General features: G+C 42.9%; 6 protein-coding genes across 9 annotated transcripts; 4 read left to right on the forward strand and 2 right to left on the reverse strand.

Moving 5' to 3' along the window:
- Window positions 1–2,573: 2,573 nt before the first annotated feature.
- lcat (lecithin-cholesterol acyltransferase) lies at window positions 2,574–8,466 on the reverse strand. Its single transcript, XM_080001829.1, has 7 exons — window positions 8,196–8,466; window positions 7,081–7,237; window positions 6,017–6,132; window positions 5,375–5,470; window positions 3,873–4,097; window positions 3,491–3,686; window positions 2,574–3,398 (listed from the first exon to the last, which is right to left on the reverse strand). The coding sequence occupies exons 1-7, from the start codon at window positions 8,353–8,355 to the stop codon at window positions 3,035–3,037; spliced, it is 1,314 nt and encodes a 437-aa protein (XP_079857955.1). The 5' UTR covers window positions 8,356–8,466; the 3' UTR covers window positions 2,574–3,034.
- A 1,595-nt stretch (window positions 8,467–10,061) lies between these two features.
- ccdc135 (coiled-coil domain containing 135) lies at window positions 10,062–39,754 on the forward strand (the record flags this gene model as incomplete). Its single annotated transcript, XM_080002367.1, has 19 exons — window positions 10,062–10,198; window positions 14,106–14,280; window positions 14,604–14,729; window positions 15,655–15,849; window positions 17,971–18,129; window positions 18,656–18,874; window positions 20,212–20,277; window positions 21,052–21,106; window positions 23,327–23,455; window positions 23,809–23,937; window positions 26,738–26,949; window positions 27,600–27,753; window positions 29,100–29,179; window positions 30,602–30,817; window positions 32,383–32,493; window positions 34,452–34,562; window positions 35,411–35,602; window positions 37,799–37,938; window positions 39,339–39,754. 19 exons carry the CDS (start codon window positions 10,062–10,064, stop codon window positions 39,424–39,426), a joined length of 2,694 nt encoding a protein of 897 aa, XP_079858493.1. The 3' UTR covers window positions 39,427–39,754.
- A 9,036-nt stretch (window positions 39,755–48,790) lies between these two features.
- Window positions 48,791–49,708, forward strand: LOC307231724 (Y-box-binding protein 1-like; the record flags this gene model as incomplete). The annotated part of the gene is made up of 1 exon (XM_080002514.1): window positions 48,791–49,708. Exon 1 carries the CDS (start codon window positions 48,800–48,802, stop codon window positions 49,706–49,708), a length of 909 nt encoding a protein of 302 aa, XP_079858640.1. The 5' UTR covers window positions 48,791–48,799.
- A 7,659-nt stretch (window positions 49,709–57,367) lies between these two features.
- LOC307231605 (Y-box-binding protein 1-like) lies at window positions 57,368–58,300 on the forward strand (the record flags this gene model as incomplete). The annotated part of the gene is made up of 1 exon (XM_080002370.1): window positions 57,368–58,300. The coding sequence occupies one exon, from the start codon at window positions 57,368–57,370 to the stop codon at window positions 58,298–58,300; it is 933 nt and encodes a 310-aa protein (XP_079858496.1).
- Window positions 58,301–70,045: 11,745 nt separating this feature from the next.
- Window positions 70,046–88,063, reverse strand: LOC307231723 (uncharacterized protein). Of its 4 annotated transcripts, none has more exons than XM_080002511.1 (14): window positions 87,792–88,063; window positions 87,566–87,652; window positions 86,288–86,374; window positions 85,198–85,284; window positions 79,405–79,491; window positions 78,419–78,517; window positions 76,983–77,072; window positions 76,509–76,610; window positions 74,138–74,224; window positions 73,805–73,891; window positions 73,355–73,453; window positions 73,038–73,124; window positions 72,787–72,871; window positions 70,046–71,720 (listed from the first exon to the last, which is right to left on the reverse strand). In XM_080002511.1, exons 1-14 carry the CDS (start codon window positions 87,925–87,927, stop codon window positions 71,705–71,707), a joined length of 1,236 nt encoding a protein of 411 aa, XP_079858637.1. In that variant the 5' UTR covers window positions 87,928–88,063; the 3' UTR covers window positions 70,046–71,704. The 4 variants fall into 4 exon arrangements, with proteins under 4 accessions (XP_079858637.1, XP_079858639.1, XP_079858638.1 ...); XM_080002513.1 differs by having other exon boundaries at window positions 79,405–79,485; window positions 86,288–86,377; XM_080002512.1 differs by having other exon boundaries at window positions 73,805–73,888; window positions 86,288–86,377.
- Window positions 88,064–119,000: 30,937 nt separating this feature from the next.
- hsf4 (heat shock transcription factor 4) lies at window positions 119,001–135,955 on the forward strand (the record flags this gene model as incomplete). Its single annotated transcript, XM_080003120.1, has 12 exons — window positions 119,001–119,126; window positions 120,394–120,502; window positions 120,840–120,967; window positions 122,358–122,486; window positions 126,037–126,108; window positions 126,988–127,055; window positions 130,168–130,267; window positions 131,517–131,638; window positions 132,078–132,332; window positions 132,999–133,116; window positions 134,261–134,326; window positions 135,896–135,955. The coding sequence occupies 12 exons, from the start codon at window positions 119,001–119,003 to the stop codon at window positions 135,953–135,955; spliced, it is 1,353 nt and encodes a 450-aa protein (XP_079859246.1).
- Between the last annotated feature and the right edge of the window lie 8,224 nt (window positions 135,956–144,179).

Genomic DNA, 144,179 nt, shown 5'->3' on the forward strand with positions numbered 1-144,179 from the left:
GAAAGAATTGCTTCGAGTGGCAACAACGGAATACAAGCCAGATTTGAAGAGGATTGTTCAAGACAAGGAATGCCAGAAGTCCCACTAAGCAACATGCATAGTAAGAGAAAAACGCTATTGTTAATTATTATATTTTTGTTTGTGGACTTGGTTGAACTGAGAGGTATACCGCGGAAACGCAGTACTTTCATTTAGGAGTCCTGGCTTAATGGTAGCGGCTTTGAACTCGAGATCCGATAGCAGGTTCGATCCTCGTAACCACACATTTTCAAAAATGTGGCCAGGACTCCGGAACACCTAGTCCCAGGTATATGTGGATGGCCAAAGCATCGGATCGCGTATGGTAGGCAAGAGCCAAAGCTGATTCCTAAAGGTTAGGGTTTAAGGGACACTATTGAATAAATTGACCCAACATGAAAAAAATACATCCTTATCATTAAACTCAAAGTCCAATTCCCCCCTCTATGAATAAATAAACAACAGTACTTTTTGAACTGAGAGTTTGTGTGTGTGAGACAGTGCACACAATGTTAATTGTTGAAAGTAACTGGCCTGTGGTCTTAGTACTCCATCCATCCATCCATCTTCAACCGATTATCCTTAGTCGGGTCGCGGGGGCTAGGAGTCAATTTCTGTCATTATCATGTTGGTGTGTGACATTTACAATAAATCTGGCTGAGCAGAGGTCTGTGTGTGTGTGTGTGTGTGAGGAAGGGATGGGGTGATGTTCATGTGTGCCCATGTGTATGATGTGGCTCTTTGCAGTAACACAGTAAAAAAAGTGTCTCTTAGTCTCTGACTGGTTGGCCACCCCTGGTCTAGAGCATATTGTGCATAGTCACCGGGTGCGTTGCAATGACATTTCACTGCATATATGTATGGAAGTATGTATAACTATGTGACAAATAAACATCTTGAATCTTGAAATTGATGAGAAAAAAGTGGAATCTTTGAGAATTAAGTCAAAATAGGGTGCATTCATGTCCGTCAGGCTGGATTTACAACATTCTCTTAATTAATTCATTTTATATACTTTTTCTGAAACTGTTTATTTTCTAATTATTCATTATTATTTTAGAATATAAGAGAATATATTAGATTCTATTATATCATTATTATTATTATTATTGCTATGAATATCAATTATATAAATGGTATAACCCTATTATAGTACATTATTATTTTTGATAATTGTATCTTTAATCAAAAATAATTTACTTTGCGCTCAACATTTTTTCATTCTCAAAATATACTATGATACAATATTTTGTCTCTCTTGCTGGCCCTAAACCTCTTCTGTACAGATGTGATCTGACAGGAAGCTTTTTTCCAAATATAAAACAGATTAATTTGACAATGGTGTAGTGCAGATTAAAATTTAAACAAACAATACTTTAATTCACTGGAAACTTAAAACATATCCGACATAATATAACTCCAGTGGTCCTGTTTCCTGTCAAAAAAGAAAAAACATACAAATATAGCCGCAGGCAGCAATACACAAGGTCCAGTTTAGTTGTGTTAGGAAGGTATTTGGTTTCTGAGTTTCAATAATGCCGGGATCAGTCTTCAGCCCGATTTTAAACCAGATTCTGACGTGGCCAAAATTTCCATCGTCGGGCCCAAATATGAACGACGGGAACGACGAACGGGCTTTTTACGGTCGGTGACCATCCCGACAAAAGGTCTAGCATGTCTGATTCTTTTGTATTATCCTGCCTAGTCTGACAACTTCTACGACGCGTTCTTTGACGTTGACCAACAGGATGACAGAGTGCTCTCTGGAGGGATTCATCCAGATTGCCAAAATGATAGGATCTACACTTGAACAGTTCCCTTCAACTGTCAACAAACAGTTCTATAGCCGTGTTTGCTGACACTTTGTTGACCCCCCCCCCGACCACCTATGAACTCGCCCCTCCCCCACGACGACCTATGAACTCGCGCAACAATGATTGGTCGAGGTCATATTTGTGACCAAGACACGGCGAGAATTTATTGCACTTTGATCGGCTAATCTGACATGGTGACCATCGTGAAAGACAAAAATATTGTGTAGTCTGATCCCGGCATAAAACACACCATCATTTCGTATCGGCAGTTTTCAGGGTTCTGTGGTGTTCTGTGAAACGCAGCACGAGTTACAATTTTCAGAGTTTACACTGAACACGGCATCAGCTCCCCCGGTCCGTCATCGCAAAGAAAAGTAAATACAACCTGAAGCAATCAGGCCTAAACAGTGCAACTCTCTGAAAACGTGCACCTAGAGAACCGCACTTATATAACTTATGATGATGTCACAAAGCGCCCCGCTCCTCAAACTTATCAAGGTGCACCAATATTTTTCAACTTCCGCTAAATTTGCAACGGTTTTTCACTAATTCATGCTCAAAATGTACATCGATATTGATTAAACTTGAACCACAATATGTCTGAAATGTCCCGGTACAACGAGACCTCGACCACGTCTGTACGTACTGCAGTTGCCGTGTTTCAGATACTTCCACCTGCGGACTGGACCCCTAGTGAACGAGGATGTAAAACCCACTTTAAACAATGACAAAAGAATGTGCTGACGTTGGTACTGAGACCTTTATGTTTTTAAATTTGTGACAATACATTGATTGTGTAATGTACCGTTACACACATCTACCTTCCTGAATTTCCCCCCGGGGATAAATAAAGTCTTATCGTGTCTTATATGAGAGAACTTCATCATTATCATCATCGTCAAGTAGACTGCATGCCTTAGTGGACTTCGAGGTTAACAAAAGCTACCAGACAATCACCTCAAGATGCAAAAAGACAGGCCATGGTAAAAATCCATCCCAAATATCTCACCAGTTGGAGATTAGGAGTCACATTTATGCCATGGGGTCAGGTTATGCACTGAATGGGTTGTACTTGAGGTGCCAGGATGTGAAGCTTTACTAATTATATCTGGTTTAAAACTTAATTGGCTCCGGTTCTGTAATTATGACCCAAGTTTTAAATGTTTGCTTGCCATCCTAAAGAAGAATGACATTCGTAGCTTTCATTTCTTCCCAGGTCTGCAATCTATCTCTTTTGGCGTGTCTGATTTCCCCTCCAGGATGTGCTGGATTTGGTTGAGCACCTTGTTGTTGAACACAATATCCAGGTGGGCCATCCCCCGGAACTCTGTGACGTGAACCGGCTTATCCTGCCGCCCGACCCAGCGCTTGCACTGGCTCATGCTCAGGCTGTCCACGGTGTCATCCCCGTCACCATAGACAAAGTCCAGCGGGTCCGCGTTGGGGAACTCGTCGTCGTAAATGTATGTCACCGGAGTGGGCAGCCCCACGCCGTACATGCACCACACCTCCACGCCGGGCGGCGTCAGCTCGGAGGTCAAGTTCCTGGTGTCCTCCCACATGTACCTAAAGAGAAGAGCAGAAGAACAACAAACATTAATATGGATGAGATGTGTGGTTTGCCCAGGACAACCATTACCACTAGCTTGATGCATTACCAGCCGTCCTCAAAACTGATGTCGGTGAAGAAGCGCCGGTAGTCCTGGTTGGTGTAGTTAAAGTTCGGGGTGGAAATGAAGGCGTGGTCGTCGGGCCACACGCCCGGGAACGGCAGCATCCATGGATTGGTGGTGGTCATCCTTTGTTCCTCCCGGATTTTGATGTTGGATATCATCGGGATGCCGTCGTTCTCACCTTGTTTCAATCAAATATAGGAGGATCGTGAGGTGATATCATCAGGTCCAATTGGAACTATGAATTTTCAGCCCCTTACTGGTGAACTAATTGAGTGCATTGCTAAATGATATCATAAAAGAGTGGCTTTGACTGTACAACTCCATGGACAGTGTTTCCCTAATGTGTTCTTCACTTTGCTGGTACCTGATGCCATGACCCTGAGTGGTTTGACTGCCCCACCCCAAGGGGCCCCCAGAGTGATAAAGCCCTGGATGTACTTGTCCTTCCAGGCCTGAGGCTGGTGGTTGAGGAAATACAGGGCGTAGTGGCAGCCCATGCTGTGGCCCAGCAGATAGACAGGCTGCTGGTACAGCTCGTACATCTCCTCCACCATGTTCTGCAGCTTGGAGAAGTACTCTGCGTTCTCATCTGTTGTCAGAGGACAGAACGAAGACGTGCAGTGAGCACAAGAGAACACATTTTGATTTGTGAGAAGCCAGATGCTGTACCGTACATCTTTATCGTTTCATTCATGTAAGTGCTACTAGTCAGTCATGGTAAATGACCTTATACAACCTGGAATGATCAAGTACTGATTGAGTTGAAAACAATCTCTAACTTTTCTGAATATTTCCGAGATTTATGGCTCTGAATTCATCATTCGACCAAACCGATGTTTTGGTTTTAGATACACACTGATGGCTATTTCTGCATATAAGTGAAGAAGAAAAATGAACCCATAGTCTACTTTAGTCAAGCATGACGATCTCTGCTGAAATTTAAGGGGAAAAGACCAAAGAACCAAAGAACTATGATCCACACATCCCAGCTAGTGTATCGTATGAAATCATTCATTTCATAGTAAAAGCACTAAATGACAGTATCAGACCAATGTGTTGATCTAGCGTTTGTGTTTTCTTGTTGTAAGACAAGTTAAATAGATATTTTTCATTCCCTGAACTTGAATCTTAAGATGCCGTTGTTTTGACTGCTATTAGCAGTATTGGGCTCATTATTCAAAAGATGTAATTTATGACTCATTACTCGTTACTCTTTTCAAAAGTAATATTATTACTTTAGTTATTACTCCCTGCCAATAGAAATTTGTTCCCATACTTGTTATATTACTTTTCTGTTACACCTTACAAAATTGATAATTGTGTCCTTTCTCCTCAGAGTTCAGACTCTGCATGCATGCCTCTGTGTGAATGTCAGGGAAATCACTGTGATCTCTGTGATTGGGGATTTTCTCAGCCTTTGCTGTCATTGGGTATATCTGCTGTATGTCAATGACAAATACATTGCATGATCGTATCACGCTGACGTGATAGGACAGCTGCACATATGGCCCAATAGTGGGACAACAGGACCTTCGGAGGGTCCCGTTGTCCCACTATTTGTTTTGGTGTGAGTTTACAGCCGTGGGCCAGCTGTAATCAATGACTTGTCTAAAGTAGACAGAAGGAGGTCTCGTGGGCTAGGAAGGTAGGGGTGTGGAGACAGATTCGTATAAACACATCTGAGCACAACGAAGGAGAAGGAGATGAAGGATCTGCAGCCAAGAACTTCAGCTACACTCACTGTGCTATTTGGTCCATCGCACTTTGCATCAACAAGAAAATGTTACTGATGTGCTGCATGTTCATTAAATGAGTCAAAGCAGACAGTGCATATAGTATCTGTGTGTGTTTGTAGTGTTTACTTACTAGGAGCTACTCTCCAGTCGTAGGGCGCCCCTCGGACCGTCTCATTGCGGACATAGCCCATGTTGACCATGTGCTGCACCATTGTGTGAAAGTACCCTGTGATCATGAAACAGGATCATGAAACAGGCAGTAAGTAGTGATGAAAGGTTTGACTCCTTTTTGAGATTCGGTTTGTGACGAGTGACTCAGTAAAAAGGAGTCGTGTGATTTTATGAATCTGTTCACTTGATTCAGTTGGCTTAATGCACCGAGCCAGAAGATTCGGTCAGCAGTCACTTGTGACAGAATTCTGACAAGAATAATTCAATTCTCAAAATTATTTATTTTTAACATAAGAATGCAAACTGTTGATCCAAAAAAATCTTTACGGGATCCACTTAACATTATGCCAAATTCCTTTTTTCCCGTATTAATTTAGTTCAGTAATTATATTCAGTAGACTCATGCCTCATCTTGTCCTTGAATGGAGTGATTGCCAGCTTCTGGGTCATTTAACAGTTTTGTTCGCCATTAATTAATTGCTTACGAGTCTTGCATCACTAGTAGTAAGCTTTAAATCAAAATTAATGGGGTTTTTTTCCTATTACGTACAAATTAATCAAAATATAATAAACACAAATCTTCACAGGTGGGTTTTCTCACCAGTAAGCCTGTTGAGATCCAGGAACTCTATGGGGTAGGTCTGCCCAAATCCTGGCACCCGCACTTCCACCCCCGGAGAGTTAGACGACCGCCGTGACGTTCTGTTGTAAGAAATTCTGATGCACAACACAGTAAAAAACACTCATCATTATCGAATAGAAACCAATAAATGTTTCATGTGTAATGGGTTTTAATTTTGCTACGTATGGCCCAGCTCGGGGCAAATTAACACATGCGTCCCCAGCATTCATCAGACTTTCAATTGCTGAGATTTTTTTCAAATTTAATTTCTCATTGAAACACATACTTACCAATTAAGACCTGCTCATGACCATATATAAGTCATGTATAACAGTGAAAATTCACAACTAACAAATTCCCCTTTGTTATGACAAGGGGAATGAATTCTTATTGCAGAATTCTTATTGCAGAATTCTTTCACATGGTTTGGAATACATAATAATAGTGCATAACAAGGGGAATGAATTCTTATTGCAGAATTCTTATTGCAGAATTCTTTCACATGGTTTGGAATACATAATAATAGTGTTGTTTTCTTTATATCTAAGTGTAATAGTGTATTTCTATGTTTGTTTGTTTTTCAAATCCAGGATGAGTTTTTAACACAATGGAATTTTCCCCAAATGTATCGTAGAAACATACTACCCTGATTGGCTGCTGTGTCAGAGAGAAAGACAGACATTTGCACAAATTGCACATTGACCAGGTTGGTCGTCCTGGGGTGCAAATGTCAATATGACACGGTTCAACATTGAAATATGGAATAGGATCAAATAAGACTCAGTGTTATACAAAAACTGCCCATTCCCACTGGAGACACTGAGGGGCTGTAACACTCCATGGCAAGTAATAGGTGTAATGTTTTGTTAAAGAACCAGGAATTGTTTCCCTATTCCCTTCCCTTTCCTTCCCATCTCCTATTATTTGCTAACCAAGAATAAAATACACAGTGAGTCACTTGCACACTGGGCAATAATCCACCCACCCATCCATCCATATTTTTTTTATAGGGATACAAAATGTCTAGTTTAGTTCAGAGTTACCTGATATTATCAATCCAGCAGTCTATGCCTATGGGCATGAACATGTTGAGGTCTATCCACAGTGGGAACCAGTCCTCAGTCTTCTTGTAGCACAACCAGTGGACCAGAGTGGGCTTGTCTATCTTGGCTTCCAGGCGGTTTCCGAGGTTTCCAGGCACTGGACGCCCAACACACATACACAGGCTGTTACGGGCAATGACTTTACATCCTGTTGAATTCGCCAAAACGGCACTGCACACCCATGCAACAGGCCAACTGAAGTCATGAATTCCATACTATTTTACTGATATACCATTTTTCAAAATGTTGTAGGGTCCTTGGTGGTTTTTTCTTTGCCCGCCTTAAGAATTTGAATCTACGAAAACAAGGATTTGGGCCCCGGTGCTTGACCATACTATGGTCTCTTTAGAGACACTTTTTTTTAGAGAAAGAAATGACTGGGCCAAATGTACAGTGTGGAGTGTGTACACATCTCTCTATAGATCGCTTGCACCATAGGCCCACAGACACACACACACACACACACACACAACCTTTAATCCTACTAGAGAAGAGTGACTGATGGGGGCGGGGAGTGAATGCAGTTTTGGGCAATTTTGGGCTTTTGTATCCATTGAGTTTAGCCATTAACTCATTGCTTATTGCCAATCAGCCAGTCAGTCAAACAAACAATGTGTGTGGGTCATTCACCACTGCACCAGGCACACAATATTCCAAAGCTTTTATATTTGGGATCGATCATTCATTCCAGAAGTACCTGTAGGCCTTAAAGTATCTATATGACTATCCAGAAGAAGTGTCCTTTAAAGGGTAAAAAGCGAAACACGAAGTATATTGTCTACAAATGCATTACATTATTTATATTTTTCTGTACCATGTACTATTATAGTTCGTTGAGTCAGGCTTGTTGAACAGATTGATTATATACTGACATATTAGACAACAGCAGAGTGTTTCTATATGGTTTTCTGCGGCTCCAAAAGGAAATCGACCGGGACTCTGCCTTTATTTTAGCCTTTAAACCGTGATGCATTTAAGCAACGCTCGGATACGAAAGTATCGTTATACAACACAAGGTCCGCGTCTCATAAACGGACATGGTTTGGTGGACTTACCGATGATCAACGGCGGGGTGCTGTTGCTCGGGGCTTGCTGCGTAGCGTTGGGAGGGAAGACAACGTTTAGGAGCCAGAACGCCGAGGAATGGTGGAGCAGCGCCAGAAACACCGCGATCACCGCCGCCGCCGCCGCATAGTGTCTTTTCGCCGAAGCCATTATTATTATTATGATTTTTTTTTTTTACCAACTTTGCAGAAGTTGCAATTGAACTTGTTTGGGTTTAAAGGAGCTTCAACGCGGAGGGAGAGGAGTGCTATGGAGGGTCAGTGGCATTCTACTGCCCCCATAACGGACTGTCTTCCTGGAAATAGCGCCTCGACGCAGCCCGCACAACTGCGCACTGTCCTATCGACTGCTGTGGCTGTGAACACATGTTGACGTCGTCATTTGTTTTACGGGCAGATTGGTTCTATTTACTTATTTTTCCTACTATAGATAGACAGCAAAACCCTACAAATAGTCACTTTTTTATTTTAGATCTGGGTACAAATAGGATCTTATGCAGGTATCGTTTGGAGAAGTTTGTATTGGGTTATTTTGGTTGATACCTTAAAGGTGGTGAGTACCAATACCCAGCCCTATTGTTCGCTCTTCAAACTGAGCTAGATAGATAGATAGAAAGATAGACAAACAGACAGACAGACAGATAGATAGATAGATAGATAGATAGATAGATAGATAGACAGACAGACAGACAGACAGACAGACAGACAGACAGACAGACAGACAGACAGACAGACAGGCAGATAGATAGACAGACAGACAGACAGACAGACAGAGAGATAGAGAGATAGATAGAGAGATAGATAGAGATACACACATGCATAAATACATCCATAAATATTTGCATACATACATACATACACACTTTATCCAGACTAGTAACTAATAATAATTTGTTATAATATAATAATATACATAATAATATACACTATATAATAATAATTACAACTACTACTACATTTAGAAACAATCAGTTTAATTGTCGATTGCGGTCCTTTTTAGAATAATATTACAATTTTAATTTCCGTCCTCAGCAGCGAACGAGTCGCCGACGGAACTTTCCGCGTGACGTCATCGCGTCTCTTGTTACCATGGATACAGCGCGCACGGGGTCGCTCGACGTGTGCTCGACCTGTGAAACTTCAATGAATTTTAGCATCTGGTCAGGAGAAAATATTTCTTTCGAAGGTACTGTAGCATATTTACTTCTAATTACTATAGGGTGAGTAATACGTTTTTTTTAGTTTTTTTTTTCGTTCGTTCGAAGTAAATGGGAAATAGCGAAGAAATTCCGGTCTGATTTTAACTTGATCTCGTTTTCAATTATGCCCAAGTTACAGTCTTCATCTCAAAGGCAATATTTATGATAATTAGAGAATGTTTTTGAATATGATGCGATTTATTTACCTTATATGTTAAAATACCTCAAGAAACATTATACAATTCCCATCTCACCATTCCCAATTGAATAATTTAATTTAAGTCACTCCTCAAATCCCTTCAAACAATAATTGATAAGAAAAGCACTGTATTTTTTAAACGCTATTCCTAAATCCTCTAACATATTTTTATTTTATTTTTTGTAATGGTAGGATATCACTTTTAAACTTTCTGTTTGCTGCTGATTTTCTCATGACATTTTCTGTTTAATTTTGTCCAATAAAAGTAAATAAATAAATAAAAATACCGTTCCCAGCTACCACCTTGTATTTTACCACCCATATGCACTTAAATACATATGTGTACTTCCTTTGGATCACAGATCAGCCGGGCGGTCACACTCTGCAACCAGCACAATAATACACAATACAATACAGATGATATTATTTTACAAACCTTTTGCTTCCTTGTCCCAGTAGATGGAGACCCTGCCCGAGTCAGAGACAGAGGAACAAGAATGGACGGATGTGGGACAGGAGGACGACAATAATAGAGAACTGGTCGAGCTGGAGGAGGCTCTCAGCAACATCTGTGTTACCAGTCCTGAAGTCCCACTGTGAGGCACACACACACACGCACACGCACACGCACGCACGCACGCACGCACGCACACACACACACACACACACACACACACACACACTTTGGCTACACAAGGGAATTTCTTTTGATATTTGTTTTTTTTATTTTGACACAGCACTGGAGATATCTGATTCATGAGGTTACCTTGTATCACTGACTTAAGAGTGCTCTGTTGCTGACGTTGGTTGCTGCCGTAAGCTGTGGACACACTACACGACAAGTCGTCAAGTCGCTGTACTGTTCACACTGCACATCTTGTGATTGGGAGTCTTGCAGTGTTGTGGTTTGCAGACTAAATGACTGATCGGCGACGGGGGAGTCCCACATTACAAGATCCTTCACCAGGAGGAATCCCCGACAAGTCTGTCGGGTCTACAAACTACGTTTTGTCACGAAAACACACCTGAGAGGTGACACTGGAAATTACGCGATACCATGAGCAGGACAGGATTATTTATTTTTTTATTAGATTCTTGATCACTGTAAAAAAACACAAAAACAACAAAATCTGAATTTAAATAATAAGTATTAAGTATAATATAAAAAACCTAGAGAAGATATGTAAAGTAGGTATGTTATGTGTTTCTGGCTGCTGGCTGAAACCTGCTTGATATCTCATTGGCGTCTGCGAGCCATCAGGGAGTGGTCGGTGAGCAGTCCATACCACATGCTTCTCACTCATGGGAGCGCGCTAGGATTTTCCTCCAATCTGGGGCTTTGCTCGCCAATCTCCAAAAACCTGTGAGTGGAAAATCAGGCCAGAATCACGTAGTCTGGACTCAGCATTACTGTATAGGTCAGTGGGGTTTCATGTTGTAGCTACACAAACAGGGTTGAAAACCCATCTTTCATAAATGTCTCTTAATTTATGATAATCGTGAATGCAGGCGGTTGGTGTAAGAGAGGAAGATGCGCAGAACAGAAGGTATTGGAGGCAGATGATCCGCTTTGGTGACCCCTAACGGGAGCAGCCGAAAGAAGAAGAAGAAGAAGAAGAAGAATTTATGATAATCGTGATTTAGTTAAATGTTGTTTTTAAGGCTGCATTACAGCAAATTTTATTATATATATTTATTCATTTTTATGAACTTTATAGACTGTTCTACAATCAACCAATCAATCAATCAATCAATCAATCACAATCAATGATTGTTTCTTAAATAATTCTTGTGTCTAAAAATTTTAATGAAAGCACCAATAGCCATTCCCAAAATGTCAAATATCGATATAAAGCTATCAGTAAAAAAATATTATGAAATTTGATTTTGTCAATATTGCTCAACCCGAGTTGTTATTTGACATACATTATTTATTCATATCAATACTACTACTACTACTACTACTACTACTACTACTATTAGGACTACTACTACTACTACTACTACTACTACTAATAATACTACTACTACTACTACTACTACTACTACTACTACTACTAATAATAGTAATAATAATAATAATAATAATAATAATAATAATAATAATAATAATAATAATAAATAAATAAATAAAAATGAAATACATGAGTAAATTAGTAAATTAATAATTGTATAAATAAAAAATTTATACATAAACAATGAACAAATAAACAAACAGTCTAGCCAACAAATAATGTAATAAACAAGCAAATAAATAAATAAATGAATACATAAATAAACAAACAAATACATACATAAATGAATGAATAATTAAATAACTAAATAAGCAAACTAACTTACTAATAAATAAACAAATTCAAAAATGTATACATAAATAAACAAACAAATAAATACATTAACAAACAAGCAAGTAAATGCCTTGAATTATAAAGTGTTATCTTTATTTTTCACAAAAAAAGAAAAAATTATAAATATAGCTGCAGTCAGCAATGCAGGTTCCAGGTTCCAGGAGTTGCGTCACACAGCTTTCTGAGTTCCCGTGAAACGAACCATCACTTTCTACCAACACAAATTAGTGTGGTGTGGGAATCGGATGGTTTGAGCAGCCACACCTGACCTGGATCTAGGTGATTGGGTCAGGGTGGCTGCATACCTGTTGCTCGTTGGTTGGGCTAGCGAGCGACAGGTTAAAACGCCCATCCTCACACGCACTCAGGATAAGAGCCCTGTCATGACATGTTTGATCTGCTCCTGGCTAATTCCACCTAGCCTCCATTCTACAATAAACTGGTGTCTATAACCCATAGTCTTCTGCGTCTGTGCTGGAGGGCCCTGAAAACACCACTTGGGTGGGGTGTGGCAGGCAGAACTGCCACAGGGGCGCCTGCACAGGGACTCTCCGGCACAGGAAATTAACACAGAGGGGCCATGGAGCCACCAGCGGGTCAACGGGCGGCCCCAGCTCCAACCCTCTCCCGACTGGCAGCAGCAGCACCGAGGGGTCCAGTAGAGGAGCGGGAGAGAAGCAGCTGCAGCTACCATGATGGGTAACCGCAACGCCCCCGCAACAGCCAGCGCAGCAGCCCGAGGCTGTCAGTTTGGTGTCGGGGGTATGTGGTGTTGGGGTGGGATGGTTTGAGCAGCCATACCTGACCCAGATCTAGGTGATTGGATCATAGAGGCCGTATACCTGTTGCTCATTGGTTGGTCTAACAAGCAACAGGTTAAAACCCCTATCCCCACACACACTCAGGATGGGATCCCTGTCATGACCTGTTCAATCTGCTCCTGGCGAATTCCACCTAGCCTTCTCTCTACAATGAACTGCTAGAGGGCCCTGAAAAATGCCAAGACAAACTTGGAGCCCTTTATTACCTTTTGATTGTGTGGGCAAGAGCACACACCTTTTCTAAGCACACAACCTTTGTGCAGTGCTGCAGACCTTGGCGCAGCTTTGCACAGAGCAACCAATACACGCCAATGGAGATAAAGCACAGCACAGCACTGCGTCCAATGTTAAAGCCCAGTCACACCCTGCACTTGTATACCATATTGGATGATGACACAAAGTGCTCTGCTCGGCGCCCCCCACTCCCCTACTTCCTGTGCCTTGGCTCCTATTTCTGGTTCCTTCCTCGAGAAAAACGTTTTTTTTCCCATTGCGCAGGTTTTTATCGGCTGTAGATCTGATCAGCTCTGATGGAAACATGACACTCGGGTTGACATGCTAATTTTCGCTCCTTTACTGGCTCGATGCGACCCGCGTTGAGGTTCTGGACATTGGCGCGTAAAAAGACAGGAATATCTGTGTCATCATTCCATCATTTCATATCAGATTTAGAATCCAAAATCCAGAAGTTATTGACTTTTTTTCCAGCATGCAGGACAATGAAATGTTTTGTGTGGGGGGATCGCTCCACGAAGTCCCATGCTCCCCGTCGGGCTCCGAGCTACTCCAGCACTGCCCCAAGCCGGTCTGCGAACCGGAGGAGCATCTCTGCCATAGGACCGGTATGGGGCACTGCTGGTGCGCGGGTGCGGGCATGGGTACTCTTTGCTGCTTCTACTGTTTTTTCCCCCAATCACACTCGAACTGACACGGCCCTTTTCCGGCGTGTTTGTGACGTTGAATGTGACACACCAGGGGGGAAAAAAAAAAGGCATAGTCCTCCACTCTGGCAATGGGAGAGGCGTCAATCACCTATTTTTAGCGGGTTTACCTGTTTGAAAAACCTGGGTATATCCGCAAATTTTGGTGTAAAAACGGTACAACTCCTTCTCCAGATATGATCCAATGTGGATTGAACTTGGACAACAGCATGTGTGAACTGCCAACACCATTCTTATTCCTTAGTGTCCATGAGTTCCACGGGTTTCTGAGCTGACACTTTCATCCGGAGAATGGCTAGACCAATAATGAAAGTCTGAGCAAAAACAAGAGGGTTTCCTGGCCGTCGGGCTGGACCCCTCATTATAATTTTCACCTTTTTTTTCCTGAAACAGTCCCGGCTGGACGAAGGAGGTAAACCTGTCTCACTGTCCCGCCTCCTACAAGGCCAACTCCCCCCAGGAGGAGCGGCTGACGGCCATGGCGGACAACTTCCGGCGTCAGTACTCGCACATCTTCCCCGAGCGCAAGCCCCCTCTGCTCTGCCCTCGCAATGAGTGTGGGGTGAAGGTATATCTCACACGCGGAAAACCTCCCTCCTCTCCTTATACATATTTATATCAATTAACTAATATTTATCTCTAATTATCTTAATTAATTAGACATTTAAACCAAATCACAAGATTTGTTTGAGATTATTTGCGCTTCTTCATAACATGTTTTTAGCCCCAAAAAAGTAAAACACACAAAAACATTAATAAGATACAGATAGATACGTCATTTAAAGTAAATTACGGATGGACAGATAATTTTTCTTTTTTTTGATGTGGTGTCAATCGCAGTACGATGATCTTTCTGTCGATAACAGATGTGTGTCCCTCTCTGATATCTAGAAGTTTGTGTCCACAACCCTGCGGCCCACCCTGCTGCCCTACTCAGAGCTGTATGGCTGGGAGGGCTGCGCTGCCTTCATCGCCAAACATCTCACCCTGGAGCCCCTGGAGCCGCCCATCCACCTGGTCAGCGCCCACAGAGCAGGAACACTATTCTCTTGTCTGCTCTAACAAGGTTTTACAATTAGAGCTGCCAAACGGTTACAACGATTAATCGCTTGAAAACTGGTGCAATATTTTGCTATTAATAAACATTTTTAATGTTAAATTTGAGCCTAAAGAAAGATATTTCTATTTCAAAAGCAGCACATTCAGTTCACATTCACATTCACATATAGCTATACTATGATTTGTTTATTGAGAACAGATACACAAAATCATTTTTATGATAATGCATTTAATGCCGTTTGCACCATAAACAAGCCCCTATAATTTATTTTGCACTGACTCAGTTGCTAAGACAAATAAGCCTGTTGAAATGCTATATTTAAACAATGTAATACAATAAAATAAAAAACAAATTAATAATACCAATTTTACTGTGTGCCACCTGCCGTTCCCAGGGAGACCCCTAGGGGTCCTCAGATAGTTTGTAATTTGATTGTTAGTTAAAAGTTAAAGTAGTGAAATAGCTGTTGCACTTTTAAAACTGTGTCTAACTGTGTGTAACAGCAGCCCTCAGCGCTGTCGCGGTGCCTAAAGCAGTAGTGTGTTCTGGGTAAGCGAGCAGATTATTGGCGCGTGAGTTACGGATGTAAAGGAGAATATCTGTTGAAAGAAGAAATCGAGAGTTTTCTCTATCACTAAATGGCCGCATGTCAGTAGATGTTTTAATAAACGGTAGAGTCACAGCTGCTTTCTCTATCATTCAATAATAGAAAGTGAAAGTAAAACTCATGCGTTTGGGTCAAACTCAGAAAATGTGGGGGATAACGGTGTAAAACAAAAAGAATACCTTTAAAAATGTAACACATTACCTTTGACAGCCCTAATTACAGTATCTACTGGTAAATATTGTAAGCAGCAGTGTCTGTGTGTGTCTGATTTACAGCCTCGGTATCTATTCTCTCCAACCTTTGTGCTGAAGCGCCAAAGGGGCACTTGCTTTGACTTCTCCACCCTGCTGTGCAGCCTGCTGCTGGGGGCGCATTACGACGCCTACTGCGTCAGCGGTTACGCAGTCAGAGAGATGTGCCTGCGGGACCAGAGCCGACAAGAATGCGCCCTGGTGGCCAATGAGGTCCAGGTCAGTACTGTAGCCCAGCCGTTTAGCCAGATGACTTAAGCCGACAAAGGAAAACCACTCGCCGGAAGTCTCCTCAATTTCTGTGGAGAGTCAGAAATTGCGTGTGTAATGTGTTTTTGCAGTGTTCACAATCGCGCTTTGCAAACACTCCAAAAAGGGAAGGTTACAACTCTCATTCATGAAAATGGTAAATGTCCATGTAAGCTAACCACTCTCAGGAAACAAATGAACTAGCCCAAAATATTCCTCTGAAATATTTTGTGAAATATGGACATATGTACTATGACAGCCGCCGGACGAGAAGGGTTAAACTGTCGGATCCGTTTTCAGATTCAGTGTAAAGCGGGCTTATGTGTATGTGTGGGTGTTGTGTTACATGTGGGAGGAATCTGTCACAATCCAGCTGTGAGCTGGAATCTATGGAAGCCTATTTCTGCAAGGGACAATAAGAAAATCTCGAAAACAAGAATAAAATAAAATATCTAACAAGTATCTTATAATTATGACTAATTAAGTCATAATTATGAGATACATAAGTCATAATTATGAGATACATAAGTCATAATTATGGGATAGAAAGTCACAATTATGAACTAATTTTGTCATCATTCATCATTTGTAAAGCCACGTTGGTAATTTTCTCAATTATTTGGATGACCAGCTCCTAATGGCAGCAATCAACTAGTGGCCTACAGACAGACAGACAGACAGACAGACAGATAGATAGATAGATAGATGCATACTGTAGCTATATACTGCTAAATGACAAGGTAATGTGATACAAATATGAAAGATGGACAGACTTCTAGTCAATCATAACAGTCTACATAAATTTGCCTATTTTTTAAATAGTAAGTCACAATGACAAATTAGGACTTAGTATCTCAAAATTACGACTTAGGTATCTTATAATTATGACTTAAGTATCTCATAATTATTACTAAGTAAGTCAGATTTTTTGTGCAAATGTATATGAAATAATAAAAAAAAAGAATGGAGGGTCTGTGTTAAATTTGTGTCATACAAAGTGTCTGAACAATGGCGGCATTGAATGTGAACATGTATCAGATGTAACGCCACTGCATGTGTTGAGAAAACGATCATTGAACACTGACATAATTTAGCCTTCCCTCCAGTGAGATTTTGCCGCATTCACTATTGTTATTGCACCCAGTAGTTCTCCTTTGACACACCGCATGTTTGTGAATAACTGGGTGTTAAACCATACGACCTGATTTCTGGTCAGGGTGTCGTAAGTAGCAGAGCAGCTTTATGTCTGCGGTCTATTGAAAGTCAGCCCTCGATCCAAGGTTTTGTTCTTGGATGGAGTTCTTGGATTTTTGGTCCCATGCCGAAAATCCAGGATTGGGAACAGTTCAACCGCTCCATGCCAAACATGCACAGTGTAAATGCCTCAGTAACCTCTAACAAAAGGGCTGAGAATGGCTAACAATCACTGTGAGATCGTTGTATTTTTCTATTAAAATCTGTGATATCTGTTATTTTTGAAAAACTAGTACCATAAAATTGAGGAAAATTTACCATGAATTTGGTTGACCCCTGTAGTTAGTTAGTTCCTCCCGTTTCTTCTGGAACATTGGGCGACGCGCCCCCACCATTTGCTCCTCACCAGCATGGCTTCTTCTCATCGTTTCCGTAACATGCTTTTTTTTACGGGGTGAGGTTGTTAACCCCACGCCCAACCCCCAACCTGGAGAACTGGTTGCTGACTTACCCGTGTCACAAAGGCATTCTTGGCAGTGCTGACTTACCCGTGTCACAAAGGCATTATTATTATTATTATTACTGTCATCGTTATTATATATTTACAATAATAATTATAATAATAATAAGTTCAAGCCGTTCCGGCAGTAATCCGTCTGTAGAGAAGGGGGCCGCGGCGGACTGCAGCTGACCCCTATATATACAGTATATCTGTGAATTGTGACATTGAATTCCAACTATAGCTGAATGTCCTGTATGTTCATTATCTGTGTGTGTGTGTGTGTGTGTGTGTGTGTGTGTGTGTGTGTGTGTGTGTGTGTGTGTGTGTGTGTGTGTGTGTGTGTGTGTGTGTGTGTGTGTGTGTGTGTGTGTGTGTGTGCGCGCGTGCTCGCAAAGGACACAAGGACAGAAGCGAATCCACAGGTGAAGAAATACGTTGTGAAACCTCCCCGGGAGCTGCAGAGCAACTTTGAGAGGAGGCAGAAGGAGAAGGAGGAAGAGGAGGCCAGGGCAGCACAGCTCAAAGAACAACAGGAGGCTCGAAGACTCCAAGAGGTAACACTGGACCAGTGGTGGGCACAGGGGGATACCCTTTTGATCGAAAAAAAACAAAGTGCCCCCTAGAGTGCCCCTACAAGAGAGGTAATTGTGTAAAGTGTCCTCTAGAGTGCCCTTATGATAGAGAAAATGGTGTAAAGTTCCCTCTAGAGTTCCCCTACAATAGAGAAAATGTTGTGAAGTGCCATCAAAGGTTCCTTTTCAATGGAGATCACATTACATAGTTTCCTCTGAGGTGTCCCTCTGTGAGAGAAAGTGTAATGAAGTGCCCTATAGGATCCCCCTTTGCTAGAGCAGATGCTGTAATATTGCAGAAAAATGCAACCATATCCCGTCCCCACCTATTTTAATCCTGGGGGCACCTGTGAAAGGTGCCCTTTTTTTGATTTTTGCCCCTGCAACTAAAATGCTCTGTGCATGCTACTGCACTGGACTTGTCTTTAGAGGCTTTCCAGTGGTACTTATTCTTAAAAAAAGTAAACAAAAACAAATGAGATGTCTATGTTACTTCTTGCTTCTCCAGGAGAGCGAGCTCCCCGCTCCAGACCCCCTGCTGGGTCTGCGGGTCCACTGCTGGGTGCTGGTGCTGTCGGGGAGGCGGGACGTCCAAGAGAACTTCTTCATCGACCCACTGACAGCCAGGAGCTACGCCACCTCCCACCAGAGCTTCCTGGGCATCGAGTGCCTGTGGAACCAGCACAACTACTGGGTCAACATACAGGACTGTTGTCAAGGGTGTGCTGTACGTAACAAAAAGACAAATTACTTAAGTTATTTGATTTTATATATACACGGTATATATATATATATATACACACACACACACACACGCACACACACACACACACACACACACCAGCCAGCCACAACATTAAAACGAGGTGAATAACATTGCTCATCTCGTTCCAATGGCACCCGTCAAGGGGTGGGATAGATAAGGCAGCAAGTGAACAGTCAGTTCTTCAAGTTGATGTGATGGAAGCAGAAAAAATAGGCAAGCGTAAGGATCTGAGCGACTTTGACAAGGGCCAAATTGTGATGGCTAGACGACTGGGTCAGAGCATCTCCAAAACGACAGGTCTTGTGGGGTGTTCCCTGTCTGCAGTGGTTAGTACCTACCAAAAGTGGTCCAAGGAAGGACAACCGGTGAACAGGCGACAGGGTCATGAGCGCTCATGGGCTCATTGATGCGCGTGGGGAGTGAAGTCTAGGCCGTCTGGTCAGATCCCACAGAAGAGCTGCTGTAGCACACATTTCTGAAAAAGTTAATGATGGCTATGATAAAAGGTGTGAGAACACACAGTGCATCAAAGCTTGCTGTGAATGAGGCTGCGTAGCTGCAGACCAGTCAGAGTGTCCATGCTGACCCCTGCTGAATACGCCTACAATGGACACGTGTAGCTTGTCTTCCCACTGGGTGCGGGAAAAGTTTGATTTATCAGGACCAGCTGAGTTTGTCTTCGCTATTAGCCAAAGAGGAATCTTGGATCCCAGCAGTCTTTTTCTAAACGTTTTTTTTTATTCCCGAGCAATCAATGGTCAGCCACGTCATGTTTCAGTTAGCATATTATTGTTAAGGTTTCGGTGGTCAGGTTGTTACCATTAGGGACTCATTCCATGCAACACATGCTAACTGATCCCTGCGCCCAGCAACATTAGTGGTCTAAACATATAGTAAGCGAAAGAAAGTAAAATGCATTTTTGAAAAAAGCCTGATTCGTGAGACTAGGAAAAGGGTAACGCCTTTAATGTCTAATATAAATTTAAAAAAAATTTCCAGCCAATTTGTAAATGTGAGAAAATCATCACATTTTGACTCAAAGAATTACGGAATTGAATCAAATCAGGTTCACACAGATTTAGGATTGTTGAAAATACCTACATATCTGAATTGATCTGTGTGTGTGTGTGTGTGTGTGTGTGTGTGTGTGTGTGTGTGTGTGTGTGTGTGTGTGTGTGTGTGTGTGTGTGTGTGTGTGTGTGTGTGTGTGTGTGTGTGTGTGTGTGTTGCAGGACCTGTTGTACGACCTGGGAGACTCTAGGATGTGGGAGGCGTTTCTGCACGTCCCTCTCAGCCAGGGGTCGTCCTCTTCTGCTGTGAAGAACGAGGTTGAGGGCACCATCATTGAGGATGAGGAGGAAGAGGTGTGTCTGTGTGCGTGTGTGTGTGTGTGTGTGTGTGTGTGTGTGTGTGTCTGTGTGTCTCTGTGTGTGTGTGTGTGTGTGTGTGTGTGTGTATGTGTGTGTGTGTGGTCTAGTAATCTGAAGGTTCGATCCCCGGCTCCTCCTACTATCAAGTGTCTTTAGTGGCTGCTAAATTATGATGTAATACACAAAGGTGGGATGTATTTCTAATACATCCCACCTTTCCCCCTCTAGGTTTCACTATTTAGAGCAACACTATCAAACCTTTTTACCTTAAAATAACAGCTTCAGACTCATTTTGATGGTACACTTACTTGTAATATGGAGATGGCACCTCTTTCATTCCCTCCCACCCCTCCAAACACCTGTTCTTCCACTATGTAAATTCTATGTGAGGGTTCAAAACCGCAGGAAAAGTGTGTCACGCTTCATGTGTTACGCAGTGACTTCCTTGATGATCGGTGCGGATAAGATGGGTCAGTGGCACCCACACTTCAGCCGGCGTGCCGGCACACAATAACACATCCGGTGCCTACGCCGATAACGGGCCCCGTCCCTCCCCGCGGCTCCATGCAAGGGGAGCTGTAACTTACCAGGCACCGGAACAAGTTTTACCACAGCAGTGTAAAAGTGCACTAAGAAACTGTAGGGGCACCAAATCCCAAAAGTTACATAGTGCTGCTTTAACCAATCATCTCTCTTTCTCTTTCTCTCTCTCTCTCTCTCTCTCTCTCTCTCGCTCTCTCTTTCTCCCTCTCTCTCTCGCGCTCACAGGAGGAGCCAGAGATGCCCCGATCCTGGGTCAGCAAGATCACTGTCTCCAAAAAAGGTAGCCATGTTGGCGTCATCTTCTGCCTTATCTGATTACCCACATGCCCCCTGTGTTTGTCTTCCCCCAATCACTGCCTCTTCTTCCACATCCTTTACATTCATTTCTGGTAACAGCTTGGTATCCCGTTATCTCATCCATACTTGTTCTAAAAACAAAATGTTTGAAAGAGTGTTTATTGTACGTAATAACAACATAATAAGGCACAGTCTGGGCAAATGTTAAAAGTGTAATCATCGGGTTAGAAAGGATTGACACATGACTGGAGACACTAGTTAGCTGGCCTCAACTCAGCCTTCTGACCCTGAGGAATGAATGGTTTTTGACAGAAGGCCAGATTTTCTGATGGCATGAACCAGCCATCAACAGAATCTTGATTCTCTGAACCTTTTTTTACACCTGGCTTTAAAATACGATCCGTATCTGGATATCCTATCTTGATAAGGAAATATGTGACCCACCACAGCAAAAGCCGCCATCTCGCGCATTTCTAAATTCGCCAGGAGCGGCCAAATAAGTTGAAAAAACCTTTCTTGAAGGAACATTTTAATTTTCCAGATTCGTGTTACTTTGTGTTTTTTTTATTTATTTTTTCATCTCTCAACGTATTTTCAAAACCGAGGTTGATTTATAAAAAGTAGAAAAATGTTAAACTGTTGAGTTAAATATTCCATTAGATTACATGGGAAACGCAGACGCTGAACGATGCAGATCGATCGTTTCCTTTAAAGCGACAGTCCAGGTTAAGATCGTTCATCCATATTCCATGTGATGTGAAGTCACAATGTGAAACCTTTTTGATAGAGTTCCGCTATTAAATATTACGTGTTTTATACACACGGAGACAACGTTGTGGAAGGGACGTGTCACTGACGTCACCGTCACTTCCGTAAACAAGACGAGGCTCCGGTTTCACTTGTCTGTGAAAACTCCGGTTGATTAGGAGAAGCGGGTGGAGGAAGATCTATATCATTTTGCGGACTTTAATCTGACCAGTGCGATAGATCGAAGTCAGTTTAAGCAGCGCGCACTGGACTTCATTTTCCACGATGATAGTCAGTTCTCTGACAGCGACGCTGAATCTGCTATTACTCCGGACTTGGAGAACATTTCAAACAGCAGATTTCAACCCAAATGGGACTATGAAAGGGAATATTTTCAAGAACCACCAGAAAATAAATTCCACTTTTATAAAACATGTATATTCTTACTGTTAAATAAAAGCTTTTTTCAAAACAAAAATACGTTCAATGTTCCCTCAAAACACAAGAACAAAGCAGTGATTGGCCCATTCCGCAGTGTGTTAAGCAGCCATGTGGCTTTGGCTACCCCATTTGCATTCTGAGAGCTAGGTGAATGAAGCCAAGTCTCGGTGAAACTTTCAAGGTGATTATCTCAGAAACACAGTTTTCCACACCCTTGACACTAATAAGTCATAGCTTTAAAAATATTTGCTTGATTTGCACAAGTGACACCTTGTTTGGAAGCTCTGATTCTCCTCTTTCAAAAAAAGGTCGAAAGCCGCCAAATGACCCTATGCGGTGGGTCACATATGCATGTTAATGCAAGGTGTACTGTAATTGTACCCATTGCAATGGGAATGCTATGAGATCTGTCAGAACACCTCTGAAGATGGTCTGGCTTTGCAGTGGGATCAGATCTTAGCCAGGTGGAAATGCAATTCGTACAGCTTGGCCACATTCGTGAGGTAAAAAAATGGCCCTCAGTTTGAAGACGTCATCTTACTCCATCTCCTCCTGCTCTCTACAAGGAAGCAAGCCTGCAGAAAAATATTCCAGAAAATTGCCTAAGACTACACCTTCCTCCGCAAAGGAAGAATAAGTAAAGGCCTTAGAGTAACATCATTTCATCATTTCCTGTGACCAAGGACACGCAATGTTTGTTGATGAGTCCCGCCTACCTAATTTGCATACTGAGATCCGAACACAATGCTGGCAGAATCAAGATAAGGAGAACGCTTATTAATACCAGGTGTAAATGCAAAGGCCCTTGAGTGAATGTCATTCTCCAAAATACGTAGATGCAGATCACATTTTAATGCGAGGTGTAAAACTGACCATAGGTTCATGTCATGTTTCATTCTTAAACACTACCGTATAATAGTGGTATTACAAACGTCAAACAGTGCTGATATAGTTGGAACCTGGCATGGTCACCACGCCTGCCTTTTGTGCCAATCCTGTTTTGTCCATCCTTCAGATATTGATTGTGGTTGGCCGGGGGGGGTGAGAATCACCCAGTATCGTAAAGCCAAACTGGAGCAGTTTGCACCCCGTGTGCTGCCGGACGGCCTGGTGATGCGACTCACCACGTACAAAGACCCGGAATGTAAGTTTGCCCAGAAGAAGAAGACAAAAGTCAATGCTTGAAGACATAATGAAAGTTTACAAATTCAGTTATTCAACTAAGAGCTTATAAAAACCAGTGCAGAGAAAACTCACGATACAACACATGATACAACAGCCATATTGCCTCATAACCTCCCATAACATTTGCAACGCGTTCTTCAGCCACAATGTGTAGCCACAAAAACAGGCCCTCATTCACAAAACGTGTAGGCCTAATAGGCTACTGGTTATAACCATATTTATAAAGCTTGGTGAAAGGGGTTTGTGATAGAATTATAATACTTGACTGTAAACAGACATATGACAGTCTGTGTCTGTGTTTGAGTGTGTTAGGTCAGGAAGCCAGCATAGTGAAGGAGTCTTTCCAGGACCGACGGGACCACCTGGAGGAGAGGGAGCTGAGAATAGCCGGCAACATCACCACGGAGCGCTTCAGGCCTGGACGCAGCTTCTCTCTCCAATGTAATCCATGAAAACCTCTGCTTTTGGGAGTTTCGCACATTATACATTTCTTTAGTGAGCACATGGTTTCTAATGAAACTTTTTAATATGAATGAATGTTGGAGACCACCAAATATATTGATAATAATAGTAAATATAGCTACAGGCAGCAATCATCAGGGACCAGTTAATTAGTTTTAGGTACATGTTCCATTTTTGGTTTTTGTGTAATGCAGAGAAATATATTGGACATATAAACATAACGTAGTTACTGTACGTCCATGTAATTCCCTGAATCAAACTTTCATGGTATTACTTATGAAGCATTTCCATTTGAATCAGACAGTGACCATTGATTTGGCAATATATTTATTACACAAGAATTATAAGGCAGAAACACTTTCTGCCTTTTCATTAAAGTTTGTTAAGTTTAGGTGTAGGAAAATATTTATACATGATGATTATAAAAAAATGTATATATATTTTTTGCTTTAAAATACATCTTGTCATTGTTATAACTTCCCTTGTTGCACTGAACAACATCTGGAGTATCAGTGACGGTAGGTGATGTTGTATATGTCTCGTATATGTTCTACATGTACGTCCTACATTTGTGAATGCAGGAAGGTCTGGTTGTAGTCTTTCTTTGGGAAGATTTGCTATGTTCTGCTCTCCTGTCTCACCTCTTGTGCGTCAACACACAACGCACTTGGAAATCACTTTCCTTGCAGTGGAGTTACTTTTCATAATCCAATACTTCTTTTGAAGTTATGATAGAACATGATTTCTCCCACTGTGGCCCGTATTCTCATTTTTGTGGCGGATTATCAGAGAGGAGACGTGAGCGTCTTTAGATAAGATGGCTGGATGCTTGGTTTCTTAAGACATAGTCTGCCTGCTCAAATGTCGTCCCTCTCATAGGATCCCATCTTCTAATACTAGGTCTAACCGATACATGCTGCTTGTCTGTTTCTGTGTGGTTCTGAACAGTTGCAGGGCTTTCCTTCGGGATCATGTGTGTGTGTAGACACTAGGCTGTGTTTCCTTTCTTCTTTTTACAAGTTTCAGCAATACACTCTTCAGCTTTAGATACCAGGCCACTGTTTTCTTCAATTTCATCTAGGTGGAGAAATAGGACAGAAGTCGATTGGTGCAGTTCTGTGTCTGCTTGATAGAATGCGGTTGACTTTTTTTACTTCCAGGTTTTAGTCCTCAGTCCTCTGGATGCATCATCCCACTGCAGTCAAACACTACCCTGAGAACATTTTTCCTATGGTGGTACACTCCATGGTGTGGAATATACCATAGTCCTTCGTCACTCTGTTCCAGCTCTTCTTATGGCGGCTCAACGTATCCATTTTCTATAACCTCATACAGGAAATCAGTATTCTCTGTGGAAATGTCCATCCTTTTTGAATTTTCTTTTCAGATGTAAGAGGCGTTTTTCAGCAATTAGTCGATTATTTGGTCTGTCTATGTCATCCTTCCTGAAAGGTAATTTTAGGCTGTAATGTCCATCCTTCTTAAACCTGTCTGCAATGCTTTTGGGTCCTCCGGCTTAATGGTAGGTCAAGTGATGGCCTTGTCCATATTGGCACATTATTTTTTATATTAATTGACAAAATCTTCTTCCAATAAACTTTTGGCTTTCTGGTTACCTCTGTCAGGATCCATATGGTGGCAGCTCTTGACCAAGTCTCATACTTGCCCTCTAGTGTACTGCTCTAAAAAGCACAGCCTATCCCTATTATTGTCTGTGAATTGTTCTTTCATTTATCACAGAATTCTTGAAATCTAGTCCTGAGCTTTCATGCTTCAAAGCCATAAAAGCCGCATGGTCCTCAAAGTAAGCTAAGCTAATATTTGCAACTTGGCAGATTTGAACACTGAAATTCTTACTGTTAGTTTGTAGTTTTAGTTAAATTGTTGCTGCTAGTTCAGAGTGCAGTTCAAGAGTCTACCTTCTATTCCTCAGTTGATCCTCCTCTGCCTCCAGGGCATGCCTTTGCTTTTGTGTGGCAAGTCTTGTCCCCAAATAATAATGTGGAGGATGTGGATGAGTGAGAGCTTGAGCTTCCCTTGTTGCCATTGCTTTGGTTTTCATTTGTAGCATAAGTCAGCCATTTTGACACAGATACAACAAATGCAGATATACAGGCCAGTTTCGGCCTTTAGTATTTTATCTAATAATTTTTACCTTAAATTCCTTAAATTCCTTCATTCATCATCAAAAGTACATTGTATTTGGCCATTGTGGTGTGGGGATGGTGTGGTTTGAGCAGCCACACCTGTACCGTGTCTTGGTAATTGGGGCCCAGGACTGGTGTGGCTGCATACCTGTTGCTTATTGATTGGTCTCACTAGCAACAGGTAAACCCCCATCCCCCCCCACACACAAGAGAGGAGCCCTTGTCATGACAAGGGTAGGTAGGAAAGGTATACAACTCCACTGGTCCTGGGCCCCAATTACCTAGAACCAGGACAGGTGTAGCTGCTCAAACCACACCACAGCCATGTTTTTTTTAACTTCATTGATATTGGACTCATCTTTCAACAGTCCATTAATAATATTCATGCGGTGAGTTTATGGAACAATTTGACCTTATCTTGTTTTGAGACATTTGGAAACATTTTCTTCCAAGACATATGGAGAAACTGAGTCATGTGGCTGCTCCATGACAGTGTTAGAGGCCATTTCTGCATTATCTTCCTTGTCCGACATTTCTTTAATGATAAAAGTAGATAAGGCATCGATTTTTATCAAAGTGATGATTTTGTGTTCTCTAGAAATGTTTTCTATATTTTCTGCTGGCTGGCTCAGCGCACAGCTACGTGACCCCGACGGCCGAGACGGAGCGTGAGATGGATTTCTACAGCCGTGCCCGTGCTGACGGCCTGGTGCGGAGGGTGGAGTCGTGCTGGGAGTTAACGGAGACCTTCCGGGACCGGGCCGACTTCCTCTGCTATCGGCACGTGGCATTCGCTCAGCGGGTGAAAGCAGAGACGGCTGAAGCTGGCAATCGATCACTACAGGTAGAAAAACTACATGTGTGATTCAAGATTCAAAATTCAAGAGGTTTATTCGTCACATACATATACATACTTCCATGCATATATGCAATGAATTGTCAAGTGTGTGTGTGTGTGTATATATATATATATATATATATATATATATATACTGTATATACATATATAAACACAAACGGCTAAAATAATAGAATTTACTCATTTACTATGAAAAGCGATTTATGGCCTGGAATTTAATAGTATACAGTATATATAGTATATACTGTATAGTATTTAATCTCATGACAACACACCTGGATACCCACCGGCACTTTTCGTCAGGACACATTTAGTGTCCTCATGATTAATCTCATAAAGTGGTCCTCATAATTTATCCATCCATTCCATCCACTTTCCATCCCGGGCTGGGAGCAGCAGCAGGCTGCGCAAGGAGCTCCAGGCCCCCTTCTCCCCAGCAACCTTTTCCAGTTCCTCCTGGGGTCCTCGAGGCGTTCCCAGGCCAGCTGGGATATGTAATCCCTCCAGCGCATTCTGGGTCTACCCCGTGGTCTCCTACCAGTTGGAGCTGCCTGGAAAACCTCCAAGGGAAGGCGCCCAGGAGGCATCCTGATCAGATGCCCGAACCACCTCAACTGTCTCCTTTCGATGCAAAGGAGCAGCGGCTCTACTCCGAGCTCCCTCCGGATGTCCAAGCTCCTCAGCCTATCTCTAAGGCTGAGCTCAGCCACCCTACGGAGGAAACTAATTTCGGCCGCCTGTATTCGCTATCTAGTTCTTTCGGTCACTACCCAAAGATCATGACCATAGGTAAGGGTTGGAACGTAGATGGACTGGTAAATTGAGAGCTTTGCCTTCCGGCTCAGCTCCCTCATCGCTACAATGGTCCGGTACAATGCCCGCATCACTGCTGATGCTGCCCCGATCCGCCTGTTCATCTCACCCTTTTCCCCTCACTCATGAACAAGATCCCGAGATACTCTAACTCCTTCACTTGGGGCAGAAACTCACTCCCGACCCGGATGGAGCAATCCACCATTTTCCGGCAGAGAACCATGTCCTCAGACATGAACCATGTCCTCAGACATGGAGGTGCTGACTCTCATCCCAACCGCTTCACACTCGGCTGAAAGCCACCCCAGTGCATGCTGGGGGTCACGGTCTGATGAAGCCAACAAAACCACATCATCTGCAAAAAGCAGAGATGCAATTCTGAGGTTCCCAAACTGTCCATGAATATCACAAACAGAATCGGGGACAAGGGGCAACCTTGGCGGAGTCCAACACCCACTGAGAATGTGTTTGACTTTGTGCCGAGAATACGAACACAGCTTTCACTTTGGTTGTACAAGGCCCGGATGGCTCGTACCAATGGCCCCAGTATCCCATACTCCCTCAGTACCCCCCACAGGATCCCCCAAGGGACACGGTCGAAAGCCTTCTCCAGGTCCACAAAACACATGTAGACTGGATGGGCAAACTCCCACGACCCCCCCAGCAACCCTGCAAGGGTAAAGAGCTGGTCCACTGTTCCACGTCCAGGACGGAATCCGCATTGCTCCTCCTGAATCTGAGGTTCGACAATCGGCCGGAGCCTCCTTTCCAGCACCCTGGAGTAAACTTTCCCGGGGAGGCTGAGCAGTGTGATACCTCTATAATTGGAGCCCACCCTCCGGTCCCCCTTTTTAAAAACGGGAACCACCACCCCGGTCTGCCACTTCACAGGTACTGTACCCGACATCCATACGACACCCAAAAGGCGTGTTAGCCAAGACAGCCCGACAATGTCCAGAGCCTTCAGCATCTCAGGGCAAATCTCATCCACCCCTGGCGCCTTGCCACCGAGGAGCTTTTTGACTGCCTCGACGACCTCTGCCAGGCATATGGACGAGACTTCCCCCGAGTCTTCGATTCTGCCTCTTCCCCTGAGGATGTATTGATCGGGTTCAGGAGTTCCTCAAAGTGCTCTTTCCACCGCCTGACAATATCCCCAGTCCAGGTCAGCAGTTCTCCTCCCCGGCTGAACACAACCTGAGCCAAGCCCTGCTTTCCCTTTCTGAGTCACTGAACAGTTTACCAGAGCTTCCTTGAAGCCAACCGAAAGTCCTTCTCCATAGCCTCCCCGAACTCCTCCCACACCCGGGTTTTTGCTTCAGTGACCGCCGAAGTCGCAGCCCTTCTGGCCTGCCGGTACCTGGCCTGCCGGTACCTGGCTGCTGCCTCGGGAGACCCCTGGGCCAGCCAAGCCCGAAAGGCCTCCTTCTTCAGCTTGATGGCTTACTTCACCGCTGGTGTCCACCAACAGGTTTTTGGGTTACCGCCACGACCGGCACCGACTACGGAGGTTTTGAACATGATCCACTCGGATTCCATGTCCCCAACCTACCTCGGAATGCACAAAAAATTCTTCTGGAGGTGGAAGTTGAAGACTTCGCGGACAGGGGCATCCACCAGGCGTTCCCAGTTCACCCTCACTACACCATCATCTGATCCAACTCACCACCAGGTGGTGATCAGTTGACAGCTCTGCTCCTCTCTTCACCCGAGTGTCCAAGACATACGGCCACAGATCTAATGACACGACCACAAAGTCAATCATCGATCTTTGACCTAAGGTGGTCTGGTACCACGTATACGTATGAGCCACCCTATGCTCGAACATGGTGTTCGTTATGGCCAATCCGTGACTAGCACAGAAGTCCAATTACAAAGCACCACTCGGATTCAGATCCCAACCAACCCCTTCCAGGTTTCTCCATCGTTGCCCACATGAGCGTTGAAGTCTCTCAGTAGAACTATAGAGTCCCTAGACGGAGCCCCTTTCCAGGATGCCACCCAGAGACTCCAAGAAGGTCGAATACTCTGAACTGGTGTTCGGTGCATAAGCACACACAACAGTCAGAGCTTTTCCCTTAGCAACCTGTAGTCACATAGAGGCGACCCTCTCACTGGAGAGAACTCCAACACAGCGGCACTCAGCCGGGAGCTTGTGAGTATCCCCACATCAGCCCAGCGCCTGTCACCCTCGGCAACTCTGGAAAAAGGAGAGAGTCCAGCCCCTCTCTAGGAGTTTGGTTCCAGAGCCAGTGGTGTGCGTAGAGGTGAGCCCAACTATATCTAGTTGGTACCGCTCCACCTCCCGCACCAGCTCCGGCTCCTTCCCCACCAGAGAGGTGACATTCCAAGTCCCTAGAACTAGTCTGCGATGCTGAGGATCAGCAGGCCCAGTCCCCCGCCTTTGCCCGCCGCCCAGCTGGCATTGAACCTGACCCCAATGCCTATCTCTGCAGGTGGTGGGCCCACAGGGTGGAGGCTCCATGGTTTTTCTTCAGGCTGTGCCGGCCGAGCCCCATGGGTCAAGGCCCGGCCACCAGACACTTGCCGGCGAGCTCACCTCCCAGGCCTCATAATTTAGTGTCCTCATAAAAGGTTTTCATTAAAGAAAATTATTAAAAATATTCAATATTGCATCAACTGATTTGCTCTCATGATCCAAACATGTTTAAGTGCTTATAAAATCTACATAATCCCACTGAAACTTGCTTCTACAGGTTTTTTTCGATGACCCTATGACCCACCTATACCTGTATGTGTGTGTGTGTGTGTGTGTGTGTGTGTGTGTGTGTGTGTGTGTGTGTGTGTGTGTGTGTGCATGTAGAAAGTGGTGGAGCGATTCCACAGGAACAGGTCCAAGCCGGCCAGCGACGACGTGGCAGAGCGAGTGTTCCTATTGGCCGAAGGGCGCATGGAGGTGACCTATCACCTCGAGGACGACGGCATCGTGCCCGCCACAAGGAGCTTCGTCAAACCGCAAGAATCTGCAGACACCTACAAGAGCCAAATCTTCACAGCCAGCATGGCCACTGGCTTCCAGGTGCAAAGCTCACACGGCTACCCACATACACACTTGGCCGGTAGCTCTTGAATGTTTTTGTCAGGAGTAGAAAAACTTTCGCTCCCCCTGTCTTCGCCATGGCAATCAATTCCTTTCCAAGTCAAAAACACTAACATTATGAAGAGCACGAATGTCTCAGGTTTTCATTTGGTCACTGAAACTTTTTATCCAACTTTTAGCATCTTTAGTTCCTTTAAGCTTTGTGGATGTACCGTAAAAGTACATCACAAAAAATTAGTGTGTATTATATGATCTAATGTAATCCAAAGGTATGCCACGGACCGGTACTAGGTCAGACAATATTTTCGCGGACTGGCTATCAAGGTGTGACGGAAATATACGCCAAACGGCATTAAAAACAACAGGATACGATTTATCTGTATAACTATAATAATTTATTGCGAGCAAAAAAACATTAAACATTCAAGTTTAGTCTTATTATTCAGTCTTGGAAAACACATCAGAATCTAGCTTCCGCTCGTCCAAAAGAGGAAAAACACACCTCTTCCAGGCATAAAAAGTGAAACATTTTAAACAAAATGTGATTGATTGTTAAACTACCAGGTCAAAAATTCTCAAGAACAAATAGATGTCACCGGGATCAACTAAAGCAAATCGTAAAATATAAAGTGCATACAATTTACAACTCTCCATAACGCTGAATCAGTGGGAGCCCTGGACTTGTTTTGGGTAATGGGAGACAATGACCCCTGAAGTGTGTTCCGAATGTCCAGTTGCCGTTACTGCAGAAAACCCTGCTTCACAAAGATATGATGTTGCAAATGGAAGCAGGGTTTTCAGTGCCTTTGTAGCGATCTCAGGATATTCTGCTTTGATTTTGATCCAGAATATCGACAGAGTTATTGTCCCAAACATACTTTTAAAGCCGCCATAATTTGCGATCTCCAGCAGTTGATCTTCTTCCAGCACGGGCATGCTCGATTCACCTGCTGCGTTCACAAATGGATCGCAAATCCATTCCTTCGCAGTTCCTGGGTCTTTTGTTTTAGGGAAGTAACGCTCAAACTCTTTCACCTCCTTTGTGGCGGGACTCATGGCCATCGACTGTAATTCTAGTATCGACAGAGCAGCATATTCTTTGCTACAAACTAGTTCCGGCTTCCCTCCCCCCACACCCTAGGGTGGACAGCCAATCGCCCCCCCGAAGGAGTCTCCGGCTTGAACCGGAAGCCATGCCCCGAAGCCAGAGAATGACTAGCACTGCTGAGATTTGAGACGAGGCAGCGATGGTCAGCGTTCAGCGAGCATCTTTACCTCTGAGCCATCCGGAGGCCCGCAAGTTATTTATTCTTTCTTCGCGATCCGGCACCACATGACCCGCGACCTGGGGACCGCTGCTCTAGGGGATGGGCCCCACACAGCACTTAGCAGTAAAAACAGCTCCCTAAGTGAATGTTTGTCCAGACAGAAAATTAAACAGAAAAATGATTTTCATGGTCCAGAAATATTATCATGTTTAAGCAAAAGAACAACTTTTATTCATATTCAATTGCATTGTGTGCTGCGTTGATGCAAACACGCAGGTGACTCCGTGTGAGAGGCCTAAGAAGAAGCTTTGTCTGTACGAGATGCTGGTGGCCCTCATGAAGGAGGAAGAGAATGTGGCTCTCAGCATCAAAGCATCTGAGGAGGAGGTAGCTGGGTCCTCTGTCTGTCTGTCTGTCTTTAATGTCTTTACCCTTTACAAATTGCCGCTGTGTTTTTGTATTAATATCACAAACATTGCTGCGATTGATGTTGTGCTCTCTGGTTGTTATGATTTATTTGACTATATCTACTATTAGAACTAAAAAAAAATGGGCAAGCGTAAGGATCTTCGTGACTTTGACAAGGGCCAAATTGTGATGGCTAGACGACTGGGTCAGAGCATCTCCAAAACCTTAGGTCTTCTAGGGAGTTATCGGTATGCAGCGGTTAGTACCAACTACAAGTGGTCCAAGGAAGGACAACTGGTGACAGGATCATGGGCGCACATGGGCTCCCATGGGCTCATTGATGCATGTGGGGCGCAAAGTCTATCTCGTCTGGTCCGATCCCACTAAAGAGCTGCTGTAGCACAAATTGCGGAAAAGGTTCATGCTGGCTATGATAGAAAGGTGTCAGTATACACAGTGCATTGCCTGCTGCATATGGGGCTGCATAGCCGCAGACCGGTCAGAGTACCCATGCTGACCCTTGTCAGCACAGAAACAGCCTACAATGGGCATGTGAGCCTCAGAGCTGGACCATGGAGCAATGGAAGAAGGTGGCCTGGTCTGAAGAATCACGTTGTACTTCATTTCGAACTTGAGTTCTTACTATGCCTTAAGCTGTCTCCAGACAGCTCCACTGAATAAAGCTGAAAGCCCCTTTAAACCAACCATGTCTCAACTTGGCCCTGACAGGCTGTGATTGGGCCACTCGGACATATCATATGGCCTGCCCCCCAGTATATATACTGGATCACCGCCTGTTATACGTCCTCTTTGCTTATTCAGCTCTCCTTTGTTAGAAGCAAGCCCTCTTTTCGGAAATTAAGAAAATTAATTGTGTAGCCTTGTTTTAAGGCTGCACTCCCCCGCCCCTCTTGATCTCCCTCAGCAACTGTGCCAGGGGGATCAGGAGGAGAGTGTATTTTACAGAGGCTGGTGATCGGACCCCCCCTCCCGCATCCCCTCCCGGTGCTGGAGGATTTCAAGAAGGAGGTAAAGTGGTCTTGGGGCGCTCACCAGAAGACACGCTCCCCCATCCAGGCATTTAGACCAACCAAGTCTCAACTTGGCCCTGATAGGCTGCGATTGGCACACTCGGACACCCATCATATGGCCCGCCCCCCAGTATATATACCGGCGTATATATGAACGTTTGGGTTTTGCTACAACCCTGGTTTTACAAATGAAGAACGAGAGTTCTTACCGGAGCCTTTACTGATCAGCCTGCTAAAGAACTGAATAATATGTCAGAGGACGTATAACAGGCCACCCAGTATATATACTGGGGGGCGGGCCATATGATGGGTGTCCGAGTGGCCCAATCACAGCCTGTCAGAGCCAAGTTGAGACTTGGTTGGTTTAAAGGGGCATTCAGCTTAATTCAGTGGAGCTGTCTGGAGACAGCTTAAAGCATAGTCAGAACTCTCGTTCTTCATTCATAAAATCAGGGTTGTAGCACAACCCAAACTTTTTCTCCTACATCATGTGGATGGCTGGGGTAAGAGTCCGATCCAATCGGGCATCTGGGGGATGTGCTGGAACAACAAGCCCGATCCATGGGGGCCCCACCTCGCAACTTACAGGACCTAAGGTATCTGTTGCTAACGTCTTGGTGCCAGACATCCCACAACACCTCAGAGGTCTTGTGGAGTTCATGCCGGGATGGGTCAGCTGTTTTGACAGCATGAGGGGGTCCTACACAATATTAGTGGTTACTAGTGGTGGTTTTAATGTTGTGGCTGATCGATGTGTATCTGTTGTCGACAAATATCACATGCTTAAAACCTGCATGTGATATATGAGCAAAGCAGCAAAATCACTTGTTTTAAATCACCTGCTTTAATATTTTGGTTAAGTTTATTATTCCGTTTGTGTTTACATGCATGTTTGTGTATTTGTAGGTGAGAGCCATCTTAGCTTCCAGAGAGAAAGAGGAGAGTAGCGTTGAGCTCCAGGTCTCCATTTATGACATAGCACGCAACAAGGAGGCCCACTGCCTTATGGAGAATATGGTGAGACAGACACAGACACACACACACACACACACACACACACACACACACACACACACACACACACACACACACACACACACACACACACACACACACACACTGCAGTGATAGGCAATATCTGATATCTCTTTAAAAAGATAAACATCTCCACTGCCAACAGGAATAATTTACTTTTGCAATGCAGCTTGCAATGCAACATACAATTTACCAAGTACCAGGTACAATAATATCCTCCACAGAACACAGCCCCTGGAGACCATCTAGCTTGGATGGATGGGTTCCTTTAAATTCTGTGGCTGGGTGTAGCCTCAGCTTGTTTGAAGTCCAAGTGAATTTTAAACAAGTTGTTGTTAAAATAACCAAACAAAAACATCTGCTCTGTTCTGTATATGGTCTCAGATGTGTAGTCATCTGCATTACCAAAAAATAAGAAATTTACATTAATTTCACTTTGGGTATGAATTACCTTATTGGTCAAATATAAACTATTCGGATTATTTAATTTCCCTGTTTCTGCAAATATGTAGGTGTGTCTAGATGTTGGAAGGTGTAACAGGGTTGAGAGTTCACCTTGTGTTTGTTATCTAGGCTTGATGGATCATGAAAACTGGTATTATATTGTCCTTGTCGTATACTGGTATCTACCTGTGTTTTCATGTACCAGTCATAAGCTTTTAGCACTGAAGGGACAGGATGCCCCCTCAGAAGTTTGATCCAGGATCACATTTTCACATCTCCAAATAAATGTTAAAAAATAGTCACAATAACTTTAGTATCATTTCAGATGGTCTTTGGAAGTTGGAGCCGCATTCCCACGGTGTATATTCTACTCCCTGCTTTCCTAGGAGCCTCTGGCGGCAGAGGAGCGTTGGTGTCAGGAGAAGGAAACAGACTTCCTGGCTCTGTTCTTGGCCCAGCTGGGCAACCCGGAGCCCCTGAGCCGACAAGCAGCTGCACAGCTTCGCCTGGACTGCTTGACCCACTTCAAACAGAGGATGGTGGAGAGAGCTAAACTCATCCAAGCACACTTCCACAAGGTACACTTTACCTAACGCTGCAGGTTAGCTTGCAGGTTGGCTTGCAGGTTTACGTCATGGCAGATGTAATGTTCTTACTCTCACAGGGTGATTGGAAAGGGAAGCTGGAGGAGGTCGGTCATTGAACTGGGTGCACCTGCAAAATTTTAATAGTATTAGTATTAGTATTAGTATTGCTTAGGTTTAAATCCAGTCCCCAAAGGATTTCTTATACCGTTTTCACACAGAAATTAGCGAGTAATATAAATAGGCCATTGACATCTATCCCATGGGCAGCATGGACTCTCCGTGCTGCCCGTACGTGCACCGCTCCTTCAGCGGTGGGGAGCGTGGGGGTTCTCCGCTGTGGTCCCCACAGTGCCCATGCAGAAAAAAGTCAATAACTTCTGATTTTGGATTCTAAATAGGATATGAAATGATGGAATGATACCCGGATATTCCTGTCTATGAATGTGCCAGCGTCCTGAATTTCAACGCGCGTCGCATCATGCAGGTGAAACGGCCGAAATTAGCTACAATCAACCGGGTGTCTTGATTAGAAACTGGGTGTTCACATCAGAGCGGATTGGATGTTGAGCCGATTTAAACCCAGGTCTGTTGCAGGGTCATTTGCCTGGGGACTGAGACCTGGGTTTTTCCTTTCCCACTGGTAACTAATGCTGATTAGTGGGTTTTTTGTGCAGTGGGAAAGGGATATTAGAATTGTATTGTACTTACTATCATTCGTGGTGTTAAGTGTATATACTCAAAAATGTAAGACAAACAAAACAATTCAAATCTGAAAATGCAATTATATCGCAGTGGACAACCTGAAATTCCTACCATGCCCTCTATGGGGGTGTCAATATCATGTCAAATAATGTCAAATAAAGTACAATTTTGACTCACAAAAAAACGGAATTACCGATTTATGATTCCCTATGGAACGCAGACATTAGTGAGGGGTGACCTGGTAGCACAATTCAGAAAGTCAACATGTGGCCAATCAGCATTCTCTGCCAAAGTGATTTTAACATGGAACTCCATACATACCTCCCAACACCAGAGAAGGTCCAGCTTAAGTCAACACAATCACGTCGCCACTGAAGAGAGTAATCACATCACTGCTAAACAGAACGTAATGTAATGGGGCAAATGCGGTCTCCCCGTTACAGAAGTTCAGGATTTATTATTTACAAGTAAAGTATTTACACAAAAACATCTAGTTTTTCCCAAATTAAGTCCCATAGCAAAGGCACGGGACAGTGAGGACATAGGTTTTTTTGGAACGGGATAGTCCCTTAACTCAATTGTGTTTAAAAATTTGTTACATACAAGTGAGAAACAAACAAAAGAAATAGATCTTAAATAAAACACAGTAAAACCAACACGGGAGTTGGGAGGAGAGGAGAGGAGAAATAAACTCCACTCCAATTCTCTGAGTTAGGTTTACATTTTTCATTTTCCATACAAGTCAGAAACTAAGGAAACAAAATGAATCGAAAACCTTCTCTCTGAGATGATATTATATATTGCTGTATTATAATGACAATATATTATATTTGCATAAAGAGCGGGGAAGTGAGATCCGATCACAAGTGGTTACTGGAGACGCATGTGGAGACGCATTCTAATGCCGGGTGTAAACACACAAACTTGTTTACAGTGACTCAAGTCGTTGTCACCTTCCATTTCTGTGGTGGTACAGTAGTTGATACACACTTCACAATGAGGCTTAGAAGAACACATGAAGTCACAACAACGAGAGGGAAAACATCACAGTATCTTTTATATGTGATACAAGAACACTTTTACACAATGAACATTCCAAATGATCAATAATAAATCCAAAACAGCTCTGAGCGGCGAAGGCGCTCTATCCGCTCCCGCTCTGATCGATTCAGATCGGGGGTTCGGTTTCAGAACACGGTAAACTGCACGTACACTGTTTCAATGGTTGGATTTTTCTGGCGGATCTTTTTTTTTTTTTTTATGGCATCAATGTTAACCGCGATTGACTTGACGAGTTAATCGTCAGTCTGCACAGGCCTTGCGTGTATGGCATAATGTATCTAGAAAGTAACCAATTTAACTCTGAGGGGAATTTTTGATTCATATTTTATTGTGTATTGTACCGTATGTTGACTGTGCTTCTTGTTAGCGCTCCCTGCCCAGGGACTACAGATGCAAATTGTGTTAAACAAGGTGTTTGTGTAGGAGAGCCAGGAGCTGCAGCACAAACAGCAGTGCTACCAGCAGAACCAGCTGACCATGAGCAAGGAGGATGAGGACAAGTACCTGGCGTACTGCTCGGAGGCCATGTTCAGAATACACGTTCATAACCTTCGTCTCTCGAGGTACACTCACATAAGCACACACATGTCCTCACACATGAGCTTATAACAATAAACCAAACTAGAAAAGAAAAGAGATGCATTCCTTAATTGATAGGAATCTGAAACCTTTTCTCGACGCTAAAACTAAAACTGAATTTAAAATCACGTCATCCGAAAAGGATGTGCTGCTGGCGGAGCCAGTTCTGTCAGACAACTTGACAGCTCCAAACACCCATTCTATCCTGCCCCACCCGCTTTGCTGCCTGCTTGTTTGCTGCATTTCTGGGCTCCCCCCACCTCCCCTGCATCTACCTGCTGGGCTCTACTCTTCTCTCCAGTGGGAGATTTGAGCTCATCAGTCCAATATTTCTAGGTCACTAAGTACGACTCTGTTTGCTGTACACCCTGTCGGGAGTGATGAGCAGTAGAGTCCAGACGCCAAACTCATACGATGCATAACAAATAAAGATAATTGTAAGTAAATCTAATGGTTGTCTGTCAGAACTAACTGATAAAAAAAGTTTTAAAAATGGATTGAAACGATATTAGCATTACTATTACGAATACAAAAATGGCCCTGATTTAAGAGCATAATATTTTTATTTTTCTGAATTTAGCCAAAAAGAAACACTACACGGAAATTTTAGTAAATCTTCAGTTTCTAAAATCCAAAACAATTGGAATTACACTGGAAGAATAAAGTTAACAGTAACACATATTATAGTATTCCATTACAAAGTAAAATGTAACTGTAACCACATTACATCTGTCTGTAGTGAGTTACTGTTCCTCAGTAATTAAGTAAAAAGTAAGTTCTGTGTCCAGCTCATGAAGGAACTTACCTAACCCTGACCACCTGTGTGTGTGTGTGTGTGTGTGTGTGTGTGTGTGTGTGTGTGTGTGTGTGTGTGTGTGTGTGTGTGTGTGTGTGTTGCGTGTGCTTAATACCCCAAAACACTCACAACATAAACAGAAACGATTACCTCACAATTAAACCACACTGAACAATCACGCATAACACTTGCATACAACATTTAAAACATATACTTAACAATAAAACATAACTCTCAAGTCTGAACACAATGCATGCTGGGAAACAGGAAGGCACAATGTTAATTTCTCTCAACAATCTGCATCAGGCGACGTTGCGGAGTAAAGCAAAAGTAACGGTTTGTGTAACAATTACTTTCTCCAGGGAGTAATAAGTAAAGTGAGGCATTCACTTAGTAACGACCCCAACACTGTTTAAAAGCCATTAACATTTTTTAAGAGCTAATAAAATAGAAATGAAAATAAAATGAAATTGTGAAATACTATGAAAAGCAAAACTAAATGGAAGAAGGCTAGGTATCTTATTTAAGGCCTTTCTGTGTGTGTGTGTGTGCGTGTGCGTGTGTGTGTGTGCACGCATGTGTTTTCAGGCACAAGGAAACAGCCCCTCAGAAGTATCTGGCTCTTGAGGAGAAGCTGAGACGAGACCCCAGGTTGGCTCCTCACCTCCTCCAATGAGCCAACCACAAAACCTTGCGAAAAAAACAAACACCCACTTGTGAGTAGAATGAGGTGTATTCAAGAAAGTGTCCGAGAGCAGTGAAAGTAAAAGCTTTCTCTGAATAATGAACTGCAACCAATGCGATTGATTGTTTGATTGATTGATTTGATGAGTTATTTCAGAAATTGGATTAGATCTATACAACTAACATCTTTTAGTCACACGCCTTGTTGTAGTATTTACCAGCACGTGTGTGTATGTATCACTGCACCTGCTTGACGTTGGTGTTTGATATTTTATCTTTTGCCCTTTTTGTAAATATAAACGCATTCTGTTCCCATCTAACCTGGTGCCGTGTCCCTCCTTATCTTGCAGCATTCAAGCCAGTCCTAACACACAAAGTGTAGGAGTCCAAAACATATTCCGTGTTTGTGTCCTCACACATGGAGTTTTTCACTTTTTTATTGATTTTGTGTGTGTGTGTGTGTGTGTGTGTGTGTGTGTGTGTGTGTGTGTGTGTGTGTGTGTGTGTGTGTGTGTATACTAACAATACAGTAATGTAATCATATACATGTGTGTGTGTGTGTATATATATATATAATTAAAGAGATAGCATTGTAAAACATCATAGATATTATTAGTGGATAAGTAATAGTGTAATTGTGTGTGAACTATCTTTTCAAGCATTTTATCAGGCACTTTTTGCTAACTGATTTTGAGATAATCAAAATCCTGGATGCCCAAGGACAAACCCGGTACCAAGCAGAGGTCACCATGGCAAGAGGGAGAGCATTTTAACCCCGGGAAATAAAATAGTGTTCAGCTTCACCCACACACCAGGGATTTATGATGCTTATCTCTTGATTTTGAGTAACAACAAGTTGAGAAATGGGTCTATACCCAATGAGAAAATGAGCTCCGAGCAAACATGTTCGCAGCACTGCAGCAACTCATAATGGGCAGGTTGGAGTAGAAAGCACAAGTGACCTCTCTGGAAGGCTTGATTGTATTGCCATCGGAGGACGAAAAACTAACAATACAGTAATGTAATCATATACATATGTTCATCAAAATACTAACTCTCTAAGTACAGAGTAAGAACGTGGGAGCGGCCGGATTAGGAAGTATCCACTGTTACCGCCATGTGACTGTAATCGCCTTCGACGTTCCCACTGTTCTCCCGTTGTTACTCTGTAAGTGCCGTGGTGCCTCGACTTACCACTGCATCTACTTACGACTGCTCCAAGATACCAGGAGCCAAAGTCGCGAAAATTTGTATTGACTTGCGACCGACTGCTCCAAGATACGACCATAGAAATTTGCAGTTGGCGCGTCGGCGGCCAGTCAGCAGTCAGTCAGCAGTCAGTCAGCTGTCAGTCAGCAGTCAGTCAGCAGTCAGCAGTCAGTCAGCAGTCAGTCAGCAGTCAGTCAGCAGTCAGTCAGCGGGCGACCTACATCGTGTGCGCATGTAGTTCATGGCTTATTGATATTCTTTTCATATTTACTGTGTTTGTGCTGTGTATTGTGTTTATTTTCACCCTTCGTGTTGAGTCCCAAGAAGAAGGATGATGGGAAAAAGAAAAAGGCAATGATTACCATTGAAACTAAGAAGGAAATCATCGAAAAATATGAGCGTGGTGTATATGGGAGAAATTGCTTGGACATACGACTGTTTTAACATACGACCATTCTTATAGAACCAATTACAGTCGTAAGTCGAGGCACCACTGTACTACTCTGTGATTACAAGGAACCTACACGGTGTGTTCTGTTCTCCCGTTCTGACTGTAATTGCCCAGTAAAAACAGATGATCACAGTAAACGCCGTCAAACAACAAAATATCTTAACTTTTAACCTATCATCTTAACTAAGGAAACAACGGTCTACAATTTTACATGGCAATCAAAATCAAAATGCAGTTATAAAATTATTAATTATAGTAAAAAAACAATAAGAACAAAACACAAAACTGTTTAAATTGTAAATGTAACTCACCAACAAAAAATATTAATTTCAGGAACTTTGTTCTTAAATTGAAAACTCAGTGGGAGTCTAGCTTCCCTACAGTTAGAATCACGAAAACAAAACTAAATACAGAAAATCATAAAATCAGTCCAGTGCAATAGAGCATTGTCAGAGGGAATAACCATTAAAACAGATATCTCACAAACAGCTTGCATATCCATTAACCTTGAAGGCTATAAACTGTTAAAGTTACAGATCATTTGTTTGCTAAACATTCACTGAAACAAGCTATCACGCTGCGATCACGCGAACCCCACTAGCATATTAGCCGTTAGCATATCTAACAGCTACTAGAGATGCAATGTTACAGTGGACTCACGGTTTGGTGTGTATCACCAATCGGTATCTTTGTATTTACGTTGTATTTTTTCAAGCTAAAAGGTGTTAAAAATGTTTGAATATTAGTCTGCCACAAACAATGTGTAACGCTCTGTGTGTATGACTGAAGTCACTGCAACGCACCCGGAGATTATGCACAATAAGTACTCACACAATAGCTAACGATTACTAACTAACTGAACTAAATGATTCCTAAAACGCAATGCAGTTAGTAGTAGCATTAAATACGAGTAAAAATGTAATATACTGAACGGGGAATACAAAATAGAAATAAAAGGAATAGACTGTTATGTATACACAGATATGTGCATTAATGTGGCTTATGTGAATGAAGTGAGGTAGTGTGTGGAGACATGCGGTGCAGTGTACAACAGTACGGCGCAGCAATACAGTAACACCAAACAACAGCAGTACAGCACAGTATGCAGTAACCCAGAACAGTGATACAGTATGGGGCACAGTATGCTACATACAGTACAGAAAGGCAGCGGAACCTATGTGCGTGTCTCAGTGAGGGCCACGCCGAACTGTAGGGGATGTACCGAAGGGTTCGATAACATACGTAGCGTTGCCTCCCTTAGAGCTACAGGCATGATGTAGAAACCTACACATAACCTTGCAGGCCTCACAGGCCGCGTTATCTCAACGGGAGTAAGAAAGGAAACTTCCGGTGTTACAAGTCTTCACTTAATTACAATCTTTATGAACAATACAATACAGCAACGTAACTTCCCGTGCAGCGGATGCCCCATCGATATCAGAGCCGGTCATCACAGAATACCACACAGTCCCACCGCGGGATTTGATCATACGCGGAGTCTCCTCGGTGACAACCAACCTGGAACCTGAAAGCCTCCAGGCCGGGGGGTTCCGTCCGGCTCCCCGGAGACGACTTGGCTTGACCTGATCTCTTCCTTGATGTGACCGCGTCCGTCTTCGGGGCAGAAGGCCCGATGAATGCAGCGGCTCAGCTGCTTTTATGTGGTTCTCTTCATGTTTCCTCTCATGGGCCTCCCTTCAGTGACTCTTATACCTCTCTACCTATCACATACTGAAGAAATTCTGGGTCACGGTGAGGATCCTCAAGTCCTTCTACTGTGGAGCAGTGGAGAGCATCCTGACAGGCAACATCACTGCCTGGTTTGGGAACTGTACTGCCCAGGACAGGCGGGCCCTGCAGAGGGTGGTGCGTTCTGCTGAACGTACCACTGGAACTACCCTCCCCCCCTTGCAGGAGTTATACACCAGGAGGTGTAGTAGCAGAGCCCGTAGGATCATGAAGGATCCTCATCACCACAACAACGGACTGTTTCAGCTGCTGCGGTCAGGCAAGCGCCTCCGCAGTCACGCAGCGAGAACAGAGAGACTGAGACGGAGTTTTTTCCCGCAAGCCATAAGAACTGTCAATGCTGAATTGACCAAGTGTCGACAAGTGTCGACTTTACTGACTGTACTGTATGTAGCATACTGTACTACAAGTTACTGTATCACTACTGGGTTACCGCATACTGCGCTGTATTGTTCTGTTCGGTGTTAGTGTATTGCTGTGTCGTACTGTTGTATACTGTGCAACTTCATGCACACTTTATTCACATGCACTTTACTGCTCCTTTTTGTCACCAAACTATGTTTAAACTCCAAATGTTTCTACCCGAGTGGATTAAAACCCCGTAGTTCTACGCCAGCGGACAACAATGATCTCCACGTATTTCTTTTAAGGATCTCTGCCGCCACCAAGTGGCCGAAGGTAAAACTGCCTCCCGTAGTCACCTAACGTGGTTCGTCCCTCTTTCCCTCAAATCAAGTGTTGTTTCATCTTGTTCTTTTTTTAATAGTACAAAAATTCATTTCTTGAGTCAAGTCGTTATTAACCATAAGTGTTGGGTTTCAATAGATTTTAATAATATTTAATGCAGTATGCATTAAATATTATTGAATTCCTGAAAAAATTTAGTTTTGGACACAACCTACTTTCTGTACAATGTTCAATCACTGGATTAACGGTAAAATGGAGAAGTATGTGTGTGAAATGTTCACGTAAATTAGATACATAGATGGCGATTAAAATAGTTTGTAAACTAAAAATGGCCGCCGGGTGGTGACACGTGGCGTCACCCCGAGGGACTGGTTTGGAGACGCACCCCTTTTCACTTGGCAGTAAATACAGCTTACTGCCATTTTGTCTGTGTTTTCTGGGCTAACAACCTCCACCATCTCCTTCTCTTACCCGGAGCTCCAATCCTCTAAAGTCCTCTTTTTGGATTATTTGCTCAAGATTTCCTTTTTGTAACTGTCTTTAGCGTGCTGCGAGTCCGCCTTTCCCCTTTTGATTTATTATATTCACCGACGTTTTCGATAAAGTTTTGTAATTCAGCAACCCAGTTTTTGGACTTCATAATAACTTCACAAAACGCTTATTTATACATTCATTAAATGAGTTAACACAATACAGTTTATAGTTGCTATCACCTTAAATCATCAAACCACCATTATAGATCACAGTCATTAAATCATTATCTTTTAACTATGAACTCTTCATTATTTACAGTTATAATATTTCCACATTTTAGGTCATGAAAAATCATAGATTATTAGATAGAACGTCGCTATTGAAATACATCATGCTTTCACCTTTAATCATTTAGCATTTGCAACTGTAACTCCCAGTCCAAGAGGCTCAGTTGACAACCTTCTCCGCGTCTGACCCCTCTTTTCCTCTTACATCCCCTTTAACTTTGGCGGCCGACGATCCTGTTCTCGCTGCCGTTTCCAGCAGGCTTGTCATATCTTTTCTTTCTTTATCTGTACTCTATATACTTGGTGCTGGCTCTAGGATGAGACCGCCCGGGAGGGGTCGCCTCCTTTTGTCAATGTTTGTGTTGTCTTGGTTCTTTCCACAGGTGTCCTTGCCCACCCTGGATGCAAACCCAGGTGGTTGTGTTATTCCTTCTACTCTAAGCGGGTGCTATTTACGTGGAGACCATGAGGCGTACGCTGTGCCAGAGTGGGGGAAGCCCATCATTCCACCAACGCCGGTACTTCTCCAAAGGAGGAGCCCTGTCTATATAACCAATATTCCTACACGAATGTTTAGACTTTGGCATTGACTTTGTTATTGTTTACCAATAGTTTTTCATTTGCATTCTACTGTAGCAAATGGATGAGAATTTGGCCCAGTGCTAGTGTTACGGGCTCTGAACATTGCATCCCCGAACAACTATGCAGAACTCACTAAAGCAAGTGTAACGCAAATTACATTATTCAATTGTTGCTTCACGCTGTTGTCCATTCAACCATAGCGCCTCAGCCAGTTCCAAGAATACAGACACAGAGTCAGTAGGACTGAGCTCAATGTTCTTGTTCTTAGATTTGGACGATGATCCAGCCCTACAAATGCCAGGCAGACCAATGGCCATCTGTAAGGTCTGGATGGCCCCTGTCAGCTCACCCATCTTCTTCTGGGCCTGGGCCTTGATTAAGTGGTACATGGGGTGTTCTCGAATCTCAGAGTTATGGCTGAGGCAGAGTTCAAGAGGCCGAGAACACAGAATGACATCCCCCAGAAGCAGGCAGATCTGAGACATCAGCAGGTGAGCGTCTGCATGAGAAGGACACTTGTCCAGGCAATGCTGTAGACAAGCTTTGTGCACTATGATGTTACCAGAGAGAAATCTGAGTCTGGCCAACATATTGGTCCCTTGTAGGAGACCAGGCACGATCTTGACCACGGTATCCAACACAAAAGAACAATGCTGCAGAAGAGAGGGAGACGCACCCTGGGCTGGTGGCTTAGAAGGACTAAGTGCTATGTATTTTCTTGACAATCTCCATCAGGAAATCTGGGTTGAGCTTCTCAAAGTGCTCCACTCCCAGAGGGAGCCCAGCCTGCAGCGTGGCGAAGTGTGTGGCCACTGCATCGTTCAGGGGGTTGGTCACTTCCTCCTGTGGGCGGCACTTCTTTACTGCCAGCAATGCGTACAGCAGCTCTGCTGATTTTGCAATGGACTGTTGGATCTCTGCAAGGAATTCCCACTGTTGTTCTGCATCTTCTAAGTGGCCCCCAATCACCTCTTTGATTCTGCCCTGAAGCACCATCTGCTGGCCAAGCTCTGTGGCCAGGTCTGAATCTGCTGACGCCTGAGTGAAAGCTCTTTCCACCATTCTGTACGTCTGCTGGACTACTTTCTCATTTCTTCCACAGACGCGGGTGAAAGCGCGGGACATTCTGTAGAAAAGCTTGGGGTTGCGAGGTTCCAGCATGTCCAGGCTGCCAATGAGGTTTGAAGGCTGCTTTGCTGACTCAGTAATATTGCCGTCTCTTGCATAGGGAATGCAAAGCCAACATCCTCAGTGCCTCCAGGTTATTTTCATCCTTCTGTAAACGCCGCTGTGCTGCATCTATGGTTTGCTCCCAGTCTTGCAAATTAAGTAGCAGCTTCATTTTCTTCATAAAAGCAGGCAAAATTCCAGGGAAACTAACAATGACTTGGTTGATTATCTCTAAAGCGCCAGAGTAATTCTGACGATATTCATAGTATTGTGCCTTTCCTATCAGAGCGACAATATCTGATTTCTCTCTCAGTCCCTCATCAAAGTATTTTCCAGACTTTTTGGCATATGCATCCTTACTGGATGTCAAATCTATCCAGGTTTTTAGGGTTATACCCTCTGTAGAGTTGTTGGTGACTTTAATCATTCTCTCTATGTACTACCTTGCTTTACCGTTTCTACCCAATAGCCAGAGAAACAGCCCAGTCTAGTAGAGACTCTCGGGAGAGAGTCTTTTTCTCGGCATAAACAAGAGCCATCAAGGTGCACAAAGACATGTTTCTTCTATCTCTTATCATCTTCAATTTGATCTTGCATTTATGTTCCATATGCATGGAAAAAGCTAAAGATTGGTCCATTGCTGAAGTTCCTTTGAGCCCGAGCTACGGCTGTTACTGCATGATTGTAGTACTTTTCATAGCAGTAGTAATTGATCAACCCCAACGTTGTGTCTTTGTCCTCCACTTTCACTCTGGCATGATGCTTTTAAAGTGAAGTTCCTGATGGAAAAATAAAGTTTTTGGAATTGTAAATACTCCAAATATAGAACAGAAATTGCATTTACAGAAAATGTCATCCACTGCCCACTCAGCAGTGCAAGATTAGGAAAAACAGATAGACTTGTAAATCCCTTTAGCTACCAGATAACTTGATAGGTTATAGTTTAGTATGTATGCAAGACAAAACTTGTCTTGATGTTATTCCTCGGTGCCTTGTTCATTTTCTTGAGTTTTCCATTTGCTGGCAACGAATTGCCCTCTGGGGCTATGATGAAGCTGAGCTCAACTTACCTGAACTAAAACAAACATGGTGGAACCTGGGTGCCACTCCTCTTTTATGAAAAATGTATTCTGAGAATTGTTTTTCTGTAAATATAATTAGTTCATATTCTTTGTTCTGTATTTCTTTCCTTGCTGTAACCTATTTCTTAACACCGCCTCCCCCATTTAGAAACAATAATGAATAAATAAAAAGTAGTAGTATATAAAATCTTTCAGATATAAATCATTGTTCATCTCAGACCAGTCCTTCCGTCCAGAATAATTTACCTGAAGCACAGGCACAGCATAAAATCAAGAGATTTTCTCTTTTACATTTTGTGAAAACAACATCCTTAAATTCTAAAAATATTATCCATTTGGTTGCACTCAACAATTTAGGAGAGCTTTAATAACTATTTAAGTAATATCAAATGAAACAAATCTGCAATGCGACAGGACCCACTCTGTCAAAATCTTCTGCTCCACAATTGATGCTGTTATTATGGCATCTAGGGAAGTATAATTCCAAAATGTATCTTATCTGATAGGTGATATTTCAGACTGATCGTTTCTAAATAAATATTAGAACCATACCTTGGTAACCAGTTTGACCCAGTATGAAATGTAGTACAGTATTGATAACTGCAAAGTCCAGGATCTCCAACCTACCGTGTGGTATTTTGTTTCTTCATCACATTGTGCCGGAGATAACCAAATAAAATTCCGAAAAAGCTTAGTAACCCCCTTAGAAGTGGCGACATTGTCATATTAAGACCAAGTTGGATAAAACCTCTGTGACTTTGATGTCACAACTCTGTCATGTCGCAGGCAGGCAGACAGAGACACCCTGACATTCTAAACAAAACCATTTCCCCAATCGTCATGGAAACATGGACATGACATATTGGCGGAATTCCCAAAGTCTTACAACTCCATACAGAAAAAAGAAAAGAAACTCCTTATCTGTTTGGTGCGCTCGGGCAGGTGGGTCCAAGGTTTGAATGAAGCCAGCCTCTTCTTCTGGCACATGAACGGCAGCTTGCATCCATCCAATTGTGATGTTGCATCATCACCTTCTTCTGGCATGGCAACCCGCATTGCATGGGGGATACTGTATGTTCGAAAGTGTCCTTGTTTTTGAAATTATTATTATCATATTATTTTGTTGTTATCATCATATTCATAACAATCATTTTAACAATAATAATAAAAGTAATATGATTTGATCTGAAAAGAGAAAATAACTTACATTATCTTTAACCCTGTGAAGCCCAAAAAAGTGAACGAGCCCAGAGGAAAGTTGAAAAAGTTCAGGACCAAACTCCCAGATCTAGGAACACATTATCCATACAATGAGATTGCTAGGATAAACAGTTGAGACCCATTGAGGATGTAAACATAGATATCGTATAAAATAAAACGTACAGAGAGTTCTGTGTGAATGTTGTAATATTACAACCGAGGGCTCTACAGGGTTAAATACATTTAGTTTTTTGACATCCAATCGTCATAGAAACACGTAAACATATGAGGGGAATTCCCAACATCCCAACAGTTAAATCTTCCCCCTATAAAGCTGAGGGTTTGGAGGAGCCGCCGTTATAACACAAGAGGAAAAGGAAGAAGAGGAAGACAAGGAAGCTGGAGTTATCTAGCACCACGACGACACACTAGTGAGCTACTGCTACCGTATAAGCCATTTACCAACCAGCAACCATGAGCAGCGACGCCGAGACACAACAGTCACCGCAGCCCACTGCGGATGCGGAGAGCCCATCCATCCCTGGCGATAAGAAGGTCATCGCAACAAAAGTCTTGGGTACAGTCAAATGGTTTAACGTCAGGAACGGATACGGTTTCATCAACAGGAATGATACAAAAGAGGATGTTTTCGTACACCACACGGCCATAAAAAAGAACAACCCAAGGAAAAATCTCTGCAGTGTTGGAGATGGGGAAACTGTCGAGTTCGATGTGGTCGAAGGGGAAAAGGGAGCAGAGGCGGCCAATGTTACCGGCCCAGGAGGGGCACCGGTTCAAGGGAGCAAGTATGCTGCCGACAGGAACCGCTACAGACGCTACCACCGCAGGAGGGGTCCACCACGTGCTGGAGATGATCCAGAGAACAACCAGAGCAACGGTGAGGGAGAACCAGGTAGCGGAGGCCGTGACACAAGCGGCTGTGACAGGAGCGGCCGTGAGGGCACTGAAAGCGTCTCAGAGGGCGAGATGCAGCTGCTGCAGCGCAGGCCCTCCTACCCTGGTAGACGTCGTGACCCGCCATACTTTGGAGGTGAAGGTGATGGGAACCAACAAGGTCCAGATCAGGGCAACGAACAAATGAGGCAAAACTACTACAGAGGCTTCAGACCAAGGTTCAGGGCAAGAGGTCCTGCCCGCCCTAGACCGGTATGGGACGGAGAGGAGGACAAGGAGAACCAGGGCTGTGAAGGCGACCCAAATCAGGAGCCCCGCCAGCAGCGTTACCACCGCAACCTCAACTACCGCCGCAGGCGTCCACAGGCTGGTGGCAAACCCGGCCAGGATGGAAAGGAGGCCAAGACAGGAGACCCATCCCCAGAGAAAACTTCCTCTCCCGAGGCCCAGCAGGGCGGGGCTGAGTAGCAACATCCCGCCCACTGGCATCCACCATTCTTTACCACCGTAAGTTTCTTTGTCAGCAAGAAGAAACATCAAAGATTTGAGCAATTAGAAACAGATTTGACTTGACGACCGTCACACGCTTGCACCATACGTCTGACCAAAATTACAATAAAATTGTAATTTGCTATCTGGACATTTCTTTCTGGTCAGACATTTAATAAATAACTATGTATTGAAACATTTAAAAAAAATGCAAGCTCAAATAAAAGTCAAACAATAAAAAAAAAAATATGCTCATGCTTTTCTCTTTTTTATCCTTTGTTAAGTGTGTCCTTGGCTTTTGTGGATAGCGCACCTAGTTTCCAAGTGTAATTTTTCTTTAATATAATTTTATTCTTGTGTTTTTATCTCGGCTGACATCCAATTGCAGGTGTTACATTACTTCCCTCTTCTGTTAATAAATGCGTTATTCTGTGTGTGTGCACACGATAAGGGTTAGTCACCTATTTGGAGGTTTTATGGCGGCTTGAATACTGTTTTGTATTTCCCCCATGTATTGCCCCCATCTTTGTGTTATCTGATCTCACTGCTTCTACATATGAGTGTGTGTGCATGTTGCATCCAATCACCATTTCTCACTCACTCTCCTCTTCCTTCATTATTAGACACTCCATTGTACATTCCCGTCCTCTTTAAATGTACTGTATCAGGATTCCACATCCTACCCCTGACTCAAATCAAAGTCCCTATGTGTTTCCAGTGTAAAATTTCACTTCCATTTGTTCCCTTTCAGCGGATGGTAATGAAGTAGGCTGGTAAAGGCCCATTTAGAACATCTGCGTGTCCTGTCTGCCTGCTGGCGAAGCCACCAAGCTGTGACATCACAGTCACAGCTGGATTTTCTTGGATAGAAAACAAACACAGTAAACTGCAGCATCATCTTGTTTCAAGCAAAATATCAGACGGTAGTTTGGAGATACAATAGACTTTTACTAAAGCCTATAGTCATAAATAGTACACTTAAGTTACTCAGTTCTGGGTCAAACTAGTACATTATTGCAAATCACATCTTCAGTTCCCTAGGTGAGCTCTAATATTTAGAATGTATATGAGATTATATACATTATATTCTTCATTCTTCTATACTTGTTGCCTTGCTCTAACCAATTTCTTAGGTTTTTATTTGAAGCCCGTCTCACGTGGATTTGAACTACTCTTTATGTTATGTTAACATGTATTAAAAAAGCTTGCCAAGCAAATACAAATTTACTGCAAGTGTCCCTATTTTCCTGAACAGAAGGTGAGCACTACAGTCTAGGTATTGTTAGAATTAGGTAGTTAACAAAAGGAGGTGAAAACCCTTTTTTTTCATAATTTGTTGAGTTCAATAAGACATTTAGGATTAGTATTCAATAAATTGTTTATTTTCAGGAAAGGTAAGTGGTCATCAAAATGATCAGTATTTCACTTTGTTTATCTGTCAACTTAACACAGAATTTGTTCTGCGGTGTGACATCAGATTTTATTTAGAAATATTAAAAATGTTAATTCAATTTTAAAGACTGAATGCATCCACTCAATAGGCACCAATTTCACCATATACGCATATATTTCATATATCTAGGAGTCAGTTCTTTTTCAACTCTTTTGTTTACATATTAGCTTTAATGCATCAATCATGAATTAAAGGTTGAAATAACACAAATGAAAGGATAACTGGATAAGGATTTTTAACTACATTTTACCTTTACCATGTGTATATAGATATGTTTATATATTTATTTATATATAAATATGTTTCTTAATAATTATTATATGTTGTATGTTAATATGTTGTATGTAAATATGTTGTATGTAGATTGGAGTTGTAACGAAAGTAATTTCCCCCTGGGATTATTAAAGTATTTCTGATTTCTGATTTCTGATAACATCACAATATGCAATAGTATATAATGTTCAAAGAATGATCAATGAACATAAACATAATGACCAATATTGCAATCAATTAATCCAACCAATGGTCCATCCCCATTCCCCACTCCTTTCCATTCCAACTTTTTCACTCCTTTGTCCATTGTCCTTCTCAACTCTCTACTCGTCATATTCAGTCCTCTAATTAATTAAATCTGCCAATTCAAATTTGTTAATTTAGCTGCACGGCCAGAGGATTCAGGCTCAGAAATTGGTCCAACAATGTTGCCGAAAGAGTAGTAAATAGGCGTCCTTTTCAGGCCACTTGAAATCATTCTTCTGCCCTTGTTTTTTTAATTATTTCAACGTCATCTACTCGAATGCTCACGATTTGGCCCACATACCGCTTGTCGTCATATTGTACAACGAATGACAAATCTGACCACTTCCCAACTGTCCCTTGCCTTTAAAGTGCAGTTGAGTAGGTTGGGGTCATCTTTTTTTTTTTTTTTTTTAACCTGTGCTGTCAGCGTAGTGGGCTTACAACAGAGTATTTGTATGCTATTGCATCTAGGACAGAGTTGGTCTGCAAGTGGAGCTCAACTTCTCAACCTGCAATGCAGCTCTTTATTAATATGGTAAATCATCACAAACTGCTGCAATAACTCAGTCCTGTGGATGACAGTGGCGGAGCTAGGATGGGGCTTTCTGGTGCTCTAGCACCAGCAGAAATTTCAATAGCACCACCATAGCACCACCAAGAAATGAACTGAAATTTGACATACAAATTGTCTGCTTTCTTTGTATAGTTTTGAATACAGCTTGTTTCTCCAGTTGATCTAGTAAAACAGAGCCCCAAATTACCATAGCACCCACGCAGCGGCAGCAATAAAGTTATAAACTCTGTGCTGGTCTAAGGTCAGATCCACCCTCAACTTCTCCTCATTTGTTTTTAGTTCATTGTCAATGTCTTGCCGTTGCTGTCCTCAGATTAAGTTAAGCTGATCTAAGCTCACTTAAGGTGGTGATGTCACTCACTCACGCGGGACTCTCGACGTGGCAGTGATGTCCGGGTGCAATATTGGGGTACAAGAGAGGTTCAGGAAAGAGGTCCCGCAAGGATTACATATACACTGCCATGGTCACAGACTTAACCTTGTTTTAGTGGATGTTGTGAGCAATCTACAACGAGCGGGTGAGATTTTTTGAAACTGTGCCGCTGCTTTACAACTTCTTTTCAAACTCTGTGGCCCACGATCTTTTAATGAAGGAACAGAGAGAACTGGAATCAACTGTACAGCCCGTGGAGTTTAAGAAATTGTCAGATACATGCTGGGCATACCAGTATACAGCTTTGTGGGTTATAAAGAAATCACTCCCTGCCTTTCGAACTACACTACAGGATATTATGGCTCAACCAAATGCATGGAGGAAAACAGAGGCCAGAGCTGTAAATGGACTGATTGACGAGCAGTTTGCTTTACTTCTCACGTCTGCACCCTCAGCAAGCAGGGAGAATCATGGAGTGAAATTCAGGCGAGAGCTAGCCTGCATGATTTTGTTGTTGAGGCCCAAACCGAATGCACACCTGTCACGTCCTCTGATGACCTTCGCAGCACTGCTTCTATCCGGTTATAGACCGACTTCCGAGTGAAATGAAAAGACGGTTCTCAATTGAGACTGGGGGTGTTCTGACTGGATTCTCAGCATTGAGTCCCAAACATAAGCTCTTCCTAGACAAGAATTGTCTTTAGTCAATGGCCCAATACCAAGGAGTGACTGAAGTGAACCTGACTGCAGATTCGGCGTCTGCTGGAAACAAAAAAAAAAAGCAAGTACAGACAGTAAATGACACAGTGGAATTTCTATCTCTAATGAGACCCTACCGCGATGCATTTATAGATTTATACAAACTAATCTGCATATCACTGACTCTGCCTGTGACATCTGCCTCATGCAAACCAAGTTTCTCTTGCCTCGGAAGCCTTAAAAACTACCTAAGGAATAGCAGCGGCGATGCTTGCACCAGCAACTTGGCCCTGATGGCCATAAACAGCTGGAGGACCAAGGCACTTGACATCCAGAAAATCATTAATGCTTTCGCCACCAATCACAACAACAGACGGATTGTGCTTCTATGAAAACATCAATGGTGAGTGCAGTTGATTTTTTTTTAATTGGGCCTAGACTAGTGCTGGTTATAATTATTATTTTGTGGTGGATACCCCATAGTCCCGATGTTTCCTGCAAATCCTAAAATATTACATTTACCTCTACTAAGCCTACTGGTTTTGCCTGGACTTCCAAGTGGTGATTCTGTTGATTTTTGTTTTAAATTCAGTAGCCGAATGAATTGAGGTATTGCATGGTCAGATAACGATTTGTCCAATTCCTGGTAAAGCCTTGCATATTTTGTTTGCCTTATTAGACTTTAATAAATAATGGTGTATCGTTTGGCTATGTCTGCCTATGTAATGCTAGAGGCTGGTGTTGTGTTTTTCAGTTGAAAAGCATGCATTTGAAGCAGTGGCAGACCTTTTGATACTGACAGACTGACCTCTCTATGGAAAATCTCTCCAGATGTAATTGTGAAGACCTGGTGTGTATAAAGTATTCCACTGACGGCTGGCACATATGGAGGGAGTAAGTTGTCAAATTCCTCATGTCTGACTCTTCTATCCATGTTCCTTTAACATTTGCAAGAGTTTTTTTGCACAGCAAGTCATACAAATCTTTCGGACTCACTGCCGATATTTACTACTTTTGACGCTATCCTTTTCACACAGGCTCCAACCCCATCTGGAGCACCCCTCCCATGGGCTTGCTTAAAGTAGCTCCATGTCACACTTGTCACACTAGAAGCCCCAGGTAAATGGCACTGAACTCAAAAGGAGGCAGTTAGCTTTGTTTCTATATCGTGTAACTGGGCCATCACTTATTACATAGAGTTGCTCAAATTGTTTTCCATGTTGCTGTTGCATTTCCTCTATCAACGGTTCAATGTGAGCCCACACATCATCATTGTGCCTCAGTGATTGGGAGACTGTTGCAAGCGCTTTTCTTAGCCTAAAAGCCTGTATTTCATTGAGTTTACAGGCTTAGTTTTCTGAAAAGTCGATATGCACTGGCTATGTTGTTTTCCTGCAGTGCAAATTAAGCTGCACTTCATCAAAATAGCAATTGGTACATGCCCTTTGCAGGTTTGGTACTCTATATTGCAAGTGATGTTAGCAGACAGGACAGACTCCTTGTTTAGGAAGCTCTAGCATAGTTTTGGCAAGAACACAATGGTGCATCTTGTGTTTTCGATCTACTGTGTCCTTCCTTCCAACCAACAGCCTGCTATTCCTGCCCCTTGATAGAAAGGCGATGACCTCCTGCTTTTTTTCAAGCTCACCAGCGGCTCTGTCTTTTCTTTAGGTAGAATTTCTATGCTAGGTTTTTATTTTTACTCCACCCATGGCTTTCATTTCATGATGTGTTAATAATGAGCCGTTATTACATTTCAGAAAAACTGGGGAGTGGTTTATTCAAATTAGCATCACGCCATGAATCCGGTGGCGATTTTGACATACATATTTGTGAATGATGCCCAATACCTTTCACCTGACAGTCTGCCCCTGAAGTAACTAATAATAGTGCTGTATGATTTATTTTGTTATTGTTTGGGCCGTTTTTTTCAGTGTTAAAAATGTTGAGGATACTCTGTGCAATGACAATTAGTTGAATCTAATCTAATATAATCTAATTATATTATTATGACTTTTGGTCTGTATATTTTACCCGCCATATAGGAATATCTATATAATATCGGGATAATAATAATTATAATAATAATAATAATAATAATAATAATAATATACTGCGTTCCAAATTATTATGCAAACTGGATTTAAGTGTCCTAAACATTAAAATTTTTGTTTTTCAATTGAACTCATGGATGGTATTGTGTCTCAGGGCTCTTTGGATCACTGAAATCAATCTCAGACACCTGTGATAATTCGTTTGCCAGGTGAGTCCAATTAAAAGAAAACTACTTTAGAAGGACGTTCCCCATTATTAAGCAGGCCACAGGTTTCAAGCAATATGGGAAAGAAAAAGGATCTCTGCTGCCGAAAAGCATCAAATTGTGCAGTGCCTTGGACAAGGTATGAAAACATTAGATATTTCACGAAAACCTAAGCGTGATCATCGTACTGTGAAGAGATTTGTGGCTGATTCAGAGCACAGACGGTTGGTGCAGATAAAGGCAGAATGAGGAAGGTTTCTGCCAGACAAATCCATGGGATGAAGAGAGCAGCTGCTAAAATGCCGTTACAAAGCAGCAAACAGGTATTTGAAGCTGCTGGTGCCTCTGGAGTCACGCCAACCTCAAGGTGTAGGATCTCTACAAGAGGCTTGCAGTTGTGCATAAACCTACTATTGGGCCACCCCTAACCAATGCTCACAAGCAGAAACGGTTGCAGTGAGCCCAGAAATACATGAAGACTCATTTTCAAACAGTCTTGTTTCCTGATGAGTGCCGTACAACCCTGGATGGTCCAGATGGATGGAGTAGTGGATGGTTGGTGGATGGCCACCATGCCCCAACAAGGCTGCGACGTCAGCAAGGAGGTGGCGGAGTCATGTTTTGGGCTGGAATCATGGGGAGAAAGCTGGTAGGGCCCTTTAGGGTCCCTTGAGGTGTGGAATTGACCTCGGCAAAGTATATAGAGTTTCTGACGGACCACTTTCTTCCATGGTACAAAAAGAAGAACCGTGCCTTCCATAGCAAAATCATCTTCATGCAAGACAATGCACCATCTCATGCTGCATAGAAAACCTCTGTGTCACTGGCTGCTATGGGCATAAAAGGAGAGAAACTCATGGTGTGGCCCCCATCCTGCTCTGACCTCAACCCTATTGAGAAGCTTTGGAGCATCCTCAAGCAAAAGATCTATGAGGGTGGGAGGCAGTTGGCATCAAAACAGCAGCTCTGGGAGGCTGTTCTGACATCCTGCAAAGAAATTCAAGCAGAAACTCTCCAAAAACTCACAAGTTCAATGGATGCAAGAATTTGAAGGTGATATCAAAGAAGGGTCCTATGTTAAGATGTTGATTGAAATAGCTTTTGATTTCAGTAACTATGACCTCCTAATGCTGCACATTCAGCAAATGACCATTTACAATTCTTTAAAACCTATAAAATGTTTTGAAACTCTGTTGTGCATAATAATTTGGAACAGTGCATTTTGAGTTTTTGTATTTTTGAAAAAAATACTGTTATCATTGGGAGGTTTGTTTCAATAACATTTGAATTATACCCTGACGGTTGATGACTTCAAAATTATGCTGACTGTCATTTGCATCCACTATTTAGGAAAATCAGAGAAAAATATCATTTGCATAATAATTTGGAACGCAATGTAATAATAACAATAATAATAATATGAATTTTGCAGCGGATGGAGAGCTGAAATAGGATTGTTCTATTCTATAGGATAAGCGCTTGCATTTTCTGAAAAAAAATGTTTTGTCTTGGAAACACGTTAAGATATTTGGGGAATTCCCAACATAGTTCCAAGGTTACCACGGCAACCGGCATCGTGTGTGGGCAGGGCATCATCCTGTGATCCTGTGATGTTACCATGACATCACAACTCTCCCCCTATAAATCTGAGCATTTGGAGGAGCTGTCGTTAAAACAAAACAAACTAGTAACTGGCGTCACTAGCACAGGAAATCACACGTGACCCCACACTGGCAAAAGCCATTTACTAACCAGCAACCATGAGCAGTGACGCTGAGACACAACAGCTACCGCAGCCCACTGCCGATGCGGAGAGCCCATCCATCCCGGAGGATAAGAAGGTCATCGCAACAAAGGTCTTGGGTACAGTCAAATGGTTTAACGTCAGGAACGGATACGGTTTCATCAACAGGAATGATACAAAAGAGGACGTTTTCGTACACCAAACGGCCATAAAAAAGAACAACCCAAGGAAATACCTCCGCAGCGTTGGAGATGGGGAAACTGTTGAGTTTGATGTGGTTGAAGGTGAAAAGGGAGCAGAGGCGGCCAATGTAACTGGCCCAGGAGGCGCACCAGTTCAAGGGAGCAAGTATGCGGCCGACCGTTACAGGCGCTACCATCGCAGGAGGGGTCCACCACGCGATGGAGATGATCCAGCGAACCACCAGAGTGATGGTGAGGGAGAGCCAGAGAGCGGAGGCAGAGACAGGAGCGGCCGTGAAGGTGCAGAGAGCGACCCGGAGGGCGAGATGCAGCTTCTGCAGCGCAGGCCCTTCTACCCTGGCCGACGTATTGACCCGCCATACTTTGGAGGCGAAGGCGACGGGAGCCAAGGTGGTCCAAATCAGGTCAGCAAACCAATGAGGCAGAACTACTACAGAGGCTACAGACCAAAGTTCAGGCCAAGAGGCCCCCCCCGCCCCAGACCAGTGTGGGATGGAGAGGAGGACAAGGAGAACCATGGCTGTGAAGGTGGCGCCACCCCCGCAACATCAACCATTACCGCAGATACCCACAGGGCGCCAGCAAACCCGTCAAGAATGGCAAGGAGGTTCACGAGGCCCAGCGAGATGGGACCCAGCGAGAGTAGGAACATCCCGTCCACCGGCACCCACCACCCTTTACCATCGTCCATTTTTTTGTCGGCAAGAAGAAAGATCAAAGATTTGAGTAATAAGAAACAGATTTAACTTGACATTGTCAAAAGCTTGCAACACACGTTTGACCAGATTACCACCGATTGCCTGCAGATTCTATGCAGACCTGCCGTCAGTTTTTACACCGAATGGTTTTTAAAGATAAATCTAATCGTAATTTGATATCTGGTCGTTTCAACATGTTATGTGTTTCTGTAACAAAATGCAAGCTCAAATAAAAGTCAAACAATAAAATGTTGTTTTATTTTTTATATGTTATGCTCTTGCTTTTGTTTTTTTTTTTATAATTTTTTGCGACCCTTTCTATGTAAAGTGTAGTTTGGTTACTTGGTCCTACCAAGTAGGATAACCAGTGTAAATTATAATTAACTTCTTGGATACCCTTGTTTATCTGGTCTCACTGCCTCTATACATGTGTGTGTGTACATGCGCCCATGCTTTCACATACAATCCCATACTACCTCAGACTCAACCCGAAGAATCCCACACAAATTATTTCCTGCCTGAATTCCTCTTCTATTTGTTCACTTTCCCTCCGGTGTCTTCGACACCTGACTCTAACATGTAGAACCGACCTTTTCCTGACAATACTCACATTGGGCCTCATTCACAAAATTTGTGAATCTAAGAACATTTCTACTCACATATTAATATGTGCGTAGAAATGTTCTTACTTTGTGCACAAAAGAGGTGGATGTGCAAAGTCAGAACAGGATTTCCATTCCCGCCCATTGCAATGGCCCTTTAAATTCTGTGCCAATCTAAAGAGAAGGCATTTAAATTAGTGAGATAAAGCGTCTTCTAAGCAGTAAGAAATGTGTGCTAAATAGAACAAGGAGGCTGTTTCATACATGTTCTCTGCACGACAACTGCTTTGCAATGTCTAGGGTCTTGTACAGGAAACTGCCCTGAAGATAAAGAATTTGTGAGAAGTGGGAGCCCAACCCACGCCTCCAGTGGAGACTCGCAGTGCCTGAGACCGCCCGGCCATCCTGACCGCTCGTGGCCAAAACAAAGCACACTCCATCCATGAAAATAACAAGAGGAAGCCACCTTATACATACATATTCCAGTTTAACTGGACGAATACCTTATAAAAGTGAAAGCCGCTCAGTTTTTGGCCTTTTTTTAAATTCTGTCTTTCTATTTCTACCTCTTCGCAACTGGCAATACTTCCAGGACAGCTAATATTCAAAAATATAAATGTGTTGTTGTCCATGGCGTCTTCTTGCATGTAATTTCCATTTGTGCCTACTTTCTGGCAAAGCGGTATAATGTAAAAAAAAGTGCTGCTTTGACATGTAGGTCAGACAAATGCCCCAAAGCATTTGTTAAACTTGATAAGCTGGCTGCATATAGGGGCTCCAATGCAACTATCTTTATTACTCAAAGGCTATTCAATTGCTCCAGCTTGGGAGGCCAAAATCACACCGAACATGAGTTTGGTATTTCAGTGGTAGAAATCTCTCCTGCCACGCGGGATTTCCTCTCCGGCTAATGCTGTGGCCTTTTAAAGTCTGTACCCATCTCAAAAGACATTCAAATTACGAGATAAAGCGTCTTCTAATCAGTAAGCAAAGTGTGCTGGATGGAACAAGATCTACTGTCTTGTAAATTGCCATGTTTATGCTGGCTCAAGATACACATTTTGGGTATTGGCTACTTAAAGGATTTGTCAGAAAAGTGCTGCATTGACATGTAGCTCGGACAAAAACAATGCAACTATCTTGATTACTCAAAGGCAAACTGTTTGTCACATATTGGGAGCAGAATATTGGAGCAGAGTTAAGTAGACAGAGCGATCTTCTCTCATGAGGGGTCATTGAATGGCAGCCCATGTATAAATTCCAGCTTTGTGAAACTCACAACATACAGTTTTGTTGAGACTGTCACAGAGAAGCCGATTCATTTCTGTTTTGGGCTTTATAGCTGAAACATATTGCTGAATCAAATTTTTATGACTGACCATCACATCAAATCACCTGTTGACCACCTCATGCAATGATAAGTCCCTAAATTAAAAAGATATGTAGGCGGCAGTATAGAGAAAGCGATGAAGACAATTCAAAATATGAAGTCGGAGAGAACAAATGTTAAATATATATATTTAACTAATTTTAAGAGTTGATGATGATGATACAACAATAGCGAAACATGTAGAGTTAGTCCAGGTTTGTGCAGGTAATGCAGGATGCGACACAAGCTCTGGCTTCAGCAACAGCTTTTTATTTCACCTGGCAATGAAAAACACAAATAAACTCTGCCACACAATCCGTTTCGTCACTCCAACCCAACATCAGTTTAGAGTCTGCATCATTCCAAGAGCCTACGAAATATAACAAATTACAAATAAAAACAACATTATCTGTCAATGTATCGATTACAATGGGCAACATTAATCACAATGCAATATAAATATAAATACTAGAAACCCGTTGCATTATATAAAGAAAATATGGGTGTTGGGGCTTTCGGCTGGATGGGCCGTTTGTGGTGGGGCGGTCCTTGCCCTTGTGTAGGCTGTGGTTGGGCATGGGGCCCCCGCTTGCTTGCTTGCAGGGTGGGTGTTTTGGGTGGGGTGTCAGTCTGTCAGCGTAGGACCTGGCCCCGGGCCTGCGGTCCGTGCTTGGTGTCCGTGTCCCGGGTTCTGCGGCTGTGTCTTGTGCCTGCACGTGGGGGTGGGTTATATGTGTGCGTCTCAGGGGTGCAGGGTCTCCTTGCGCTCTCTGGGACTCGGTTATGCTCCTTGGGCCCGGCACGAGTTTTCCTCCGCGGGCCTCCGCCTTCTCTGGGGGCTGGGGGTCTTCTGTGGCTGCAGATTTAAAATCATGGGTGAGTTTCTTTCAAGAAGAGTAAGACGCTTGCATATAACATTTTGATTTGAACTGTACGTTACACATCAGCTGCAAACACTTAAGACTGACAGTGTCAGTATCCACCAGTAAAATACTGATTGTACTGGGGCAGCTTTCAGCTTCCACCCGTAGAACTCGGCTGGTATCAGAACAAAACAGCCCCCCCCCACTCAACCCACTCACACACACCCATACACACCTGTCCAGAAGGGCTATATAAGCAGGACTTGTGGCTTCTCCTCACACTTGCACCACATTTGCATATGACAAGCAAATGTGGAGTAAATTTAATTTCTGCAAGTAAAATTGCAAAGCACCTACACAAAGAAGTATGGAGATAATAGTGCAACAAAAGATGTAAAATGATTTGATAATTCAGGATTTTTGACCAATTTTTCTTGATTATTCAAAAACATTTTTCTGCTTGTCTGTGTTTTAGAAGGGACAAAGGGGGACAATGCCTGAGTTCAGTTCAAGAAACAACTTTCAAATCACAGGTGAGTGTTTCGTCCACGTCAAGGCTTTAGAGATTCAAAATGGTCACGTGGCAGACAAGAGTGTGTAGTTAAGCCACGTCTGCAAGGGATGGGGCTTGCTTCGCCCTGTAGCGGCGCAGCTGTACCGGGTCTGCCTGATCAGCCTCCTTAGTGCTGATTGGTCGCTCCCAGCTGAGAGAGTTTCTTATATGTTGTGCTGTCTCTCAGTGGGGATCGCGTGGTGCAGGTCAAAGAAAAACTGTCGACCCATGTTACCAAAGTTCAATACAATGTATGCTGTAGCCTATATGTGCATTCATAAAATACAAAATAATGAATGAAAATGTCTGTAGTCAGTAAATGGCACATACTAACATTATGTGCAAATATATGCAGTCTGTTTGACGTAGTCACGTACACATGACGTAAAGACTTAGAGCAATGTCACAAAAGCGAATATTCTATTTATTTTCAAAACTTCCCTCTGAGTCAGCAGAGAGAGAGAGAGAGAGAGAGAGAGACAGAAATGACAGCTGACAAGTTGACACACTGCACCTCCCAGATCTGTGCTGGTAGGCTGACAGCCACAGGGGCAGAAGCAGCTAGCTCCACTTGGTAGCACTACTTTTCCTTCCCCGCCTCCTGAGGCTACTCAAAAGTCAGATGCAGTGTCCTTCAGACCACCAGAGAATTATGCATTCCCTGTCCAAAAATTCACCGGGGAGAGCTTCACTTGCTCCTGCAAGGCCGCCTTGTTCAAAGAGGGGCAGTGGTAGTGGTAGAATACATTGCAGACGGTGACAGTATTGTGTGCGGTGTGTGCAGGTCCGCTATCAAGAGAGAGACAATCAACAGACAAGTCGGAGCCAAGGCATCCCAAAGCCCTTTTTTTGGCTTAACTGCTGACGGAACCACAGATATCACTAGCAAAGAACAGTTCTCATGCAATATACAATTTGTAGATGACAACCTGGAAGTTCAGAATTTCTTCCTGGGCTTTTACAATGCCCCAAACACAACAGCTGAGATGCTATTTTTGTGCAATAAAGATGTCCTTTTCCCCCTTAATCTGCCCAAGGAGAGGCTGAAAGGCTACTTTTTTGAAGGAGCCAGCAATATGTTGCAATATGTATGAATATGGAGGTTCAATGGGGTACAAAGAAAAAAGAAAACGTGTCCAGACTCTGTGTTTGTCCACTGCGCAAATCACTCATTGGATTTAGTGTTGCATGAAGTGGCAAGAGAAGTGCGCCTGGTTGCTGACACGCTGAACTTGAACCACTTCCAAGTGGTTACAGTTATTATCCATGATTCGGCAAAGAGAAAGGCCTTGTGCCAATACCTGGATGTGGAGATGTGGTATACCTGCTTGCCCTGTGCCCAACTCGATGGTGTGTCAGAGTTGTGGCATTGTTGTGTCTGCTCGCCTGCTATGGGGAAATGTTACAGACCTTCAGGACCTTGGAGAGCGACGTGACTGTCAAGGGGGAGATGCGTGCTAAAGTGGCGGGACTACTCACAAAGCCACCTGCTTTGCTTACCTGCGTTACTGTGTTCACTCCATGCGAAGCATTGGCACGGTCTCTTCAAAGGCACCAAAGTCACAGCCCTGGGGTTAATGGAACGACTGAGCACACTGTGATAGGATGCCACCATCGACGGCCTTGTGGCCAAGACGAAGGAATACGGCGATCGCTAAAACCTAAAAATGCCACATCCACTGCGAATCACCAAGACCCCGGTGCACTTTTGCCATACAGAGTATAATAGTAATAATAATATAATATTATGAATGAAAATAATAATACATTTTATTTATATAGCACCTTTGATACAAGAAATGCAGCTCTTACTTCAACACATGTAATACAACCTACCTTTACTCAACTATAAATGAGTAACCTACCTCTCCAAAGGAAGTGTTTAGTAACTTTAGAACACAAATCATAAAGATGTGGTGCCTGGAATTTCATATTACAGGAAATCCAAGGCTGAGGAAAAGGGAGGTGTTTGAGGCCCTGGACTCTGACACACAACTCTGACACACCATCGAGTTGGGCACAGGGCAAGCAGGTATACCACATCTCCACATCCAGGTATTGGCACAAGGCCTTTCTCTTTGCCGTTCGTTATCGAGGCGGCTCAGGGGAAAGAGGTGGATATAAAGGGCTCTCGGGAACTGACACTCTTTGTGCCTGGAGCATGGAGTTGGTCATCCTGGGAGATATGTGAAGTCACCACTCATCCAAGATGTGGTGTCCATCCTCCAGGAAGTGCAGCCACAAACCCGGAGCATGCTGCCGGAGGTGGAAAGGCTCATAGGTCCGTCGCTCTCGGAGCCCTCTTTCTTGGCCCTGTGTAGGCTGAAGACCTAGCTGCGCAACACCCTCATGCAGGAGAGACTCACCCACTTGGCAATAATGAATGCTCACGGTGAAAGCCTTTATTAGAAGGACAATTGAAAGAAGGTCCATTTTTGGCAATTCATGAGACTGAGACAAAGTGAGATAGCCTACACTATATGCAGCAGTGGGTAGAGTACTGAAAATCTTTACTCGTGGGAAAGTAGCCTCCAATTACTCAAATTTCAAATTACTCAAGTAAATGTTAAAATTACCATTTGAGAAACAAACTTAAGTAAAAGTAGAGAGGATTCTGTTAATATATCATAATCAATCCACCTGACTCAGATGTTTATACAGTTTGTAGCCAACATTTGTTCTTCATAGACTAAATACGGTTTTAACACACCTTCAATGGAAGTGAAAGCATTTCTGCCAACATGTTGCGCAATACAGGCTGCAAACCAACGCGACCACTGGTGGCATAGTGTCTGTGCAGTACAGGATTTGAGCTACATGGGGCGCATGCACACATGACAGCTAATTTCAGTCAATGCAGGCAAAATGCATTGTAGATAATAGACTAGTTGTAACAAAGGTATAAATGGCAAATGTAGCGAAGTAAAAAAGGCAAAAAAATACTTGAGTAAAATGTAAAAAATACAGTTCTAAAAAGTGTCCAAACGTGCAAGGTTCCATGCACCTGCTGAACTAACTGCAGTCTGCACGTGCCTATTTTCTATTTTGGCCTATTTTCGTTTGGCCTCCTGTTCTGTTTCACTCGGTTTATTTTTAAGATATATAACGTTATGAAATAGCCAGCCTTCGTTCAGAAGAGGTCGCTCGTTCAAGCAGGCTACAAATACTTACTGTATACCTCCAAGGGCCTTTGATTTGCCTAATGGCTTTTAATTTTGCCCTTTTTATTTAAGGATTTTATTAAGGTTTCATGATTGATATGAACATGCGTGATATAGGCTATGCCTCTTTGATGTGAACCATTTTTTTTAACATAATAATAAACCTCTTAAATCTTGAATCTTAAATAAAGATGTACTTTCTCGTTTTCTTAATACCTGTATACTTCTCAGATTATTTTAAATTAAAGCCTTGGGTTGGGCTCATTAATAGCTCAGTCTAATCAGCACTGCTGTGTTGCACAGCACTGTCTAGGGTGGGGCACCATGAAAGAAGTGATAACAGTGTGAGGGGTGAAGTAGTCTGTGTGCGACAGGTGAAGTAGTCCATGCCCCACACAACATTACAACATTTGACTGCCCAGCCGCAAAATAAGGTGAGGTGAATTAAAGTTAACATATTCAATTTTGCAACATACATTTTTACCTTGGGCATGGTATGACAGGGAAAGGATTATGGTTTTGAACCATGGTTGTGTGATACCACGGTATACCTTAAAACTGTATACCGTTACATCCAAAATTACAATCGTTCCTGGATCATGCAGTGCGGACACAAAAGAAAGGGACGGTTCCTCCAAAGGCTCTTCGAACTTCCTGCGGTGCGAAAATGACTTCTGTGACTGATTATAATTTTTGTGGTTTTGTGAAACGAAGCAAGAGTTACAATCTCAGCTTTCTTTTGCTCATCAACGCTCAACTTTGTAGGTTGAAGAGATTCTTTGAACTTTGTCATTTCATATTCTATCAGTCATTTTCTGTTTATCTGGGTCCTTCTCTTGTGCTTGCACGTTTTGATGCACATCCTTTTGCTTCCTGCTCAACTTTATCTACAACTCTATATGCTAGACTTTTTGAAGTCTTTGGCGGCACACATCCAGGCTACTGCTCTTCCTAATTTGGTCCTAATGTTGCTTGTCACCTTCGTTTTTCCAACCTCAGGATCATCATGGTGGAGAGATTCAAGAGGTTCAGGAGATTCGGGCTACTGCTCCTCTGCTTCTAAAAAGGAACTGAGGACTGTTGATCCAGTCGTTACATTTAGTGAATGCATCTGCTGTGAGGCCGTGGGATGCATGATCAGCAGTTTTTACTCTGGTGTTAACATATCTCCATTGCCCCACATCTGATAACTCTCTGATGAACCCAACTCTATTTGCCACAAATGTTTTGAATCTTTTAGAGTGATTTCTTATGTACTTTAACACTGATGGGCTGATCAGTACAGTACATGGGCTCCTGAATCTCAAGTATCAATTCAGTTCTTAACATTTTGTCCATATGTGACCCACCACAGCAAAACCCGCCATCTCGTGAAGTTCTAAAATCGCCAGGAGCAGTCAAATAAGTTTAAAAAACCTTTCTTGAAGGAAAATTTGATTTTCCAGATTCATGTTCCTTTGTGGGGTTTCTTTTTATCACATTAGAAGGTATTTTCAAAATCGAGTTAGATTTATAAATAGTGGAAAAATGTTAAACCGTGGAGTTAAATATTCCCGTTAGATTACATGGTGAAACGCAGTGCACTTACCGAGACGCTGAATAATGCTGAATAATGATGATCGATGGTTTCCTTTAAAACGACCGTCCAGGTGAAGATCATTCATCCATATTCATATATATCAGCTAAAATGTGCGTAATCGGCACGTACTTCTAACACTGCAGCAGTCAATTCCACTCCGGGGAACGTTATTTGTTTTAAGGCACAACTCATGCTTTTTCCCAAGGAATGTGACATGTTTTTGACTTTTGACATTTGTCATCAGCAGGGAGTTTACCATTCCACAGCCTTTGTTACTTGCATCACAAAAATGATGAAGTTGGGCTTCTTCGATCTCTAACAAAAAAAAGCCTTTGGTTTGATGCATCTAGGGACATTGATTATTTTCCATTTACTTTAAACCATCTCCCCATTTCAGCCAGAGCTGATGGTAAGCGATTGGAATCTTTAATCCCATCTTCCTCCACCCCTCCATCTTCATCTTGAACAGCTGTTGCAAGAGGTGTTTACCAGTGCCAACATATGGGGCGAGAAATATTAATGGATCGTACACAGAGTCGATGACGGATCAGATTTCCCTCTTGGTGAGTGCTTGGTTCTTTAGTGTAACTTGAAAAACGAATGCATCCTCTTCAACTTTCCAGGCCACACCTAGGGCTCTTTCTAAAGGTAAGTGACCTCTATCAAAATAGATGTCTTTAACTTCTGCAGGAATTGAGTTAAATACTGATTTGTCATTGCTGATCCATTTGGTCAGCCTAAAACCACCTCTTTTACACAAGTTCATCAACTCATTGTATAGTGCCTTAGCTTCAAATGCAGTGGACTTTAAACAGTCGTCAACATGGAGGTTTTCCATGATCGCTGAAATGGCTTTTGGTGAGTAGATTGGAACATTGACCTCAGCAGTACTTCTTAGTGCATAGCTGGCACAACTAGCAGAGGATGTTGCTCCAAAAAGGTGAACTGTCATTCTGTATTCAACAAGAATCACAGGTAGTTGGAGTCAGATGATGTCACCATGAGTTGATGATACATGCCCTCAACATCCGCCATCATGGCCACTGGTTCTTGTCTGAATCTTAATAGGATGCCAACTAATTTACTTGTGAGGTTGGGTCCTTGCATCAACTGATCATGGACCTGGGGAGAAGCAGCTGCAGCAATAACCACAGGTAACCGCCGGCAGCTAGCTACTCCACCCAGCAGCCACTGCCGGGACCATCCAGCAGCCCAGTAGCAAGGCCCTCCAAGCAGGCCCCGCAACAGTCAAGTCTGGCTACGCCTTCACAAGCCAGCACAGCAGCCCGAGGCCCCACACTCCGAAAGGGAAGAGGAGGTAGTCTGTTGTCGCCCTGGGGGAAGAAAGCCGATAGACTGCGCTGTTCTGGGGAACTAGGTCCCCAGGAAAGGGACCGGTTGGAACCCTGTTTCAGTGTCTGTCCTTTTTAGGTAGAGTAACCCTGTGTCAGAGTCTGTATTTTAGCCATTTATTTTTCTTTTTTGTTCTCTGCTTGGTGTGGGGGGGGATAGGCTTCGGCCAGGCATTCTCCCTGGCCTCAGTTTGGTGTTGGGGGTATGTGGTGTGGGGATGATACATAATAGGCATGAGCAGAGTTTGTTTTTACTGGTCGTGCTCCGGACTGCAGGTGTTTCCACGTCCTGCGCCTCCGCTCCCCACTGATAGACGGAACAACATATAAGAAGACGGGTCTGACCAATCAGCGCTAAAGAGGCTGATTGGGCAAACCCGGAAAAGCTGTGGACAAGCCAGCTCCATCCCCTGCAGACGTGGCTTGACCACAACCCCCTGCTTTTCTGCTTTGAATTCAAGAGGTTTCTGGGATTCAAGAGGCTTAATGTTTACATTTCTGTCTTTCCTTGCTGCAGCATCATTTGCCTCCAAACAATGCGTCACAGGCGATATTTGCTTGTCTTTCCACAAAATCCACAAATTGCTTAAACTCGGCTCCTTTTCCTGTGTTTGTAATAATCATAAGAAACAGTGTGTCTTTCTCTCAGCTTATAAGGCAGTTTCGCTATGACCGTCTTCATGTGTCTTGGGCTGTTCATGTCTTGCAACATATCATCATCAGTCATCGCATTACAACAGTTTCTTAAGAACAATGAATGATCTTGAAGTCCCTTTCTATCCTCTGATTTGAGTACACTCCAATTCAAGGCTTTCTGAAAGCTGAAGTGATCAAAACATAATTTCCAAAGGTCTTTTGCAACAGTTCTTAAGCTTTTTGAACTTGAACTGTAGTGTTGTACAGAACACTGCCATTCAGCAAATACCTTAAAGAATCGCAGAGAGCATCATAAGCCTGTTCAACGATGACAACATTTGCATAATCCAACATTAACGATTCAATATTATTTGTCTTCATTGTCATTTGTTTTAATTTAGCCTTTCTTGCATGCTTTTACTGACTACGTTTTGCCTCACTAGCCCTTTCCGCCTCTTTTAGATCAACTTTCTTTATGCATGTTTGTCTCCTCTGTTCCGTTGTTTTGAGACATTGTTCTTTCATTAAGGCAATATGCTTCACACTCTTGAAACTCAACCAAAATACAGCTTAACGTCGTATAATTACTCAATCAGTAGCTGTGGGACATTGAAATGACATACGCGAATAATGCAGTTTAACACTGACTGGGGTGTCAAAGCATCCTTTTATGCGTGCATGCGCATTTCAACGGAGAATAGGTGTATATGAGCGAGTAGCAAGACGATTCAATGTGACATCCAATGCACAGCGATATTCCATTCCTCTTTAAATGATCACAAATCCAATAATGCGTTTCAACACTCAGTCTTCATTCAACAACATTTCACACAATGTACTCAATGATCAAATCCTTTCCAATCCAGTGGTGACGAAGCAAAGTCTTTGTGTTGAGAGTTGTTCTAACTTTTGTTCTGGCTTCATATGCTCCCTTTCCAATGAAGCCATACGAGACTTCCAACATGTACATTTATGTTATCTTCTTCATGTGAGATGAAGTTGCTTGTAGGTCTCGTTGTTCAGATGAAGTAAATCAGTGTTTGAATATGTTATGTCGATGTACTGTATATACCGTATCTATGGTGGCCTTACGTCAAGTTCAAATCAAAATAATTTCAGTTATTAAAGTAATTGAAGTGATATGATCCACTTTCTTAGTCCTACTGAGGACACAAGCAGCAGCCTTCTGAATCAACTGTTCAGCAAGGTCATCAAAAAAGGTTGCACGGTATTTAAGTGGCCTGTGAAGCACGAGATGCACGAGGGGAAGCGCTGGAGATACGAGCGTCGGGCGCGTGACCTTCAACGTCACACACACACACACACACACACACACACACACACACACACACACACACACACACACACACACACACACACACACACACACACACACACGCATGAGGAGAACACCCCTGCGCGGCGAGTGGAGCGCCTAGCAGTCCACATAAACACATCTTAATCATTGACTGGAGAAACCTGGAGTCACCTGATCCTCCTGAAGTTCTAATATGCCTATATGGCATGCAGGATACAGGACTGAATCATTGACATTTTATTAAACTGCGACATTAAAATGTCTTAGAAAGTCTTACATTTTGAATGGGCATGTAGTAGTATAATACAATGTGATAATCAGTTGAACCTCTGAACGGCACATTGAGACGCCACGCATGGTTCAGGTTGAACAGGGATGTAGATTTATTTAATTTTTCTTATTTTCTTAGTTGTATGGAAAAAGAAAAACATGACCCATAACTAAGGGAATTAGAGTTTCTTTCTCCTCCAGACAGCGGTGTGCCGGGCACAACGCGCCGGTTTCCCTGTGTTTTTATCTTAGATGTTTTTATTTTCGTTAGTTTCCTACTTGTATGAAACAAAAATTTCAAACACAACGAAGGGACTGTCCTGTTCTACCTTTAATCGGGACAGTGGATTGCATAATGGAGAGGAGATGTCCACTCCGTTGGGCGTCCCCATTTCAAACAAAACTAATAAAAAAAGAGTGCGTTTTTATTTTGTTCTGTTGCTTTCCTTAGCTATGGGACTTAATTTGGTAAAAACTGGATTTTTTTGTGTGAATACTATTTTCATGTTCCTGTAAATAATAAATCCTGCACTTCTGTAAGGGGGGGGGGGGTGGGGAGGTGGGTGGGACTTCTCAGACAGGATCCGCAGAGCCATCGATACCCTTCCATCCCCTCTCCACTCTGCGTGTTTCTGGTGATGGAGGCTCCGCCGGCCGGATTAAATCGTCTCGCGGGGCGGACCCTGCCCGGGGCCATAGTTTGCCCATACCTGGCTTAGGCGCTCACTTTGATTGGTAAATGCGGGCTGTACTCTAGTCAATAAGGATGAGACAGTTTTTTTATCAGGGGACGCTCAGCTTCAGATTGACACGGCAGATTAATTTCCAAATTCATGTGCGGTATCTCCACTTGATTATGAAATATCCCTGACCCTAACCTACTTAGGTATATGTGGGCTGTATTAGGAAGCTTTACTGTTAAGTTCATGACTCTGTATAACACTCCTTCCACTTGTCCAATCTCATTAACTACAGCGCAGTGAGCTAGGGCTTCTGCAAGCAGCAGGAGAGTCAACTTCACACCCAGACATGATCTTTATAACTCAGAGTGCTCAGCATTTAACCATGCACTGTGATCACGGCAGGCAGGTCAGTAACGGCACACATACTCTCACTCCTGGTGCGACAATCTTAACACATAAAAGTAACAACAATCTATCATAACACATGTCTCATGGCTAACTAACACTAACAACTATTAACATTACTGTAACTAAGACCACATAAAACAATCCCTTTCCCCGACAACCCCAAAACGCACAATAACCAAAGCATGGGTAAATCTCCGCCCCACCTCTACTCCCCAACACGCTACAATATCATCCCCGTTCAATTCTGAAACCGTCCTCCAGGTAAATCACAGCAAATACCAAATGATTAGGTTTTCTTAGAAAGTATATAGCTATGCAACTGATCTTGGGCTATTGTACAATGTTGCAACTTGAATTTATTGTTAATAGCAAAGGTATTTAAAAAATAGAAGCATTGTAAGCACTAAAAATGAATAAGAATCAATTAAATCTGACTGATCAACATTCATTGTAATTAATATTGCAATAATATTTTGCTTGTGCTTGGCTTTCAAAACGCTCATGTGAGTTGGAGCACTTGAATTGACCAGGCTGATTCATTTAGCTGACATGACAATGATTATCCTGGCTTCTCATCTTGAATTAACATTTATTTATTGCTTTGATGGCGTTTATTCCCAAATGCCAGAAAGTCCTTCCTAGCACTGGTGTCCATGATCACACTTCCCTCGGTCTGTAAAACAGTAAGGTACAAAGAGACAGAGATAGAGATGAAATGAGAAATATGCATTTATTTGGAGAACACTCATATATAAGGTTTTCATGAGTTATTAACTGTTTAACTATAGCACTCATACAAACATAAGCAGGTCAATGTAAATTAGATAAATGTGTTGTACATGTTGAACACAGTACAACCCAGTACAACCACTCCTCTACTGTTGGACACATGGGATCTGCAAGGGCATCTCAAGGGCAATTCAAAGTGCTTTACATAAGACAATTATTATTTGATAAAGAGATAGTTATTTGATAAAATAAATGTTATACCTGTCAGTCAGTCTTGGGTCATCAGTTTAGAATGCAATTGTAGATGTGAGCTTGGCAACTTAACTATGGAAGACAATTTTGTTGTTTTGCGTAATTCAGTAAACTGGACCATGTAATGGTTGAATAAAAGAGGCCCAAGGATTGAGCCTTGGGAAACTCCACGTGACGTTAATTGGCTGGGTTATTGCCGATGGAGACAAACAGCTCCTGTCTTGTAAATAAGACGTGAACCGATTCAAGAGCATGCACAACCGACTCATACAATCTGTTTCGTGGAATTGCGTGTGGATTAAAATTTTACCAGTCAGTCTTTAGACAAAGGTCATTAAGACATCTGTTTTCTACTGTTGTTTTCTCCACAAGGGGACGCCCAATTCCACCAGTTTTCTGCTGCTGACTTCTACTGTTCCACTGAGAGCTGCCCAGTACGGCCAGTCCTCCAATTGATACGTACCGTGTTACCGTTACTCCAAATTGGAAATTTTGTCTCTATGTACCAGTATCTTATTCTAATCACCTGTGCTGGAAAACAACTAAAGACTTATATTTTCCACATTAGAGGAAAAGAGAGGCAGAGACAAAGGACAAATATAAAAATAGTCAGTGATTGTGATAATTGGAGGACACAATAAAGTTAGTCATGAGTAATTAACAGTTAAACTTATAGACACTTATGTACACAAACATGCCAAACACAAGACTGTGTACACTCTGGAGAGTATAACGCACATTTCAAAAAATGCACTTACTTTCTTGTTATACCAACGAGTCCCTCCATAAATTTGGTTCTGGTTGTGTCAGCGTTGTGCTCAGTATCTGTTGGGTTGTCTCCCCCTTTAACAATACAGGCAGAAATGAAATACAGTATGAACACAGTAATATTTACAACGAGAGATGAGAAACACATGTTGATGATGTCATTATGTCAACATCTTAGAATTGAATCATAAATAGTGTCCATTTTGAATTTCTAAGGCCTTGATGTGGATAAAGAACTCACAGCTGATTTGAATGTTGCTTCCGGGACTAATGGATCTGCCGTTGATGATAATTCCACTGTCGATGATGGTGTCTCCCGTTGTTCCTTCTAAAACACAGAGCAAGCCTAGGAATGAAGAGATGTTTTGATGGACAGCCTTCCGCTGAAATCTCCTTGTCCATTTAGCATGACATGACAATGAGTGTCCAGTGTCATTTGAGTGCAAATTATGTCTTTGATTAATACTGGCACAATTTATATTTATAATAATTTAGATAGATTGACGGATGGTTTAGAAGTTGAACTGTTAACCAGCTTTCATCCCCTATGCAGTACACCTGTTGTCACGTCAGCTTCTTCCCCGGCACAGCATTCACCCGTTCCTCTGTTGCTCGTGTTAATGTTGGTCCCAACTCTCACTTGGTTTCCTCTTCCTCCTGTTCAAATACAGGCAGAAAGGAAATGCAGCGACAGCATAAGGAAGAAACACGTAAGTCATGTTCCCTCAAATACAGACTATAAACACAATGTACCAACACTTATTTTTAGGTTGTTGCCCTCTGCTGTGAACTGAGCTTGTTGGCTTCAGATGGAGATTTAATGGGAGACAGCAGTCTCTGCTTATATAGAAATGTGATGAAGAATAAAGTACATGTGCCTTTTCAAAATGACCCACTAGTCGTCCATCCACTACAAAATACGATACATCATGCAGCCCTACTGAACATGTCAGATGTGAATCTCTCTCCCTAAGCCTTGATGTGGACAAAGTGTCACTGAAGACTCACCTGTGATTCGAATGTTGCTTCCTGAACTAATGACTCTACCGTTGAAGCTGATTCCACTGCCTATGATGGTGTCTCTGCCTGTTCCTGCTAAAATACAGACATAGGCAAACTGGCAAAAAATTGATGTTTTTATGGACGGTCTGCTATCCAGTGAAATCCTTGCGTATTTATAGAATTGTACCAAATAAATTTGACCACCATTAAGAGTATGCGTGAAATGCGATGAGGCAAAATTTGCATGTGCCATTTCAAAATGTCTCACCAGTTGGGATATTTGATCTATATAACAGCCCTACCGAACGTGTCTGATGTAAATGTGGACAAAGAACCCACTCGTGATTTGAATGTTGCTTCCTGGACCAACTCGGCTGTCGCTGAAGCTGATTCCACTGCCTATGATGGTGTCTCCGCCTGTTCCTGCTAAAATACATACACGGGCAAACATAGGAACGGGGAGAAGTTTTGATTAACAGTCTGCTATCCAGGGAACGCCTTGTGTATTCATATAATTGGACCAAATTAATTTATCCACCATTAAGAGCATGCAGCATGAATTCAAGGCTTTCCTGTAAACTGTTGAAATGTCCATGTCCATAGAACTTAAAATTTGGTTTTTAGTGTCAATTCTTTTTTTGTGTGTGTTTATACAAGGGGGGCGTAAATCTCCCCAATCTCAGCTGAAGGAGGTGTGCAGCATCGAGTTATGGCATTATTGCTGGGGGATATAGGATTTTTGTTCATTATGAAAAAAATACATTAAGTATTTATTTAAATAAAAACATATCTTTTTCCACTTAAAATTGTCATTATATGAAACAAAAAACCTAGTCTGTATTTGGCACTGGGCAGTTGATAGTCTTATTATAGTATTATTATAATATATTATAGTTTTGTGGTATTGTATTATGATATTATATCATAGAATTGTACTGTATGTCTCAGTGTCTAAAGGGAACTGATCAAGATGAAAATAAAATATTTGAGATTAACAATATTTGTGACATTGTTTGTGTAATGGCAACTGTCCAGCCTGCCGAAGTGGTCTTATCATATGTGTCTGGGCGTGAACGGATCAACTGACTGGATGTTCTTCTTGTAACTGAGTCTGGGGAACAAAAATAGTCTAGTTTATTTTACTAATTAATTGATTTTATTATTAATACAATAACAAGCAACCGGGTGGTTTTACAACAATATAATAGATATAGAAATCAAAATTTTTGGATAAATAATTTACACTTGATGTTGCCTATTCATAGATCGGAGCCTTCATTGCCCAGAGGAAGTTGTGGCTATTCAGAAGGTTCATGTTTATGTATAGAGCTGATTAGATCCACCCCCAGTAACTGAATTAAATTTAATTTCATGTCAAATTTCCCACATTTATAACAAGCCAAATTTGATGAGATTTGGTTGGGAATTAAGCGGGTTGCTGTCAATTATGTAGAGAAGTCTACAGCACTCAATACACATTGTATTTGTTTACTAGTGGATCTTGACCGCATCAATATGGCAACCACACAGACGCATGTCAATTTGCAAATGCGGTATGTTTCCATATCTAGCTTGCACAGGCTGGCCTTTGTTTGGTTGAACAGAACAACTTCAAACAAGTAGTTTATTTATATAGATAAACAGGAACTCCTCACTTTACGTCCGAGTTCCGTTCCCAGGACCAGATTGTTAAGCCAATTGGTCGATGAGCGAGGACCCACGCCGCCTTATTTCACGGTAAGGGGGCGTGGCCATTGCGAACGCTAGTGTAGTAAATACTGACAGACTGCGGGAACGAGACTGAGGCTGAGAAAGGTGATGTGCGATGAGATGCTTGACGCTGATACGCCGCGGTGTTGTACGCGGCGCACAATACAGAATGTCGTTTAACAGGTAGGATGTTAAGTGAGGAGTACCTGTATATTCATTTGATTCATGCTGTTTATGGGCATTGTATATGTGATGTATTATTTTTCTGGTGGTCTCCCTGGCCTCAGTTTGGTGTTGGGGGTAGGTGGGGTGGGGATGGTGTGGTGAGCAGCCCCATCCCCACACACACTCAGGATAGAGGCCTGTGTCATGACATGTTTTATCTGCTCCTGGGCTAATTCCAGCTAGCCCACTCTCTATAATAAACTGGTGTTTACAACCCCCCGTCTTCTAAGTTTCTGTGCCGGAGGACCCTAAAACGCCACTTGGGTGGCGTGTGGTGGCGAAACTGCCACATATAGTACCAGCAGCATTGTGTGTCATTGTTTTCTGTGTTTTAGAACCTATGTATATCTTATTTCCTCAAATAGTGACCGGGGCCTTGATTTACATCAACTGCAGAGGGTACTAAGCCTTTATTGGGAGCAGGCTTATATTAGAGGCAGGCTTTTATATCTAATTCCCTCTGTTTAATAAGTATATTTGAGTAAGAATTTTAAGCCAAACTTCTGTCTGGGTGCCATATATGGTGAAAAAAGAGAACGCTTGTAACGACCCTAAATATCATACTTGAGGTGGTAGCTGACGGGAGAATTACAGTTCTCCGAGTTCACCTTGAATTAACCACTTCCTGCTTGGAGAGCCGTAGTGCTCAGAGCTCAGGTATTTGCCCCAAGATACGATCTGCTAGGTCGCTGTGTCACTACCTCTGATTTTCCTGACGTTACTGAAGACCGGCAAGTCTGACAAGTATTAAACAGGTTTCATATAATGTCCTTACTTCCTGTATTCACGACAACTTCTTCCCGGGCACAGCAATCACCCGTTCCTCTGTTGCCCGTGTTAATGTTGGTCCCAACATTTACTTGGTTTCCTTTTCCACCTGTTAAAATACAGGCAGAAAAGGAAATGCAGCTACAGTATAAGGAAAAACACATAAGTCATGTTCCCATCTGATAATTGACACAGACACACAGAAGAAGTTGGGGGGGGGTTGCATTCCAAATGCCTTTGCATGACTTGGATACTGGCTTTAGATGGAGATTGATGACAAGCAACGCAACGTGTGATATTGTGATGCCGATGTGAAATGCAATGACGCAAAATTTGCATGTGCCATTTCAAAATGTCTCACCAGTTGTCATATTTCATCTATTTACATATTCATATCCATTTAATATACAAATACAAAATACGATACATCATGCAGCCCTACTGAACATGTCAGATGTGACTCTAAAGCCTGTGAACTCACTCGTGATTTGAATGTTGCTTCCTGAACCAATGACTCGACTGCCGCTGAAGTTGATTCCACTGCCTGTGATGGTGTCTCCACCTGTTCCTGCTAAAATAGGAGTTTTGTTTACTATGAAAATAATACTTCAAGTTCAAGACTTTTCTGTAAGCTGTTGAGATGTACTTGTCCATAATACTTGGAATGCTGTTTTGTGTGCTAATGCATATTTTCCTCAATATTTACACGAGGAAGAAGGGATACCTCGATGTGCACTAGCTGAATTGAACCACGCCCAATATCAACGGAAGGAGGTCGGCAGCGTTTCATTGCAGTATTATGCAGGCGGTCTATAGGCTTTTTGTTAATTATGAAAACAATCAAATTTTTCCCCATCCGGTTGATGGTTCTGGTGAACATTAACTGAAGCTGCTGACCTGTATCTGCATGAATGGATGAAGGTGTAAAGGTGTTCCTAATAAAGTGATGAGTGAGTGTATACTGTATGTGTATTTGTATGTATATATATATATGTGTGTGTGTGTGTGTGTGTGTGTGTGTGTGTGTGTGTGTGTGTGTGTGTGTGTGTGTGTGTGTGTGTGTGTGTGTGTGTGTGTGTGTGTGTGTGTGTGTGTGTGTGTGTGTGTGTTTATGTATGTGTACATATGTGTATATAACGTATTTCCTCAAATAGTGACCGGAGACGTGATTTACCTCAACTGCAGAGGGTACCAGGCCTTTATCTGAAGCAGGTTTATATTAGATGCAGGCTTTTATATCTAATTCCCTCTGTTTAATAAGTATATTTGATCACATTTAGTATGAATTTTTAATCAAACTTCCGTCTGGGTGACATGCAAACACGTACACGGTGAAACAAGAAAGAGCTCCTGGCTCCCCTAAAAGTCGTAGTTGAGGTGATAGCCACCAGAGGGAATTACAGTTTTCAGAGTTCGCCTTGAACACATCACTTTATGGTTGGAACGCTGGAGAGTCAGAGCGCTCAGAGCGGGGTATTTGCCCCAAGATGCGACCTGCTATCTGCTAGGCAGCAGTAGGACATTGAGTGAATTAGATACATCTACAATAAAAACACGCTGTTTTTATTTGCTTGCAGGCTTTTATTTGTTCGTGTAGACCTCGCCCAGCATTCATTAGAGGCCCAGTTTATATTTGATGAAATACGGTATATGTATGTGTGTATATGTGTGTGTGTTTGTGAACTTTGAGTATTACGTATGTTTTGCACCTTTGAGGCTTAAGGCCCCTTCCTGCGCACTAAAGCATATATTGTTCTCTCTTATAATGCTGCAGCCTGGTCATCATTTAAATTTGGCTGTATGTAGCATTGTGTGCGCTTCTGTTACAAGTGATAAAGTCGCTGCGTCAATACTTTTGGATTTTCCTGATGTGAAGACTGTCCAGTCTAACAAGCAGGTTTCATAAAATGTACTTACATGTAGTCACGGCAACTTCTTCCCCGGCACAGCATTCACCCGTTCCTCTGTTGCCTATGTTAATGTTTGTCCCAAGTCCTATTTGTTTTCCTCGTCCTCCTGTTAAAATACAGGCAGAAAGGAAATGCAGCTTGTGTCGGACCAAGGGGTGTGTTTAAGCTGCGGCTGCAGACAGCAGCGTGGCTTCCTTCCCGCAGCCACAGGGAGTTTTCTTCATGTTTGTCTGTCTTGCAGAGAGGGATCAGCACACAGGGCTCGTCAGCCGAGCAGGAGCCAGAGCAAAACATCCTTCCTCCTGGGCCCAGACTGATTGTTATTAGTGATTATTATTTATCCTTTTTGCCAGCGAGTCGTTCTGTTGTTGCCTAAATAAAAAAAACTCACGCTATGTTGGCGACCCAGTGCCAGAAAGACTCTCACTCCCTCTCAGACTCTCACTTCCTAAACCCGTACGGCAGAGACTTCCACACAGCTATACGGAAGAAACATGTGAGTCATGTTCAATATGATAGTTGAATAAGAAATGGTTGAATTATGAATCTCTAAATCATTGATGTGGACCAAGTTCTCACCGTTGATTTGAATGCTGTTTCCTGAACCAATGGAGCTACAGCTGATACTAATTCCACTATTTATGATTCTGTGTCTCCTTATTCATCCTCAAATGCAGACAAACAGAAGAAGTTGTGGGGGGGCGGGGTGCATTCCAAATGCATTTGCATGGCTTGGATGCATGGCTTCAGATGGAGATTGACGGAAGACAGAAGAAGTTACGCAAACGTGTGATATTGTGATGCCGATATGAAATGCGATTAAGAAAAATTTGCATGTGTCATTTCTAAATGTCTCACCAGTCATAATGTCTCACCGGTGATATTTTATCTATTCACATATTTATAAACATTTAATAATACAAAATACAATACATCATGCAGCCCTATGTTAGATGTGATTCTCTCAAGTCTTGATGTGGACAAAGAACTCACCCGTGATTTGAATGTTGCTTCCTGGACCAATGACTCGGCTGCCACTGAAGCTGATTCCACTGTCTTTGACGGTGTCTCCGCCTGTTCCTGCAAAAATACAGACACAGGCATACATCGGGAAAAAAAGGGATATTTTGATGCAGAGTCTGCTACTCAGTGAAATCCTTGTGTATTCATAGATTTGGATCAGCAAATGTCCATCTCCACAATACTTACAGTTTGGTTTTTAGTGTCAATTCTATTTTTGTCTGTATTTATGCAAATGGGGGGGGGGAGCGTACCTCGATACGCACTAGCAAAATAGCTCTTCACACTAGCCGACACCCAATGAACCAGCCCCAATCCCAGCTGAAGGAGAGTTGTGCAGCATTGAGTTGTGGCATTATTGCAGGGGGTTGTGAGAGAAAAATGCATATGATCAATTCCTTGAATGATGTTTTTTACATGTTTTATATCGGACGATAGCCTTTTGTATGTTATGTAGCTTTTAAAACACATTGCCTTGGGGTTTTCATGAGTCTCTCAAAGTTCATATGAAGAGACTGTTCTTTTCCAACAATGCCTACTGTAATATAAGTTCAAAGTTCAAAATGTTTTATTTGTCAAGTGTACAGTACAACACAAGGTCGTTCGGTATAATGAAGTTCTTAGGGCATGACAGGCAACAACTATGTAGTGGAATATAAGGAGGAAATACATTTTTTTAAATAAAACAAGAGTCGAATATAAAAAAAAGTAAGAGTCGATGTTACAAATACAGGCCAGAGGTCGCAGTGTATGTACATACAATTAAATAAGAAATTATTCCTAAAACGGAAACTAAAAATTGGAACATTGTAGCAGTTCCAACAGAAATAGGTCAGTCATTACACAAGATATGGATATAAATATAAAGTGAAGGAGTGCCGGTGGATATGTTCATGTAGTTGTCGTGATGTACATTTAATTTACATAGGTGACTACAGATGTTGCAGGTTGAGAAGCCTGTTGGCCTGAGGGTAAAAACTGTTTGTGAGTCTGGTAGTCCACGCCCAGATGCTCGGGTAATGTTTACCAGACGGCAGCAGCGTGAACATTCCGGAGCCTGGGTGGCTGTAGTCCTTTATGATTTTCAGTGATTCCTAAGGCATCGTGGGCGGTAGATGCCTTGCACAGAGGGGAGCTGGCAACCAATGATGCGCTCCGCTGTCTTCATCACCCTCTGAAGCAGCCTGCGATCAGCAGCGGAGCAGCTGCTGTACCAGGCGGTGATGCAGCCAGTGAGAATGCTCTCAATGGTGCATCGGTAGAAGCTGGTGGGAGTCCTGACAGACATGTCAAACTTCTTGAGTATCCTCAGGAAGAATAGTGCTGTTTTTAATGCCGTGTCCAATTGCCTGGACCTGGAGAGGTCATCATTGATGAACACACTGAGGAACTTGAAGCAGGAGACTCTCTCCACTTCAGCACCGTCGATCTGGATGGGGGCGTGCCCCCCCACTGTCGTTTCCTGTAGTCCACGATAATCTCTTTAGTCTTGCAGATGTTGAGAGAGAGGTTGTTATCCTGGCACCATGTTGCCAAGACGCTGACCTCCTCTCTGTAGGGGGACTCATCGTTGTTGGAGATGAGACCCAGGATGGTGGTGTCGTCCGCAAACGTAAGGATGGTGTTGGTGCTGCGCATGGCCACACAGTCATGTGTGAACAGTTCAGGAGGGGACTGAGTACGCAGCCCTGCGGGGCTCCGGTGCTCAAGGTCAGTGCAGAGGAGGAGAGGTTTCCCATTCTCACCACCTGGGGTCTGCTCGTTAGGAAGTCCAGGATTCAGTTACAGAGGGAAGTGTTAAGACCGAGGATCCTGAGCTTGGGAACAAGCTTAGCGGGCATAATTGTATTGAATACTGAGCTGTGATCTACAAACAGCATCCTCACGTATGTGTTGCTCTTGTCCAGGTGGGAGAGGGTGGTGTGCACTGCCAGGGCGATGGCGTCGTCCATAGATCTGTTCGGACGATATGCAAATTGAAAGGGGTCCAGGGTGTCAGGAAGGGAGGAGCAGATGTGAGTTCTGACTAGCCGCTCGAAGCACTTCATGATGGTAGAGCTCAGTGCTACGGGGCGATAGTCTTTTAGGCAGGTGATGGGTTGTTTCTTTTGTAGTGGGACAATGGTTGTCTGTTTGAAGCAGGTGGGGACTGTAGACGGGATCAGGGACAGGTTGAATATGGAGGTGAATACCTCCGCCAGCTGGTCGTCGATACTCGCCTCAAAACGTGCATAGAAGGTGTTGAGCTTGTCGGGAAGAGAAGTGGCTGGTTGGGCATCACTCCTGTTTCTCCCTTTGTAGTCTGTGATGGTGCGCAGTCCAAACCACATGCATCTGGGGTTGGAAACTGTGGTAGTCCAACTCCAGCTTGTCTCTGTAGGCTCTTTTGGCGTCTCTGATGGCTTTCCAAAGGTCGTATCTGGACTTCCTCAAGGCCTCCAGGTCCCCAGAGCTATAGGCGGAGGACCGTGCTCTGAGCTTAGCATGGACATCACCATTTACCCAGGGCTTCTGGTTGGGGAAAGTCCTGACCTTGACTCTTGGGACGACATCATCAATGCACTTGGAGATGAAGGCTGAGACAGAGTCAATGTATGCATCAATGTCCCTAACAGCTGCAACACAGACCATCTGCCAGTCCGTGGTTTCGAAAACAGTCCTGGAGAGTGGTAGTGGATTCTCCACTACAGCGCTGGACTGTCCGACAAACCGGCTTTCCTTGCTTTAATCGTTGTCTGTAGCTTGGTAGGAGAAGAATGGGGGTGTGATCCGCCTTACCAAAGGCAGGGCGGGGGAGGGGTTTATAGCTGTCCCGTAGTTGTGAATAACAATGGTCGACAGTCTGATCACCCCTGTTAGGAAAGTTGATATGCTGGTGATATTTAGGCAAAACTTTCTTCATATTAGCCCTATTGAAGTTGCCACAAACAATAGAAGCTGCCTCAGGGTGAGCATTCTCCAGTCCACCCGTAAAGGTCCTCTAACGCGCACATGTTATCCGCCTGCGGGGGTATGTAGACTGCCGTGATAATAGCGGAGCTGAATTCCCACGGGAGGTAGAAGTGACAGACTTTTATAGTTAAGAGCTCCAGGTCCGGAGAGCAGTGTTTTGAAAGTACTGATAAATCCAAACCCCAGCGAGAGTTAACCATAATGCAGACCCCACCGCCTCTGCGTTTACCTGACTCTGTGGTTCTGTCATGCCGGTAGATGAAAAATCCAGCCGGAGTAACGGCAGAGTCAGGCACCGTAGTGTCTGGCCAGGTTTCTGTGAACGCCAACACACAGCAGTTTGCGATGTCCCGCTGGAAGTTAATCCGTGAGTGTAGTTCGTCCATTTTATTGTCCAGGGATTGAACATTTGCCAGTAAAATGCTCAGTAGCAGCGGATTGCAGTACCTCGTCCGAGATCTGCATAGAATTCCAGCACGTTTGCCTTACTCCGGTAAGTTGCGAAAAAGTCCATATTAAGTGTCGAACAGACGTCCAGGAGTGCTTGTCGTTCATATTGTAAGAGCAACAGTGCACTGCGTGCAAAAATAAGAACAATACAGTCCTGTAAATGACTGTTTTAGTCATTATCTTGTTTTTTTCTAGCTCGTTAAAAGGCCACTCAATGTATGCTTTCCTGGCACCGATAGTGTTAAATGTTTTTCTTTGTTAAAACTTGTTCTCAGCTGTTACTGAAGGCATCAGCGAATCACATGGCTAGTCTCAGAATGGGACACAACCTTTCATCGGTATAAAGCCCTCTTCAACAGAAGCAAGGGCAGACCGATCAAGACGACTCCTTTGAAGCCGCTGTTAATCTTTTCCTTTATTCTGCAGAATAAATATCTTTAATATTCTCAGTTTGTTTTCCTGTAGCAGGCAGATTAACATTACATTGCATTTGGCAGACGCTTTTATCCAAAGCAACTTACAATTATTCAAACACCGACGGACACAGCCATCAGGAGCGATTAGGGGTTAAGTGTCTTGCTCAAGGACACCACAGCATGCTAGCAGGAGGAGCCTGGGATCCAACCAGCAACATTTAGATTACAAGACGACCAGCTCTACCTCCTGAGCTACCATCCCCATTAACTTCACTGACCATGCAGGATACATTTTCCAACAGGGTCTAAAGTATAGGAGCTTTGTTCATTCTATAAGAAATACTTCAAGTTCAACACTTTTCTGTAAGCTGTCGATATGTACTTGTCCATAATACTTGGAGTGTTGTTTTTTGTGCTAATCCATTTTTTCCTCAATATTTACGCAAGGGAGATGGGATACCCCGATGTGCACTAGCGGAAGTGAACAACGCCCAATTTAAAGGTAAGGAGGTCGGTAGCGTTTTGTTGCAGTATTATTGCAGGCGATTCCTAGGCTTTTTGTTAACTATGAAAACAATACATGTTAAATAGATAAATCACTCCAAACAATCATTATATGAAACAAAAATATATAGTTTGTGCTCGGCACCAGACAGTTGGAATGTTTTAGTGACTGTAACGTCAGTATCAAAATGCAAGTTCTTAATCAAGGTCAATTTAATGATAGCAACTCCAATGAGATTAAAACCGTTAAAGCTGGCCTTCAGAATATCTTTCATTGAGGATCATACACCAAACAATGAACCCCACTTGTTACACGTAATGTAAAGAGTCCACTGAACTCTAGAAGTTTAAATTAGTAACTACGTTGCATTGCTGGACACACCTAAATCATGATGTCAAAGCAGATCCGACATGAAGAAAAAAATCCTCTATAAAAAGTTATAGTAGCACAACCAAATGAGCACTAAAAAAATGTCCTTCTTAAAATACTTACATATGAAATATTACTACGGCCTGTTTTTATTCAGCAAGCTTTCCTTTGTAAAATTACAATTGTATGTGAATATTGTCTTTTGATTGCTTCTCTCTTTTATTTTGCGTTTCTATATTGCATTTTTTTGTTGTTGATTGAAACTTTTTGCCAATTCTGACTCTGCAGACAGCAGCGTGGCTTCCTTCCCGCAGCCACAGGGAGTTTTCTTCATGTTTGTCTGTCTTGCAGAGAGGGATCAGCGCACAGGGCTCGTCAGCCGAGCAGGAGCCAGAGCAAAGCATCCGTCCTCCTGGGCCCAGACTGATTGTTATTAGTGATTATTATTTATCCTTTTTGCCAGCGAGTCGTTCTGTTGTTGCCTAAATAAAAAAAACTCACACTATGTTGGCGACCCAGTGCCAGAAAGACTCTCACTCCCTCTCAGACTCTCACTTCCTAAACCCGTACGGCAGAGACTTCCACACAGCTATACGGAAGAAACATGTGAGTCATGTTCAATATGATAGTTGAATAAGAAATGGTTGAATTATGAATCTCTAAATCCTTGATGTGGACCAAGTTCTCACCGTTGATTTGAATCCTGTTTCCTGAACCAATGGAGCTACAGCTGATACTACTACTTATTTGTCCTCAAATGCAGACAAACAGAAGACGTTGTGGATTCCAAATGCGTTTGCATGGCTTGGATGCATGGCTTCAGATGGAGATTGACGGAAGACAGAACAAGGTACGCAACATGTGATATTGTGATGCCGATATGAAATGCGATTAAGCAAAATTTGCATGTGTCATTTCTAAATGTCTCACCAGTCATAATAACTCACCGGTGATATTTTATCTATTCACGTATTTATATCCATTTAACAATACAAAATACAATACATCATGCAGCCCTATTAAACATGTTAGATGTGATTCTCTCAAGCCTTGTGATGTGGACAAAGAACTCACCTGTGATTTGAATGTTGCTTCCTGGACCAATGACTTGGCCACCGTTGAAGCTGATTCCACTGTCTTTGACGGTGTCTCCGCCCGTTCCTGCAAAAATACAAAAATGGTTTTTCGTGTCCCTTCTTTTTATTGTGTGTATTTACGCAAATGGAGGGGGCATACCACGATATGCACTAGTGAAATAGCTCCTCACACTAGCCGACACCCAATGAACCAGCCCTAATCCCAGCTGAAGGAGAGGTGTGCAGCATTGAGTTGTGGCATTATTGCAGGGGGTTGTGGGAGAAAAATGCATATGATCAATTCCTTGAATGTTGTTTTTTTAAACATGTTTTATATCAGACAATTGCCTTTTGCATGTTACGTAGGTTTTAAAACACATTGCCTTGGGGTTTTAATGAGTCTCTCAGAGTTTATATGAAGTGTGTTCTTTTCCAACAATGCCTACTGTAGTGTAAGGGTTTACCAGATCACATTCCATCTTTACTCCACCTGGTGTGGGGATAAGGAAAACCCCCATGGGGCTCAACAGAGCATTCTGGTTTGTTTTATGGCATAGTAAGACTGTACCTGTGACCTGAGAGAAACACCCGGGGATATGATTGAGGGGGTATAGTCCTGTAAATGACTCGCTAACCAATGGTTCACAACTGCTTTTGTCGTTATCTCTTTTTTTCTGGCTTGTAAAAAGGCCATTTGTGTAAACACTCAATGTATGCTTTCCTGGCACCGATTGTGTTCAATGTTTTTCTTTGTTAATACATGTTCTCTTTGCATGTGTCATACAGCTGATACTAATTCCACTATTTATGATTCTGTGTCTCTTTATTTGTCCTTAAATGCAGACAAACAGAAGAAGTTGGGGGGGGTGCATTCCAAATGCGTTTGCATGGCTTGGATGCATGGCTTCAGATGGAGATTGACGGAAGACAGAAGAAGGTATGCAAACGTGTGATATTGTGATTGCGATGAGAAATGCTATTAAGCAAAATTAGCATGTGTCATTTCTAATTGTCTCACCAGTCATAATGTCTCAGCGTTAGATGTTAGATGTGATTCTCTTAAGTCTTGATGTGGACAAAGAACTCACTCGTGATTTGAATGTTGCTTCCGGGACCAATGACTCGGCCGCCGCTGAAGCTGATTCCACTGTCTATGATGGTGTCTCCGTCTGTTCCTGCTAAAATACAAACACAGGCAAACATCGGAAAAAAAAAAGGGATGTTTTGATGGAGCGTCTGCTACCCAGTGAAATCCTTGTGTATTCATAGATTTGGATCAGCAAATGTCCATCTCCATAATACTTTACATTTGGTTTTTAGTGTCAATTCTTTTTTTATTTTCATTTTCATTTTCATTTTTTATTTCTAAAAGAAATACTTCAAGTTCAACACTTTTCTGTAAGCTGTTGAGATGTACTTGTCCGTAATACTTGGAGTGTTGTTTTTCGTGCTAATAAATGTATTCTTCATATCTACGCAAAGGAGATGGGATACCCCGATATGCACTAGCGGAAATGAACAACGCCCAATTTCAACAGAAGGAGGTCGGCAGCGCTTTGTTGCAGTATTATTGCCGGCGATCTATAGGCTTTTTGTTAATTATGAAAACAATACATGTTAAATAGATAAATCACTCAAAACAATCATTATATGAAACAAAAATATATAGTTTGTGCTCGGCACCAGATAGTTGGAATGTTTTAGTGACTGTAACGTCAGTATCAAAATGCAAGTTTTTAATCAAGGTCAATAAATGATAGCAGCTCCAATGAGATTAAAACCATTATAGTTGGCAAGAATATCTTTCATTGAGGATCATACACCAAACAATGAACCCCACTTGTTACACGTAATGTAAAGAGTCCACTGAACTCTAGAAGTTTAAATTAGTAACTACGTTGCATTGCTGGACACACCTAAATCGTGATGTGAAAGCAGATCTGACATCAATGGAAAAATCCTCCATAAAATGTAATAGTAGCACAACCAAATGATCATTAAAAAATGTTCTTCTTAAAATACTTACATATGAAATATTACTACGGCCTGTTTTTATTCAGCAAGCTTTCCTTTGTAAAAATCACAATTATATGTGAATATTGTCTTTTGATTGCTTTTCCCTTCATTTAGCGTTTCTATATTGCATTTTTTGTTGTTGATTGACACTTTTTGCCAATTTTGACTCTGCACATCTCAGTATTGTGTTATCTAACCTCCAGGGTGGAATTCATGTCTATATCCAGTCATTTATTATCAATCAATTGTGCTGGAATATAGCTAAACTAGACACATTGTATCCAAAAATCGAAACATGGCCTGTATAACACCAATTTCATAAAATAAAAAACAAAAGAGCAAAAACGTACTTCCGGTATTCCCTTCAACTTCTCCAGCGACACAGCAGATTCCCATTTTACGGTTTTTACCAATATTAACTTGGTTTCCTCGTCCCTCTGTTTAAAGAAAGACAGAAAGTAAACATAGTGATTAAGAGAGAAATTCGTGGACTATATATCATGTTCACATCTGAGAGTCAAATAAGAAATAATTGAACTTTGAATCTCTAAATCCTTATGTGGACAAAGAACTCACCGACGACTTGAAAGTTATTTCCTCCATCTGATGCAAAATTTTTCCGGTGTATGCCTCTGCGTGTGGTGGTGTTCCCCATTGTTTCTATCAAAATACATAGGCATATACACTTAGAAAAAAAGAGACGCATCGTCATTACAGAGTCTGTGTATGTGACAAATAAAAATCTTGAATCTTGAATCTTGAATCTTGAGTCACACAAACACTACACTACCAATTCCTTGGCCTAAGCTGCGCTGTCTTGTACTGTGCTCCGCTGTTAAGGGAGCTTGTTGGCTTCAGATGGAGATATTAGGAAAGTGCAGTCTGTCCTTATATAGCCGTCCTTGACAGGTGTGTCCAAGTGAGTATGAGTGTGTTTTGTTACCCGAACCAGTCTAAGCCAGAGCCGAGGTGTGTGAGAAAGTTAAACCCTTCACATTACTCAGCCTGTTTGTGATTTATAACGTGCTTGCATGGATGTGTTTGACTGTCTTTTAAATCATTCAATCAGTCTGAATGTTGAATGAACAGATTCTGGCTGTACCATTACCACCAGCAGTAACGTATTTATAGCTATCTTGTGCATTCTGTATCGATATACTGTAGGTCACGCGGTTCCCTATAGGTCCTACGACATCCAGGACACAGGAGAACAGAGATAGGTATAAAATAAGTCTCGACTTGACAAACAGGTAAAAGCACAAGTCCAACACTTGATGAGAAGAGGAGAGCTTCTGTGGCAGATTGGGAACTAAAATAAGAAAGTACTAAAAGAGTCTAACTGTACAAGTTCTTACCCTTGGAATTAGGTAAAGTTATCAGTTTTCTTGGCTGACTGAAGTGCATACCCATGTACTTGCGAACCAAATCTGGTCCACGGTTTTTCAGCCAGTTGTTACAACTAGTTGGATGACTCAGCTCCAGAGAAACACAGAAGCCGCTAAAATGAAAACACTGAAGTCAGTGGCAGTAAAAGGCCCAGGAGATGGGCTTTTTCAAATAAATAGAAATACTTTCCCATGTCCCTTTACTCCTACTCCTTTACTCATGCACACGGCTTATCAGCACTACAGTGTGTTGTGTTGTAGGGTAGCGTTGCAGTGTGTGTGAAATTTACCTTTATTGTTGACCTGTAGTAACATTACTCAAATAGACTTTGCTTTTTAAAGTTTTGCCTGTTGACCTGAGCCATCCACAGATCTGTCCAGTATTTAATTAGCTCCTTGCTCTCTTCAAATATACTAGTTAATTTGTATATGCTGTGCTGTGTACTATATAACACACCACAGCATCTTGTTAGGAGATCCTAACATGAGCGGAGTGTTTTTCACAAAGGCGAAGAAGAATATTATTTTGATTATAGCCAGACACCCTCACACACCCAGAAATCCATTTCTGTGGCTATTGCCAAGGTCATGCCTCAACACGCTCTGTTCTCTTCCACTGAATCTAAAGCTGCCCATTGAGCTGACACTGACTGCGGTGTATTTTTACACACACACACACACACACACACACACACACACACACACACACACACACACACACACACACACACACACACACACACACACACACACACACACACACACAAACACCAACATTGTGATATTTGGCAGTTATATGATATAAAATAAACTCTTGGATTACTGATAATCCACCCGCAGACTTCCTGTTTGGAAGTCTGTGGGTGACCTAATCATTACCAGTCTGTCATGCAAAGAGCAGAGTTGTAGATGTAGATGCAGACTCGAGGTGCGATTACATTGTGAAGGAAACCTTTAAATTCAACGACATACTGCAAGACAGAGTGTAGCGCAATCGCTACACAAGGTTCTCTCCAAAGACGTGCGACACGGGGTTTAGCCGGGTTGAAGCGCGGGCACGGCGATTCCACACTGTTTATAAAACAAGCTCCAGTGAGGATCTAGGACCTTTATGGAGGGCTTCCACCGGGACTCCGTCATATCCATCACATAGATGAAAAATTGTGATCGTGGCACTGCCCATTGTGGTCGCCTGCGTGGGTGCTCCGTGTCGACTACGCACATTTTAGTATTTTCTTTTCAGTTTTTTATTACAATGTCCGCCTAAAACTCATCAGCACTGATCTCCTACGGTCGCCATGCACTCGTGGGTATAAAAAATTCCCTGAAAGAACATCTTTAGTACTTTTTATCCGCGATTCCAGAGTGGCTGCTGGAGATTTTATGTGCCAACATTCTCAACAACAACAGCAACAACAACAACAACAATGAAGCAGCTGTTTCACGGGTGGGCCCACGGAGGAAGCACCGTGGTAAACGAGGTGGCATTCGGGTCAGAATGAGGACGCAACCTTACCATCCTTCTTGACATTGGCAAGAAGCATTCTTCTTGCCAATGTCCAGTCCTTGGAGAACAGGATGGATGACCTTCGAGCGAGGATTACATTCCAACGGGATACGAGAAACTATTGTGTTCTCTGCCTGACGGAGACATGGTTGAACCTGCTGGTGTCGGACCACGCCATACGTCCAGCCGAGTCATTGTTCCGCACCGACAGGTCCGAGGAGTCAGGGGAATCCAAAGGTGGAGGTGTTTGCCTCATGATAAACAGCCACTGGTGTAACTCCAACAACACCAAGACTCTCCCCTGAACCTGGAACAGCTGACAATCTCATGCCGTCCATTCTACCTCCCCCGGGAATTCAACACGGTCATCATCACATAAGGTTCGCCTTTAACAGGGCGAACCTTAAAAAGGTTTTGCCTAATTTCTCAATTATCAACACATCACGTATGCCACCAGGGGAGATAGAACTTTGGACCACTGTTACACACCGTACAGAAATGGATACAAGACGTCTCGCTCCCTGCTTTCGAGAAATCAGATCACTCCGCGATTTCGCTGGTTCCTGTTTACAAGCCTTGCATCCGTGAACCGGTAGTGACGAGGGATGTAAAGCGGTAGTCGGACAAATCAGAGGCCGGGCTTGAGGACACTCTGACAGACGTCGACGGGGACATGTTCCAATCAAGTTCGAGTGACTTCATCGAGTTTACAGAAGTAGCTGTGAGCTTCATAGCTACGTTGGCGGACAGCATCGTTCCCACGGTGAAAGTTCGGACATTTCTGAACCAGAAACCGTTTCGATAAATCAATCCTTGGCACTCTGAATGCTCGCACAGCCGCTTACAACGACGGTCTTGTATCCAGAAACATGGACAATTACAAAGCGCTGTCGTTGCGTGCAACATTCGGAGGGTGGTGAAGGACGCCAAACGGACTTACAGGGACACAGTGGAGTTACAGATGGCGCAACGGGGCACCCGACGCTTGTGGCAGGGGCTGCAGACTATTACCAACTACAAGAGCAGCCCTTCCCAAGCCACGAGTGTGGACGCCTCCCTAGCCAACGAACTGAACTCCTTTTATGCACAGTTTGAATCTGGCAACAACACCGCTAGCTTGCCGGCTAATTGGGGTTACACCGCTGGGGATAAGCATGCACGCTCAGTGTCTGAGCGTGACGTCAGGAGGACTCTGATGTGTGTGACCTGAGCCATCCACAGATCTGTCCAGTATTTAATTAGCTCCTTGCTCTCTTCAAATATACTAGTTAATTTGTATATGCTGTGCTGTGTACTATATAACACACCACAGAATCTTGTTAGGAGATCCTAACATGAGCGGAGTGTTTTTCACAAAGGCGAAGAAGAAAATATTATTTTGATTATAGCCAGACACCCTCACACACCCAGAAATCCATTTCTGTGGCTATTGCCAAGGTCATGCCTCAACACGCTCTGTTCTCTTCCACTGAATCTAAAGCTGCCCATTGAGCTGACACTGACTGCGGTGTATTTTTACACACACACACACACACACACACACACACACACACACACACACACACACACACACACACACACACACACACACACACACACAACACACACACACACACACACAAACACCAACATTGTGATATTTGGCAGTTATATGATATAAAATAAACTCTTGGATTACTGATAAATTCGTGTTACCTGCACAACACAGCCCGCAGACTTCCTGTTTGGAAGTCTGTGGGTGACCTAATCATTACCAGTCTGTCATGCAAAGAGCAGAGTTGTAGATGTAGATGCAGACTCGAGGTGCGATTACATTGTGAAGGAAACCTTTAAATTCAACGACATACTGCAAGACAGAGTGTAGCGCAATCGCTACACAAGGTTCTCTCCAAAGACGTGTGACACGGGGTTTAGCCGGGTTGAAGCGCGGGCACGGCGATTCCACACTGTTTATAAAACAAGCTCCAGTGAGGATCTAGGACCTTTATGGAGGGCTTCCACCGGGACTCCGTCATATCCATCACATAGATGAAAAATTGTGATCGTGGCACTGCCCATTGTGGTCGCCTGCGTGGGTGCTCCGTGTCGACTACGCACATTTTAGTATTTTCTTTTCAGTTTTTTATTACAATGTCCGCCTAAAACTCATCAGCACTGATCTCCTACGGTCGCCATGCACTCGTGGGTATAAAAAATTCCCTGAAAGAACATCTTTAGTACTTTTTATCCGCGATTCCAGAGTGGCTGCTGGAGATTTTATGTGCCAACATTCTCAACAACAACAGCAACAACAACAACAACAATGAAGCAGCTGTTTCACGGGTGGGCCCACGGAGGAAGCACCGTGGTAAACGAGGTGGCATTCGGGTCAGAATGAGGACGCAACCTTACCATCCTTCTTGACATTGGCAAGAAGCATTCTTCTTGCCAATGTCCAGTCCTTGGAGAACAGGATGGATGACCTTCGAGCGAGGATTACATTCCAACGGGATACGAGAAACTATTGTGTTCTCTGCCTGACGGAGACATGGTTGAACCTGCTGGTGTCGGACCACGCCATACGTCCAGCCGAGTCATTGTTCCGCACTGACAGGTCGGAGGAGTCAGGGGAATCCAAAGGTGGAGGTGTTTGCCTCATGATAAACAGCCACTGGTGTAACTCCAACAACACCAAGACTCTCCCCTGAACCTGGAACAGCTGACAATCTCATGCCGTCCATTCTACCTCCCCCGGGAATTCAACACGGTCATCATCACATAAGGTTCGCCTTTAACAGGGCGAACCTTAAAAAAGTTTTGCCTAATTTCTCAATTATCAACACATCACGTATGCCACCAGGGGAGATAGAACTTTGGACCACTGTTACACACCGTACAGAAATGGATACAAGACGTCTCGCTCCCTGCTTTCGAGAAATCAGATCACTCCGCGATTTCGCTGGTTCCTGTTTACAAGCCTTGCATCCGTGAACCGGTGGTGACGAGGGATGTAAAGCGGGAGTCGGACAAATCAGAGGCCGGGCTTGAGGACACTCTGACAGACGTCGACGGGGACATGTTCCAATCAAGTTCGAGTGACTTCATCGAGTTTACAGAAGTAGCTGTGAGCTTCATAGCTACGTTGGCGGACAGCATCGTTCCCACGGTGAAAGTTCGGACATTTCTGAACCAGAAACCGTTTCGATAAATCAATCCTTGGCACTCTGAATGCTCGCACAGCCGCTTACAACGACGGTCTTGTATCCGGAAACATGGACAATTACAAAGCGCTGTCGTTGCGTGCAACATTCGGAGGGTGGTGAAGGACGCCAAACGGACTTACAGGGACACAGTGGAGTTACAGATGGCGCAACGGGGCACCAGACGCTTGTGGCAGGGGCTGCAGACTATTACCAACTACAAGAGCAGCCCTTCCCAAGCCACGAGTGTGGACGCCTCCCTAGCCAACGAACTGAACTCCTTTTATGCACAGTTTGAATCTGGCAACAACACCGCTAGCTTGCCGGCTAATTGCGGTTACACCGCTGGGGATGAGCATGCACGCTCAGTGTCTGAGCGTGACGTCAGGAGGACTCTGATGTGTGTGAACACCAGGAAAGCTGTGGGCCCAGATGGCATATCTGGACAAGTACAGAAAACCTGTGCTAACCAGCCATCCCCAGTGCTCACTACGATAATCAATGCCTCCCTGGCTGAATCGTTGGCCCCATCCTGCTTCAGGAGGTCCACCAACGTTCTTGTCCTGAAGATCGCCTCTCCTGCCTGCCTGAATGACAACCGTCCGGTGGCCCTCACCACAAAGTGTTTCGAGAGGCTGATTAAGGATTACATCTGCGCCTCCCTCCCCCGCACCTCAGACCGGCTACAATTTGCGTACTGGCAGAACGGATCCACAGATGATGCGGTCTCCCAGGTGCTGCAGACCACGCTCACATACCTTGATGGCTGGAAGGGGGCCTATGTGAGAATGCTGTTCATCGACTACAGTTCAGCTTTCAATACCACAGTCCCCACCAGACCGGCTGTCAAGCTGTGGGAGCTAGGACTGAACACTTCGCTGTGTGCCTGGATCCTGGACTTTCGCACAGCCTGGCCCCAGGTGGTTAGGGTGGGGAGGCACATGTCCAGCTTCCTCACTTTAAACACAAGATCCCCCCAGGGCTGCATCCTCCGCCCCCTACTGTACTCCCTGTACACACATGACTGTGTGGCCAGGTCCAGCTCCCACACCATCATCAAGTTTGCTGACGACACCGACATGGTGGGCCTGATCAACAACGACAATGAGAAGGCCTACCGCGAGGAGGTGGCTGACCTGTCACTCTGGTGCCAGGACAACAGCCTCCTCCTGAACATCAGCAAAACTAAGGAGCTCATTCTGGACTTTCGGAGAGGATTACAACTGAGGACGCATGCGCCGCTGGTGATTAATGGGACTTTTGTCGACAGGGTTAGCAGCTTCAAGTACCTGGGAGTCCACATCACGAAGGACCTAACATGAATTTTACACACAGACACTCTGGTGAGAAAGGCGAGTCAGCGTCTTTACCACCTCAAGCAGCTGAAGAAATTCAGGGTCTTGGTGAGGATCCTCAAGTCCTTCTATATGGAGCAGTGGAGAGCATCTTGACAGGCAACATTGTTGCCTGGTTTGGGAACTGTACTGCTCAGGACAGGCGGGCCCTGCAGAGGGTGGTGCGTTCAGCCCAACGTACCACTGGAACTACCCTCCCCTCCCTGCAGGACTTATACACCAGGAGGTGAAGTAGCAGAGCCGCAGGATCATGAATGATCCTCACCACCCCAACAACGGACTGTTCTAGCTGCTGCGGTCGGGCAAGTGCCTCCACAGTCACACAGCGAGAACAGAGTGAGATGGAGCTTCTTCCCGCAAGCCATAAGAACTGTCAACGCTGACCTCACCAGGGGTCCTCACTGAGACACACACATAGGCCCCACTGCCTTACTGTACTGTATGTAGCATACTGTACTGCATACTGTATCACTGTTCTAGGTAACTGCATACTGTGCTGTAAGGCTGTTCTGTTCGGTGTAACTGCATTGCTGCGCAGTATTGTTGTATACTGTACTGTATATCTCCACAGACACTACCTCACTTGATTCACATGACACTTTAATGCACATATCTGTATAAACATAATAGCCTATCCCATATACAGTGGGGCAAAAAAGTATTTAGTCAGCCACCAATTGTACAAGTTCTCCCACTTAAAAAGATGAGAGAGGCCTGTAATTTTCATCATAGGTACACTTCGACTATGAGAGATAGAATGGGGGGGAAAGAATCCAGGAAATCACATTGTAGGATTTTTAATGAATTAATTGGTAAATTCCTCGGTAAAATAAGTATTTGGTCACCTACAAACAAGCAAGATTTCTGGCTTTCACAGACCTGTAACTTTTTCTTTAAGAGGCTCCTCTGTCCTCAACTCGTTACCTGTATTAATGACACCTGTTTGAACTCGTTATCAGTATAAAAGACACCTGTCCACAACCTCAAACAGTCACACTCCAAACTCCACTATGGCCAAGACCAAAGAGCTGTCAAAGGACACCAGAAACAAAATTGTAGACCTGCACCAGGCTGGGAAGACTGAATCTGCAATAGGTCAGCAGCTTGTTGTGAAGAAATCAACTGTGGGAGCAATTATTAGAAAATGGAAGACATACAAGACCACTGATAATCTCCCTCGATCTGGGGCTCCAAGCAAGATCTCACCGCGTGGGGTCAAAATGATCACAAGAAGGGTGAGCAAACATCCCAGAACCACACGGGGCGACCTAGTGAATGACCTGCAGAGAGCTGGGACCAAAGTAACAAAGGCTACCATCAGTAACACATTACGCCGCCAGGGACTCAAATCCTGCCGTGCCAGACGTGTCCCCCTGCTTAAGCCAGTACATGTCCAGGCCCATCTGAAGTTTGCTAGAGAGCATTTGGATGATCCAGAAGAGGATTGGGAGAATGTCATATGGTCAGATGAAACCAAAATAGAACTTTTTGGTAAAAACTCAACTTGTCGTGTTTGGAGGAGAAAGAAAACTGAATGGCATCCAAAGGACACCTTACCTACTGTGAAGCATGGGGGTGGAAACATCATGCTTTGGGGCTGTTTTTCTGCAAAGGGACCAGGACGACTGATCCGTGTAAAGGAAAGAATGAATGGGGCCATGTATCGTGAGATTTTGAGTGAAAACCTCCTTCCATCAGCAAGGGCATTGAAGATGAAACGTGGCTGGGTCTTTCAGCATGACAATGATCCCAAACACACCGCCCGGGCAACGAAGAAGTGGCTTCGTAAGAAGCATTTCAAGGTCCTGGAGTGGCCTAGCCAGTCTCCAGATCTCAACCCCATAGAAAATCTTTGGAGGGAGTTGAAAGTCCGTGTTGCCCAGTGACAGCCCCAAAACATCACTGCTCTAGAGGAGATCTGCATGGAGGAATGGGACAAAATACCAGCAACAGTGTGTGAAAACCTTGTGAAGACTTACAGAAAACGTTTGACCTCTGTCATTGCAAACAAAGGGTATATAACAAAGTATTGAGATGAACTTTTGTTATTGACCAAATACTTATTTTCCACCATCATTTGCAAATAAATTCTTTAAAAATCAGACAATGTGATTTTCTGGATTTTTTTTTTCCCATTTTGTCTCTCATAGTTGAGGTATACCTATGATGAAAATAACAGGCCTCTCTCATCTTTTTAAGTGGGAGAACATGCACAATTGGTGGCTGACTAAATACTTTTTTGCCCCACTGTACATAAGTCTATTCCTTTTATTTCTATTTTGTACCCCCATTCTATATTACTTTCTGAGTTATTTTATCTTATTTTATTCTATATTATTATATGTACTTACTGCATTACATTTTAGGAATCAGTTAGTTTCAGTTAGTTAGTCAAGTAGAAATTAGGTAGCTATTGTGTTCGGTCTAGAACATATTGTGCATAATTACCAGGTGCATTGCATTGACATTTCACTGCATATTTTGTATGAAAGTATGTATATGTATGTGAAAAATAAACCTCTTTCATCTTGAATCTTGAACACCACTCCTGCACTGACCTATAAGTAATAATCCCAGCTGCTGTGATTGGCCAGTCATTCAGTTGGCCACAGCTGGCACCGAGGCGGGGAGCGTCAGTTTACGCCTTTGACTTCCCCTGCCTCCCAAGGCCCACTCGACCTCGCCCCCGACTCTGTCACCCCCCCCCCACCGCCCGACTTAGGCCGGGGAACTGTCTGGCTGACAGCCAACCCCTACCCCTCCCCTACCACCATCTGCGCCCCCGGCAGCTGGAGTCCAGCAAAGCTCGGTGTCTACCCCCTTGTAACCTTACCGGTACGTAATAGGCCCCTTCCGACCAGAGGAGCGGCCCGGCGTGCCGGCAATTCGGACAACCTGTCCGACCTCCATCAAAGTGCAGTCCCCGCAGCGATGGACTAGCCGCCCGCAGCGCCAGCACCCCTGTCCGAGCATCTGAGGAACCATCTGTGGGCCAAGCTGGGAAAGGGTGGGGAGAAAAAAGGGTTGGTGCTGGAAAGTGACCCGGCGTCCCGCGGTGCCGAAAAGGGGTTAGTACGGGAAAGTGATAGGGTGTCCCGCGGCACCGACGGCCCTGGTTGAGCTCCATCCAGTCTCCTCCGGGCTGCAGGGGCGGTCCACCGCCGTGGCCGGTAGCCATGTGGTCCTGGGGTTGGACGGAGTGGCGGGCCTCTGGTTGGCTTGCGGTCCTCGGCAGGGAGGCGGTCGTGGGTTGCCAGGTGGTCCTCGGCCAGGGTGACGGCCGCCTCCAGGGTGCCCGGCCAATGGCAGCCGACCCAGTTGGCCATCAGGGCTGGAATGCCCTACAGGAACCGGTCCAGGACCACGGCGTCGATGATCTGGTCGGCCGTCCTCTCCCCCGGCTGCAGGTACTGTCTGGCCACATCCCTCAGCTGCTGGGTGTAGGCGAAGGGCTGACTGGCGCTGGTATAGGCCAGAGCTTGGAACCACTGCCGTTGTCCCTCTGGTGTAGCCCCAGCCGGTCCAGGATGGCCTTCCTCACCACCGTGTAGTCGTGGCAGGCAGCGGCCAGCTGGCTGTGGGCCGTCTTATGCGCCTCCCCCCTTAAGCAGCGGGAGCAGCCGCAGGACGGTCTCTTCATGGCAGCATGGTGGCACGGTGGCGCAGTGCATTGCACTGCTGCCTCACAGCAAGAAGGTCCTGGGTTCGATTCCCGCCTGGGGCACTGTTGGCACCGTGCTCCGGCGGGTTATCTCCCAAATAGGAGCCTTTCTGTGTGGAGTTTGCATGTTCTCCCCGTGCTCACATGGGGTTTCCTCCACCTCGCGTCAGTAAGGACCCCCCTCAAAAACATGCACCCATCATCGTCTGACCAGCGATAGTCACCTGGTCCCCAGGCATGTCTACATATGCTGCCCACTGCTCCTGGCTGTGGCCAGAGGAAGGACAAACCAGGATGGGTTAAATGCAGAGAAACCATTTCACCGGCCACCATCCAAAGCGTCTGTGTGTGTGTGCAAGCATGTGTTGTGGTGTGTTGTGTGACAAATAAAGATTTCTTCATCAGACCACTCACCCGCTGTCGCTGATAGTTCAAACGTGGTGAGTAAGGCCTCTGTGTCCTCCTCGCCAGTCATCCGGTGCAGCGTGACCAGGGTGACCGGCAGGGAGAACTGGAGGTTATTATTATATATGTTATTACTTATTGATAGTGATCACAAATTATCTGCCAAGGTACTTACTCTTTGACTGGAAAACGTGTGCTGTACTTCAGTTAGTCTGGATCAGATCGATTTTTAACAAACGGCATACAACAGTGTGTATTTGTTTCCAATTGCAGAAAGAGTTAATATGCAAGTGGAGTTAGATTTTAATATAGTGGTCCCCAAACTAAAGCCCGCGGGCCGGATACAGCCCGGCCCCCTGAACAATACCAGAGACGCATTATGATTTTTTTTTCAGTCTGGCCACGCGAATCCTAGACTAGCCCCTGTCAAATAGAACGGAATAATGGCGAAAAGGTTAGGTAAGAGAAAAATTGATTCAGAATGCAGGGTATTTAACCTGCAGTGGTCAAACGATTATTTTTTTGTTCAATGCAAAGAAAAGGCTGTTTGTCTCATCTGTCAAGAGGCGGTGGCGGTATTCAAAGAATACAATCTGCGCCGATACTATGAATCCTGTCACAAAGACAAGTATGATAACTTGCAAGGCCAAATGCGAGCAGACAAAGCTAAAAAGCGGACTGCTAGCTCAGCAGAATACATTTGTACGCCAAGCTCAGCTGAACCAGTCATCCATTCGGGCCAGCTTTCGGGTTACTCAACTGATAGCAAACAGCGGTAAACCTTTCACTGATGGAGAGTTGGTCAAGAAATGTTTGAATGCTGTCGCGGAAGAGGTGTGTCCCGAGAAGAACGATGTCTTTAATGCCGTGAGTCTGTCGGCGAGTACAATCACCAGACGCATATAAGAAATCGGGGGAAATGTATATGCCCAGCTGCAGCAGAAGACGAAATAATTTGACTTTTTTTCATTAGCACTGGATGAGAGCGCGGACGTGCAAGACACAGCGCAGCTGCTCATTTTTATTCGTGGAGTTAGCGCAAACTTTGAGATGTGCGAGGAGCTGGCAGCCCTCCAAAGTCTCAATGGGACTACAAAGGGGGAGGATATTTTCGGCAAATATGTCAAACCATGGAAGAGTTGGACCTAGACTGGTCAAAGCTTGCCAGCATCACGACTGACGGGGCTCCTAGTATGATGGCACCTCGCATTTTTAACAGACGTGACAGAAATGCTGAACAGCCTTAACTTGCAGCTACAAGGCCAGGGGGAACTCATTTGCGACATGTAGAAGAAGAAAGAAGAAACAGTCTTTATTTGTCACACGACACTCCACAACACATGCTTGCACACACACACACATGCACATGCTTGATGGTGGCCGGTGAAATGGCTCCTCTGCTTTTAACCCATCCTGGCTTGTCCTTCCTCTGGGGCACAGCCAGGAGCAGTGGGCAGCATACGTGGACGCGCCCGGGGATATTTGCACATAAAAGCATTTGAGGTGAAACTTGCGCTGGTTTTGGAACAAGTGAAAAAGCACAACTTCATCCATCTCCCTGCTACCCAAAACCTCTCTGCAGAGAACCCAGCGGTCCTGTTCCCAGCTGAAAAGTGTGTGGAAGCACTGGAAATGCCGAAGGCGGAGTTCGGTGTGCGATTCCGGCAACTACATGTTAATGCAAAAGAAATCCTTCTTTTCCAGAACCCCTTTCTTGCTGACATCGATGAAGCCCAGCCTTCTTATCAGTTTGTGTTGACCGAGTTACAGAACTGTATTGTTCTGAAAGACGCATTCAAGCCCAACAGTCTCATTGACTTCTATGCCGCCCTCCCAAACGACACGTACCCTAACGTAAAAAACACACAATGAAGATGTTTACACTTTTTGGCAGCAAGTATATCTGTGAGCAAACCTTTTCACACATGAAACACCTGAAAACTCAGATGAGATCAAGATTGACGGATGAACATTGGCATCAGTGTTTGAGACTGGCTCTGACTAGAATGGAACCTGATATTCAACTTCTCACCCGCCAGATGCAGGCCCACAGTTCAAACTGATGAACATACATAGGTAAGCTCACTTTTCTGACTTGAATGAGTCATTCTGAGTACAAACAAATTTAATCATGATAAAATCTACTGGGATAAAATCCATCTCCACAACCATACTGGTAGTGAAATGTATTGTGCTGTGTAGGTGCTGTATCACTTAGTTCGGTTTCTCAGCCTGCTTGCTTTGTGGTTTTCACAGGGAAGTTGAGGAGAGCTGCAAACAGCGGTGTCTACAAGCCTACTGGAACCTACAAAGGGATTATAAGGAAGAAACACAAGAACTTTGAGGGACTGCTCATATGAGTCATTTGAGTAAGAGATTCTGCTCTGACAACTAAGCTAAACTTTTACCTGTTAAGATTGTGCACGGCACAACAGAAAGTTAATGTTCAATGGACTTTTTTTCTGTGGAGAACCCAGAGAGGGTTATTTGGTTATTATTTATTTCATAAATAGTGTTATTATATATTTCCCGACTTTATTTTTTCTGTGAACAACCCAGAGAGGGTTATTTGGTTATTATTTATTTCACAAATAGTGTTATTTATTTCCTGACTTTTTTTCTGTGGAGATCCCAGAGAGGTTATTTGGTTATTATTTATTTAATAAAAAGTGTTATTTATTTCATTAATAGTGTTATTATTTATTTCCTGAAATTTTTTTCTGTGAAGATCCCGGAAAGGGTTATTAATATTTGGTTATGTGTGGCTTTCTGGAAAACAATAAATCTTTACGTTTAGGCACCCCTGCGATCGTCACACTTTTTCTGTTACAAACTGACCCCGGCCCCCATCAGAGAAGGGAAAAGTTATGTGGCCCTCACAGGAAAAAGTTTGGGTACCCCTGTTTTAATACATTAAGTCATTTGGCAAACACTTCTGTCCAAAGCGACTGACAATAACCCAAACGTGCATGTCTTTTTGTGGTGGGGTTAACCAGAGTATCCAGAGAAATCCCATGTGAACACAGGGAGAATATGCTGACTCCACACACAAGGCCCCTGTCATATTCAAATTCTCAACCTGAGCTATGCAATGACACAGCACAGCAAAGAGGCTTGTTGGGTTATAATTTTCTGTCACATTGTCTGATAGATGACTAATGATTTCACAACCAGGGTGTGGGGTATTTGTTCCTGCAAAAGTATGTTTTGTTTTCGCACAGTCAATGAGTAATAAAAACAACTACAACGAACTTGAACTGCAGCTTGTGAGAGAACTCCAATGAAGCAAGGAAACTGGACAGGGCCAAAGGAGAATTTATCTGCATGAATCAGATCGCAGATGGCGTGAGGGGCGGGGCTTTATGGAGCTACCTCACATGTGTGGGGTATCGTTCTGTGATGTTGTGATGTCATCACGACGTCACAACTCTCCCCCTATAAAGATGAGGGTTCGGAAGCTGGCATCATTCAAGCCTCGGACCTTGAACTTTGAGCGCATCCAGATATAAGGAACTTTTCTGACCTAATTAGTTGGAGATTTATCCACTCGGTCTTAGACCCCTTCACTTCCGAGGAGGTTTGTCGTCATTGTTTTTCATTTAATTGTAAAAAAAAAAGACAAACTCCAGCATGATGTCCTTTCACACAGACACACACACTCACACACTGAAAGTCCATTTGTCCGGCAGCCTATTATCCCAAAAACGAACGGCCATTGCTCCAAAAATAGGGGGGGGGGGTCGGCTGAGCTGTTAGGGGTTAGGTTAGTAGTTAGCGGGTTTCAGAGCAATGGGCTTTGGAGCAATGGGCTTCGGAGCAATAGCCGTTTACCTACTTATACCGAGTGACCAAACTTCGCAGGATATTTCACAGTGCCTCAAGAGTGCACCAGCACCTATGGCCACCAAATTCTCACCTCTAGTAAAGACAAGCTCGAATGTCACAAAAAAAGGAAGGACACTGCACCTGATTAGATGCGAACATAATGCATTTATGTACAAAAAAAATACAAAAGAGATAAATGATCAAAACTCAAAGCTGGGTGTTATGTCAGGTCATCTCTACCCAGTGCAGATACTCCTCGGAGCGACCACGATGGAGAAACTGCTAAATATAGCTGCTGGCAGCAATGCATGGGGTCCAGGTTAGTCAGTGTGTTGTGTGACGGTGTGACATGTGTGACAAAATTATGTACAAGTCAGTGGCAGTTTCCACCTGCCACAAACCATCCAAGTGGCATTTTCAGGGCCCTCCGGACACTGATCCTGGGCCCCAATTACCTAGACCCAGGACAGATGTGGCTGCTCACACCACACTAGCCCCACCGGCGGTGGCTGCTGTGTGGAGCAGCTAGCTGCAAGCGGTTACCCGTGGTGGTTGCTGCGGCTGCTTCTCTCCCAGTCCTCCACTGGACCCCATGGGTGCTGCAGCCGCTCGTTGACCCGCTGGTGGCTCCAGGGCGTCTTCAGGCAGCCCTTTTGTGTCCCTTCCTGTGCTGTAGAGTCCCTGTTCAGGCGACAATGTGGCAGTTTCCATCTGCCACATGCCAACCAAGTGGGGTTTTCAGGATCCTGAGCCAGAGGAGTAAAAACATCACCAGTTTATTGTGGCAAGTGGGCTAGGATGAAAAAGGTGGAACAAGCAGCAGATGGAAAGCATGTCGTGTCAAGGGCTCATCTCCTGTTTGTGTGGCAATAGGGGTTTTACCTGTTGATGGTTACACCACAAAGCACTATTTGCAATACTGAAGAATTTATAAAGGTAAATTTTATACTATCATTAATTACAATTAATGATGACATACTGTATAACCGGGGCTTAATTTGTGCCGGATCCTGCCGGAACATGATCCGGGACCTTCCAGATCGGCACCTATTTGACGCACACTTGATCACATACCTGTCAACCCTCCCATTTTCCCCGGGATTCTCCCGCTGTCCTCCTGTTTAAATATTTTCCCATACAGTAAACGTCCTGTTTTTTAACCTTTCAAAAAAAAAAAAATCTCCGCTCTCCAATCTCCCTTCTCAGTGATCTCTCTGTGGGATCAGAGCAATCCTCGCGTGTCCCTGTTCCCCGTTTTCGCCAAACAAAACCAAAAATAACATTGTTTCTATTGTAAATGTATGTATTTATTTTCCTAATTGAATGAAACATTTGATTGGCGAGCAGCCGTTGCACATGCTGCAAGTTGGCTCAAGATGTGCCTTCTCAATAATGTCAATAATGATGGAGTGACGATTCTCGGTGCCCAATGAGTAGTCTGCAGCGTTTTTACCAATTGGAAATGATGACGGATGTGACAAAAACATATTTTTTTACTAGCACCTCCACCAGCCAGCACAGCAGCCGAAGGGCCTGCGCTCCGGAAGGGGGGAGGGTGGCCCAGGGACCACGCTGTTCCAGGGAACTCGGTCTAGGTAACTGGGCCCACGGCCATGAAGCTGTATGCCTGTTGCTGGTAAGACCAATCAAATAGCAACAGTAAAAAAAAAAACACCCCCACATACACACAGGAGAGGAGCCCTTGTCATGACATGTCTTCAAGCTGCTCTGGGGTTGCTCCACCTTGCCCACTCTCTGTAATAAAACTGGAGTGTTTTCAACACCATTGCCTGTGTCTCTGTGTCGGGGGGCGCTGAAAACGTCACTTGGATGGCGTGTGGCAGGCGGATCTGCCACATCCTTCCACTAATGTAGTCCGACAACATATCATTATACAACTATCATTCATTCATGTCCGTGGGTTCGACGGACACTTTGACCAGTTAATAATGGATCCAAACATAAACAATAGGTTTCCTGCCCTTCGGGCTGGACCCCTGATAATATAAAATACTTGTAGAGCACCATTCATACAAAATGTGCAGCTTAAAGTGCTTTACAGACATTTATGAATTAATAATATACAGTAATCATTTAAAGTGAATGAATAGTACATTTGGGGAGAAAAACACACAAATCAAATAAATGAATTAAAGGAAAAATCAATGGTAAGAAGAACACAATCATACCAGTTAAATGCCAGAGCAAACATATGTGTTTTCAGCTGCTTTTTAAGAATGTCCACAGAGCCTGCCTTTCTGATATTTTGTGGGATGTGTAATGTAATGTACGTAAATAACCATCACAAGTTAAAGACCTAAACAATTAACAAGAGATTGGAAAAACTCGGAAGAACAATTATGACATGTGGCCTCTTCCTGTAACGTGTAAAGATGTAATCAGGAGGGTAGCATGTGAAGGAGTATGTGAGGCAGAGGCTGACAGTGTGTGTATGTGCATTTGCACAACCTAATTAATGCTGGGGTGTATAAGGTCAGAAACCTTTCACAGTGCCTCTGAGAAGCAAAAAGGCTCCACAGCCACCCAAAAGCTCTGCAGCTGCACAGACACCCAGCAGTCACAAGAACATTCCAAGCACAAAGCCCTGCAGCCGCAGAACCCCAAACTCACAGAAATCAAATATTGCAGCGCTTTTTATTATTCGTTCATTAAGGACATTTTATACCAGAACTTTGTCCCCCTATCCACCTTAAATGTGTTGTCTAGTGTTATACAGTTCTGCTGACCGAAACCATGAAATTACATTTTGTTTTTGTTTATGGACTATTGTGATCATCAATCTGTACAACGACATTGACACCTCCCACTTTCTGATGCTTTCTCTTTCTGTACCTCTTCAGGCTTTTCTTTGGAATATTCTGAAGTTTGGACATCATAGAGAGGTTTTTGATGCAAAGTAAAGACACTACTTTAGCAGAATCGGGAACTGTCTTGCGGCTCTCTGTCATTTTGTGCCACTGTAACGCTAATGGTTTGATTTGTTCACAGAAAGTTTCTAAAATGGTAAGTTAAGTTCAGTAAGTGTTGAATTGTCAAGTAGACTGTTATATTCACATTCTAACAATGCTCATTGAATTGACAGCATCAAGAAAGTATATTTCAAACTACAAAAATTGGTGCAAATGTGCAAACCCAGGAAGTTAAAACAACCAGAGGTACATTTCTCATTATTGTTCGTTTTTGCTGCATTCATCTTCTAATGTTATTATAGACATGCATACATTACCTTAAGAGAAAAAGCTAGGAGAGCTCACTTAAGTACACGCTAGCTATACCTGCCCAGTTGACATTTCAAATCTAAGTTTAGCTCTAAGTCCCCTTTTCTCTAAACTAGGCGTGCTGCGGAGGCATAATTTGCACTATTTATTGTCTTACTCGTTATGTTATATCTATCTTACCTTTTATTAAATTGCTATATGAATTTCCTTACAAGGTACAAGACTGGAATCTGTCAGTGTGTGATGTTTGGGCAAATTGTTGCTCTCCACACACTATATTGTACGAATGAAAATGTTAAATTTACCATGATATGTCGTTATCTGTGGGGTCTCTTAACATTTTCAAAATCCGTTAACGTTTGAAAAACCTTGTGGCGCGGGCAAAGCTTTAGGGAACAGTTAGAACATAATAATATTAGCTGGGTAATTAATTCATTTAATTTGTGCATTCATTTATTTAAATGTTAAAAAATTAATGTTTTGAGCACAAATATTTATTTTGAGCAGGATACAACCAAGGAGGAACCCTACATGTAGCACCACTGCAGAAATCAATACAAAACACTGTTCTTGAACAATTCCAAGCTCTTGTGGACATGGTCGCGCGTAACAGCAGACTATTCAGACATGACAAGCATTGAAGTCCTTTTCAAGGCAACATTTGTGAAATTACCAATCGAACACAAGTGATTTCTGAAAATAAATTTGAGAGTTCAGTTGACAGCCCTATTACGTTGTAAAACGTTCTTAATTACTTTCATACAAATTCTAGACGAGGCTGGCTACAGTGTCTTGAATCATTTTCCCAATACATATTGCTTAGTCTTTACACCCCTATTCTTTGGGTGTCGGGCATGTAGTTGAAAATGTACATTTTTGTTGGAATTTACAGCTGGAATAGGGGATTCTAGGCCGATGAAACAGGCCCAACTCATCAAAGACAAAGCCGACATCCTGCAGGCTAAATTGGACAAACTTGAATCTGAGAATGCAAAGCTGCGTGAAGAGTTGGAGGATAAAATGAGTAAAAAGGAAGGTAAGTCTAATGTAATGCCTTATTTGAACATACATCCTCACATTGACTACTCACTGTATAGGTACTTGGCAGTACCACTGGCATTGTGATGACAATAGCGATATTTTGGTGTTTTACTGTGAGGTTATACCCCATAAAGCAATTATATTAATCTTACATTTCCCATGTAGCATCTTTGGATGGTGTGGATGTTAAAAGCTCTTCGGCTTCAGACGTAGGCTCAGAGTTCAGCTCTGACTCAAGCTTGAGCACATCGAGCTCGAGCATATCAAGTGAGGAGGAAAGAAGGAGGCGTAAGAAGGCCAAGAGAAAATACGAGAAGGCGCGTAGAAAAGAAAAAAAAAAGGCAAGAAGGGACAAGCGGAAAGCCCAGCAGGTGAAAAGAAACCAAGGTTAGTTGTGAAAGATATAAGATAAATGTGTGTTAGATGCAAACAGCACTCACTCTCATTCTCAAGCACTTAAATGAGCCCATAGTTGGCCATATGGTGGCACGAAAAATTGGGCGAGAGATAAAAATGTACTCACATTTAATTTACACACTTTAACCTTCAGCGGAAAAATCACCAATCCAACTTGGCTCGATTGCCATTGACACCACAGCTATAGAAACAAAAACAGGGAAATGCACTCTTTCTCACGGGAAAAACGACACCCAAGTCATGCTTTTGGATAAACCCGCTGTTCGCTTGTCTCTTCAAAGTTTATGAATATTATCACCGTGCTTACTCTGGGAAACAGCAAAGGTAGTTCTGAGAGATAATATTATTTCATTCTCCACTCACAAGAAAAAGAAAGGACAAGGATGCCAAAATAAACGAGAACAACAATTAACCCTCTGGAGTCCACGCTAAATTCAGAGAAGATTTTGGTGTGATCTGATAACTATCTAAATATAACCAACTTAACACACTCTTACTCCAAAGTGTTTGATATATCTATATAAAGGAAAATCACAGCTACATTGACGTACCATCAATAATTTGGTCAGTATCATTATGCAACTTTTAGACAGATCTTAAACACACAAGATATATAGAGTATGTTTTTGTATTTTGTGTTGCTGCCAGAAATGTTGTGGTAGCACACACTACAATATTTCGACTGTTTTGTCAATAAAAAAGTTGTTCATCAAGGTCTTGGGTATACAATTAATTCAAAATAGTTGATCAAACCTGATGTCTAAATAGGTAAAAACAAGGTTTTATCACAACTTTATTTCAGTTGACCCAAGTTGGGAAATGAGTCATTAGCTAATGACCTTAAATTTCTTGACCCCCTGGTGGGGGCCATTAGAGGTGTTGAGCTGCAGCAGGCTGGGCCCTCGCGCGAAGGATTTATTGAAAATGTCAAACGATATACAAATACTCCAAAAAATGGTTTTAGGTGATAGGTGAGAAGATCCAAGCAACTCTAGAACCAACAATCATGTTCAAGCCAAATGAAAATTTGAATTCATGAACAAAATATATATTTAGAGGATTAGGAGCATGCGGTCTTGGCCTGCTAGCTGGTGTAGGTGCAAGATGATTTTCTGTGGCAGCTTGTAGAGGTGCTCTCATACTGTAAAAACAAATAAAAAATAAAAAGTGTAAGGAAATGTGATATTTACATCGGATACATCTCTACAAATATGACATAGAGCTCACCAGCTTATGGACCGCATGCAAACACACACACACACACACACACACACACACACACACACACACACACAGTGCAAATTCATTGGAAACATACCTTCGTCTGGGAAAACTGTGTGGCTGGTGTGTGACAACTTGGAGCGGGGGTGTGTTTCTCACTGTAACCATAAGTAAAAAAAAAAAAAGGCTGTAAGGCGCAGGCAAGGGCGAAGTAGAGAGAAGAGCAGAGCTGCATAAAGGCTGCATGCTACTGTTTTCAGCTATCGCCTGGATGTGCTGTACAACGCTAAGCTTGCTTAGCAAAAGAAAAATCCCATCTCTGTACCCTGTAGCTACCGCCGGTAACACCGTTAACTGGTGTACAAGACACAGAAATAATTTAAACGTTAGCTTGTGCTAGTTAAAAAAAAAAGTTACTTACTCATCGTCAGGTTTTGGGTCCTCAGCTGGGTCAATTCTCTATTCAAAATGCTGTCTTTCTTCCTCAGTATCATGGTGATGGACATGATGATTTATCGAATCCGTCCATATGTCACACTGGCGCGGGCGACCGCATCACAGCGGGGCCCGCGGCATTATGCAAAGCAGAATCAGGGCTGGATGGAAAGGATGTGGTTTTGGAAGCCGCAAATCCATTGACGTGATAAATAGGTGTTGGTTTGGAAAGACAAGATAGAGAGAACAAATGCAAGGTCTAACTTAATGCCAAATCTAACCGAATTTAATAATTATCACATTATTCTAAAACGGAAAGTCGGAAAGTCGCGTTTCTAAGCTTTCTGGCATTTCTTTTGCTGCACGCGTATGATAAAATCCCGCGGTGGCAGAGAGAGATTTATGAACCAAAGTGATTTGGTTTTTACTTTTTCCCTGCGATCACGCGGGCGCAATTGTCGACCTCTGGGGGTTACAAGACTTGCACTCCGCACAAGCCCACTCACCTAGTGAGCAAATCTACAATGAGATCAGGACAATTACATCTCATGTAATAATGATAATATCACCCATCAAAAGACACAATTCCTCATTCAACGAACAAGTGTGAATTATTTTGAATTCAATGACAAATCAAGGCAATTTCTTACCAATCAATTGAAACACGATTAAGAAAAAATACTTATTACAGCCATCAAAGATCCACAGGGTAGGATAACACACACAAGACATCAATTACATATTTAGAGACTTTTATAATAAGCTATATCACTCAGATAATAAATCAACTATATCAAACATTAACTCATTCCTTGAAGATATGGACCTCCCTAAACTTTCCACAGAGCAGGCGACCACATTAGATCAACCACATACTCTAGAAGACACTCAGGAAAGCTCTCCTCTCTATGCCGAACAATTAATCACCTGGATCAGATGGCTACCCAGTGGAATTCGAAACACTTCTAGCCATTTATACCCCCACTATTCATCAGAATGGTTAGGGGAGTTAACTCAACCACCAACATGCCTCCACACATGAATACTGCTCTCATTTTGGCTTTGCTCAAACCCAACAAGGACCCAACACTCACCTCCAACTATAGACCCATATGCCTAATTGTGGTGTGGGGATGGTGTGGTTTGAGCAGCCAGATCTGACCTGGGTCTAGGTAATTGGGGACCCAGGATTAGAGTGGCTGTATATCTGTTGCTCGCTGGTCTAACGAGCAACAGGTAAAACCCCCATCCCCACACACACATGAGAGGAGCCCTGTCATTACAGATGTCCAACTGCTTCTGGGCTTATTCCAACTAGCCCTCTCTCTACAATAAACTGGTGTGTCTAAAACCCTGTTGTCTGTGTCTCTGTGCTGGAGGTCCCTGAAAATGCCACTTGGTTGGTATGTGGTAGGCGAAACTGCCACACTAATTAATTGCGATTTAAAGATTAGTAAAACAGATTTTTTTTATTTTATTTTTTATTTTTTTACCTGTGCTGTCAGCATACTGGGCATACAACAAAGAGTATTTGTATGCCATTGCATCTAGGACAGATTTAGTCTGCAAGTGGAGTTCAAGTTTTCAACCTGCAATGCAACATCAAGAACTGCTGCAATAACTCTGTCCTGAGGATGACCTGTAGGATGACAAGAGCACAGTTTTTGGTGATAGAGAACCACCACCAACCCCACTCTTTGGAGAACTATTTATCATGTTTGGGTCTATAAACAACTGATCACCACTCCAAGAGGGGGAGAATCACCACGGGTGAGACAAATAAACATAGAACCAAACAACATTTACACAAAAACATAAACATTGACGACAACATGTATTTAAAAACAATTAATTAGCTCCAGGAAAACTGGAACTACAACTGGTCACGTGGCCTCTTCCTCTCAAAGTTATCGCAGTAAATGAGAGAGGAAAGGGGAGCATTGCGACCAAGAGGGTGCTGGGGTGCACTCGAAGCAGGCTTGTTGGTGTGTGCGTGTGTGTGTGTGTGTGATGGGACCGCCTGTATGTGTGTTTGTGTCCACCGGTGAGTGTACATGACTTATCCCAAGCGGTTCTGGTGTAGAAGGTCGGTATTATGTCGTGGCGCCTCCAAGCAGTGGAAAGGGCCCCAATGCCCCACCCGAGCACCCTATTTTTCTTTTCAAAGACCGACAGACACAGCCATCAGGGGTTAAGTGTCTTGCTCAAGGACACTACAGTATGCTAGCAGGAGGATCCTGGGATCGAACCAGCAACCTTTAGTTTACTAGATGACCACCTCCTGGGCTACCATCCAGCTGTGGAGATATCAGTTTTTGGATTGCAGCATTACAGTCCCCCCCACTGAGTGGTAAGACCGTGGTTTAAGTCCAATTTATTGAATAGTCTGAAATAGCTGAGAATTTAGATATAAGATTGAGCACCTCTGGTAGGGATGATATTGGGTTCCGTACATACAACAAGATATTTTCTGCATACAAACTGATTTTGTGAACAGAGTTTCCTGTTTGTATGCCTATGATATTACTGTTTTGCACTGCTGCCTCACAGCAAGAAGGTCCTGGGTTCGATTCCCGCCTGTGGCGCTGTTGGCACTGTGCTCCGGCGAGTTATCTCCCAAATAGGAGCCTTTCTGTGTGGAGTTTGCATGTTCTCCCTGTGCTCACATGGGGTTTCCTCCACCTCACGTCAGTAAGGACCCCCACCAAAAACATGCACCCATCATCGTCTGACCAGCAATGGACATTTATCACCAGGTCCCCGGGCGCGTCCACGTATGCTGCCCACTGCTCCTGGTTGTGGCCCCGGAGGAAGGACAAGCCAGGATGGGTCAAAAGCAGAGGATCCATTTCACCGGCCACCATCAAAGCATGTGCGTGTGTGTGTGTGCAAGCATGTGTTGTAGTGTGGTGTGTTGCGTGACGAATAAAGACTGTTTCTTCTTGGTTTCTTGTTGAGTGAAACGCTGTGAAGTGTAACCATTGGTGATGACAGAAGCAGATGGGGAGTTGTAGAGGATTCTGATCCATTGAATGAGTGACTCTCCAAAGCCAAATTTGTTGAGGGTTGAAAAGAGATATGTCCAATTAACTCTGTCAAATGCTTTTTCGGCATCTGAAGAGGCAATAATAGTATTTAGGTTGTTCTTTAAGATATGCTGATCAGACTGAATAAACAACACATATTGCTGGATGAGTGTCTGCCTTTGACAAAGCCTGTTTAGTCTGGGTAAAATTCTGTTGGTTAGTGTTTTACTTATAATCTTAAGTTCGCAATAATAAGGCTTATGGGTCTATATCTGGAGGTGAGGGTTGGATCCTTATTGGGTTTGAGCAAAACCGAAATGAGAGCAGTATTCATGTGTGGAGGCATGGTGGATGTTGACTTAATCTCTGTAACCATTCTGATGAACAATGGGTATATAAGTGGCCAGAAGTGTGTATAGAATTACACTGGATAGCCATCTGATCCAGGTGATTTATTGTTGGGCATAGAGAAGAGAGCTTCCTGAGTTTTTCTAGAGTAAGTGGTTGATCTAAGGTGGTAGCCTGCAGTGTCAAAGGTTTAGGAAGGTTAATATCATCAAGGAATGAGTGAATGTTTTAAATATTCGATTCATTATCCGAGTGATGTGCGGTATGTTATCCTACCCTGTGGATCTTTGATGGCTATAGTAAGTGTGTTTTCTCCATTGCGTTTCAATTTATTGGCAAGAAATTTGTAATTGAATTCAAAATAATTTGCTCTTGTTCATTGCGTCTTTTGATAGATGATATTATCAAGTTGAGATGTAATTGTTCAGATCTCATTTCAGATTTGCTCAGTGGGCAACTCCTTTAGTTGTTGTTCAAGTTTATTTTGGCATTGTCCTTTCTTTTTCACATTACATTTACCAGACGCTTTTATCTAAAGCGACTTACACCGACGGACGCAGCCATCAGGAGCTAAGTGTCTTGCTTAAGGACACTACAGCATGCTAGCAGGAGGAGCCTGGGACTGAACCAGCAACCGATAGATCACTAGACCACCAGCTCTACCACCTGAGCTACCATCCCCTTTCTTGTGAGCGGAGAATGAAATAATACTACCTCTTAGAACTGCCTTAGCCGTTTCCCAGAGTAAAGATGGTGATATTTTTCTGGGGAGTCATTCAGTTCAATGGAGGAAGTCCATTCTCTGGAAAATAAATTATTTAATTCTTTATCTGTCAAAAGTGAGGCGTTAAACTGTCACCTGCCAGGAGGGCTCTGGTTTGTTTCATTTATGAGGTTGAAACGAATCGGCCTGTGATCTGAATTAACAATAGGGTGGCTTTCAGGATTAGTGATCTTGGACTTTGTGGAGTTACTTGTCAAGAAAAGGTTGATTGTAGAGAAACTTAGCTTTGAGTTGGAGGTGCATTGATGCAGGGAGGGGTCTTTCTTGCAGTTGACAGAAGCTGGGGTTCATCCTGGTGAGGTGACTTAGGATTTTGCTGCGTTTAGCAGGTGAGCCCAAGCCTCTCACATTCCAACTAACAAACTTAATGGGTGTCTATGAAGTTAGTTAGGGGGTGATGGCACAGTGCATCCAAGGCAATAGCTATACTACCATTCCCATGCTTTCCCATCCTCCTTTACATTCCTTTTTACTGTCCTAGTATTGCAGGAAGTTTGTAGGGATACATATCTACACAAACAAATGACAAGTAGCCAAAGATAAACATAGAACATTGCAGGATCAGACATACCTACATAAAGTGAGAGACACAGTAGAGTGAGAGTGATGGGGAGAGAGGGATTAGGATGGTGAGATGATGATAGAAGTAGGGAGGGGTGATTAGGAGGGTGAGATGATGAGAGTGAGCGATATTTTAATTCCTGACATAGATAGCATGCTAATTTTTACATCTTACAGGATATAATTACCAGAATACAAGAATACATACGTAATGATCAAAATAACCAGGGTGTGGTGGAGGAGTCTCAGAATAACAGACTGTCTACATATAATTTATCAACAACCATCGATACGCGTTTACCCTTCTGTCGGTTCTCCTTCAGAATGGGGTACAGCACCTTCCGTCGGTGGTTGATCTCCCGGGGGAATTGGTTGCTCATGCCCAGCGTGGTTCCTTTCAGCTCCCGTCCTTTGCTTTTAACCAGCTCCTTGTGCTTGAAGTGTTCAAACTTGCAATGAGGTGTCCCAGTCGGTGAACCAGGTGATCTGCTTCACGGTGTCCGTGGGAAGTTTCAGGGCGGTGCAGAGAAAATCTTTCACCATGTTTTCTGGGGACTCTGTGTTGTTTTCTGGGATCCCAGAAAAGGTTGTCCCGGATAGTCGCTTTCATTATTTTATTTTATTTTTTTACCACTTCCATCTCCGTTGTGAGACACTTCGTGGAGGTTTTTAGATCTGCATTGTCTTTTTGCATCTCGCCGACCGTGTGGTGCAGGAAATCAAGGCTGGCTTTGATCTCGGAAAGGTCTCGGTGAAGTAGACCAAGCATATCCAGCTTCTTGTTAATCTCATCCAAGCACTTACCTCTACAGCACCCGGGATGAGATCGTTGCTGAGGCCATCTTCTTCCTTTTCAAGGGATTATTGCGGTCCTGGTCATCTTCCATCACGTACTCTTATAAAAAAATCGATATAATCCTCGAGGTCCTTTCCTTTGCTTTTGTGCAGTGTTCCCTTTTTTTAAACTTAAATAGATAAATATTTTTGCAATTCGCTTTGTTATCTGTCTGAGTTGGAGCGGATTGTCTGTGTGTTAGTCAGTGTAGCAGGACGTCGCCATGTTGGATCTCTACTCACTTCCATCTTCTCGCAAGATCACAGCATGCTCCCATCTCTCCCTCTCCACACTAACTAACAGAATTTAAAAAGTAATTCCATTTAAAATTCACCCAGACCAAACAGGTTTTGTCAAGGGCAGACACTCATCCAGCAATATGTGCCGCTTATTCAGTCTGATCAGCGTATCTGATTAGTGACTCTCCAAAGCCAAATTTGGCTTTGGAGAGTCACTTATTCAATGGATTAGAATACTGCACAACTCACCAGCTGTTTCTTTCATCACCAATGGTTACACTTCACAGCGTTTCACTTGACAACATGGCACAAGACAAGGATTTCCACTCTCCCCTTTGCTATTTACCATCTTTATTGAACCCCTCATGGCAGCCATCCGTCAAAACATTAATATCATTGGCATACAAACGGGAAACTCTGTTCACAAAATCAGTTTATATGCAGACCATATTTGGTTATACTTAGGGAACCCAATATCATCCCTACCGGAAGTGTTCAATCTTATATCTAGATTTTCAGCCATCTCAGACTATTGAATAAACTGGACTAAAACCACTCAGTGGGGGGGACTGAAATGCTGGAACCCAGAAACTACGTTTAATCATCACAATGGGCAAGATTAGATACCTTGGTATTGATATCTGCACAAATCTGTCAGATTTATTTACCCTTAATTTTACTCCATTGCTCAAATCCATTCAATAAGACCTCACTCGATGGAACAAACTACCCATATCACTAATTTGTAGGAAAGCAGCAATGAAAATGAATAAACTATATATTTTCAATGACCCCATTCCAACCTGCAGTAAATTGGTTTAATACTCTAGACTCAATAATCAATAAATTATATTGGAAACACAAGAAACCAAGAATTTAATGAGCAACACTACAGAAAAAGACTGTGAAGGCCTAGCAGCCCCAAACTTCAGATACAACAATTTAGCGAATCATCTTCAATTTATAATTTATTGGTAAAAACCAGAGCAACAACTGGGCCATGGATTGCAAGACACTGAACAAACAGAATGTCAGGATTTATCAATATTTGATCTCCCATTTCTTACTGAATCAATAGAGAAACATAAATGGTTGAGAAACCCATTGATCGCAACAACTTTGTCAGCCTGGTGGAGATTCCTCAAACTCAGTGGTAACACCGTTTTGGTCCAATCTCCAAAACAAATCCACTCCAATCTGACACAACCCTGATTTTCTGTTTAAAAACACACCAATAATATTCAGGTCTTGGATAGGACAAGGAATCACTCATCTGGAACACATTTTTGAAATCAACTCACTCAAGTGATCACTGTTTCCTGCAATTTATTCAACTACAGCATTCTATGAAAGTTAAAATCAAAATAACGCACAACATCCTACAATCACCTCTGATGATTGAACATCTTACTCGTATAGGAAAGTTAAAAAATCATCGTGGTGATCATCATCGAGATGTCAGCTAGGGTGTCTGGCCAATTGGGATGACGCAAGCCTCGCCCTTGCGCGGGGCACTGGAGGGCGTGGGAACGCACTCTCTGGGATCACTTTATGCTCCTCAGGGCCGGGCGTGGGTGTTGCTCTCTGGGCCTCCAGCTTCTCTCGGGGCTGGGGGGACTTCTGTGACTGCAGAGCAGGGTGCTCAGGGATTTCCTGTAGTCGTAGAGTGTCTATACCGCCGTGGGAGTTAGGGGTGGCCGCAGGGCCTTTTCTGCTGCTTGGAGGCGCTATGATATTATACCGACCTCATACACCAGAACCAATTTGGGCAAGTCCTGTACATTCACCGGTGGATACACACACACACACACACACACACACACACACACACATCCAAATTGTCAAATTCAGTTGAAATGTGTATGTATATATATGTACATATATACTTTATCCAGTATTTACAGTATATACACACAATAAGGAGGTCAAACCAGATCAAGCAAACTTTTTTTCTTGTCTTGTATTTCAGTGAGCAACAAATCTGAGGTTCTTCAGTGTTACAAAACGGTCCTGAATTTTGGGCTCAAATTTGACCAGGACGTGTGATGTGAAGGCCGATGTGAAAAGACCTGAGGTTTCGCGGAACCCAGTGAAGGAGAGGGCCGCCATCGCAGAAAGACCTCTCTTTAAATGAGATCTGTGGGAAGGGAGGGCACATCCCTGCAGGGCCAGCAAGGCTTTTGTGAGAAGCGTATCATAGCTGTATTAGAGTCAACAAAATGAAAAAACAAACAAATAAATAAATTAAAATAATATTCCCTATATGGTCAAAGACTGAAATGATTTACGACACATTTTTATGCTGCCTTGCCATTTCATTTCCCCCTTTTGCTGAGGTAAAACAACTGCTTGACAGTTAACCGTTTTAATAACTTTATTTTTTTAAATGTGAAAGACTGCAATTGTGTTTTATCTCTGCCTTTTATGGTTTATTTTTGAAGAGGTAGCACTTTAAGGGGGTTATAAAAACAGTTCTAAACAGTTGTTATTAAGAAAGGGTCGTATATTTAATTAGAAATGTGTGAAACATTGAAATTGTCACCTGTTTTCTGTTAATAAAAGCACAACTTTTGTCGTATTGGCCCTGCATTATTTTAGTTCCTTTACAAATGAATTAAAGGAACTGAATTAATCTCTTCGTCAGTTTTAGCTTTTTATTGCTTTGCTTTTAGTCTTATTTGCTTTTACATAATGTATTTTATGCCATATGTAAAGTACTTTAAATTGCTACTGTGTATGGAATGTGCTATGCAAATAAACCTGCCTTTCCAACATGGAAAATTAACCGAGCTTTATATGATGAAGACATAAATTGCAGACAACCTCAACTCTCAGCTATCAGCAGGAGGCGTTATTGGACAAAATAAAATACAGAAATGTGGAGGTATAATGACTTTTCACCTCGCAAAGCATAGAAATGTTGAAATATTCATTTGATATACTGTGGCATGTGACATTGAAATATTGAGAATCATGAGAATCAAAATCACGCAAATTTATTAATTGGAAATGTAATTTAAAATACAATCATTTATTCTATAAATTAATCAGTTAATCAATTAAGTAAGTGAAAAAGTGTAAAATAATTAGCTGTAGTTGCTAATTCAATAACAGTAGGATTGACCATGAAATTTCCAATAATAGTTGGGAAGAAAAAAAGCGTTTTATTACCGTGAAACAAAAACATCGTAAACACAGTAATTGCAAGATATTCATAGTAAAAATAGATATTTTTTAAATAAATACTTAAATAAATAACAGAATACAATGCCTGGGGAACACAATCAACCCACACCAGACTGCTTTTACGACTTTTATTTTGCCTCAATTTAAAGCATTTAGCTTATTCTTCCTCTATTACTTACGAAGGCATTCATTGCTGGCAATAGCCTTAGCCGGGCTCAATAGTTATAATAATAACACTTATTATTATTATTATTATTATTATTATTATTTAAAAATAATAATAATAAATAAATAAATAAATAAATAAATAAATAAATAATAATAATAATAATAATAATAATAATAATAATAATAATATTGTTATATTATCTACTTGTTATTTAATTGAGTAACAACAAGTAAAAATGTAAGTATAAATGTGTGTAAACAAATGTTTGGATCTAAAAAAGTATGTGATGGGGCATAGACCTTGGTTCTGGCCATGCACAACTGGCCACATGTGTCCAGGGCAGTGTGACAGCGTTGCCTGCACCACTGTGGGATATAAGCGATTTTGTTTCAATTCTGTTCATCCTCTTTGTCATCATCTGGAGGCAATGAGGTGAGCCGAATGGACTGTGTTCATGTGTGGGTGTGTGTGTGTGTGTGTGTGTGCGTGTGCATGTGCATGTGTGTGTGTGTGTGTGTGTTTATGCTGACGTGGGCCTGGTGTGAGGATGAGCAGTTGGGTGACCGGTGCAAGGGGGAGGGGGTGACAGAGGGAGAGAGGAGAGGGACGAGGTGAGACACCAGAGTTGGAGGAGAGTAAGTAGGACGGATAACGGATCACCGATAAAAGCTGCTATCAGCACAAACAGAGGAGATTGAGAGGTTGATTCAGAAGTGATATAAAGAGGGTGGACGTCAAGAAACAGAACCAATAAGAGACCAACTCCGGACTCAACAGAGAGACGGGCAAAGGATTTTATTATTGACAAGGGAGTTTGTCGAACATGGACTACTAGTCTTGGACCCTTTACACCCACACACACTCACATTCACACACTCACACACCTACACACACATATTCTCAATCCTCACGGACGTATCGTTGGTTCCCCGACGTGGCCCATCTCGGGAAGTAGAGCGGCCGAGTCATGCAGGAGTCTCCGGGCGCCATGGGGGTGGACGGGAACTACGCCAGCAACGTGCCCGCCTTCCTCACCAAGCTGTGGACCCTGGTGGAGGACCCAGACACCAACCACCTCATCTGTTGGAGTGCCGTGAGTCGTGTTATATTTCATTATTTATTATTTTCATTTTTTTTATTTGTTTATTGGTTTGTTTATTTATTTATTTATTTGTTGGTTTCTTTTATTTTCCCCAGATCATTTCATCAATAAAATACTTCTAATACTTTTAATATCAATACAGCTTCAACTTTCCCAATATCCCCCGAATAACATTGTTCATCCATTGAAAACATTTGGTTGTAACACTGATCTCTGTTTATCGGTCGCAAAATGACAATACTCCTGCTGCACTTTACTCTCAATATAATATTGAATGAACAAATTCAACATTAGGATGGAACTGGAGAATATGTTATTACGTTTAGGAGGGAATAAGACAATAAATCCAGCTGTGCATCGGTGAGCTAGATCGCACAAGCCAGTAAAGCCAACTAAAACCCAAGCATTGCCATCGGCAAGACATAAAACTGTTTTGTCTTGAAGTAAATATGACAAGCTGCTTGTTAGTTGTTCTCAGCTGAACCCATTCATTTCTGAACAATCTTTGTACATATTTAAAGAAAGCTGCTGCACTGATATGGCCGATGCATACACATGAATACAGTTGAGCCCTGTATCCTAACAACTCAAATGAATTGAATACTTAAAAAAAAGAAAACATTAAACCTTATTGTATTAAATGAAATGAACTAATTATTGTTTTTGAAATGAAAATTAAAAAAACAATACTCGCATATAGATCTTTTTTGTGTTACATTTATTTTATTGATTTTGTCCATTACAGAAATATCGACCTGTTTTTCAATTCCCCACCTTACACATTAAACTCCCCCCCTGCCTCTATTTCTCTATTTTCCTCTTTCTTCTCTTACTCTTATCACACTGTCAGCTGTCATTTGCCAGATTTTTTTTTGGATGTTTTTTATATTTTATCTCAACCTTCACAATCTTTAAAGGTGAAAAATAGGTGGAAATAGTTTGTAAAGGTAAAATGGTCATGTTGCGAAGTTATACAGTACATTTCATATAGAATTTGAGTTAGGGTCCTTTTCATTTTGTCAGATTGTAAGATGTTCAGAGAGTAACGCTACCAATGGATCTTAAATGTAAAAGCTCTGGTAGTTTTTAAACTAAGCCTTATTTTTCTACCATTGGGGGTCAACCTGATTGACAGGTTTTCCTTTAAATAGAAAAATAGTAATAAAACATGGAACGAGTACTAAAACCGGAGCCATTGCAAGATACAAGTCATTTCACTGTTTGCTGACGATGCGTTTTTTTGGCCATTTCCATTTAGACTGGAACGAGTTTCCACGTGTTCGACCAAGGACGCTTTGCCAAGGAGGTTCTGCCCAAGTACTTCAAACACAACAACATGGCGAGCTTCGTTCGACAGCTCAACATGTGTAAGTGATGATATGATTCCTCCTTTTCTAACCCCATTTGCCTTTTCTTCATCTGCACTTCTGGTTTCCATCCCCCCAAAAAAACGGCTGAACAGGGCTGCCCCGTCTTTCTTACATATCATTCTCACATATCATCTGAGATGGATTTGATGAGAGTGCTTCGTCTTGGTTCAGTCATCATAACTAAATAATCACGTTAATGAATGCATTAATGAAGCCTCTTCTTCTAAATCTGTTTTTCCAACGGACCCGGGAAATAGAAACCTACTCATCCTGCTGTCCATTCCCGTCTGAATGTCCTATCTGTCCCCTGGCTGGTGAATAACTGCCTTTTCAGACGGTTTCCGTAAGGTGGTCAACATCGAGCAGAGCGGCCTGGTGAAACCCGAGAGGGACGACACAGAGTTCCAGCATCTGTACTTTCTCCAGGGACACGAACACCTGCTGGAGCACATCAAGAGGAAGGTGGGACCACGCACCGTCCACGCGCATACACGCACCCACCCACCCAAACGATGAACAGTGAAGGTACATTGAGCCAAGAAACAACACAATCAAATGTGGAGAACATACTGTATACAGATTGGTGGGGGGTAGGGTTAGGGAGTTTCTGTGTCGTTTTAGCCTCATGAGGTCATGCTGTGGGTCCAGATTAGAAGGAGAGTCACTGGTGGTACTTCCACACTGTGGAGAAGCCTCATTCCAAAGCATAAGGTCAGCACATTGGTTGGCCGTTTTAATAAGAATCCTTCATCTTTGATTGTGTGGTAGATTTTATGATCGGTGGCCGGAGGCTCAGTGGTTAGCTCCGTTGCCTCACAGCAAGAAGGTTCTGTGTTTGATTGCATGTTCTCCCCATGATTACGTGTGTTTCCTCCTGATTCTTCCCATCCCTAAAGACTTGCATGTTAGGGTTAGACATCCTACTGAAGCCCTTGACCAAGGCGTTGGCTCTACAACCGGAGATGGTCCCCGGCACCGTGCTATGGCTGCCCACTGCTCCTAGACAGCAAGGATGGTTCAAATATAGAGGGACAATTTCCCCACGGGTATCAATAAAGTCCTTCTTCTTTGATTTCAATGGAGAATGTTAACAAGGGAACAAAGCTACACATTAATTCACGAGGACGTTAGGCTATGTCCAGACGTAGATGCAATTTTAAGGCAATGTGGATGGAAGAAAAGCGTAGAATCTGATCTTGTAATTTTCCGATTTGGGCCATATTTATATTCTGACCAAATCAGAATGAGATCTGAATCCCTCTCTTGTTCTCGTCTTTCCCCCTAAAGATGCAGGCAATATTCCTTGCTGTGGATAAAAAATTTGGACTGTGGTACATTTTGCTGTCTACAGAGCTCATTTCTCGTTAATTTGTGGGTTGCTTCAAGAGGTGAACCAACAGTCTCCTGCTATTAGGTATAAGTCACTTTTAAATAATCATCCCTAAGACAATTGGGCATGCAAAGTTTTTTATCCTTTCAAGGACAAAGAAAATAAAAACAAAAAACAATATTAAGTAATGAATTAAAAGTAAAGGGTCTACAGACTCTTATAGACTTTTATAGGCTACCAATTCAATAGTGCAGATTCTTGATAAATCTGTATCAGTAGAACCACATGAATTAATCCTGGGAAAGTGTACCACAAAGTCAGATGGATATGAAACCTTATTATTAAGGATCTCGCGACTAACAGCACTTACCAAGTAATAAGAAACTAGATGTACGGACGTACCCAAGGCAAACACTTGGTTGGAGTCAGCACTTAATGTTCATACTTCATTGTATAGAAAAGAGAGACGCCACCTATCTGTGAGTGGAATAAATCTGTCTGTTTGTGTACGTGTGTGTCCAGGTGTCCATAGTGAAGAGCGAGGAGACCAAAGTTCGCCAGGAGGACCTCAGCAAGCTGCTGTACGAAGTCCAGCTGCTCAGGACGCAGCAGGACAACATGGAATGTCAGATGCAAGACATGAAACAGTCAGTAAAGCAGAGACTTTGCGTGTCTGGGTGTGAGAGAGAGATAGTTCAATAGAGGATTTCAACTTCTTTGTGTTTAAAGGTGCAATAGACAAATTTTCAACTTTCCCCCCTAGCGTTCCCAATACTATGCCGTTTTATTGTAGTAGCATTGTAGTATTATTGTAGAATTAATAAATATGCAGGTTGTGTTACTTACTGATCCAGTAGAAAGAATGCCAACTGAAAGTTGGTTAGGAACGCCCTCAAATCTCGGACCTCTCCATCGAGTGAACGCTCGTCCGAGGTTCACTCTTGTTTTACCTCTGTTTCTATCACGCTCCCGCTTGCCTTCGTTGCCTCTTCTGTCAACGAGGTTCTTTTTCCCTTGCCAGGTAGGGTTTCCACTGCCACTTCAGCCGCCAATCTCCGCTACTGGTTGGGAAATGCCGTAAATCCATCCTTCATTTTCCCGGGAGTTTGTACCCGGTGGCAGTCCGTATTGCATAGTGATATCCAGGCTTATAGGGAACCAATCTAAAGCCATTACACTGTGCAATCAACAATAACTTTATAATGATGTCTATTGCCCCTTTGAGATAAGACTTTAAGCGTCAAGTGGGGGATCCCCTCGTATTGCTGCTCATTTTGCTGTTGAAACAGGACAAAGCTGTTCAAAACACTGTAATTTAGTCCCATTTAACACTCTCAGGGGCAAATTCACAAAGAAATGGATTGCGGCTGCTAATAGCACCATGAATTGCGTAGCAATTGCACCCGCTATCTGCTCTGTTTATGTGTCCGATTCACAAAAGATACTGCACTAATAATATGCCAGCACAAATAGCCCATAAAGTTTGGCTTCTGAGTGAAATTTGTGCTTGCTTTGTTTCTCGCAATGATCCATGTGGCAAAGGAAATAATCATCAGACGGGGAGTGGGGGGGGTCTCCATTGGAAAGTCATTACGCATTAACGCCGTTGATCTACACTCTCCTGTTTGATGAATTAGTAGTCTTAAATAAAAAGGAGTATTACATTTTTTTTATAAAAAAAAGCTGTAAAATTGTAAGGAAAAACTCTGAGGGGCTCTGCCTGTGCTGTGCCAAATCCTGACGGGGAAATTTGAAAATAATGCAAATTGTGCGGTGGGGGTTGGGGTGTTGGGGGTGCAGAGGGAAACTCCATTACACTGAGACCTGCAATGCGCAACGGGTCTCGTGCACTGGGTCTCCGCGCAACAGGGTGGGGAACCTATGTTTTACTTAGTATTTTTAGGTTTATGTGCAGTGACATACATATAAAACATAAATAGTATGAGTGAATCTATAATATATATATATATATATATATATATATATATATATATATATATATATACACACACACACACACACACATCTATGATCTATATTTTTACTTGAGAAATTCTAGTTCTCACTAAATCTTAAAATATTACAATGTAGAAATGATGACGGTTCATTTGATATATTTTGCTCGACTGGGTTCTGGGCCGCCTTCTTTTGGAGTGCATTTTGAAGACCACGGACTACTACCCATTCCACTACCTACAGATGCCATGACATCATAATTAATTTATGATAACAATAATAATAATAATAATAATAATAATAATAATAATAATAATAATAATAATAATAATAATAATAATGTCAAAATATAATTTATAGATCACTGGAAGTCTGGGCTTGATGCCCCTCATAAATGCGGTTCACGAGCATCAGCTCTCTGAAGACGATCACACAGCGGAGCTTTTTTTGTCTTTTTTTTGTTCTCACGCAGTTACCACCAGGTCTCGGCAGACGGTGATAGCGTCACTAACTGCGTGTGGCTATTAGCGCTGGTGTTTGTGAAATGCATGCTATTTGCAATGAGGCTCATTGGCATAAAAAGGGGCAAATTTTGCACCAATAATTAAATACCTAATTTAAATAGGTGCTAATAGCACCGGCACACCAAGACGCTATTTGTGTGGCAGCGCAGTTAAGGGTGCATTTCACCATTTGGGGTGCTTTGTGAATTAGATGCTTGCTTTTTATGTTAATGCTACCGGTTTAGCCGCCGCAAAAGCCAGGCAATGGCTTTGTGAATTCACCCCTCAGTGAATTCCCGCTCAGCAAACCCTCTCTCGCTCCCCTGAAATTGCTTTCAGGGTTAGGGTTAGGGTTAGGGTCAACTAAACCCTAGTGCTAATTTTCGGGAACAATATAATGTTGAGATCACAGATTTTGAAGATGCTGTGTGTTTAGTCATTTCATTAATCAGATATAACATTATGCTCTGCAATAAAATGGTTGCAGAGCATATCTTGCGGGGTCAGACAACCCGCAGGCACCGCAAACTTCCACAAACTTACGGGCCAGTCTCTTTAAACCACCTGCATTACTGTCTGTGTTGCTGTGCTCCCTCCACCTCAACTGTATCCATAAGCCTATATCCGTGGCGATGACCAATAGAGCCCATACACCAAACTCAAACAATGCATTATAAATACAAGTAATTTTTAAGTAAATGAGAGTCCATCAGAACTGGTATTAGGGTTGGAAATTATTACGTTTGGGTATAAGGTTAGAGATGGTTAAATTTAGGTATAGGATTAGAGATGGTTAAGTTTAGGTATAAGGTTAGAGATGGTTAAGTTTAGGTATAGGATTAGAGATGCTTAAGTTTAGGTATAAGGTTAAAGATGGTTAAGTTTAGGTATAGGATTAGAGATGCTTAAGTTTAGGTATAGGGTTAAAGATGGTTAAGTTTAGGTATAGGATTAGAGATGCTTAAGTTTAGGTATAAGGTTAAAGATGGTTAAGTTTAGGTATAGGATTAGAGATGCTTAAGTTTAGGTATAGGGTTAGCGTTGTGGTTAGGGTTAGAGTGAGTGAGTATCTCACAATTTACACCTTATTCAGAGAGTGGAATTTGCTTCTCTAATGTTGTTTAGAGGATGGGCACCCCTTTCCCCCTAACCCTAATTCTAAGCCGCTTAGTACCCAGTTTGAAAACAAATGACCTGAAAGACCATAGCTGGGAACTGTCGTTAAACCAGGTGGGAGAACAACGTTTCACTTGGTCGCGGTTCTCCCTGGTAAGTTGGTACGAATCCCACAGCGGGTAACATAACTGTTTCTCTAGAGGCCATTGTCGCTGAAAATAGCTGCTTTGTCCCCATTGTATGGCCCTTCTGCTTTGTGCTGCGGCATTGTTCCTCATGTGGGGAGAATGTTCACCTGCTCACCTGACCCACACGCACACACACACACACACACACACACACACACACACACACACATACACATACACATACACACACACACACATGAATAACCAACAAAAGCCTTCGGACTGATAACCAATATGTGTTTTGTGTTTGTGGATGTGTGTATATGCAGAGGAATCAAGCTTTTCAAAACTTTCCAGGGAGAGCTACTTGATTTCTTGACCATATGGCCCAGCCAAACCGCTGATCATCACCCCATAAAAAAATGAGTTATCCTTCCAAGCTCACCCTCTTTTTCTTCCCTGTTCACTTCCTCTCCTTCTCCTCATCTCTGCAGGCAGAACGAGGTGCTCTGGAGAGAGGTGGTCTCACTCAGGCAGAACCACACACAGCAACAGAAAGTCATGAATAAGGTCAGTTTGTGTGCCATGGAAGAATCTCTACCACATGGTGGGCCATCATGTAAACGCAACACTAACGCAACACTAACCCCTAACCCTAACCGCAACGAGTCATCGAAGAGAGGCTAAAATGTGGTGTCTGATGCCACTCATGATCTGAGCTCAAATTCAACTTCGTTCTGATAAAGATTTCCAGACGCATTGTACACACATCACCCCTGACCATTTTCCTGATGATAGTGCTCATCTTTAGATCTTTGGAAATTCTCACATTAAATTAAGATAGACATACAGTATATCCAGTCATATAAGGCAGGCTGATGTTGACCAAATGAAATATCACAATATTGTTCAACGATTACCTCGATATTGATCATTTGATCAATTGATATTTTCGGGATGACTATTGGCGCTTTCATAAAATATTCACACACAAGAAATATAAGTTATATGAATATTATAACCATGCGGGTTGAGGCGTTGATAAGAACAGTCGATGGAGTTCAAAAAACTTCATGACCGTACTGTAATGCAGCCTTGAAGACGACATTTAACTATTTTGCGATGTTACGACCAACAAAATACCCAGACAATGGCCAGTCTTATATCACAATAACGAGCTTGTAAGTACTTTTGAGGACCTACAAAAATGTCGCAAAGTCACATCTAAAGGGACTTTCATTCACGTTTCCATAAGCGGTAATATCCCATTCCGGATCTTCGTGGGATGCATTTGGGTCGTTGAATTTTTATTTTTTTTACTGTTTTTTAATTGAATGAAAGGCTGAATGATCGTGAGGAAGATATAGAAGGATGATGAGGAGGAGGAGGTGGGTGCTGATTCATGCTATGCTGTATTTCTACCCCCCCCCCTCCCCCTCTCTCCGCCAGCTGATTCAGTTCCTGTTCAGCCAGATGCAACCCAACGCGCCCAGCTCTGTGGGCCTAAAGAGAAAGCTGTGAGTCGTCACAGACACACACACACAAACACACACACACACACACACACACACACACACACACACACACACACACACACACATACACACACACACACACACACATACACACACACACACACACACACATGACACAGGAACAAACCAACAAAAGTGAGACAAACAGGGCCCAGGTGGGACAGAGGGAAGGGCTGGCTCAGCTCACATACTGAACAATCCAAAATGCTATGAATGGGGATTGTGTGCTGAGTCAGTCAGATGCATGCACACACACACACACACACACACACACACACACACACACACACACACACACACACACACACACACACACACACACACACACACACACACACACACACACACACACAAGGTGAAGGCAGTGTGGGGAGCATGACCCAGCTCCAGCCTGTAGGCCTATGTGTAAAATGCTGGTTCAGCACATGGCGTGTGAACAAACCCGGCATGAGAAAAAAAGGCCAGGCCTGCCCCAACACACAACTTTCTGTAGTGGAGTGGAAAGAAATTATGTCAGTGACGCGAGAACCACAAAATAACTTTTTTTTTTTTCTAATTTGGAAACCGTGGCAAAATAACACTTAATGTAAAACAAGAATAACCCTCACGGTAGCAATGCTATGCTAATATGGAGGCCTTCTTCAATGCCGTTATTGCTCTGATTTTTGATTTTTAAATCTCTGCGTTTTTCAGGTTAAAAGTACTTGAAAAACGGCAACGGCGGTTGATGGTTCTCGTTAGAACTGGGTCCTTTCATACATCTTGTGGTTCGAGTTTGATCAATGTCGATGCATGTTTGGAGCAGATATTAGTGAAAGACTCTCCATGCTTCGTCTCTCGGAACTCATTCGCATCCAGCCACTCAGTACACAAACCCAGACTTGAGCCTTGAGCCGATGCCGCGTTAAAGGGAAACTTGGAAAACTGTGACTTGTGCTGCGTTTTACAAAACCTGAAAAACTATAAACTGTCACAGTTTGCACCGCGGGAAGTTCTAAGAATCTTTGCAGGAACCGACCCTTTCTTTTGTGTCCGCACTGCATCATCCAGGAACGATCGTAATTGTTAAAACACCGTTCTTAAGGGACATTTTAACTGAACAACAGAAGAGGAGCATTCAGTGACATGCACGGTAATTGGTCCACGCTGATCGAACCCATCAGCATGAGAAATACTAATTTTTCAGGCTTAAACTATTTGAAAAGGAACAAGTACAGAAGTTATGAACTCGGTACGTCTTGTTAGAACCGGTATGTCACAAACATCTCGTGGTTCAACTTTAATACAAATCGAGCCACAAATGGAGCATACATTAGTGAAAAACCGACCAGATTTGACCCGATTCACTGACGTGGTCTAAGTCATCGAACGCCAAAGTATCTGCAACAGGGCTAAAACGAACTGGAACACAACAATGACAGAAGTTACGATACCTGTTGTTTGAACCGGTATGTCACATTGGTATGAAACATCTGGTGATTTATGTTCCGTCGAAATCGATCCACATACGGATCACCGGACGGTTGTCCGGTTGGCGTGTCGGTCCGACACGCCAACGGTTGAAAACTAGTGGAACGAGATGAGATTTAGAATAAGACGCTTTGTGACATGATCAGACTATTTACTATAAATGTGCAGGTTCTGATTCAGAACGAACATTGACACCGTGTCCAGTGTGCGGTGTAGACTCCGTCGCTCTGTAGTGGTTAGAGATTACAAACTAGACGTTTAGATGTATATTTATGTACCTTCTTACCTGGTAGATGTCTGTGGATCTGTTGGATTGATGTTTTATCTCTTTGGTCCCCATTACTTTGCTGGATTCATGAAAAAACACGAGAAAAAACATAATCCACAGAAAGCAGTGACCATGCCGAGTCGAGTCCACTCGACTGTGTGAGTAAGTGATACGTTCAAGATCCAGCGAGGCGTCGAAAAAATAGAAGGCGTGATATGGTAATGACTCACAGAAATACCACAACATTTCATGTATTTCATGGAAACGTAACTTATTGAAAATTTAATCCAAGGAAAGAACTCACCACTTAAATTACATTAATTCGATTACATTTGTAAACCTCCGTGAAATACGTCACTTAAACATGTGACATGAGCAGCCAATCGTACAGAGCGGAGATACAACCATGTGACACAGAAAGCCAATCGTACAGCAGGAGCGCCGTGGCTTCCTCCGCTCGGCAGCATGCAGCTGGGATGAAGCCCAGCAAACCAATTTGAACTCGAACTCGAACTCCTCCCAACCCAAGCCCAGCGCAGCCCCCATCCCCGTAAAAGGAGAGCGATTAAAGAAAGAATCCGCAGTAGGAGAGAGTCCCTCGGTCCGCTCCAAACGTCTCCACATAATCACAGAGCGCAGATTCGGGAATCTCTGAACCTCTGAAAAGAGTTATGTTGCATTTCACTGTAGCACATTTCCAAATACTGCAAGATTTTAATTAAATGAATTGTTAATTTTCTTGTCATTTTTCAGGGTAAGAGTGTCTGGTAAACCTAACATGACTAAGCTGGACCCTTTGTATTGCTGCCCGCAGCTATATTTATTCAGTTATTATTATTCATTCAACATTTTTTTTACCCACAGTACCCTATGTACTAATTTCTTGCAAATTACTAATTCAATTATCTTTTAATTTTTTTTTATTTTTTCATGTTCCCCTTTAAATACTCTATTTATACATTGACAAAAAGCTTTCTTGAACCATTCCACCATTCCATTCCATCGCCTAACTGTTTATTTGGACGTTGTGAATATATATTACATATATAATAGCTGGGGACAGTTATTGAATAATTTAAATAATAAGTCATAATGTAATAGGGATTAAAACATTTTTTTTAAGAAATTTGTAAGAAATTACTTGGTCATTTTTAAGAAATTATAAAGAATTTTACTCGCAACCAAAAATGTCACCAATTGGAATAATAAGCATGAGATGTTACTGTAAGCGGGAGGCTACACAAACCACTCCATACTGTTACAGTTCATCTCATCTACTAAATAAAAGAAAGAATTAGAGTTAATAGATGCCTATTTAGGGCTTGAAATGATCACAATGTTCTCCTCACCCTCCAGGCCCCTGATGCTGGATGATGGTTCTCCCAGCCCTCCTGCATCCAAGTTCAGCCACAGTCACCCCATGGAGACCCTCCATGAGCCCTTCTACATCCAGTCGGTAAGACATTCCATAACATACATTGAATTACATTAGATACAGTATACATTAGTTCAAGTGGAAATCCATAACATTGTCTGTATTGGATGGAGGAGCACGCTCGTACATATACATCAATGGCTGTTTCCAGTCAAATAAATATTTTTATCACAAAAATCTCACGGATTCCCACTTACTGTAAGGTGCAGTGTGTGGAATTTACGGAAAGGACTTGACAGAAATGATATTCATAAGTTTGTTTTAATTTGTGTATAATCCCATGAAAATAAGGATCGTTGTGTTTTTGTTACCTCAGAATAAGCCATTTTTATCTAGATAGGGAGTGGTTACGCTTCACGGGGGCCGCCATGTTGCACTGCTATGTCTACTACAGCAGCCCAGAACGGACAAACCAAACACTGGCTCTGGAGAGGGACCTCCATATTTTTTGCGAGTTTGCGAGGCCGCCATGTTGCACCGCCATGGGGGAGTTGGTTGCGCTCTGCAACCTCACCCCTCGACGCCACTAAATTCGACACACCTTCAAAGTCAAGCAGTGGAGGGAGACCTTTCTTGATCTAAAAGAAAAGACCACTGTATGGCACCTGCTGGAGGGCCGGGATTCCCTTCTCAGAGATAGAAGTTGTAATTCATTCATAAACATTTCGGCGTGTCCAGCAGCAGGTGCTGCCTTGGATTACATGTTTTGGGGACCAATAACCTGGAGCAAAGGGGTGTCCGATTTATTATCTGTACTCAACTCATTTAGTTTGTATTGTTTTGTATAATTTATCAGTTGTGGAGTGATAAATTGATCGGTCTATAGATTCCAAAGACAACAGTATTGATGTAAACTCGATGTAAACTCGGAAAATCGTGCTGCGTTTCAGAGAACCCGGAAAACTGTAGTACCTAACGTGATTAAACTGGACCCTGTGGATTGCTGCCTGCAGCTATATTTATTATTATTATTATTATTATTATTATTATTATTATTATTATTATTATTATTATTATTATTATTATTATTATTATTATCTTGTTATTTCGATTATTGTTTTGCATTGTCTTATTTAGAAATAGTGTTGTTCCCTACACTGTGTTTTTTTTTATAATTCCATACGACAATGGTTTAAATAATTATATTATAGTTACAGTTTCCTCATAATCCATGTGGAGGGAGAGATTTACTGTAAAGGTAGAAGGTGATTCAGAGCTAAAAAAGAATAAAATATACATATATATATATCAGAATCTTCTTCCTCCTCAGCCATCCAGTGAGAGTGCTTCCTGCTCTGCCAGCGGGATGACCGGAGGTCCCATCATTTCGGACGTCACCGACATGTCCCAGCCCGGCAGCATGGCCCTGCAAATGCAGACTGAGGAGGCCAGGTGAGCGCTTCTGAGATATTCTCTGGCTAGATTAGACCAGATCAGATCAGATCAGATTAGTTTAGATTAGATCAAATCGGGTTGAACTGGATTGGATTCGATGAGATTAGATTCGATACAATTAGATGGGATTATATTAGATTAGATGAGATTAGAATGGATTAGATTAGATTAGATAAAATTAGATTGGATTGGATTAGATTAGATCAGATTAGATTAGATTAGATTAGATTAGATTAGATTGGATTAGATTTGAAAAGATTAGGCCAAATATACACAAATAGCCGGATTTACGACACTCAAGAGTGTTATTCCAGTGTATCCCACTAGAGGTCGCCAGTGGACCGGATTTGTCCCCAATTGGCTCAGTGTGACCCAGTGCATCTCGTCCCGGCAGGTCATTGACAGCTGATTTGGGGAGTGTTGTGTCCCTCCACAGGGAGAAGTGCATGATGCTCATCAAGGAGGAGCCAGTGAGCCCGGGCGTCAGAGGCGGAGGAGGAGCAGGGGGGAGCAGAGCGGCGGGAGCTGGGGCGGGGCCAGGGGGGGAGACAGTGGCGCTCCCCTCTTCCTGCGAGGTCTGCTCCTCGGAGCCCCCCGTCCTCCCCGTGGCGATGGTCCAGTCCGTCCTGGAGGGGAGGGGCTCCGTGGTCGCCCTGGGAGAGAGGCGGGGCAAGAGGGCTGCGCTGGACAGGTGTGTGTCTGTATGTGTGGCTGTGTGTGCGTGTGTGTAAACCTGGATGAATGACTCCATCAAAAACAACACCTCCTTTGGGAGTGGGGAGTACACCGTCATATAGCTGCTGCGCTTCCCTTCAGCGCGTTGCGGGATGATGACGACACGGTATGGGGTGGCCGTAGCTGCGGAGGTAGAGTGGTCATCTGGCAACTGGAGGGAGGGTTGTTCCATCCCCAGCTCCTCCTCGCTAACTTGCAGAGGTATCCTTGAGCAAGGCACCTAACCCCTTAGAGCTGGGTGTGAATGTTAGGCATGTAAGGGAGGAATCCATTTACATAGAAGCTATTACTGTCTTGCCCTTTCAATGCATTTCGCCCTCACAATGCATTGTGGATAGGCCTACCAGCCTAGTGCGGAAAGATTGCACATCACAATATTTCTAGTATCTAGATCTAGTATGTTATCCTGGCACCTTTTGCACACGATTAGATGCATACTATGGTTTTAGACATTAAGACACTGAGAATGCTCATGTACTAATTTGGCGTGCTACATCGTATTCTGGTATGCCATTTGGGACGTGGCAATCGTACGTTGTCAATCTAGAACCTGTGGGTGTGCGTGTGTGTGTGTGTGTGTCTGTGTCTGTGTGTGTGTGTGTCTGTGTGTGTGTGTGTGTAGGGTGGAGGTGTCGGACGCAGTGGAGAACGTGGACATGAGCCTGGAAGACCTGCAGCAGCTTCTGCTGAGGAGCCACCAGCAAGGCACCGTAGAGCCGGGGAGCACCGCTGTGATGGACGTCAGTATACGCACGTGTACACACGCACACGCACACACACACACACACACACACACACACACACACACACACACACACACACACACACACACACACACACACACACACACACACACACACACACACACACACACACACACACACACACACACACACACACACACAGACACACACATTTCTCTTCAACCTGGTGTAGTGACAATTTGTCTGCCATTTTTGAAATACAGTATACTCGCGCTTCCCAACCTTTTCAGACTTACTACTACTACTTACTACTAGCCCACTTGAAAATCTTGTGGGAAAAAAAAGTGTTCACTGCCCACATCTCCCACGTATATTATAACAATCATATGCATTCTCATACATACAGTGCAGTAGTGGTAAAACAAAAACAGAGGTGGGTTAAAAATAACCGTATATATCTATGGAACCTTCGCGTAACGTTTGTAACGTAGAACTAACAATAACAGGAGCACATGAATATTTACTCACCTAATGAGAGGGCTGATGTTGCATGGCAGACACCAAATGCTTGATGTCTAGTTTAAGGGACGACAGTCTCAGGCGAAGACCTGGCTCAACATTCAATTTATTCCTGTATTGTCTTCAATGCCACGAGCACCGTCGGGTGAGACATCAGAAATCGCACAGCTCTGTTGGACAGACCAGGATTTGAGTGCTCAGCGGCACATACATGACGTTTCGATGACTTTCTTCTCGCCCTGATATTTCTTGAGTTTATTATCGAAAAATTCAAGCGGCTTGGACATGTCCTGTTGGTGTTTTGTCTCGAGGTGACGGTGCAGTTTACATGGCTTCAGAGCTTTGATTGATAAAATCTCGGAACACACCACGCGCAGCGGTAACGGTTCGTCTTCCGTGCCTGTACAAAAAATCCCAATGATAATATATATATATATATATATATACTATACTAGAAAAAATACCAGGAAATGATTTTTTGAAAATAATATATATATATTTTTTTTTTCAATAAATCAATGTGTTTTGCCCATGACTTAGTGGCCCACTTGCAATACCCTCGCCCACGGCCCATAGGTTGGGAATCGCTGCTACACCTTGCACTGAATTGAATTTCTTTGCTTTATTGTCTTCCTTTTCTCTGGTCTTTTCCTACCACCAGCCTTTCAGCTTAAGCCTGCCTTTGACTGAGTGGAGCTTCACCGAAATGGAGTCCAACCTCAAATCAGTGAGTCCCTACCATCAATGTTAAGATCGATAGATCGATAGATAGACATAAGCTTCTAATAGCTAAAATCGTATTATAAGGATCTAGGTCTCTCTATCCATTTGTAAGCCTCTCCCTGATTTATCAAACTTCCTTTCATTTTGAAAGTTCTTTAGGGTGATGATACCAACAGCATTAAAGAGTCCTATATGAAACAAGATGATTCCGTATGAACCATGGTGCCATGACAGTATCCATGAAGCATTTTGCAGCTCTGTACAAGATACAAGACACAATAACAATAAACAACAATTAACAATATAGCAGACACCACGGAGGGGCTTGTGACGTTTCCCCGCTGTGGGAAACATCAAATCCTGTACTCCCATCATGTCTTTACCCTCTGCCGAGTCTCTGGCTCGGGAGCCTCCATCTAAAGCCCTGGATGGTATGAAATTCCCGGGCAGAGTTTGGGGTTTGGGTATTTGAGGGGGAGCGATGTGCTCTTCTTGCCATCCGGGATAAAAGCTCTGTTCCTCCAAGTGCACCAATCTCCGTAGAGTTCCACGTGGATTTGAATGGTACTTGTGTTTCTCAGAGAGTTGTTGTCTTAGTAGGGGGACGCGCCAATAGGAGTTTGTTCACTTGATGTTTCTTTTGACATACGGAGGTCACAGCTGATTTCTCCACAATTTGCAAATGGGCCATTTCAGTGTGGTCATTGCTTTCTTTAATGGAGCATGTGGTATTTAAAGTGGTTGTCCATCAAGTCGTCTCTGTTGCGTGGGTGGATTACACAATAAGTCGCATAATTCCTTTAGAAACTGCAGCAAAACCTTTTTTTTCCCCAACATTGCTCCCCCTCTTCGCTCTAAGATGAGACTGGTCAATGATTTTCGGAGGGTTTCTTGGTCACTTGAGGTGGTGGAGCTGGTTTGTCATCCCAGGGTGCTGCTCTTTTTTTGTAAATGTTGGCTGCTTTTCACCCCTCGCAACAATGTTACAGAGAATATAGAGGATCACAGGGATAACGCAAATATGTTTGGTGGCTGTTTCTTAGAAAGCGCCAGCGATCAAATTTTTTTTAAACACAATAAACGTACGCACCATCACTTCAGCAAATTAGAACATGAATGAATGACACATGGCATTTCCTTGACTAAATAATGAACAATCAGGAAACAACAGCTTTCTTTGGGGAAAAAAAATGGAATTCTTTGCTACAGTAAACTGTGGTTTAGGCTTTGGCTCAAGGGCCTTTATAGAAGTTCATTTTTGCATTTCAATGTAGACGGGGATACAGGTAAACCCTTTGTACACGTGTGAGGCCCAAGTAGCCCAAGTGTAATACATAGATACATTATTCGGGACTTCTCTAGATTGGGTTACAATGAGGTCTGACTCAGTCTTTGAACATGGTTCTAATGGAAGTCATGGACGAAGCTTCATGGAACTGTGTGTGTGTGTGTGTGTGTGTGTGTGTGTGTGTGTGTGTGTGTGTGTGTGTGTGTGTGTGTGTGTGTGTGTGTGTGTGTGTGTGTGTGTGTGTGTGTGTGTGTGTGTGTGTGCGCGCGCGTGTTTTCCTTGAAGTACATGTTCCAGAACCAGGAAGCTGAAGCCTACTCCACCACTGGCTGTGAGGAGCAGTGATGGGAACATTCACAAGCCACACCACAGACTGACCAAGTAGGTCCAAATCCCTCGGCCCTCACCTGCCTTAAAAGTCAGCTACAAAATGGTTCATACTTGTCCCCAAATATTAAATGATTTACGTATGCACGATTGAAGAGGTAAGGGAAGGTGTTTAGCCTGCGATCCCACAGGGGGTAACTCGGTGTAAAAGTATTTCGTTGGCGATGGTCACATGGAATTACTTCTGCCTAAATTAGGGTGCCGAGAGATAATGTCAATGCAGTTGCTTTTGCGTATATAGGATATACAATTAATTTGCTGTCTGAGAAACGACAAAGATTTCCAAAAATAGTCTCCGTTGCAGTTGTTATTAATTTATTTACATTTTTTGGAGTGTACACAGCATCAAGCCCAGAGAGTTAAGAGGGAATAAACGGGTGAACTTGGTCTCAACCCTATCTGTCTATCTGGAACCCTATCGCCTCACCGTCAGGTGGCATCCCATGCCAAGAAATATTTTGGTTGATTGGAAGTTAAGCATCTAGATTTCAGCATTTATTTTCTCAACTTGGATGTGTCCACATTCTAAGAAAGTTGCACAACCTCATTTCCTCTTGTTTTCTCCCCAGGACTGAGAGAAGCTGCCATTCCCAACAGATATTGTCCTTGAGTTGAAGTCCATGGCCCTGGCATGTTTTTTTTGTTTTTTTCTTTTTCTTTTTCAATTCACGGCAAAATCCCGCCTTCAGAACAAGACGACGGAGTCGTGAAAAGCCTAATGCAATCTTCCATTTTGCGTGTGCACCTCAGAAATATATTTTTCTTTTAATGGCCGCTGTGGGGACCGACAGCTTACAGCTCTGTGGGCAGGCCCACTGTCTGTATGTGGAACCACGTTGCCAGAAAGAATATCTTCTTTCTGGTTCTATGATCCATTTTCTAAAAACCCCCGAGACGTTCTCCTGGCTGAGCATTCAACAAGGCAATGTTCGGAACCCCCTGGATTTTCTTTGCCAGAAAAATGTGGATCTAATGGAACGGCGCTAATAAGGCCCTTACAACGATCGCCAGCGCTGGACCCTGGATGTGATGACGGACCGAAAAATCCACCAGTAGAACCGTTACATACCTGTTCTCATTTGGAGATCTGGCGGATGGGAAAAGGAAAGAGAAGAAAGAAAGGAAAGACCTTCCAGGGCCCTGGGTACAGTTTGTAAGCACTTTAGTCCTTGTGTGAGAGAGTGTTTTTGCTCGTGGAGGTGACATTTGGAGGTGAATATTTTTTTATTTATGACCTTATTCTCATGGTAAAAGATACTATATTTGTATTGAGTATTCCGAAAAGAGCCAACTTAGAAAATAATCAGTTACACATGTTTCAAATATTTAACAACAAAAGAGCGTTTGAGTGTATCTTGCAAGTTACGTGCATCATTTTAAAGTCTGTGGATATATATCGAGAGAGATAAAGGGCTCCTCAAAGTTCTTCCTACACCTGAAATCCTTTTTGAATGTGACTAGATAGATGAGAGACTTGGACAAACATCTGTTCGGAAGCCTTTTAATGAAAGGTTTATCAGGGTTGACCGTTTGAAACGACATCCATTTTCCAAAGTATCTTTGCACTCGCCGAGCATCAAGACAATCGTTTCCTCTCGTCTTCTTCAATGTGATTGATTAAAAAGGATCGGAAGGATTTTTCTCATTTGACAGAACCGTTGAGGTACCATATATTGCGTTTTTTGCACATTTTGTATCTTTGTATCTATTACAGAGTAGTGACGACAACAGACAGCCAGAGCCCTTTTAAACTGCCGTGCCAAAGAACGATGGCATCTATTGCATTGTCTTTGAATGCCACGCGGCCTGGATACCAGATACTACCTTCCCTTTTGATGATCACCTCAGGGGGGCTACCTTCACTGGATATGTTCCTTCCTTGCATCAATGGAGTTACACCCTATAATCAATCATACAAAGAAATCATACAAGGCTATACTGGTCCGCTAACAATCTAAAATCGAAAAATGCATTCTTCGCATTTGTTTCGCATATTATTAAATATTTAAATATAAGGTTACATTAGCTCCAAGATGCATCCAGTAATTTCATTTGATGGATAACGAGATGGACAAATCTCCCAATTGTTTTCTATCGTATCTCCTTGGAGGGCTATTTCTTTTTCAATAACTTAAGATTTGTCCTGCCTTGTACTATCAAATTATTCTGAAAAAAGCGAGTCACTGGAGGCCTGTGGCACCGTCGGGTTGTCTGACAGAACCAGCTCCGCAAGCTACTCCGAATCAATTTTCTAAAGTAGAGCTAATGATTCCAATCAATCTTTTTTTTTCAATGTAGAGAAATAATCATCAGCAAACTCTGGTTGCAGGTCAATGGCTTTAAAGAAGAGTTTTGTAATAAAAAAAAATAAAAAAAACAATTCTGGGAAACTGGGCCCAGAGCTGAAGATACTTTTTTGTGCAATACTCTACTGAATTGTGAGGACTCTCAAAAGTTGCAATACATGGATGACCATAGGAATGTAGGGGGACAATAACAGTGTTAGCAGACTGCAGTAGAATAGCCCATGGTTGGTGAAACATGAACTGCCAAAACTGAATGTAATTTCCCATGAAATGAAATAATATCGCAGCAATTTCTGTTAGCGTCTAAAGAATATTGAGTGTAAGATTTTTTTAAATTTAATTTCAACAATGAACTTAGAGCTAACATATGTTGTTTAATACGCTGATGACATATTATTGGACAAGAAAAATATAACGCAATCGCTCCATGGTCCATAATCTGATTTAGACTGAGTAAAGTTACGCTTTCAAAGTTTTTTATGTGGTTTTCTTTTCATAAATAATGATTATTGGCTAAATATCCAACATTTTATTAATATTCAAGAAGATCAGCTCATAAGGGTTATAGAATTTTCTGGTTATTGCTGTCTGTTCTTCTAGTGCTATTGAAGAAAATGTACACTATTAAGAAAAGCTGGCTTGAAGCGACCCACACAACATATTACAAAATATATACAATTTTCTTCAAAGGCCAATGCAAAATTGCTGCCAACACGTTTTAGGTAAGTTATCATTTATATTGGCAGTGTGCATGCTTGGCAAAGAGATGAACGAACTGTGGTATACTGTACATGAAATTGCACTAAGAATACCAATTGTATGATGATGGACTGTTTACAATTCATTTTAGATTTTAGCCTTTATCCTTGTTTTTTACAGTACATTTATAATATGCGTTTTGGGGTTTTTTTTTTTTCAGAAGAGTGATACACAGACACATTCAGTTGCTGTTGTTTTCTTAATTTATTCCGTTTTCAGCTTTCATGCACTTGCACTGGGAATTATCCACTGTGTGTTCCAATGGCATTTACGCTTGTCAGGATTGCTGATTTACAATTTTTTTTTAAATTTTTTTTTATTGTTAAACAAAATGATTAGTTCTCTCCTGTAAGAAAGCCTGGTGTCCCAAAAGCATCTTTGCAGTATGACCCTACAATGCAACACTCTCTGGTCTGATACATCCCCACACAAGGGGGTACTTAAATTATATGTTAGCAAAGAAAAAAAATCACGGCAATACCATTTCATCGTTGGATCAATACCTCGATCAATACACACGTTGGCAAAACGTAGACAATTTCCGCTGTCCAGTAAACTTAATGGTTTTCAGTTCATCATCTACTTCCATCGTATGGAAATTGCTGCCGAGCTGCTTTTGGTGACGCCATCCTCACGCTGCTGAATATGTGAATATTGTTTTTAATCACTTTTTACAATGACTACAGTGTATTGCTGCAGAGTCGTGCTGAAGCGGAACGTGTAAACCACCTTTGTATGAAATGGCAATATCGAAATGTGTTCAAATTGAATAAAATCAATAAAGAAAGCAAGGGGACCGACACGTGGTAAAAGTTTGTTCATGTTGGTCTGTGGCTTTTTGTTTCCGCCCCTATGTGTGCATAGGGGCATCTTCGTGTCTTTTGGGTAAACAAGGTTTCTTTAGAGCGTATTTCCTGAAACCACGCAGTCAATACACTGTGGGTGTCAAGAAGTTCCCATCTAGAATCGCACCTGAGGTAGGGAGGATATCACAAGCACTCCTGCCTGGAAAGGAACCGCCACCCTCAGGTGCAATTACCTCACCATTAATGATGAGAGGCTATATACTGCCTTCCTCCTTACATTTGACTTAAGCCATTTTGTGTGCGTCCTGTAAGTAAATTTCCTTATTTAATATTTGATTGAACTTTATTGCGCACCATTTCTGAGATTTTATCTGATGTTCAAATATTTTTATTCTTAAACCACTAACCACATACACCTTGAAAGGGAAAATAAATCAGCTCTGCAGTTTTGAACCTCGGACTACTACCTCATCTATGGCTCTCTCTCAAACACAATCAGCCGACCCCATTCGATTTTCAATCTTACATTGGTCCTTCAACCGGGAATCGAGAGAGACGGAGAATGGATGAAGATTGCCAAGCCTATATGCCAGAGCTTCTGAATGTTCCACTCTGTCTCTGCCTCGACATGGGATCCTAGCAGCACCACCTGAGCTTTAGTCACAGCATGGAGTAGCTACAGTGCAGGGAGCTACTGCACCAAATCTACTTATCTCTTGAACTTGAACTTGAACTTGACCCCCAAGTCTGACCTAAAGTGCACCTGACAGCAGTATTATTTGCTGTATTAGGTCAGCTTTATTACAAACCAAAATGGAGGTCTGCCACATCAACATGCACAAGAGACAGACATCTCTGTGACTAGTTCTTCTTTACCCAGCAGCCAGTGATCCAGCCAGGTTTTACGAGAGGCCCTAAATCCTGCACAGCTAGCAGCCTTAGAGGAACCGGTTAATCAGATGGAGCTGCATGAACTCCGCAGGCCGCGAACACCTCACTAACCACATGTCGAGGGTGAAAGAGATCGGGAACAAGCAAAGCTCCTGTCTTCATTAATTCAGGATAAACGTTCCAACTCCAATAGAGAGAGCCGTGTGAGTTTCAGCTTCTCTCAGGTTCCTTCCGCTTCCATTTTAGGTGGCAACATGCTCTCTGGTACCCAGAAGCTTGCACAACCAGAGCCCCAGGTTCGACCTCCAGGAATGTTTCTGCCACAAGACACGCTCTACTTTCCTGCCTCTACATCGGTATATGAGCAGAGTGGCCTTCCTTCTCAGCCTTCACAGCTGCTGTCTGCTCCTCCAGTGCACCATTTTGCTTAGAGCTAGAGCCAGGGGGGGCTTTTTCCCGAGGTCAGCCTCCATCTGCTACTTTGCAGGAGTCCAGTGGGTCTGGATATCACCCAGATATTAACTATTTACAGCAGAGGAGCTGAGTTTGACAGAGCATTCCTGTCCGGCGGCCGCTTAACAACAGCGTTACCCTCATCTTAGGGGATTACCCTTACCCCAGCTCAAGAGACTTCAAACCCTGATCATTTTAGGATCCGATCACCCTCATCTAGTCGTTCCAACAGAACCTGTACATCTTGGCCCTTCTGGTGTCCCATCAGGAGCTTGTACAGACCTTGGATGGGCTATTCAAGGTCCTATCCATCGGAACCTGTCTCCCATTCTAGGACAACGATGCTTCTTCACTGCTAACCCTTCCTCAATAGCTACAGGTGAACTCATGAGGAACGTAGTGAAATTATGGCAGTTAGATTCCTTCCCCCAGAGAAATGAAAGGGAAGTGATCCGATCCAAACTGGACCAGTATGCCCAGTCAGTTGATGGACATATGATGCGATATGCTACTCCTCTACTCCGTCATCCCAATTTCCCTTCTTTGAATGCCACCAAAACCTCTACTCTGAGAGATCCACATCTGGCAGAGGTCCAATCTGCAGAAATTGGTTAACTTGGTGAGGCTGATTATGTCAACTGGCTAGATCCAGGCTCAGATAGCAACTCAGCTGAGTCCTGGTTTCTCACCCATCATGTGGTCGGACAACAGAGAAAAAAACCACAGGCTGATGTTCAACTGTTCTTACCAGCACCACAGTCGGAGCTTGAATGATAACCTCCTACCTGGTCCCATTCTCAGTCCATCCCTAGTGGGTATTCTTCTTCGATTCCGGCAGCATCAGGTCACTGTCACCAGTGACTATGTTCTATCAGCTGCGATTACTACCTAAATGACTCTTTGCAGAGCTGAGGCAGAGGTACCGGCTTCTGAGAGGGAAAACCACAATCGGTTAACACCAACGGTCCTGTCAACAGTGTCAAAAGCGACACTTCTCGTGACTTACCGCTAGCTAGACTCCGTCTGTTCAAGCCAGCTTTCTGGTGGTGTAGACTGCTTCGGACCCTTCACCGTAAAAGTAGGCAGAAGATCTGAAAAGTACTGGGAAATTATCTTCAAATGTATGACCACATGATGTGTCCTTCTGGGCATCTGGGATGGTTTGGACTCGGATGCATTCATGACGGCCTTCTGGCGTTTTGTGGCAAGGAGACGTAAACCCTACGGAATCCTGTCGGACTGTGGGACAAATTTCCCGGGAGGACATGCTGAGCTAAAAAGGGCATTCTGTGAATTCAGGTGTAGCTGCAACAACAACAGGTCACTTTCAAATTCAATCCCCCTGGCTCTCCACACTTTGGTGGTACCTAGGAGAGGGAGATCAAGTCTGTTAAAGATGTTCTGAGGGTGGTTGTGGGCAGCCAATCTGTGCCTTTAACAGTCCTGCTGGTGGAGGTGGAGGAGATCCTGAACTCAAAATGTCTTGGATACTTCTCTTCAAATGTTGCGGATCTCGACCCTGTCACCCCAAATCTGCTTTTGATTGGGCAGCGGATGCTTCACTTCCCAGGCGGCATATGCCAGCAGCCATCTAATGACGTAAAAGAAGTTGGCGTCATTCTCAAATCTTGGCTGAACACTTCCAGGCAAGTTATATCAGGCATCACCTTCCAGACCTTCAGCCATAACCAAAATAGTACACAGACAAGGAGAACCTAAAAAAGGGGCTGATTGTTCTGATCGTCGATCCCCAACTTCCTCGCTCCCTGTGGCCTGCTGGAAGAGTGACAGACCTACCCTGGAGCAGACGGCCATGTAAGGACCATGTACCTCCGTCCAGTTGCACGGCTAGTACCTCTCCCAGAGATCAAGGAGGATGACTAATGGGAATCTGTGTTTCTGTTTTAGGGGCGGCTGTAAAGAAGTTCCCATCGAGGAGTCACATGATCACACCTGAGGCAGGGAGGATATCACATCACTCCTGTCTGGAAAGGAACCGCCACCCTCAGGTGCAACCACTTCACCTTTAATAATGAGAAGCTATATACTGTATAGAGTGCCTTCTTTCTTTTGACTTGCCATGTTGTGTGCGCCCTGTAAGTGAATTTCCTCAATTGATATTTGATTTACCTATAATTCACCATTTATGAGATTTTATTTAGTGTTAAAATATTTTTTTCTCTCTTTAGCTTAAACTACTAACCATATACACCTTGAAAGGTAAAATAAAATAGCTCTGCATTTTTGAACCTTGGGCTCTTACCTCATCTATGGCTCTCTCTCAAACACACTTAGCCTACCTATTTTACAGTGGCACTAAAAGGAATTTTTTATTTATGTTGGTACTTATGTTGGTTCCTCTTTTTGAAAAGTAGGTATGATCAAAACCCCAGAACACAAAGTTCCTTTACATTGGGGAAGACAAGTTTTAACCGGTTGCTACTTAGAATGAAATAAAAAGACATTTGAGTTTAATGACTCAGTTTCATGTTTAGACTTTTCATTGCTTCACAGTACAACCAGTGTCATGTTGCTACTAAAATGCTTAAAATCTTCAAGCCAAGCCAAACAATGCAAAGAATAAAAAGTAAAATAGTAAAGGAGAAGCAGTCATTTGAGTGGCTGCAAGAAAGTGAAAATAAAAGTGGAGGTCAAAGCATACACAATATATATTTACAAAAATTAAGTAAGTAACCAAAAAATATTGAATAAGCATTTCTCTGGATGATTAAAAAAAATGAATTTCTACCTGTAGCCATTCTATCATGTGAAAAGGGATCAGGGTATTAAAAAAAAGTTTCACTTCTGCTTTAGTGAAGTGGAACTGAAAACCACACTGTGGGTTCGGCACTTTGGCTGACTTACCTAAAGTAATTGAATTAAAAAAAGGAACCTCAATCAGTATGACGACAGCTACAGGAGCGCTGTCTCAATTCCTCTCATCGCACAAAGAGCTAGATCTGTCTT

The sequence above is a fragment of the Zeus faber genome, assembly GCF_960531495.2.
Source record: "Zeus faber genome assembly, chromosome: 6".
NCBI lineage: Eukaryota > Metazoa > Chordata > Actinopteri > Zeiformes > Zeidae > Zeus > Zeus faber.

Bases quoted from the DNA above. Each gene is read 5' to 3' on its own strand.
- lcat (XM_080001829.1), bottom strand. From the start codon at position 8,355: ATGGCTTCGGCGAAAAGACACTATGCGGCGGCGGCGGCGGTGATCGCG. The intron at 5,471-6,016 runs GTGAGAAAACCC...TCATGATCACAG, and splicing joins GGATCTCAACAGGCTTACTG to GGTACTTTCACACAATGGTG. The intron at 4,098-5,374 runs GTAAGTAAACAC...CTCTGACAACAG, and splicing joins CGACTGGAGAGTAGCTCCTA to ATGAGAACGCAGAGTACTTC.
- LOC307231723 (XM_080002510.1), bottom strand. From the start codon at position 87,927: ATGACGATGCGTCTCTTTTTTTCTAAGTGTATATGCCTATGTATTTTG. The intron at 78,518-79,404 runs GTGAGTTCTTTG...GTATTTTAACAG, and splicing joins AAGCAACATTCAAATCACGG to GAGGACGAGGAAAACAAATA. The intron at 73,125-73,354 runs GTGTACTGCATA...TCTGTGTTTTAG, and splicing joins AGAAGCTGACGTGACAACAG to AAGGAACAACGGGAGACACC.